At 39.9% G+C, this 121,263-nt stretch overlaps 2 protein-coding genes across 3 annotated transcripts; both read right to left on the reverse strand.

Annotated features, from left to right (window-relative positions):
* Positions 1-16,371: 16,371 nt before the first annotated feature.
* Positions 16,372-59,517, reverse strand: LOC129692529 (cytochrome P450 2J4-like). Its single transcript, XM_055629000.1, has 9 exons — positions 59,302-59,517; positions 50,195-50,357; positions 47,193-47,342; positions 46,571-46,731; positions 40,705-40,881; positions 37,124-37,265; positions 31,554-31,741; positions 28,208-28,346; positions 16,372-16,550 (listed from the first exon to the last, which is right to left on the reverse strand). Exons 1-9 carry the CDS (start codon positions 59,515-59,517, stop codon positions 16,372-16,374), a joined length of 1,515 nt encoding a protein of 504 aa, XP_055484975.1.
* Positions 59,518-81,602: 22,085 nt separating this feature from the next.
* LOC129692548 (cytochrome P450 2J6) lies at positions 81,603-113,561 on the reverse strand. 2 transcript variants are annotated; one of them, XM_055629028.1, is made up of 9 exons: positions 113,170-113,561; positions 105,126-105,288; positions 103,903-104,052; positions 103,387-103,547; positions 99,287-99,463; positions 97,054-97,192; positions 90,131-90,318; positions 87,987-88,125; positions 81,603-82,101 (listed from the first exon to the last, which is right to left on the reverse strand). In XM_055629028.1, exons 1-9 carry the CDS (start codon positions 113,377-113,379, stop codon positions 81,923-81,925), a joined length of 1,506 nt encoding a protein of 501 aa, XP_055485003.1. In that variant the 5' UTR covers positions 113,380-113,561; the 3' UTR covers positions 81,603-81,922. The 2 variants fall into 2 exon arrangements, with proteins under 2 accessions (XP_055485003.1, XP_055485004.1); XM_055629029.1 differs by lacking the exon at positions 81,603-82,101 and having other exon boundaries at positions 88,095-88,170.
* Positions 113,562-121,263: the final 7,702 nt, after the last annotated feature.

Raw genomic sequence — 121,263 nt, forward strand, 5'->3', positions numbered from 1 at the left:
GTTTCTGGGAGAATGATAAAAAAAGGTGTAATGAAAGAGTGAAGATGAGTAAAAAAAGGTAACTTCTCAGTTCTCAAGAAATAGACTAAGAAGTGTTGATGAAAGGGTAACGAAAGAGAAGCACAACAATAAAGTAATAAAATTAAAAAGTAAAAATCCACATAGAACAATAAATATATACAAGTATACATATACAAAACATATACAAATATACATATACAAAATGGTATACTCTACCCAGCTAATGGTAAAAGATAGAAACAATAAACAATAGACCAACAATTACAAAAGATAATTAAAAAGTGTGGCTCAAGTATATTCTTCTAGGCAAAGGGCACAAGAAATTAGTACACATAGGAAGGGACATTATGAAGACAAATGGTCATTGTGTGTACCAAATTACCCTCTGCTCATCTTCAATGTGTACACCCCCAACATACACACCATAACAAAAATGAACAAACAAAAACACATATAGGTAGACTGGAGGTAGATCAAAGACAAACAGGCAAATTCCCATATGAGCTGGAGACTTCATTGCACCTTTTTCTGTAGTTGATAAAGTCAGTAAGCACCCAGTCTGCATGGATGTAGAAACACTAAAGACAAACCCTGATCAGGAGAAGAGGGTTTTTTTTTTGTTGTTGTTGTTGTTCTATTTTTTCAGCTTGAGTGTTTAGCATACTAAATTAAGGGGGAATTACCTACACATTTCTTAAAGAAGCAGCTAATTTATCAAGATGAACTATTATGTCATCGATCCACCTTGACATACTTAACATAATAGAAATCATACATAGTGTGTTGTCAGACCATAATGGAATAACAGTGGAAATCACTCCTACAAGGACATTAAAATCAACTTTTGGCATCAAAACATTGTGTCTCTTGAATGAGAGCACAGATTAGAAACTAGTTCTACTGGCTGGATTAGCAGGCAGACAACATTGGAGTATAGCCAAATCCTCCAGGTCCCAGTGTGAGCATCCCTGTTTCTACACTTCAGGATTGGGCCATGACACAGCCAGAAATCCTTTCCATTTCTCATCAGCTGGTTGTCCAAATGCAGATGTGACAACTCTATCTATCTATCTATCTATCTATCTATCTATCTATCTATCTATCTATCTATCATCTATCTATCTATTCATCTATCTATCTATCTATTCATCTATCTATCTATCTATCTATCTATCTATCTATCTATCTACCTATTACCTACCTACCTATCACCTATCTACTTGTTTGATTATTTATTTGTGAGACAGTGTCTCACTAAGTAGTGCTGGTTAGCCTGGATCTATGTAGACTAGGCTGGCCTCAAATTCAGAGAGACCCACCTGCCTCTGCCTCTCCAGTTCTGGGATTTAAGGTGTGCATCACACACCAGGCTTTTTTTCTCACCTTCTTAATGGAGCTGCGTCTCAGAGGAGAGAGATTATTTGTGTGTGGGAAATGAGGGGTGTGCAGATTTGTGAGTCTGTAGCACATATCACTTGACAGAGAGAAAGCACCACTTGGAAAGTTATGAGTTTTCTCCCAATAAAGTTTGCTGTGCAGTCATAAAGGTGAAAAGCATTTAGATATATACATGTTTTAAAAATCTTTTCTTTATCCATTCTCAAGTAGAGAACACTAATGCTAATGTATTTGAGTCTTCAGAGTACTCTTTCCCTAAATACATCATGACCAGACCATGTACTATGAAATGGGAAATCCCTACAACTTTTCATGTGCATCACTGATATCTGATTTATAACATATTGTTGATAAATGATACTGAAAATTTAATATATTATCAAGAAACCTTGTTTCAAAGTCCAGTTTTATCCACTTTTACCAATTAGAGAAACTGATTCCTGTCATTTGGCTTCCCCATTTAGAGAGATATCATGAGAATATGTGGGTATTAGGAAAGTGACACGGTTTTGCCAAATAAGAGGCCACCAGCTCCTGCCCAGAAAACAGGAAAAGATTTTTAACAAGTCCAGTTATGATAGAGGCCTAATATCCAAAATATATAGATAACTCAATAATTTGATGTCTGAAATATAAATAACCCAATTAAAATTGGGTACAGATCTAAACAGTGAGGTCAAATAGAGAAAACAGAAATTTCTGAGAAACATGTAATGCTCAGAAAGGAAATGCAAATAAAAACTGCTTTGAGATCCCATCTTAAACTATAAGATTGGCTAAGATCAGTAATACCAAAGATAGCTTATGCAGGTGAGGATGTAGAAGAAGGAAAACATTTTTCCATTGCTGATGGGAGTGTGAACTTGTACAGCCTGTGTGGGCTTTAGTATGGAAGTTCCTGAGAATGAAGAGAATCAATCTGCCTTAAACCCAGCTGTATCACTCTTGTTCATATTCCCAACTACAAGTTCACTTGCTCAACCATGTTCATTGCTGCTCTTTTCAAAATAACCAAAAATTAGAAACAGCCTAGATATTTCTCAATTGAATAATGGATTAATAAAATGTGGTATTTTTACACAATGAAGTATTAATCTGCTCTTAAAAACAGCATCATGATAATTGCAGGCAAATGGATGACGCTAGTCACATTATCTTGAGTGAGGTAATCCAGACTGAGAAAAAATAAATATGGTATATATTTGCTTATATCTAGATATTAGCTATTGAATAAATGATAACTAAATTACAGTCCATAGACCCAGAGAGATTAGGTATAAATGAATAGAATTGGGGTAGAAGGCAAATATGAATCTCCCTGAACAGGAGAAATAGAACAGATTTTTTTTGGGTAGATTGTAATGTAGGGATGTGCAGGAACAAGGAAAGAAGGACCAGAAGTAGAAGAGATAGGATTGAAGGAGGGAATGAGGGAGAGACTAGAATGAGCTAGATTGAAGGGCATTTACTAGGTAGTAACTATGCAGTTACTATGCAGTAATGTAGTGCAGTTTAAGCTTTCTATAATATTCGAATATGAACCTAGTAAAGTCTCCAAATAATGAGGGAGACAAAACTGAAACTGTCCATTTCTTAACACCAAATGATGCTCCCAGTGTCAGAGCTGTGTTTCATCCAACTGAGTATTTAGCTGAAGGGGTCCAGTGGAAGTCCTCCAAAGCTCTCTCTGTTGCCAAGAGACTAGATTGCTCTCCACAAACTGACAGAAGAACCATTCTACTGAGGTCAACACCCACACAACTCATTGAACATGTAGGGTTGGAGTTGATGCCTTCATAGAACCTTCACCTATGCCCCAGGGTCACTGACTCAGAAAGATACTGTGCAGGCTATGAAAGTAGAAGATAAACACCAACCCAATCACAAAACCTTTGACCTACTTTTGTTCTGCCTTCAAACTATGCTAGGGCAAATGTTGTCACAAACCTAGTCTGATTTCACTTAAGGCTGACTCCCTGAGATTAAATCTATACCTCACAATGCCTGGGTAGCCAAGGACCAGAGTCTAAAGCTTCCAGAGTCACAGAGTAAAATCAAGCAATAATCCTGGTATAAAAAAAAAGTAAGAATAAAATGATACTAATATTATTCTATTATACTCATAGGTTAGGGCTCTATTCTGCCATCTTCAAAGATACTTTCATTTATTTTAGGTAAAAGATTATATTTATTCCAACATGATTTTGTAAAATCTGTGGATTTTACATAGTGATGTTACTACTATTTGTGAAAGCTTGATCAAGGTAAGGTATTTATGGCTGCAGGCCATATAATGGAGTAATTTCCTCTGGGCTTATAATGTCATCCTTTTGTTATTTTAATTTTTTTATATTAATTACAGTTTATTCACTTTGAATCCTAGCTGTTGCCTCCTCTCTAATTCCCTCCCAATCCTACTCTCCCTCCCTCATCTCCTCCCTTGTCCTTCTCCAAGTCCACTGATAGGGGAGGTGCTCCTCCCCTTTCATCTGACCTAAGGTATCAAGTCTCATCAAGACTGGCTGCATTGTCCTCCTCTGTGGCCTGGCAAGGTTGTTCACCTCAGGGGGAGTTGATCAAAGAGCCAGCCACTGAGTTCATGTCAGAGAGAGTCCCTGTTCCTCTTACTAGAAAACCCACTTGGATACTGAGCTGCCATGGGCTACATCTGACCCGGGGTTCTAGGTTTTATCCATATTCATGAAAGGTCCTTGGTTGGAATATCAGTCTCAGAAAACACCCCTGGGCACAGATTTTTTTGGTTCTGTTGCTCTCCTTTTGGAGCTCATGTCCCCTCCAGGTCTTACTATCTCCTTCTTTCATAAGATTTCCTGTACTCTACCCAAAGTTTGGTTATGAGTCTCAGCATCTGCTTTGGTATACTGCTAGGTGGAGCCTTCCAGAGGCCCTCTGTGGTAGTCTCCTGTCCGGTTTCCTGTTTTCTAATCCATTCAATGTCTGTTCTGTTTGCCTTTCTGAGTGAAGACTGATAATCTTATCCAGGGTCTTCCTTCTTACTTAGCTTCTTTAGGTGTACAGATTTTAATATGTTCATCCTATATTATATGTCTGTTATCCACTTATAAGTGAGTATATATCATGTGTGTCTTTCCGCTTTTGGGATACCTCATTCAGAATGATCTTTTCTAGATGCCACCATTTGCCTGCAAATTTCATGATTTCCATGTTTTTAATAGCTGAATAGTGTTCCATTGTTTAAATTTACCACAATTCCTATATCCATTCTTCCTTTGAGGGACATCTGGGTTATTCCCAGGTTCTGGCTATTACAAATAAAGCTGCTAAGAACATGGTTGAGCAAATGTCATTGTTATGTACTTTAGCATCTTTTGGATGTACTTTAGCATATTTTGCCTAGGAGTGTTATAGATGGATCTTGAGGAAGCGCTATTCCCAATTGTCTGAGAAAGTAGCAGATTGATTTCCAAAGTGGTTTTACAAGTAGAGGAATCCTCCTCCACTTCCTCTCCAGCATGTATTGTCACTTGTGATTTTATCTTACCCATTCTGATGGTTCTAAGTTGAAATCTCAGGGTTATTTTGATTTGCATTTCCCTGATGTTGAGCATTTCTTTTTTATTTTAATTTTTATTAATTACAGTTTATTCACTTTGTATCCCCCCTGTAGCTCCTCCCTCCTCCATTTCCAATCCCACCATCCCTTCCCCTTCTCCACACATGACCCTTCCCAAGTCCACTGATAGGGGAGGTCTTCTTCTCCTTCCTTCTGATTCTAGTCTATCAGTTCTCATCAGGAGTGACTATATTGTCTTCCTCTGTGGCCTGATAATTCTGCTCCTCCCCCCCCAGGAGAAGGTGATAAAAGAGCAGGCCAATCAGTTCATGTCAGAGACAGTTGCTGTTCCCATTACTATGGAATTCACTTGGACACTGAGCTGCCATGGGCTACATCTGAGAAGGGGTTCTAGGTTATCTCCATGCATGGTCCTTGGTTGAAGTATCAGTCTCAGAAAAGACCCCTGTGCCCAGAGTTTTTGGTTCTCTTGCTCTCCTTGTGGAGCTCCTGCCCTCTCCAAGTTTTACTATTTCATACTTCTTTCATAACATTCCCAGCACTCTGCCCAAAAGTTTCAGTATCTGCTTTGATACCCTGCAGAGTAGAGCCTTTCAGAGGCCCTCTGTGGCAGGCTCCTGTCCTGATCCCTGTTTTCTTCTTCTTCTAATGTCTATTCTTTTTGCCTTCTGGACAGAGATTGAACATTTTAGCCAGAGTCCTCCTTCTTGATTAGATTCTTTAGATGTGCATATTTAATAGGTTTATCCTATATTATATGTCTAATCTACTTATGAGTGAGTATATACCTTGTGTGCCTTTCTCCTTCTGGGATACCTCACTCAGGAAGAGTGTTTCTCTGCCATTCTATATTTCTCTACAGAGAATTCTCTGTTTAGCTCTGTACCCAATTTTTATTTGGATTACTTGGTTTGCTGCTTTCTAACTTTTTGAGTTCTTTATATATTCTGGATATTAGCCCCAAAGAGGCTTTCATTTGCAGCAGATGGGAACAAATACAGAACCCACAGAATGACATTGCTTACAGAGAAATACATTGGGAAATACAGCTCTATTTATTTTAAGTATTTCCATTAATTTATTTATATCCTGATTACAGCTTATCTTCCTCACATTACCTATGCCCATTCCCACTTTCTTTCTGCTCAGTTATTAGGAGGGATGCTATGGCTATAAGCCTACCTTGACATATCAAGTTGCAGTAGGACTAGACAAATCTTCTCGTATTGAAGCTAGACAAGATATCCAGTTAGGGGAATGGGCTCTAAAGGCATACAGCATAATCAGAGAGAGCCCCTCCTCCAGTTGTTGGAAAACCCACAGGAAGATCAAGTTGTAAGGGGCTTAGGTCCATCAGTGGTTGCTCATTGGTTGGTGGTTGAGTATCTGGGAGCACATGTGAGCCCAGGATAGTTGATTTTTTTGTTTTTCTTGTGGTATCCTTGACCTCTCTGGTTCCTTCAATCCTTTCTCCCCCTCTTCCACATGATTTTGCAAGGTCTATCTAATGCTTGCCTTTGGGTCTCTGCCTCTGTTTCCATTAGTTGCTGGGTGAAGCCTTTCAGAGGAGAGTTCTGCTATGCTCCTGTCTGCAGGTACAGCATATATCATTACTAGTGTTAGGGGTTGTCTCTCTCTCAAAAGGCAGGGCAAAACTTTCTGGCTATTACAAATAAATTTGCTATGAACATAGTTGAGCAAGTGTCCTCATGGTATGGTGGAGCATCTTTTTCGTAGATGACCAGGAGTGGTATAGCTGGGTCTTGAGGTAGAAGTAATACAATTTTCTAAGAAGCAGCCAAATTGATTTCTGCTGTGGTTGTACAAGTTTGCACTCCCACCAGCAATGGAGGAGGGTTCCCCTTGCTTGAGATTCTTACCAGCATGTGCTGTCACTTGAGTTTTTGATCTTAGTCATCCTGACAAGGTGTAAGGTGAAATCTCTGAGTTGTTTTCATTTGCATTTCCGTGATAACTAAGGACTTTTAACATTTCTTTTTTTTAATTTTTATTAATTACACTTTATTCATTTTGTATCCCCCCATAAGCCCCTCCCTCCTCCCCTCCCGATCCCACCCTCCCTCCCCTTTCTGCATGCATGCCACTCCCCAAGTCCACTGATAGGGGAGGTTCTCCTCTTCTTTCTGATCTTAGTCTATCAGTTCTCATCAAAAGTGGCTGCATTGTCCTCTACTGTGGCCTGATAAGGCTGCTCCCCCCTCAGGGGGAAGTGATCAATGAGCAGGCCAATCAGATTATGTCAGAGGCAGTCCCTCTTCCCATTACTATGTAACCCACTTGGACGCTGAACTGCCATGGGCTACACCTGTGCAGGGGTTCCAGGTCATCTCCACGAATAGTCCTTGGTTGGAGTATGAGTCTCTGGGAAGTTCCCTGTGTTCAAATTATCTTGTTCTGTTGCTCTCCTTGTGGAGTTCCCATCCCCTCCAGCTCTTACTATTTCCAACTTCTTACATAAAATTCCATTCACTCTGCCCATCAGTTGGCCATCAGGCTCAGCATCTGCTTTGATAGTCTGCACGGCAGAGGCTTTCAGAGGCCCTCTGTGGCAGGTTTCAAGGTTGTTTCCTGTTTTCTTCTGGCTTTCAGAGGCCCTCTGTAGCAGGTTCCAAGGTTGTTTCCTATTTTCTTTTTCTTCTGATGTCCATCCTCTTTGCCTTTCAGGATGGGGATTGAACATTTTAGTTAGGGTCCTCTCTTTTGCTTAGTTTGTGTAGATGTACAGATTTTAGTGGGTTAATTTATATTGTATGTTTATATGAGTGAGTATATACCATGCGTGTCTTTTTGCTTCTGGGACAACTCACTCAGGATGATCCTTTCCAGGTCCCACCATTTACCTGCAAATTTCATGATTTCCTTATTTTTCATTGCTGAGTAATACTCCATTGTATAGATGTACCACAGTTTCTGCATCCATTCTTCAGTTGAGGGGCATCTGGGTTGTTTCCAGCTTCTGGCTATTACAAATAAAGCTGCTACAAACATGGTTGAGCAAATGTCCTTTTTGTGTACTTGCGCCTCTTTTGGGTATATGCCTAGGAGTGGTATGGCTGGATCTTGAGGAAGCGCTATTCCTAGTTGTCTGAGAAAGCGCCAGATTGATTTCCAGAGTGGTTGTACCAGTTTACATTCCCACCAGCAGTGGAGAAGGGTTCCTCTTTCTCCACAACCTCTCCAGCATGTGTTGTCCCTTGAGTTTTTCATCTTGGCCATTCTGATGGGTGTAAGGTGAAATCTCAGGGTTGTTTTGATTTGCATTTCCCTAATGGCTAATGAGGTTGAGCATTTCTTTAAGTGCTTCTCTGCCATTCGATATTCCTCTGCAGAGAATTCTCTCTTTAGCTCTGTTCCCCATTTTTTAAGTGGATTACTTGGTTTGTTGCTTTTCAGCTTGTTTAGTTCTTTATATATATTGGATATGAGTCCTCTGTCAGATAAAGGGTTGGTGATGATTCTTTCCCAATCTGTAGGCAGTCACTTTGTTTTGATGATGGTGTCCTTTGCTTTAAAGAAGCTTTTCAATTTCATGAGGTCCCATTTATTGATTGTTGCTCTTAGAGCCTGTGCTGTTGGTGTTCTGTTCAGGAAGTTTTCTCCTGTACCAATGAGTTCTAGGGTATTCCCCACTTTTTTTTCTAGCCGATTTAATGTGTCTGGTTTTATGTTGAGGTCTTTGATCCACTTGGACTTCAGTTTTGTGCAGGGTGGAAAGATCTCCCATGCTCATGGCTTGGTAGGATTAACATAGTAAAAATGGCCATCTTACCAAAAGCAATCTACAGATTTAATGCAATTCCCATCAAATTGCCAACACAATTCTTTACAGACCTGGAAAGAAAAATTCTCAACTTCGTATGGAATAACAAGAAACCGAGAATTGCTAAAAGAATCCTCTACAATAAAAGATCTTCTGGAGGAATCTCCATCCCTGATCTCAAGCTGTACTACAGAGCAACAGTTATAAAAACTGCATGGTACTGGCATAGAAACAGAATGGTGGATCAATGGAATCGAACAGAAGTCCCAGAAATAAACCCACACACTTACGGACACCTGATTTTTTACAAAGATGCCAAAACCATACAATGGAAAAAAGATAGCATCTTCAACAAATGGTGCTGGTCCAACTGGATGTCTACATGTAGAAAAATGAAAATAGATCCATACTTATCACCTTTTAACATTTCTCTAAGTGCTTCTTGGTCATTCTAGATTCCTCTGTTGAGAATGCTCTATTTAGCTCTATACCCCATTTTTATTTGGGTTATTTGTTTTTTTATATCGAATTATTTGAGTTCGTTATATATTTTGTATATTAGCCCTCTGTTGGATGTAGGGTTGGGAAAAATCATTTCCTATTCTTTAGGCTACTGTTTTGTCCTATTGAAAGCATCCTTTGACTTACAAATGATTTTCAGTCTTATGTTGTCCCATTAATTAATTGTTGATTTTAGTGCCTGAGTTGTTGGTGTTTTGTTCAGGAAGTTGTCTCCTGTTCCAATGTGCTTAACGTTTTTTTCTTCTATTAGATTAATGTACCTGGTTTTATGTTGAGGTCTTTGATTCACTTGGACTTGGACTTGAGTTTTGTGCAGGATGATTAAAAAAAACTTTTTTCATTCTTCTACATGCAGACATCCTCTTATAACAACATCATTTATTGAAGATTCTATCCTTCTTTTTCACTGTATGGTTTCATTGTCAAAAATCAAATGTTCATAGGTTTCTTTTCCATTGATCAACTTATCTGCTTTTATGCCAATACCATATATTTTTTTTATTACTATTGATTGGTAGTATAGCTTGAAATCAGGGATGGTGATACCACCAGAAGTTCTTTTATTGTACAAGATTTTTAAGCTATATTGAGTTTTGTTTGTTTGTTGTTTTGTTTTTCCAAATAAAGTTGAGTATTGTTCTTTCAAGGTCTGTAAACAATTCTGTTGGAATTTTGATGGGAATTGCATTGAATCTGTAGATTGCTTTTGGTAAGATGCTAATTTTTACTATGTTAATCTTACCTATCTATAAGGATGGGAAACCTTTCAGTCTTCTGCTGTTGTCTTCATTTTCTATCTCCAGAGACTTGAAGTTCTTGTCATACATGAGCTTTACTTGCTGGGTTAGAGTTATACCTAAACAGTTTATATGATTTGTGGTCATTGTAAAGGGCTGTGTTTCCATAATTTCTTTCTAATCCTGCTTAACCAAGCGCTAATGATTGTTTGAGTTAATTTTGTATCTAGGCTCTTTGCTGAAGGTGTTTAGACCTAGCCCCTCTCCTGGTGCAGAACTTGGTAGAACATGCACTGTACCTTCCCTGGACAGGCCAGTTGGAGGTGGCCCTGATGGCATGGGTGTGAATGAGCCAGCCCTGAGTGCATGAGAGAACCAGCTCCGGCCCTTGCTTGTTGTGGCACTGTATGGGTCAGCTTGCATAGGGCAGGGCATTTTTGACCCAGTGTTGTTGATGCAGGAGAGCTGGCAGGCTGACCAGCTCAAATATCTGTTAGTTCCAGATCCAGGGCTTTGGACTGTCTGATCTCAACAACTATCCCATCAGTGAACTGCTGGACTGCTTAAATGAGGCGGGTCCTACACACTCAAAACAACACTATCTCCATGGCACAGGTCAACAACTGGATATCCAAGAAGAGTCCCAGTAAGGTTCTAGTTATGAGAGTGTAGCAGAAGCTGGCGACCTTGTACCAAGCCAATGATTGCTTGCTATGAACATTTGCAAGCAAAGAAGCGTGGACAAAAGATATGCTGTTGGAAACACTGTGACACAGTACAGCTTCTACAGTAGATTTTTTTTCTCTCTTTTGAGTGGAAATTAACAAGCATGGAAGGCAGGTATAAGGGAAGAAGAAGATGAGTGGGAAGGGAGTGCATGATGTGAAATTAACAAAGAACCAATAAAGTTTTTAAAAAGAGAGAAAACTGATTTTATACCACTTGTGTTTCCTGCCTGTGAGTAGGAGAACATCACTGCTCTGCTGGTTTCCAGGACTACCTTGTTGTAGTTGGTTATTAATATTTACTAGTGGATTATCTTCTGGTAATTCTGCTGTTAATCCTCAGCAGCTGTATAACCAAATCACCACACAGAGATTGGGTTTTTAGTTAACCTAGAACACAATGATGGGCAATATTTACTCCCTCCTAAACCTCCAAAGCCCTCAGTTTCCTAACATTTAGATTTCCCATATTATACTTGCTTTTTGTGAAATCTTAGGTCTGGTTCATGCTCCAAGTCCTCCAAGCTCTCTCCTCCCACCCTTTCCTGTTCTCTAGCTGCTCCCCTCTTTCCTGTCCTCTGGCTCCTCCCATTGCACAACATTGTATCTAGTTGCTTTATTTGTTTCTTGTTTACACAAGAGTTGAGACAGGATGCTTATAGTGAGTATCACAATGTAATATCCAGATTGAAAACAGGGAGTTGGGGGTGGGGAAATCAGCATTTGAATTAACAAGGGTAAGGCATATACATTTTAAAAGAATATTATACTGACATTTCCCCTTTTAAGTCTAATAAAAGGCTCATTTTCTTTCAATACAATAATAATTATGAAATTATGAAAACTGTTAGGTAAGATCTACATGTGCAATGTCTAGTCCATGTGTATATAGCACATGGAGAGTGTATCTTAGGAGAAAGTGTCTGATTATCATATCTGTCTTGATAAGTTTAAAGTTTTAAACCTAAATTAACTTTTATCCTTATTGGTATTACCTATATGAAATGATTTCTTAACTTCTAAACAACTTAATCTTAAATGTGGTACTGTAACTATTTGGTCTTCAACGCCATCAGAGGCTTGAGAAGGAATAAAATTAGTTATGAGAGTAAATAGGAAATGCATGTTAGCAGCTTTCAAAAAATAAAAAATTGACAGAGTTTGCTGCTGAACAGTTAGTCACCCATAACTCTCTATAACGTTGGAGCATCATCTTCAGCCTTCTGGCTCAGAATATTCTGACAGACATATACGTGAAGCAGGAACTATTTAGGACTTGCTTACCCTGTCTTGGCAGAGTTCGGCAGTCGACTTGTCCTGCATTTAAGCTTGCTCATTTTAGGCAGAATTTGTCTGTTGTGAAGTGAAGGTATTTTCTTTACCCGAGTGGCTTGTTTGCCACATTTGAAGCCATCTCCATATGGAGGTTCTTCGACGCTCATTATCTTCTTTCAGGTAGGCGGGGTGCTGCCAGGAAATGACTTGTCTCATTGTCAAAGAATCTTTAAAATAATAAGAACATTTTAAATGCCATATTCTGTAGGTCTCTGAAGTTTTTGAAAACTACCTATCTTTATGTAATCGCTTTGTATACAAAATCATATCTATCTGTTAAACCTATGATGTATACTCCTATGATAAATTAGACTAGTGATTGACATGACTATGAGTTGAATAACTAACAATTAACTTGTATACCTAATATCCTAACCACCTTTTAATAGTAGTTTAAAAGTATTGGAAGTAACCTTGACTTTCTATCAATATAGTAAAGCTTATACCAATGTATTAAAAAATACTTATTTTTGCATCAATATGCAAAATCCTATACCAGAGTTAAAATTAACCTTGTTTGGGAATAACAAATAAAACCTTAAGTTGAGTAGATTTAATAACCTACCCTTTTTCTATTTCTATAAAATATCCCTGTATATTTCTTGTTTTACTTTGAATAAGACTGTTAATAATAAACATCTCCCAATGACAATAAAATTTCGTAGCCATAGCAAACAACCAAAAACATACCCAACCCCATTTAAAGGAAAATTGGACGCTGTTCTCATAGATTTCTTCTAGCTGACATTTTGGACATGTAGAAATCCTGTAGGGGGCCCAAATAAAAATGGTTAATTAAGCAAGCAATAACATTTGTGGTCCATTAACATTTGAATATTGAGAAATTTCAGGCTTAATAAAAGTCCTTTTTGGAACAGTCAAAAATGCTGGACCAGCTAAAATTAGTAGCTTTCTTCAAAGTTCTTTTGGGAGCAGGATTTGATGAGAAACAGCAGTTGAAGAAGTTGAGGCAGGTATAAGCAGAATGCTGGAACATGCAAGATGCTGGAACAGATGTGTCAATGTCTCAGCATGCTGAAGAATGATTCTGTTAGGTTTGATCCAGCATCTCTGGTGTCCAGTTCTTTTGTTCTGCAAACATATAATTTCTCACAAGCATTATAGATTTCTAAAATTATAAATGTATGAGATGTGCAGGATGAAACTAAACTGTAAGCCAATTTTATCTATGCAAATTAAAAGGTTAGCATAATACATTTTGAGCATATTCTAGCCATGGATTTATTGGCCAAGTATTGTTGAAGTTTTGGCTGAAGACACATTTTTATGTCTCAGTCAGTTTTAGAGTTGTTCCCATGTTAAGGGATTAGCAATATAAGTTACCATTATTATTGAACATACAATCATTATCATGTTGAAATCAAAACAAGTTTGAATAGATTAAAATATCTTTTCGGGCCCTTGCGTGCCTGTTGTATTAGGCCAAGTTGCTACCTATTTCCCTAGAGAAGCCTCCCATTAGAGACAAGCTGGTTGCCTTGAGCAATAGAAAATATGTTTTAAGTAAACTTTATATAAACTCCTTTTTAATTTAGAATATACACATACCGTAGGTATCTTGTACCTGTTTTGAGGTTTAACCCTAGATTTTTATGTATGTTGTAGCTATTTGTCCTATCTCCATTTATATATAGAATGGGTAGTTATGCCTTTATAGCCAAACTTTATTTAAACTCCCTCTTACCTTTAGCATTTAAGCATACCCTAGGCATCTTGTACCTGGGCTTTACAGTGATAAGCATACCCTAGGCATCTTGTACCTGGGTTTTACATTGATTGTGGCTATTTTTTGGCTTGTCTCTTATTTATACAGGATGGGCAGTTATGCCTTTATAGCCAAACTTTTTATTTAAACTCCCTCTTACCTCTAGCATTTAAGCATACCCTAGGCATCTTGTACCTGGGCTTTTAATTGATAGTGGCTATTCTTTGGCTTGCCCTTTTAATATGAGATGGACAGTTTTGTTTTTTAAACATATGAATATAATTTTTGAGTTTTTAGGACTAAACTAGGTTGGCATGTACTTTGCCATCTTTAAGCCTCTTGTGTCTTTTTTACATTAAGCATAACCAACATTTTTCCCCCGTAAAAATGTTTCACGTTTAAAAGGATAAGTTAGTTTCCAGAGCAGTGTGACATTATCTCTCTTTATATAAACCTAAAATTTATGTGAATCCAACCTTTAGACCAGTAAGGACATAGCATCTATTATTAAGAAAAAAAGAATTTACATGGTAACCTTAAGGAAAATTTTGTCATTTTGAATCTTAGACTATCTTCATAAGTGGCTAAACAGCAGGAGTTGTCATCCTGGCTTTATTATGTAAATAAACTTGATCCAGAACTCAGAGATCTGCCTGTTTCTTTTTACTTTGTGTTGGGAAGAAAGGCATGTGCCTTCACCAACTTGTTCATATATATATAGTTTCAAATCAGTATATTTGTAACTCAAAGCCTTTAAATGAAAATCCAGCAAAGAGAAAAGAAAAATTTAAGTTTGGGGTCAGTTGTGCCAATTTACGCTGTAACAAACAAAGCCCAGCTGGTTATTTTTTTGTTGTTTCAATAAATTGGCGGACCCTTACCGGAAAGAGCTGACAAATACCTTGCAGCCAGAGAACTTTGAATTTTAGCCGTTATTAACCTAATTATTTGGATGAGTACTATTCTCTGTAACATAGTACCCCAATCCTTGGCTTTTTCCCCATTTTCTCCTTCAGTTTTCTTGGAGAAGGTATGGAGAAGAACTAACACCGTTTAACATATTGCAACCAGATCCACTAATATGACAGCCAAAATGAAGCCAAAAGATATTAAAACACCCTCTGACATGGCAATTTTTTATTTTACATGCAGTTTAGGCCAAACTCTGTCTAGAGGTTTGTCTGCCTCCAGTTCCTTTCTTTCCTGCCATGGCTGTGGAGCTGAGCCAGTTGAGCCAGCCACAGTATAAAAGAGCCATGCTTGCTTACAGTATAAAAGAGCTGAAGTCTCAGGTCTGCCCACAGGAGGCAGTGTTTTGCTCCTGGGCTGGTTTAAGACTCTCTCTTAAAGAAACAGTTTTTTAAGACCTGGGAATTTTTTTGGTTTTAAGTTTGGGTTTTATCACTGGGAGCTTATTCCCCCTTTCAAAATATCATAAAATGTGATTTAAAGGGTGTGGATTCTTAGATTAGTTGGGCGCCATTTGTTGTAGTTGGTTATTAATATTTACTAGTGGATTATCTTCTGGTAATTCTGCTGTTAATCCTCAGCAGCTGTATAGCCAAATCACCACACAGAGACTGGGTTTTTAGTTAACTTAGAACACAATGCTGGGAAATATTTACTCCCTCCTAAACCTCCAAGCCCTCAGTTTCCTAACATTTAGATTTCCCACATTATACTTGCTTTTTGTGAAATCTTAGGTCTGGTTCATGCTCCAAGTCCTCCAAGCTCTCTGGCTCTATCTCCTCATGCTCTGCTCTCCTAGTGCTCCTCCTCCTTCTCTTCCCACCCTTTCCTGTTCTCTAGCTCCTCCCTCTTTCCTGTCCTCTGGCTTCTCCCATTGTACAACATTGTATCTAGTTGCTTTATTTGTGTCCTGTTTACACAAGAGTTGAGACAGGATGCTTATAGTGAGTATCACAATGCAATATCCAGATTGAAACCAGAGGGTTGGGCATGAGGAAATCAGCATTTGAATTAACAAGGGTAAGGCATATACATTTTAAAAGAACATTATACCAACACTACCTGGAGGCAAAACTGCATAAGTTAGAGGCAGATCTGTCATATAGGAAAGTCCTCACAGCCTGCTTTTGTGGATGCAATCAGAAACTGGTTTCTGATGCTTATTGTCTCTTTGTCCCACTTCAGGCAAAGATTTCAATGTGCAGAAACAGATAGACATGTATGAAAGGAGGGAGGAAGCAAACTGACAGCACACTCATTGAGATACGACTCAGGATGCACTTTGCATGTTTAATCATATTTAATTTTTTATTATTAATTTTATTTCAATTTAATGCATTTTCTTTATAGACAGACACACCTTCCTGTTTTAAAGTTTTATATGAATTGCTATGCCATTGGACTCATAAATGATTTCTCCAACACCAAACTAAAGGACAAGCATTCCAAAAATTTAATTCAATTCTCATAGCCCAATTTCTTCAGTATGTCTTGAATCACCTTCATTTATAACATCTTTCTTCACTTGTATGAGGAAGGCCCAGAAGCTTCAGGGCATGCACCACATATTCCAGTTTTCTTTTCTTCTTCATTCTCCAGCATCACTGTCTAGGGACAGCACAGATGCGGTGACTGACTGGGGAAAGGGTGAGGAAATTTCTGAACTTCAGGCTCAGCTTCTCATTGATTGGGGGCTTGAAAGTAAATTTTTGCATAAGAGCAGTGAAGAAAATGAACAGTTCAGACCTGGCCAGTTGTTCTCCCAGGCAAGCTCTCTTTCCTGAGGGACAAAAACAGATGAGTCACTTTCTCAGCTGACTTTGCTACTTCTTCAGGCTGGAGTCCCCAACTTATCACTGCAACTTCTGAGCTGACACTGGGCTTTGTGTCCAGCTCATTATGTCTAACATCTTCCTCATTTAGTCAAATGGGCCTGATTTAAAGTGATATTTTCTGACCTTTGGCATAACAATTTGTCTCAGACTTCTGTTTCACTTTGCTAGCACAAAAAAAATTACAATTTTTCCCAAGTATCATGGTTCCTTCCATTGATATTTTTAAATAATGCCTGGGCAGGGGGCATTCTTACAACTCTGTGAGCAATTGCTCTAGGGCACCTCACACCATACATACATGAACACTGCATATCCATCAAATGTTTGTATAAACACATGTATTTTTTGGCTGTATCAATTGTGTCCATTTTCTTGTCAGTCTCTTTATTAAATACCTGGGTTTACATGGGAGATCTCTGATGATCTAGGAAAATCCCAGCACTACCCCATTCTATTCTTCTGTGAAAATTCTCATCAAGTATCCCAACAACAATGCAGTGCTCCATCTGGTCTCTAACTCATCTTTAAGCCCCTGTTTGTGTGGATGTGTTTGTGCATATGTGTTCTCATTTTGTATTCATGAGTGCATGGATGCCAGAGGACAGACAAGGGTGTTGAGCATCAAATGCCAACCCCACCCACGTTTTTAGATAAGGTCCTAACTCTTCAAAACTTGCCTAGTAGGCCAAGCCACTGAGCCCCAAGAAACCTTCCTTTCAAGCACTAGGATTATAATAAGCATAGACCCCTCTGCTCCAAGTTATCCTTGTGAGTTCTGGAGACCAAATTATTCTATGCTTCCAAGGCAAGCACTTTACCAAGTGAGATGTCTACTCTGCCATCAAGTGCTTTCTTTCTTTCAAAATAATATATTTTTCACTAAAAATGGATATAATTTAGGAAAAGAAATGTATTAGCTATAGAAAATTTGCTTAGACCAGCAGTAAGACAAAGCTATTCTTAATATTTGAGCGTCTTTTCCTCTATCTTTATGGGGTTTCCAAGAAGACATGATAGCAGGAATGATAGTATGCATCATTCCAATAATTTATTGTATACAAAGCTGCATTGGTTTTCAATGACATTAAACATTCTAGAATTTCCTGATGCATACATGTTTCCACTTTGTTATTGGCCTAATACATATTGTTGAAGAAATAAAATGAAAGCAGACCTGAAGAGGTACATAGTAAATGAATATGTGTTACATGATGCCAGCATCTTACGTTATATGATTTTTTTTGTAACTAATCTGTTTTATTCATCTCTGTTTTTTTTCCAAGAATTTTGTGTCACTTGTCTTGAATAATATGGCTATCAACTTATTAAATTCCCAAGTTAAGAATCCACATACTGTGATATACAAAGTTAGAAGGCTGGGTTAGTAACATGACCTGTCTACAACTTCCTCTGTGACTGTGACAATACACTCTTTATCATGAATCTAAGATTTCCAAGTGGGCAAATATGTGAAATGCTCTCTTTCTTTCTGAGTGTGACAGTGTAAGTGGGAACTTGTTGTTCAGCAGGAAACGTGATTAAAAGCTTGGCCTGTGTGATGGGTAATATTGTTTCCCATGGTGGTTTAGGTTAGAGTAGTTCCCATAGGCTCATACAAGTAAATACTTAGTCAGCAGGGAACGAAACTGTTTTGTGAATTAGGAGTCATGACCTTGTTGGAAGAGGTGTGTCACTGGAAATGGGCTTGAAGTTTCAAAAGACACACTAGGTCCAATTTCCAACCTTCTTCCCTTTGTCCTCCATTTCTTGTAGAGAAATTTTAATCCAGCAACATGGCTGCTCTGATCAGAGCCAAAGTCCTTCTAGGTCTGTATGATCCAGCTCAAATACAGATAAGCCCTTACTACACACCTTCAATCCCCCAAAAATGATGATAGTTTGTAGAAGGAAGCACCCATGTTTGAAAGTGTTGTCTAATTGAGAGGCAGACAAAATGACAAATAAGAGAATAAGAGAAGTATTTGACAGAATACAATATGCCCATCTCTCACAAGAACAGAGAGGAATGAAAGGCAACTTAAGAGAGAGGAGAGAAAGGATGGCAGTTCATTGAGTGCATTTCATTTGAGTTCAGGCAATGCGGTTGAGTTCAGTTCAGTGCAGATTGGTACAGTTCAGTTGAATTCAGGGAGTTCCATTCAGTTTTGTTCAGTTGATATGGAGACGAGGTAGTTTTACTGGAAGAGTTTTTCAGAGACAGGTTGAAGACAGAACAAGCTAGACACAGGTAAAGACAGAATGAACCAGAGAATGAGAAGGAGCCAGGAGATTACAATAGATTGCTAGAGTTAATTTGAGGCCAAGTAGAACAATTCAGTCAAAATTTAGAAAAAGCAGTTTGAATCAGTCAGCTTGGAGAGAAGTTTGAAACACAACAGCTGAGTGAATTAGCCAGCCTAAGTTGAAAAAGAGCTAAAAAGTTGAGTTTATTCAGCATTCTAGGAAGCTGAAAACATTTTAGGCCTAGATAAGATTGTGTGGAGGCCAGAAGCTACTGGAGAGTAGGTTAGCAGACAGAGGCAGTAATCCTCCAATGTGACAAAAAGACAGGCAAATAAAATTTACTTTTAAACAGTCACGCGTGCGCGCGCGCACACACACACACACACACACACACACACCCTCTACTTCTCTCTGTTTGTGGATCAGGATATAAAGCTCTCACTTACTGCTCCAGTGCCATGCCTGTCTGCTTTTTGTCATAATGATTATGAGCTAATTCTCTGAATTTGGAAGCAAACCCCCCAATTAAGTGCTTTCTTTAATAAGATTTGCTTTGGTCATGGCATCTGCTCACAGCAACAGAATAGTAAACAAGTTACCATCTTGACTGAGAGATATCTAGAAAACTGGGTTCTATTTCTGAAGTAATTTCAGAGATGACTAAATGTAGGTCATTGAATACAGGCATATAGGTCACTGAATTGAGAAGAAACCTGTCCTGAGCATGGATGGCAGCATATGGTTTGGCAGCACTTGTCACTTGTCAAGGCTCCCTCTTCCTGAGCCCCCATGACTGAGTTGCTGTGTCTGCTCATGACCATCACACTCCACCTTCTTCAGCCTGTGAACCTGGACTCTCTCCTAGTCTACAGGAGACTTTTAGGGTTTCAACTACGGGCTGCATCACAGGTCTTTCTTATCTCAAATATTTCAGGTTTTTTGGACTAGGCAGCACTGGTTGCCACTTCTCCAACTTTCCAACTTGCTGAAGGCTATTTTATCATAATGTACTCGTGAGTGTGTAAATAAAAATAGTAACAGTAACATATTGTTTACAGCGTTTGTCCCTAGATCATCCTGACCAATGTTGATGTCAGAGCTCATGCTTAAAAGGAATTTCTTTCTGCTTTTTTTTTCTAAATTCCCTCTTTTCTTATTTCTCTCTACTCAGATCCCAGATCATTGCGGAAAGCAAATGGTCCTGGGCATTAATAGAAAGCAGGCAGATTAAGCCACCGGTAACAAGCCACTAAGCTTAGTGCTTCCATAGCCTGTGCCTTAGTTTCTGTTTCCAGGTTCCTGTCTTGAATTTCTAACTTGGTTTCCTTCAGTGATGGACTGTGATCATGAATTATGAGTTAAATAAACTCTCTCCTTTTCAAGTTAAATTTTGGTCATGGTTTTTTATCACAACAATAGAAAGCAAATGGGATTTTAATGACTAAGGAGGATTGGAATTCTGGAATAATTGGTAATAATAATAAAAAAAAACCTTACACTTTAGCAGTTCCCACCCCCACACCAGGGAGAGCACTAGCTGTAGCCTTCACTACTGAGTCTCTCATAGTATCAGTGAATGCTATAGCTCTTCAAGGATGCATTTTCCCTACTCATATATAGTCTTTCTCTTGAGAATGTGCTCAATCAACTGGGAATCTTGAACGATACCACATTGTTCACTCAGGCTATATAAATTGAACATGTGTAGTTTAGTTTTTATTCATGTCAGCAAGGAAGTCCATCTACAAGCTTGTTTGCCCAACATGGCAGTACTGGGAAGTGGTATGTCTATACATAATTAAGTGTGTTTGAGTCATGTCCACAATCTGGTAGCACCTTTTCCTTGCTTTCTGACATTCAAGAGGTGGCCATGTTTTTAATCAATAACTTCTTAATAAATGCTTGATGTCACTGCAGGCATGGGTCTCATGGCCAGCTGACCACAGACTGAGACTACTAGAACCTTGAGTCAAATCAAACTTCCTCCTAAAAAGTTGTTCATCTCAGATATTGTTTCAAGGAGGGAAGTTCAACAAACATAGTCTTGGCTAAAGGCTATTTGGACACTTTTCCTTTCATTAAAACCCAGAAAAGCACTACTGAGGTTCTGGGTTGCTGTTTTTACTTTACAGATGGTGTGGATAATACAACTAAAGGGACAATGCATGAATCCCTTATGGAGAAAAGACTTTGCAATATGAAGAAAATGCATGGATTCAGGCTTTATTTGGCCTAGAGGATCATTTCCCTATGAAAAGCATGAGGATACAGTAATATTTCTTTCAGTGGAGGCCTGGGAAACAACACAGAAAGCACTTATGTGGGATGTAAGAAGAAACAAATTTCTACACTTTCAAGATCTGATTTGAGAAATTAAAATAATTATAATAAATGAAATATGTAACTGATATTTTGAGCTATAATTGAATTTTTTTAGTTTTCTTTGAACAAGAAGACTGGACAGATTTCTTGTACTCTGTAGGATTTCCTACTAAAGTGAGTTGTGAAATGTCAATGGGATGCACATGGAGAGACCAAAAGAACAGAAACAGTTCCAGCCAGACACTACCAGGGCATCCCAGAATTCTACAGTGTGTTCTCTGCTTAGTGTTTAGTCACCTTCTGGTATGATAGTGTTAGGAAAGCACAAGCTTCAGTGTGAAAAAAAAATCTGGTGAACATTGAGCTCTAGCTATAGAACATTGGGTTAGGTCTGTGTTCACATCTCTGCAGTGCTCACTAATTCCAACTTGAAAGGCTGCAAAGGGACACATGCTCTAAGGAGCTGCTCTGCCTCTTCTTTGTCATTCTACTTTCATGCTCTTCTGTGTATGTTTAACATGTAATATATCGCAGTATATATTCATGGAACTAAGGACCTACATAATTACTTGTAATTATATGTGCAATGCATAAAAGCCAAGAACTGTAATACAGCAAGACAGTTTGTTACTAGTTTAAGAATAGCAAGACTACAAGTATTTGTTCATTATTGGCTGTAGAGAAAACATAAGAGAGTGGATCATCACTAAATCCACTTAAATGACTATCAAGTTTCAGAACACAGGTTATCTAACTAGATTTTTAAAAGCATGCTTAAAGCCATAAAAGAAAATTACTTACTTCCAATAGAAGAAGTATTGTTATAGGTCATAACCCACAACAGTTATGCAAAGAACAGTTATAATTATCATTTGATATACCCATTGCAACAAGTAGGTAGCCAGTCTTCCATGCCGCCTACCCACCTCATTACAAATTTGAGATATTTACCTTTGAGTGCTCATTGCTTAACAATATTTTATATTTAAAGATTTGAAAAGATGACATGTATCTGAATACTTTCTTATGATGAGGAGGAAGAGAGATTGGTTTCTAATGTTGTGGGAAACAAAACAATGGAAGCCAAAATTGCCATCAGAGGCCAAGGAAGAGCTTGAGAGATAGTAGTGATGACAAGCAGTGCTAGTTGCAGAGAACATTGGGATGCAAACAACATGTTGGAGCTGCACTGGCTGGAGCTATATGGCGATGTTCAGATTACAGAGGAGATTTGTGGGCTTAAGAGACGGGATCCAAGATGGCGGCGCCAGGAGAACACCGCATCTGAGGAGCAGGACAGCAATGGGGTATCGTGAAAAAGAGACTGAACTCTGGGTCTTAAAACAACAGTGATAGTGTTTTCCAGGTGAGTGGACACTCCATAGTGCAGGAATCCGTTGGGTCAACTCTCAGGTCACCCAGCCAGAGCCTGGAGGAGATCCCGGTTCTCTCAGACACTCGATCGCCAGACCAGAACCACATGCCTGTGTGTCCTGATCACCTTCCCAGACTGAATGGTAGGCACAAAAACACCAGAGACTGGGAGTCCCAGTCACGAGAAAAACCCACAGGGAAGGAAGGAAATGCGACTGACTTCAGGTCACCCAGTCTTTTCCTAGAAAAGGTCCCGCAGACCAGCAGGCACACACTGCCAGCCCTGAGCAGGGCTCCAGCAAGGAGCACAGAGACCTGCTGCTCACTGGACTCTCCATCACAGACAGAACTGTGTGCTCCAGGGCATTAGAGACTGGGAGTCTCTGTTGGGAGAAAACCCCAAAGGGAGGGAAACAGCTTAGAGCACTCAGATGACCCTTTCCCGCACCCCCCCCCCCCACCAGCACACACGGGAAAGTTCACAGGAAAAGGTCTCAGGTTCCTGTCACCACCTTGGAGCCACACCTGCCAGCACCTGTGCACTCTACGCGCCAACCCAAACAGCACAGACTGGGCCTTCCTGTTGGGAAAAACCCCACAGTGGGGGAACAACTGGCCATACCTCAAGATAACTAGCTGAGGAAAAGTTTCTGGCTATCCAAAGTCTCTTGACTCTAGCCTTCAGCTGCACACATGAGAGCAGAGCTCACCTGCCACTGACTCCCACTTGGGTACTGGGGCACAGAGCCCCAGCCTCAGGCCTACAGAAGCCTGGGATTCCAAGATTAACCCCCAGATACTGCTCCAAGAGGAAGCCAGTTATCCCTAATTAAACTGACCAAACCACAGGGCACTGAGGTTACAGCAGCAGCTCAGTAAATTTACAGCAAGAAACATAGAAGCAGGACAGCTGTCTCCAGGACTTCTCCGGATGAGAGGAGAGCCCCTTTGACTAACAAAGGCCACAATTATCACTCAGGTCTGTACACCTGAGGTGAGCTGTGGCAATCCCTGAAAAACACCGGCCATCCAGTGACCATACCCAAAATGCTGAGGAGACTTCCTTCAGGAAAAACCATCTTCCTGCCAAGTGGATTCTCTCCACCACAGGATTCCAGGAAGTACCAGAAACTAACACCGAACACCCAAGATAGCCCAATGGGTAGAGGCCAGCATAAAAGATCAACCAACAAAAGACAGAGCAATATGGCATCTCCAGAAAACAGTTATCCAGGGGCAAGCAGCCATGGACACCCCAGCATAATTGAAATTCAAGAAAATGACCTAATATCTAAGCTTATGAAGGGGATAATAGAGAAAACAAATAAAATATGTAAAGAAATAGAGGAAGAAAAGACAAACAGATTATAGTCATCCATAAAGATATACAGGAAGTTGCAGCCAAACAGTTTGTGGCATTTAAAGAGGAAATACTTAAATCACTGAAAGAAATAAAAGAAACAGAGGATTGTTCAAACAAACAGGTGAATGAATTGAAGGAACAACAAGAAAAATACAGTCAGACAGGTGAAGGAAATAAAAAAACCGGCTCAATATCTGAAGATAGAATTGGAAAAATTAAAGAAAACACAAATGGAAGAAATGGAGAGAAAGAAGTTAGGGAAGATAACAGGAACTACAGAGTTAAGCATAACCAATAGAGTACAAGAGATGGAAGAAAGAATCTCAGTGTGGAAGATACAGTGAAAGAAGTCAATGTATCTGTCAAAGAAAATGTTAAATCTAAAAAATTTCTGACACAGATTATCCAAGAAATCCAAGACAACAAACATGAAAAGACAAAACTAAGAATAATAAGAATAAAGGAAAAAGAAGATTCCCGCCTCCCAGGCCCAGAAAATATTTTCAAAAAATCATTGAAGAAAATTTCCCCAACTTAAAGGAGAGGCCTATAAGAATACAAGAGGCCTACAGAACACCCAATAAATTAGACCAGAAAAGAAAATCCTCCCATCACATAATAATCAAAACAGTAAGTATACAGAACAAAGAAAATTACCAAAAGCTACAACAGAAAAATGCCAAGAAACACATAATGGCAAACCCATTAGAATCACACCTGACTTCTCAACAGAGACTGTGAAAGCCAGAAGGGCCTGGACAGATATCATGCAGACCCTAAGAGAACACAGATGTCAGCCCAGGCTACTATACCCTGCAAAACTCTCAGTCCTCATAGACAGAGAAAACAAGATATTCAATGACAAAAACAAGTTTCAACTATGCCTACACACAAATCCAGCATTACAGAAGATACTGGAAGGGAAAATACAACCCAGGAAAACTAACTACCTTCAGAAAAACATAGGAAATAGTTAACCTCACTACAGTAAAGTGAAAAGCAACCAAGCACACAACCTTATGACCACAGCCAACATCGAAATTAAAGGATCTAACATCCACTGGTCATTAATCTCTCTCAACATCAATGAACTCAACTCTCCAGTAAAAAGACACAGACTAACAGAATGGATGCATGAACAAGACCTAGCAGTCTGTTGCATACAAAAAACCAAAAACAAAAAAACACCTTAGTCACAAAGATAGAGATTACCTGAGGGTAAAAGCTTGGAAGACGACTTTCCAAGAAAATGGACCCAAAAAGCAAGTAGGAGTAGCCATTCTAATATCTGATAAAATAGGCTTTCAACCAAAATTAATCAAAAGAGATGGGGAAAGAAACTTCATGCTTGTCAAGTGAAAATTCCACGAGGAAGACATCACAATCCTGAAAATCTATGCCTCAAATACAAGGGCACCCACATATGTAATGAAACATTGATAAAACTTAAACCACACATAGATCTCCACGCATTAATAGTTGGAGACTTCAACACCCTACTCTCAACAAAGGATAGGTAAACAAAACAGAAATTAAACAAAACAAAACAAAAAAAAAACAATGTCTCTAACAGAGGTCATGAATCAAATGGATCTAACATACATCTACAGAACCTTACACCCAAACAGAAAAAGAATTTACCTTCTTCTCAGCACCTCATGGAATCTTCTCCAAAATAGACTGTATGGTTGGTCACAAAGGGAGCTTCAACAGATACAAGAAGATTGAAATAATCCCTTGTATCCTATCTGATCAACAACAATTAAAGCTGGACCTCAACAACAACAGAAATAGCAAAAAGCCTACACACACATGGAACTGAACAACTTGCTACTCAATGACAGCTGTGTCTGGGAAGAAATAAAGAAAGATATTGACATCTTCCTAGAACTCAATGAAGATGAAGGCACAATTTACACAAACGAATGGGACACAATGAAAGGAATGCTAAGGAAAGTTCATAGCACTAAGTACCTTCAAGAAGAAATTTGAGACATCTCATTCAAGCAACTTAATGGCTCACCTAAAAGCCCTATGGGGAAAAAAAGAAGCAGACACACCAAAAAGGAGTAGAGAGCTGGAAATAATCAAACTCAGGGCTGAAATCAATCAGTTAGAAACAAATAAAATAATTCAAGGAATCAATGAAACCAAGAGCTGGTTCTTTGAGAAAATCCACAAGATAGACAAACCCTTAGCCAAACTAACAAAGGTAGAGAGACATTATCCAAATTAACAAAATCAGAAATGAGACGGCAGACATAACAACAGAAACTGAGGAAATTCAAACAATCATTAGGACTTACTTCAAAAGTCTATATGCAATAAAATTTGAAAATCTAAATGAAATGAACAATTTTTTTGATCTATTCCACTTACCAAAGATGAATCAAGACCAAGTAAATCAATTAAATATTCCTATATCTCCTAAGGAATTAGAAACAGTCATCAAAAATCTTCCATTCAAAAAAGTCCAGGACCAGATGATTTCAGCACAGAATTCTACCAGACCTTCAAAGAAGAACTAACTCCAATTCTTTTCAAACTATTCCACAAAATAGAAACAGAAGGAACATTACCAAACTCATTCTATGAAGCCACAGTCACCTTGGTACCTAAACTTCACAAAGACCCAACTAAGAAAGAGAATTTCAGGCCAATCTCCCTTATGAACATTGATGCAAAAATACTCAACAAAATACTTGCAAACCTGCTCTTTGATCACCTCCCCCTGAGGGGGGAGCAGCCTTACCAGGCCACAGAAGAAAACAATGCAGCCATTCCTGATGTGATCTGATAGACTAAGATCAGAAGGAAGGAGAGGAGAACCTCCCCTATCAGTGGACTTGGGGAGGGGCATGCATGCAGAAAGGGGAGGAAGGGTGTGATCGGGAGGGGAGGAGGGAAAGGCTTATGGGGAGATACAAAATGAATAAAGTGTAATTAATAATAAAAAAACTTACATACACAAAAAAAAAACCTTGCAAACCGAATACAAGAACACATCAAAGATATCATCCACTATGACCAAGTAGGCTTCATCCCAGGTATGCAAGGGTGGTTCAATATACAGAAATCCACCATTGTTAACATATTGACATGTTATCATATTAAGAAGCTGAAAGAAAAAAACCACATGATAATCTTTTTAGATGCTGAAAAAGCATTTGACAAAATCCAACATCCATTCACATTTAAAGAATTAGAGAGATCAGGGATAAAAGGCACATACTAAACATAGTAAAGGTGATATACAGCAAGCCTATAGCCAACATAAAACTAAAGGGAGAGAAACTTAAGCAATCCCACTGAAATCAGGGAAAAGGCAAGGCTGCCCACTCTCTCCATATCTCTTCAACATAGTGCTGGAACTCCTTGCTAGAAAAATAAGACCATTGAAGGAAATCAAGGGGATACAAATTGGAAAGTAAGAAGTCAAAGTATCACTATTTTCATATGACATGATAATATACCTGAGTGACCCCATAAATTCCACCAGGGAATTCCTACATCTCATAAACCCCTTGGCCGGATACAATATTAACTCAAAAAAATCAGAAGCCCTCCTGTATATAAAAGAGAAAAGGGCTAAGAAAGAAATTAGGAAAACAACACCCTTCACAATAGCCACAAATGACATAAAGTTCCTTGGTGTGACCCTAACCAAGCAAGTCAAAGACTTACATGAAAAAAATTTCCAGTCTCTGAAGAAGGAATTAGAATAAGATATCAGAAGATGGAAAGATCTCCGTGCTCATGGCTTGGCAGGATTAACATAGTAAAAATGGCCATCTTACCAAAAGCAATCTACAGATTCCCATCAAATTACCAACACAATTCTTTACAGACCTGGAAAGAAAAATTCTCACCTTCACATGGAAAAACAAGAACCCTAGAATTGCTGAAATAATCTTCTACAAAAAAAGATCTTCTGGATGTATCTCCATCCCTGATCTCAAGCTGTACTATAGAGCAACAGTAATAAAAACTGCCTCTGACATGAAATGATTGGCCTGCTCTTTGATCACCTCACCCTGAAGGTGGAGCAGCCTTACCAGGCCACAGAGGAAGACAATGCAGCCACTCCTGGTGAGACTTGATAAACTAGGATCAGAAGGAAGGAAAAGTAGACTTTGGGAAGGGCATGTGTGGAGAAGGAAGAGGAAGGGAGGGGTTAGGAGGGGAAGAGGGAGGGTGCTACAGGAGGGATACAAGGTGAGTTAATTGTAATTTATTAAAAAAAGAGAAGGCAAGGGGTGAAGTTGGATTCTGACCTGTTTCCTTCTCATTACCACTCACCCACTGAGAACGGTAGAAAAGAGTCTCTCTTCTTAAACTGTCCATTCTTCAAAAAATGCTCTGGATTGAAGGTATCTGGAGTGGCCCACTCATTGGGGTCCCTGTGCAGAGCATTCAAATTGGTCAGGACCATGGTGCCCTATAAAGGACAACAAAGATTCAAGGTTTGATGTGTGGAACGGGCCCAGACAAAGGGTGGGGGTTCCCAACATTCTTTTTGTGTTCACCCCTCAGCTCCCCACAAAATCCCATCCTTAGTTCAGATCAATTATGGACTGTGTGTCCTTTCATATTCCAGAGCCATTAGACTTCTCTTTTTTACAAACTGCTGGTTTGTGGGAAGAAGTCAGCATGTGATATGGAGAAGACATTTGATCATCCATGAGAAGTTAATTGGGTAATGGATGAATAACTATGAACCAAGCTACTTCTTACCATGGAAATGTGGACAATCAGCAAAATAAAATGTTGTCTTCCATCCCTCTTTTTCTCTTCTTAGTACTCTGTACTGAGCTTCTGGTCCCAGTCCTTTGCAGGGCATGAGACACATTAAGCATGCAGTGTAAGCAAGTCCAGTCCATCATGCTCCAGGTATGTTGCCTGGACTCCTCAGAGTGTGCCTTTACTCACAATGACTCATCTGCCCCATTCTATCACCTGAACCATTTGCTGAATGTCTCAGTCTCTGATTTTTGTCATGTCAGTTACCTTTTCACCCAGCCGCCTTACTACAGACTGCTCAGTTGCTCTGTCAGTCCCACATCTGATCCACAGATAACAAGGAGGCATGCCATAAATACAACATTACCACACCACAATGCCATTTCCCAGCACTTTCATTATCTCCTCTGTAAAATAATTCCATAAGTTTTAGTGTGAAGAGGAATTATTTGATTCTTCAGGATCAGTTTCCTCCACCATCTTGGCTGCCATAATTTGTTTTGTTTCCTTAATAGGACAGTTTCCCAATCATTCCAATCCCCCTTTAAACATTGTTTCTTTTGTCATGAATACTATTCTTCCCATATGATGTCTGACTAAAGTCTAATGCTTTTTTTTTTCTTCTCAGCACTACAATCTTTTTCTTTAGAACCTCTCTTTTTCTTTTCCAGGCTTTGCCTTTCACTCCAGCCTTTCTATGTCTAGTTATGAGCAGAGTTCTTTATTTGGGGCATTCTCATGACTTATATTCACTAATATGCTTATTTTGCTGAGGGTGTTATACAGACAGAAAATCTTCAGGTGTGCAAGCAATAAAAATCATATCTGTTGTACAGAGTGTGAAGATCTGCATGCATGATCCCTCTTTCTGTGAGTACTGCACATTATTCTCTATCATGGTTTCCACTGAAGTGTAGAGATGTAGGATCCATTGCCATGACAGTCGCACAGTGGGCAGATACACAGCCTCTTCTAGACCTAGGTCCATGTAAGGTCAAAGCCTTCAATTTTTGCTACATTTGCATGTTATCTGGTTGGATTGTCAGTGCCTAGAACCTCTCTTGGACTTGCCATTGAAGGTCCATGTCAGAAGACATATGATGAAGTGGTCTGCTCTCTGGGGTTAAATGCATGGTTATAAGTGTGACTCCAGGGTAGGCTTTCCTGATCCTAACTCTGAAGGTTTTCCTGAGAACAACGTATTCTGAGCATCTAAGACAAAGAACTACAAATCCACAGAGGCTACCTATGCTAGTTAATCTTGATTATGGTCTCTCTTGTAATTAATAATTGTCTAGGAGATTACAACGGAACCCCACTGATAGTAGCCCACGAGGACATTTCCAGAGAATATTTTCTGGTGACAGTACACTTTCCCTGACTTTGTGACACCATGCCCCTCACTTAGGAACTTGGTGGGCAGATAGTCTGTTTCAAGCTCTCCTTCTGCTCCTTGACCACTATCATATAGACTTCCCTGCTCTGCCTTCCCCATTCGGTCATGCTGAATTGAAACCTTGGGTCTTTATTTTGTCACTGCCAAGAAATGTCTGATTTTGTTCAATATATACTATACAGAAAGGAAGGAAAAGATGATTAACTAGCCTTGTGTAGAAAAAGTGTGATGGGATCAGAAGAGCTCTCTGCAGAAACCCTGATTAGATCCCAAACTACGGTCTACATTTGGCCTGCAAACAGAGGGAATGTAAGTAGGATTCATGGAGAAAAGAATGGTTGTTATCTCCCAGCGTAGTAGTAAGTCCTGTGCAGTAGAAACAATCAGAACAGGTTTAGTTCCAGATTCCAAATCTTTTGTCATTTTATATTGTCGTAGAGAAGCCTTGTGTAAACTTATTTCACTGAGTCTCAGCTTTCTAATGTATAGAGTGGGGATCATTGCTTATGAAAAGAAGATTAGACATTTTGAAATAAATAAGCATCATCAGCACATGTTTGCTTTGGAATTATCTACTTTTTTTCTCAATTTCTTATATTTAATATTTTTCTTTGGACTGGTTTCCTTTGTGAGACAGAAAGTTCACAACTATGGGAGAGTAAGCCAAATCTGAAAAAAGCACATGTTAGCACGCATAGGGAAAAGAAATTCTTACTCTTGTGAGGTCACATTAGCATAGGAAAATATGAGGATGTCCATTAGAAAATAAAGCTAACTTTGACTAAGAAAATCCAACTAAAGTATCTTAATTTTTTTCTATTCTCATGGTGCCGACATGAAATGAATGCTACATTTTGTTGTAAATATTATGGCCAAACTTTGAGGAGATTGCAGATAATCTTATGAAAAAGTGGAAGTTAGTAAGAGCCGGAGGGGACAGGTGCTCCACAAGGAGAGCAACAGATCCAAAAAACTCTGGGCACGTGGGTCTTCCCTCAGACTGATAGTCCAACCAAGTAGCATGCATCAAGTTAACCCAGAAGCCCTGCACAGATGTAGCCCATGACAGTTCAGTCTCCTAGTGTGTTTCATAGTAATGGGAACAGGGACTGCTTCTGACATGAACTGATTGGCCTGCTCTTTGATCACCTCTCCCTGAGCGGGGTAGCAGCCTTACCAGGCCACAGAGGAAGACAATGCAGCCAATCCTGATGAGACCTAACAGACTAGGATCAGAAGGAAGGAAAAGGAGAACTCCCCTACCAGTGGACTTGGAGAGGGGCATTCATGGAGTAGGAGGAGGAAGGGAGGGGTTGGGAGGGGAGGAGGGAAGGAACTACAGGGGGATACAAAGTAAATAAAATGAAATTAATAAAAAATGCAAAAAATAATATCGCTCCTCTAATTTAAATGACTTCTTGGGACAGACATATGTGTTATTTTATGTTTGGGTTCTTCAGATAATGCCAAAGACTAACTGGAGGTCAGAAGCTGAGAGTGAAAAATTACCTTTGGTAGGTGGTACCCAGCCAATGTGATATCAGCAGTTACTTCCCTGGGAACATTCAAGGGGTTGACATTGCCCATCCTCTGCACCTCATGGATGACAGCATTAGTGTAGGGCATGGACTCTTGGTCGTCTGTGCTTGGCTGCCTGTCATGGCCAATCACTCTATCAATCTCAGCCTGTACTTTCTCTGCAAGAAAACAGGAGGCTCTGTTAGCTTCAGTGTTTAGGGCTTTCTTCTGAAGACAGAGAAGCTGTCTCCAAGACTTTACCTTTGTACATTTCCCCCAGTGTTTTGTTTATAAAGAAACATCATGTTCCTCATCTCCTCAAAGAACTGCTGTGAAAAGCTGTCAATTCTGTAATTACTACATACTCAAAGCACTCCATGTATCCTGAACTGAATAGCTGTGATCAGCATGGCTAAGCTCATAGCAGTCCCATTTAGGTTTCTGCAAATAAGATCCCCTAACCTAATGGTTTGGAGAAAGCAGAAGCTTAATATTCTGAGTGTGAGTGTCCGAAATATCTACAATCAAGGCATCAGGACATTTCTTATCTGTTAAGGATTAATATTCTGTCTCTACATGACAAAGCTTTGCTGTGTCCTAGTGTCCTAAGGAAAAGGGAATTTCTCTGATTCCTGGTTTTTAAAAAGAAACGTTGAAGAGAATTTCTATTTTTCCATTTGTGTGCATATGCACATATTCCAAAATGAAGGGGTGAAGTGCATAGGACAACTTGTAGGAGTCAGTTCTCTTGTGTCATCTGGGTTCCAGATATTGAAAGCAGGAAATCAGGCTTGTAGCCTTCCCAGCTGAACCATTTCACTGGCCTATTTAAAGGCACTAATACAGTTCACAAGTCTAATCGTCTTCAAACACATCTCCACTGGTAAATGAATTTCATGAAATATATTCATAGGAGGATGCAAACTTTCATCCTCCTGAATATTTATAGACTGTGATTTCCCAAGGAGCTGTATCAGAGTAGAACATACATTGCAAACTGTGAGAGAATGTATTTGCTGCTAAAGCTACTTACATTCTTAAATGCATCATTTCCTAATCTGACAAATAATAATAAGTAGATCTTATTGTATGCATATTTTGATAATTACATAGACTTATATAAGCCAAACAAAGAGTTGAAACTGCTAGGTGTCCTTCATATAGTTTCTTCACTTTTCATCATAATAGAGGTTCTACTGTTTTCTAACTAAAAGCTTGATTTTCTAGATTCTTTCTGGAGTAAATGTGAATATATGACTATGTTCTGCCCAGTAAAATGCAAATAGACCTGATGTTTTACCCTGTGACAACATCTGAAAAGATGACTCCCTGCTTCCTTCCCATGTTCTTTTGCTGAGGTTAAAAAGCAGTCCTAAGATTCCCTGCACTCTGCAAAAAGTTTGGCTATGAATCTCAGCATGTATTTTGATACCCTGCTGTGTAGAGTCTTTCAGAAGCCCTTTGTGGTAGGCTCCTGTCCTGTTCCCAGTTTTCTCCGTCTTCTGATGTCCATCTCGTTTGCCTTTCTGAATGAAGATTGGGCTTCTTACCAGGGTCCTCCTTGGTTAGCTTCCTTAGGTGTACAGGTTTTAGTATGATTTTCCTACATTATATGTCTAATATCTACCCATAAGTGAGCATATGCCATGTGTTTCTTTCTGCTTCTGGGATACCTCACTCAGGACAATCATTTCTAGATCACACCTTTTGCCTGCAAATTTCATGATTTCTTTGTTTTTAATTGATGAGTAGTATTCCATTGTGTAAATGTACCACAATTTCTGTATCCATTCCTCCCCCGAGGGACATCTGGGTTGTTTCAGCTTCTGGCAATTACAAATAAAGCTGCTATGAACATGATTGGATAGAAAGGGGAAACAGGAGCTCCACAAGGAGAGCAACAGAACCAAAAATTTTCTGAGACTGATACTACAAATGAGGACCATGCATGGAGATAACTTTAAACCCCTGCACAGAAGTAGCCCATGGCAGCTCAGTGTCCAAAAGGATTCCCCAATAACAGGAACAGGGACTATCTCTGACGTGAACTCATGGGCTGGCTCTTTGATCACCTCCACCTGAGGGGAGATCAGCCCTACCACTCCAAAAAGGAAGAGAAAGAAGCCAGTCTTGATGCGAACTGATAGACTAGGGTCAGATGGAAAGGAAGGAGGACCTATCCTATCCTTGGACTGGGGAAGAAGCATAGGATAAGAAGAGGGAAGGACAGTTGGATTGAGAAGGGATGGGGGTGGGTACCACAGCTAAGATACAAAGTGAATAAACTGTAATTAATAAAAAGAAAAAGAAAAAAAAGGCAGTCCTAATCGAAGCCACCTCAGAGAGGGTAGAGATAAGCCTCACTCCCTAACAATTTAAAAGAATTTGGAGTAATTTGCCTGTTACACTTTCTAATTTAGACTTTACTTTTATGAGAGAAATAAATGTCTATCAGTGAACAATAGTCTATTAAATACCTAAGTTGACATTTGAATATAACAAACAGGATCACCATAACCACAATTTGTTTTTAAAGTAGGGTCTTCCTTTGTATACAATAACCTCAGATTTCTACTAATCTTGCCTTAGAATCTCAAGAATTATGGTTAATTGTGTGTGTTCACGAACTATGGATAAACAGTATGTTTAAGTGTACAAATCAAAGACAAATTATATCAGGGCATAGGGGTACTCAATGAGACTTTCTCCAACCAAGGACCATGTATGTATATAACCTAGAACCTCTGCTTGGAGGTAGCTCAGTAACCAAGTGGCTTTTTCCCTAGTAAGGGGAACAGGAACTATTTCTGACATGAACTGAAAGACTGACTGGCTCTTTTACCTCTCCCCTCCTCCCTGAGGGAGGAACAGTCTTGCTAGGTCACAGAGGAGGACATGGCAGCCAGTCCTGAAGATACCTGATAAGCTAGGGTCAGATGGAAGAGGAAGAGGACCTCCCCTAGCAGTGGGCTTGGAAAGGGGCAGGGAGGAGATGAGGGAGGGAGGATGGGATTGGGAGGGAATGACGGAGGGGGCTAGAGCTGGGATACAAAGTAAATAACCTGCGATCAATATTTAAAAATAAAAATTAATAAAAAGTTTGCAAATCAGTAATCATGAAGCATATTCATATTATTGTGGTGTAATTATCAAGAGATTTTAGTTGAAACTGAAACTTAATATCTATTAAATACACTTAAGTTTCCATCTTCATTCAACTTTTTACATATAGAGGATTTACCATTCTAGATAACTCATTTGAGTGGGACAGGACAGTTTGTGAAATTTTGCAAACGGTTGCTTAATTCATCACTATGTCCTGAAAGCTCATCAATGCTAGTGCAGTTACCAAAACTTCACTTCCTTGTGACTGGATTGCCTCTTTAGCTCATGTATGTCAATGCCTCATCTATTCACAGTCCATCGATACTCTGGCTGGTCGTCTGTCTTAACTGCTGTGTATATTGCAAAATTAACATGGGTACAGTAAGTGTTACTTAAATCTACTGACATTCTAGAGCCTCTGCTACAGAAAACACATATGCATCTCAGCAGCTTTTAACTTTTTTAAAATGCACATATTCAAAGAGGCATGAATTTTAAATTGTTTTAACCCAAGATGCATATTGTAGAAGTTTGAATAAAAATGATTCCCATAAGCTCAGGTACTGGGGTCAGCTTTGAATATTAATAATCTTGCACAGTTTCCAGTTTGCTCTCTGTGCACTGTTTGTACTTGAGATATAAATTTTTAGGTTCAAGATCTCAAGATCTGGCTATCTTCTCACCGCCCCCTCCACTCTCATAGAGTTTTTTTGTTTGTTTGTTTTTGTTGTTGTTTTTTTAGCCATAAATTAAGTCTTCAGCTTCTGGAAATCAAAACCTTCTGCCAATATGATCCAATGGCCCAAGGGGCGAAGACAACATGGAAGTTAAACTTATTAGTGTCATCCTCATATTTGGGAGATGCAAGATGGTTGATGATTCTTCCTTTGGAGTTTATGAGAGCTAACGAGGCAATATGGCATATAACAGGAAAAGCCCCATGAGAGGTCTATGAAACACATTGTATTGAAAGTGAAGCCTGGATACCAGTAGAACTCCAAAGATGCTGCAGAAGCCCTACCCAAGAGACACCTCCAAAAAAGTCTGCAAGGGATAGTAAATAGACTTATGTTGAAGGGTGAAATTGAAACTATGTTTCCAGACATCATCCATGGAGTTTCAGGCTTTGGTATTTGAACAATTGGGTTTCATTCTTGCTTTGTTTTAGTGTTTCCTCACCATTCTTCCATGCTTCTCTTTTACACTGGAAATGTATACTCTATGCCAGTGTATGCTGGAAGTATATAAATCTCCATTTTGGTTTTACAGTGAGTCACAGTTAAGATATTGCCTTGAGTCTCAAAAGTCTGGACTTTTGAACAGAATTTAGACTGTAAAGGACTATGGAGAGTATTAAAGTTAGACTAAATCGCATTTTGGATTATAACATACCATGAACACACAGGGGCCAAGAGCTCAAATGTAGAGGATATAATGAGAAGTGTAAAGAATAGCATATAGTTTTAAACACTTAGTCCTAGGAGGTGTTGTATTTTGGGAATCCGTGAGACCTTTAGAGAAGGGAAGGGTTGCAGTATTTTCAGGATAAAAGAAATTAAAGTCTTCCTAGAATTCAATGGAAATGAAGACAGAACATACCCAAACTTATGGGACACAATGAAAGCAGTGCTAAGAGGAAAGTTCGTAGCACTAAATGCCTTCAAAAAGAAATTCGAAACATCTCATGCAAGCAACTTAATGGCTCACTTAAAAGCCCTAGAAAAAAAAGAAGCAGACACACCAAAGAGGAGTACACAGCTGGAAATAATCAAACTCAGGGCTAAAATCAATAAATTAGAAACAAATAAAACAATTCAAAGCATATTCTTATATCCCACCTGATAAACTCTTCTATGTAACCTTGAGAAAAATGTTATGGGATGGTCCACTACTTTTGAAGGCCTGGAAGTCCATGGAACAAAAACAAGGCCACACATTGTTGCATCTCTTGATGCAGAGAATGTCAACAACTTTCCAGGCAGTAAATTCTTCGCAGAATTTATAATATCGTAGGGTTAGTATCTGAGAAGATTCTCCTGAAAACTCAAGAAATTGAAATGGTACATTTGTGGTAGACAAAAGGCCCAAAGCATATATAGAGTTAAGAGTAAGGACAATACAAATGGAGAAAATGTAATGCAGGGAGGCATCATGTGTGTGATTGAGTCTGGACAGGGGTAAGAGCAATAGGATGCCAAGTATCAGACTGATACTTCTTCTTGGTGATATCCAAGGCAAAAGACGATGGCAGTGCTGAAAAGGAAGAAGGGTCTGCGTTGATTTCCATAGGACAGTGTCACTTTTTACTGCTGAAGGCCATGTCTTTTACCCAAAATACCTCATCTCACAGCTGTTCCATGTCTTCCGCTCCACTATCCTAGCTTCTGGCTCAATCTAAGCAACAATTTTCAGAAGCATCATTTTGCCTTGTCCAGGTGCATTCACCACATGCTCACCTTGGACTTCTGGGTAGAGGACCATGAAGAGCAGAGCCCAGCGCAGTGTGTCGGTTGTTGTTTCTGTTCCAGCAAAGAAGAGGTCCAGAGTGCTGCAAATGAGGTTTTCTTCATTGAAACTTGTAGCAGTCTTGTCTGGGTTCTAGAGAAAACATTGTTTTTCTTTTTTAAGGTCTACTCTTTGTTTATCTATCTATTTATTTATTCTCCTATAAGTTACATCTTCACTACAGTTTTCCATCTCTACAATCCTTCCAGACTTCTGCCTCATCTCTGCTATTCCCCAGATCCATTTCTCCTCAGTTTCCCTTCAAAGAAGAGCAGACTCCCGGGGCTATCAACCAAACACAGCATAAGAAATTACAATTAGATTAAGTATAAGCCCTCAGATCAGTGCTGGATTAAGGCTACCCAGTAGGAGAAAAACTTCCCAAGAATAAGCAAAAGGGTCAGAGACGCCCCCCACCCAAATCCTAATATTATGAGTTTCACATAAATACTGAGCTACATAACCATAAAATGTAGAGTTAGAGGACTATATCTGGAATTAACTAAAATCCAAGTTGCTAGTTACATGTGTGTAGAATTTTTCGTTATTAAATCATTAAAAGTGGGAAGATCCTCCTTTAACTAGATCTTCAATGGTGCAAAAGTGTATTTTAAATCTGGGCCACATCTTCTGGTAGCAGCCTACATGGAATAAGAGGTTTTTACTCTTCGCCTGCTTGCTTCTCCTCTCATTGGCAAGACAATTTCTTCACTGTTCTTAGAGCATATTTCTTTGGGATTCTGGCATATACTTAAGATCAGCTGAGACATCCAGTTGATGGACTGAACAAATACTTGATTCTTAGACTTTTTATTGTTAGTCATTGTTGGACTAGCTGGATCACAGACTCCAAAAGACCCTAATTCTCAAGAACCACCAAATATATATATATATATAGGGTTTACTAGAATGACTTACAGTTCTGTTCTTCTAGATTTCTCTGAATAATACAAAACACATCTGAATCATGATGTTATGTGAATTAAGTGAAAATATAGCAAATACTCAACAAATGTTTTTGCTCACTACAGAAATTAAGTAAAAACTCTATGTTCACTGTCCTAATTAAAACTCTCATTAATTGTTCATTATTGAAATCTCTTGGAAACTATTTTAAGTGTTTCAATCTAAAGGGAAAAGTATCCTGGCTTTTGGAATCCAAGGAATACCATAAAGTCATATTGGACAACAAACCTCCTACAAGAGATTTATTGTGAGGAAAAAATCCAGTAGAGTTTCTGCCTTTGCTCAGATGAGGAACAGCAGAGAACTGAGCAGACACCGACTATATAGTTTCTTGGATGATAGGGAGTTTCTAGGGTAGAGATTTAAAGGGTGAAGTTTAGTGGGATTTCAATTCCTGACCTTGGAGGAGCTCAGGATTGGTCGGTTTTCCTGTTCAGGGACGGGTGGAATTATTTTTCTTTTAGGGTGGTCTAGGCTACTATCCTGACTCAGGGCTGTGAATGACCATGATAGCACCTAAGGGCCTTTAGGTGAGTCTGTGGAGTCGGGATTGACTAAGAAAGTTCATCATATTGGGGCTTGTCCACTTTCCTGCCTTGAGGGTTTACAAAGTTTAGAAAGTATACAAAGTTTAGGAATAGAGTTCACAGCAGGGAAGACTTTCCCTGCCACTTTTATTAGAGTGAACAGCCAACACATATCAGTAGTTCTAAAGAATGTAATACTGTCTTTACAACTTTCTCTGGAAGAATCAATTTGGTTTTTTTGTTGTTTCGTTTTGTTTTGATTATTTATTACAATTTGGTCACTTTGCATCCCAGCTGTAGCGCCCTCCCTGATAGCCTCCTAGTTCCACCTTCCCTCTTATTCCCCTCCCCTAGTCCATTGATAGCAGAAGTCCTCCTCCCCTTCTATCTGGCCATAGCCTATCAGGTCTCACTAGAACTGACTGCATCTTCTTTCTCTGTGGCCTGGCAAGGCTGCCCTCCAGGGGGAAGTGATCAAGGAGCCAGCAACTAAGTCCATGTGAGAGACAGCCCCTGTTCCCCTTACTAGGGAAACCCACTTAGAGACTGAGCTGCCATAGGCTACATCTGAGCCTGGGGTCTAGGTCCTCCCCAAGCATTGTTCTTGGTGACTGCATCGTGTTCCTGTTAATGTTGATGGTCTCACACCTGAACTCTATATGGTAAATAATCTGCCTCCACCTCTAAGGGTAAAATGATGCTTCTATTGAACTGTGGCAGGCATATGAAATAAAAGAGAGGGTGGACAGACATTACCCACTGTTCACTTGCTCAGAGGAGGAACCTGGAATCCAGTGAGTCAAAAAGTCTGTGACACATGTAGTAATGTGGATAAGCCACATTACTGAGATTGTAGCAGGAAAATTAGCATTATGATCCGAATCTAAAACAACTACAGGTTCATGTTTGGAACACTTGTTTCCTAGTTGGTAGAACTTATTTTTTTGTGTTCTGGAGAATTAGGGTCCATTGTAGTTTCTACCACCAGGGGAGGTACTCAAAGTTATTATAAGGTCCTGGACTTGTTTCTGTCTGATTTCTGGTACACAATGATGTGCAGGCTACACCATACTTTTGCCACCATGAATTTAGCTAGTCTGCCATTCCCTCTCTGTAACAATGGGTCAAACCCATGAAATTGTGAATGAAAATAAATCTTCAGTTTCACAAGTTGGTTTTGTTGAGTCTTGTCAAAAAGATGCATAGGCAACACATACAGTCAACTGGCTACTTTCTGGCCTTTGTGTCATTGGAGAGTCTTAATATGGGGTCAGAGGAAGGCAATGTCCAATTCATATTTTGGAGTTAAACTCCTCTATTCTGTTAAACTCAGCTTGAACTAAGATGGTATGGGTGACTGGCCTTCGACCAAATCATCAATAACTAGAGCTCCAAAGTTTAATTGCTATTTTTTCTCTTTGAGCATCGATTCTTCACCTAAGAGCAAAGTCTAAAGAGTGACACATAGCTACGTCATCTTCCATCAAGAGAAACTCAAAGAGTGAACCCTTTCCTTCTAATGATGTATTTGGCACACCACTTCATGCACTTCTGAAGTACTATTCCTAATTTATATTTCCACAATGTGTAATTGCTGATCTGCAAAGATGCACAGATCTTCATTTTATAAGCTGTGCATTTTACTGATAAGCAAAAATTGACATTGCTGTTGTGATTAATTTCAAGAAGGAGTATTAGCATTAATTATTCTTATTAGAGGGGGCCTTGATCAGAGAAAGGAGATGTAAAGACGGAAGCAGATGATGAGATGAGAAAGATGCTACAAGCGTGGCACTGAAAATGAAGGAAGGAGCCATAGCAAGGGATATCAGTGCCCTCTGAGAGCTTGGAACATCATGGTGATGGAGTCCCATAATCCTTAGAGCCTACCTGGCCAAAAGACATAGGGATTCGCCTAGTAATACACTCAGTACAGTGATATACCCTTAAATATCTGGCAGCATGATGCAAGATCAACTGAAAACCTCCAAATCACCATATGATTTTTCCTAAAAAGACCCAGACATCACCTTCCTCACCTTTGTCATTTCTGTAAGGAAAGCATCAATGAAGTCTCTTGGCTCAGCAGGATTCCAATCTTTCCTGTGACTGTCCATCATACGGGAAACAAACAATTTCAGTTTTTCCCAGTTTCTGAAAAGTGTTTGATGTGGTCCAGGAAGATATTTAATTATGGATGGAAAGACATTGTAGAGCTTATGAAGAAAAATAAGAAAATATTGGAAAAAACATGGAATAACTTTTTCACATTTCTAAATAATCTTGTCCTTCCCATTGTTTCATCTATTGGAACTTTGGGGTCATCTTGGTTTCTGGATTGCCTCTCACCACTGCTTAAACAGGTGCCATAAAAAACATATGCTACAACAGGCCACTTTAATGATTTTGACTCCTTCCTCCATGTTCTATACCATCATCTCTCCCATCTGAATGCTGCATACTATTTATTCATTTATTATTCCACCTTCACTGCCTACTCAGATCATTTGAAAACGTTTCCATAGAGAACATTTGCCAGTATGGTCTCATGGTTTCACTTATTGACTTATCCTTATAAGCCATCACTATACTCAAAGCCAAAAACATAGTGCTTTGTAACTGTAAGCCCTACAGAGATGGAGTCTTCCAAATATTCACCATTTTTCACATTTCTTTGAATAGTACAAATACATTGGCCACTGTGATCACACGAAGGGCATTTCTATTTCAGGTCTATGCATTTATATTTATTGGGAATAGAGAATATCTCTAAAACTGGCATGGTCCCTGTTCTTCAGTTCATAAAAGTAATGGTGAAATGTCCTAGCCTGGAAGTTCTGCTACTTGATTAGAGTCAAAAAGATAGTCATCTTTTCACCTTCTTTCTAACTTTTTAACAGGGTGTATTTCTCTCAGGAAAATTACTACTAGTACGTATTGAGTAGGTATCTGTGTATGCTGGTATCCCCAACATGATTTAGTTACTATATATGGTAAGATGGCAACATTTATTTAAGTAAAGAGGATCATAAAGTTTCAGTGATATGTAGTAAATAGAAGAGCAGAATGCTATAAGATCAACAGTATCTAAAATGAGTCAGATGTATGTTTTTCTTTCATTTACTAACTTCACATTAGATAACATATTAATATTTTAATATTACTAATAAAATTTTTCAATAATAATAATAATTATTATTAATAGCATCAAAATGTGCTGACATTTGATATTATTAATTACATTAAAATATGTCAATATTTAATATCATTAATAATATTAAGTAGTGTTAATATTAGATCCTTTACTACTGAAGTCTCACTCTGCCCACTGAATGGTATTCTACAGAGGTCTTATGGACTCTTGTCTATATTGCTTGCATAATTTGGTACCAGGTTTCAGACATCATGTTGCATCTTTTTATGTGTATAGTATAATTGAAAAAATTAAGGACATTTATTTACAGGGTCTATCAAAGTGCCTAATGTAATTGGTCATGCCAAGAATGTTTATTATCACTTTTTGCCACCTCTTTGCTCCCTTCTGACTATTTCCCCCTTCATACATACACTCAGAAGTTGTCTGGGCACTCACTGAACTCCACTGACTTCCTAGGCTCTGCTTACTAGGAGGAAAGCAATGGAGCTGCTGGACTTGCAACTACCACAAGTAAGAGTTAAAACAAGTACACAAAATAGTGTAGACAATGGGTGCAACTGAACTCATTCATTATGCTCCTTTTTATTCCTGTAATTAATCCTAACCAATTCCATAGTTTTTAGTGATATAGCATCACTGAACTTTAGGAGAAAGTGCTTGTAGGGAGAGGACAAAAGAAAACAAATCCTCTTTTGGGTGCGTTATAGAGAAGTTGATGCACAGAAACAGAAAGTATTAAGGAGAAAAGATGAACTTTTGAAGGACCAGTGACAGCTTCAGATTCATTCTCTCTGGAACCATTGCATACCCAGTCTATGGTAAGCTAAAACGTCTGCAATTGTTACTTGCACATAGATGGTGCTGGTCTATTTGGATGTCTACACGCAGAAAAATGAAAATAGATCCACATTTATCATCCTGCACAAAACTAAAGTCTAAGTGGATCAAAGACCTCAACATAAAACCAGATACGCTTAATCGGTTAGAAGAAAAAGTGGGGAACAGCCTAGAACTCATTGGCACAGGAGACAACTTCCTGAACAGAACTCCACCAGCACAGGCTTTAAGAGCAACAATCAATAAATGGGACCTCATGAAACTGAAAAGCTTCTGTAAAGCAAAGGATACCGCCATCAAAACAAAACGACTGCCTACAGATTGGGAAAGAATCTTCACCAACCCTTTATCTGACAGAGGGCTAATATCCAGTATAAAGAACTAAAGAAGCTGAAAAGCAACAAACCAAGTAATCCAATTAAAAAATGGGGAACAGAGCTAAACAGAGAATTCTCTGTAGAGGAATATAGAATGGCAGAGAAACACTTAAAGAAATGTTCAACCTCATTAGCCATTAGGGAAATGCAAATCAAAATGACCCTGAGATTTCACCTTACACCCATCAGAATGGCCAAGATGAAAAACTCAAGTGACAACACATGCTGGAGAGGTTGTGGGAAAAGGGGAACCCTCCTCCATTGCTGGTGGGAATGTAAACTGGTACAACCACTTTGGAAGTCAATCTGGTGCTTTCTAAAACAATTAGGAATAGTGCTTCTTCAAGACCCAGCTATACCACTGCTAGGCACATATCCAAAATTTGCTCAAGTACACAATAAGGACATTTGCTCAACCATGTTTGTAGCAGCTTTATTTGTAATAGCCAGAACCTGGAAACAACCCAGATGTCCATCAACGGAGGAATGGATACAGAAATTGTGGCATTTTTACACAATGGAATACTACTCAGCAATCAAAAAAGAAGAAATCATGAAATTTGCAGGCAAATGGTGGGATCTAGAAAAGATCATCCTGAGTGAAGTATCCCAGAAGGAGAAAGACAAACATGGAATATACTCGCTTATATAGACCTAAAAGATATGATAAACATAATGAAATCTATACACCTAAAGAAGATATTCAAGAAAGCGGACACGGGGTATGATGATCAATCCTCATTTAGAAAGACAAATGAGATATGCATTGAATGTATGACAAGAGTCTACCTCAGAAAGCATCTGAAAGACTCTACCTAGCAGTGTTCCAAAGTAGATACTAAGACTCATAACCAAACCTTCGGCAGAGTGCAGAGAATCATATGAAAGAAGGGGAGTTTGATGTGGAAAAGATAGGAGCTCCACAAGGACCAAACATATCTGGGCACAGGGTCTTTTCTAAGATGGACACTCAACCAAAGACCATGAGAGGATAAAACCTAGAACCTCTGCTCGGATGTGACCCGTGATAGCTCAGTAATCAATTGGTTTCCCATAGTAAGGGGAACAAGGACTATTTCTAACAGGAACTCAATGACTGGCTCTTTGACCTCCCCACCTCCCAAGGGAGGAGCAGTCCTATTAGGCCACAGAGGAGGACTTTGCAGCTAGTCCTGAAAATACCTGACAAAATGGAGTCATATGAAAGGGGAGGAGTTCTCCCCTATCAGTGGACTTGGAAAGGGGCAGGGAGGAGATGAGGAAGGGAGGGTGGGGTTGGGGAGGGAATGAGGGAAACAGCTGGGATACAGAATTAACAAAATGTAACTAATGAGAAAAATAAAATAAAAAATAAAAAATAAATAAAAAATTCACCTTAAACACAAAAAAAACCAAAACAAAATGAATAAAGCATAATTAATAAAAAATAAAATAACACATCGTAAACCACCAACTAGGTTTTATCAGATACATAAGAATCAAAGTTATCTGTGAGTTAAATAAAAGCAACAGTAATAAACATGGCTAAGAGACATCAACCCTATCCAAAGCACTACAGGGAAAAGCTCATCATTATCATCCTTATCCAACACCAAAAGGTCTTTCTTGAAAACACACATAAAAGTAACATAATATAGACTAAGCAAGCTGTGTAATGTATTTAGAAATGTTTCTACATATATAAGAAACAATAATTAATAAAATTTTGAGGCTATGGATTTGACAGGGAGCAAGGAGAGCTACTTGGAAGTATATGAAAGAAGAAAATTAAAGCAGAAATTATATAATTATATTAAAATCTTAAAAATATTATAAGACCTGGAGGGAACAGGAACTCCACAAAGAGACCAACAGAGCCAAAATTACTGCACCCTTGGGGGCCTGTATAGACTGATGCTCCAACCAAGGACTATTCATGGAAGGACCTAGACCCACTGCTCAGATGTAGCCCATGGGCAGCCCAGTCTTCGTTATATATTTTTGTATGTTTATGTGTTTATTATTACAATTTATTCATATTGTAACCAGATGTAGCCCATATAGTCTCCATGTTGGTGCCCTAGTAATGGGAACAGGGGCTGTCCCTGACATGAAATCAGTGGCTGGCTCTTTGATCATCCCCTCCTGAAGGGGAGCAGCTATGCCAGGCCACAGAGGAAGAGAATGCAGCCAGTCCTGGTAAGACCTGATAAGCTAGGGTCAGATAGTAGGGGAGGAGGATGGCCCATATCAGTGGACTAGGGGAAGGGCACAGGGAGAGAAGGAGGATGGGATGGGAGGAGATGAAGGAAGGGGCTACAGCTGGGTACAAAGTAAATAAAGTGCAATAAATAAATAAATAATAGATAGGAGATAACTTTTTAAAAGGAGACAATCCCAGTCAATTTCAACATTGTTTTTTATACCTTTTATTGATTCTTTACTGAATTTCACAGCAAGTACCACAATCCAACTCATTTCCTTATCCCCGTGAATCTACCATCTGACCTTGCAACCTCTCCCTGACAAAACTAAAACAAAACTAGATGGACTTAAAATAAACAAGTCATAGAAACTGCAGTGTATCACAGTGTGTCAGTGTGTTCCATTGTATATGCATCTTTACTTGAAATGTTCATTGCAGCGCATCATTGGTCTGGTTCGAGGCTTCTGGCTTCTGCTACACTACCTATATTAGAACCTCTATGATATCCTGTTGTTGCCCTGTGTCATGGAGATTCTGCAGTCTTGAATCTGCAGGACTTGTCCTTTCACATGTTCATAAATGGAATAGATGTTGGGGTGGGCCAACTCAAAACCCTGGATCTGGGCCTGGAGGTAGCTCATTTGGTTTGCCTGCCAGCTTTCCTGCTCCTGCACCACCAGGACAAGCTCTCCATCACTGCTCAGGCTAGCTTACCCAATACAGCAACATGCAAAGGGGCAGGATCATCTCTCCTACACTCATGTCCTTGGGCAAGGCCACCTGTTCCTACTTCATTAAGGCCAGCTCTACTCTGCTCTCTAGGTGAGGTGCTGGGCCCACTCTCCCATGTGCTGCAGCCAGTGAGGGGCAGGGCCAGCTCTCTCCTTCTCATGACCTTGGGGCCAGCTCACCTGCCTGCTGCAGTTGGCAAGGGGTGAGGGAGCAGAGCATCTCTCCCTTGTTCCCACTACACCATAGCAGATGAGGGATGAGGCCAGCTTTCCTGAGCTCACAGCCCTGGCTTACCCACCTTCCCACAGCCAGGGTCAGTTGTACTGTGCTGTCCAGGTAAGGGACAGGGCTCACTAACCTGTTTGTGGTTATTTGTTTTCATAAAGGGAAATTTCCACATACATCTATATTTACAAATGTAAATATAAAAATAGTACAGATATACTCAAAGTTCATATATACTGAATGGGTTTGTATCAGAATTAACATTTAAAACATTGTATGTTAACTTCAAAGAGTCCCCCAAACAAAACAACAAAACAAAACAAAACCTTGGTTTTGCCCCATTTCCAATCCAGTATTTCTTTTTTCAAAATGTGCAAAGGCAGGGAGTTTACCATTAACATCATTGATGCCTCCAAACATACTGTCTCATCTGCTAACTTCAGCAGCTCCTGAAACTGACCATCCTCATACTCAAAGCGCTCTCCAAAGGTGATGGAGCAAATGATGTTGGAAACTGCATTTTTCACCTTCAAGTGAGCGTCAAAAGGATGTCCTGGAGGTGGAGATGGGGAGGGAAGAGTCTTTCAAAGATATTGGGTTTTTTTTTCTCTCTTTCTTTTCTTTTCTTTTTTTCTCTATTTTCCTCTCTTTATCTTTATTAATTTTTTCTATTAAATATTTCAACTCTGTGTGATATAAAATATGCATAATAAAGTATAATAAAGTGTAATATGAAAAGCTGGGGCCACAGCTTCCTACATGGTACTTGGCATGATTCAAGGACTTGGTCAATATTTGTTCCATAGATAACCAGGCTTTTTGTTCAGCAACCTGTTAAATGACCCATTTTTGTATTTAGCTGTAGAACTCCTGCGCCAGGTACATTGCTAGATATTTACTCTTCAATCCTCAGTGCCCAGCACACTGAGGTACAAGGACAAACTTGAGACAATAAGAATCTGTTCAATGAATAAAATGGCCAGAGCACCCTGCACCACCCTGTGAAATGCCCACCTTCCTCCTCTCCTATGGCCTCCACAAGGTAGAGGGCCTCCTCCTGTATGCGCTGCTCTAAGCTCTTCTTCCCTAGCCCAAAGTTCTTGAGCATCATCAGTGCAAACCGTCTTTGCTCCTTCCATGTCTGTCCACTGGAGAAGACAATTCCTGGAAAGAAAAAAAATCTTTAATGTTATGATATTGCGATTCTGGCTATAAAATACCTGGAAACTGTATTAGACCCACATGCAGATGAAATGAAGGGCAGATATGGAAATTCACAGCTTCTAAAGATGATCCAAAGCAAGTGGCTAATATGTTCTGTTGATTTGCAACAGCACATAATTTAATAAGTACTTCCTATTTATTATATAATTTTGTTCTGACAGGAACTCCATTTATTTACTACCAACTAAGAAAGTGTCCATTTCAGTTGCTAAAACACTAAGGCATGATAACAAATTGAAAAATAAGATTAGAAAGACAACATGTTGTTCTACTCTAGGTGTTCAAATTCAAGTGTTTCAAAGCAAACAAATCAAAGCATCCCCTTTGATTAGTAAATGTATAAGCCAATTTATCTCAATGACTACCCGGAATGTACTTATGGATAGTCAAGGCATACTTCTATATAGAATGTAAATACACAGTAGAAGAGAGGTTCATAAAACACGGACATTAAAAGATGACAAAATGTTTTAAGAAGTTAGGAAGGATTAATATTCTTTTCTCTGTTTCTGTCTTTGTTTCTCTCATTCATACACACATACATACAAACATGAACAAAAAATAGGCAGACACACACACAGGCAGTCACACACACACACACACACAGGAGGGACATGGGGAGCAAAGAGGAGAAACATGCTGCTCTGCTCAGCATCATGTCTCAGGGCACATACAATGCCACCCATGGCCCTGACCATGTCTTACCTTTCAGAAGAATATTCAACTCCATCAGCGCAGGACCTGGCCTCCGTCTTATGTGTTCTTTCATCAACTCAATCATGTATTTCTTGAAACTCTCCTTTCAACTCTTGGTCCTTCAGCTATCGACTTTCTTCCTACTTCTTTGCCAGGCATTTCTTATAAATTTTGTTATTTTATTTTTTCTATTAAATCCTGAAACATTGGTGTTCTTAAAGACTATGTCTAAAACTCCCCCTTTATACCAGATCTTCCTTTTTAAATTTTTTATTAATTACAGTTTATTCACTTTGTATTCCAGCTATAGCCCCTCTCTCCTTGCCTTCCAATTCCACCATACCTCCCTCATCTCCTCCCAAGCCCCTCTCCAAGTCCACTGATAGGAGCGGCATATTTTCTCTTTCAAAAAAATCTAATGAACTCCAATAATTTTAAATAATTTCTTCTGATAGTAACTGTAGTTTTACCCAGAAGGTAATCACTTCTGAGTCACACAGATGAGTGCAAACTTTGCCAGTTACAGGAATTTAGACTCATCTCATGTATGACATAAGTCACTCTGTGTTTCTGAAAGTACTGTTTCTCCCAAATAGAAGTCACCACCACCAATCATGTTGTCTCCTGTCATTGCTCCTTTTTTCATCACCCAGCCCTGTGATAGTTCCCCAGTAACCCCATTTTGCAGGTATCTGAGTCATAGGCCATGATGGCTTCTCTTTAAAACAAAAAAACAAAAAAACAAAAAAAAAGTATTTATTTGTTTATTGACTTTATATTCTGATCCTAGCACCCCCCTTCTTCCTTCCAGTTTCTCCCTCCTTCCCTCTTTTCTCTTTCCTCTGTCCCCTAATCTTCAGGAAACAGAAAACCCCCAACAACCCACCACAGCACATCAAGTCACATCAGGACTGAACTTATTCTCTTCTCTTGCAGTATGGCTAGGCATCCCTGTCAGGGAAAGGGGGTGTGTGAAAGGAAATCAAGCACAGAGCCTAAGTCCTACACAGCTCTCCAATCCCTTGTTAGGGAACCCACATGAATCTCAAGCTATCCCTCACCTAGCATAGCTGTCTTCAGAGAGACTCCAACCAGCAGCAGATTGATACAGATGCTGAGACACACAGCAAAACATTGGGCGAAGTATAGGGAGTCTTGTGGAAAAGTGTATGTGGAGATGTAGGATAGAAGGACCTGGAGGGGACAGGAACACCACAAGAAGACTAAGAGAGCCAACTAACCAGACTCCAGAGGGGCTTGTGGAAACTGAAGGACCAACTAAGGACTATTCTTGGACTGGACCTAAGTCACCTACACAGGTGATTTCTCTCTTAAATGACTTCAGTCCATGGGGCTTTAATGTCACCACCCCAGTCTAGCCTACTGTCATTTTTGTCACCTTGAGTGTTCACACTCCTTTTATAACTTAAAATGATGTCTTTGTTTTCATTCCTCTGTTCTCTACCTGTCATCCTAAATCACCTTTTTTTTTAATCAGACACTTAATATTATCTGTAAACTTTATTTACATGAACATTTTTTAATTTTTAATTTTTTATTAATTACATTTTATTTACTTTGTATCCCCCTGTAGTCCCTTCCTCCTCCCCTCCCAATCCTTCCCTTCCTCCTACTTCTCCACTCATGCCCCTCCCCAAGTCTCCTGGTGGGGGAGGTCTTCTTTTTCTTTTTTCTGACCCCAGTCTGTTAGGTCTCATCAGGAATGGCGGCACTGTCTTCTTCTGTGGCCTGGTAAGTCTGCTGCACCCCCCTCAGGGGGAAGTGATCAAAGAGCAGGCCAATCAGTTCATGTCAGAGACACGAACTGTTCCCATTACTATGGAACCCACTAGGAGACTGAACTGTCATGGGCTACATCTGTGCAGGGGTTTTGGGTTATCTCCATACATGTTATCAGTCTCAGGGAAGACCCATGTGAAAAATTTCACCGATGTTGTAATTTTGGCCATATCCTTTTTCCATTCCTTCCTCCAGGTCTCCCTGGAACCTTTCCAAACATATGTTCTATTTTCCATACAAATTTATATCTTGTTTTAAACACACAGAATTCAGTAGTAAAGGCCAAATAAACTTACCATTATTTTTAAAGATACGTTCTCTGCTGGGAAAAACCGGGCGTTTCCAAAAGTTTTGTTCCATGTGAGTGAGAGCTTCTTTGATTAAGGGCAGTCCAGTTATGACCACTGAGGAGATGTTACCAAAATCCAGACTAATTATGTTTCCATACTTCTTCACAAACTGAAAGACATTTCAATAGTCACAGTTGAGTGTGCCTGTGTCAGTGTGTCAATGGATGGCCAACTTGTGTTCAACGGACTTGTGTTGTAATATCTGTATAACAATGTGAATGGAGGGACGCACCTTGATCTCTGGAAGTATTTCTGAAAAAATTTTCTCCTCCTCTGAATTAAATTCAAATTCAATTAAACATGTATGTACTCTATAAGAAGGTGAATATGATACAGGTGAGTATGAATTGAGTACAAGGAACAATCAGGAGTATGATGGGGTATTTGTAAGAGAATGAGGGTCTTCAAGAAATGCACAATGTACAAAACATGGTTGGTTTGAATGACAGTGTGTGAGCAATATTGAAGACTCTAGTACCTGTGTGCTCAAGAGTCAGAACTATGTGGACCCCACCTCTGCCTTTTGTATACCTGCCACAGTGGTATCTTGTCCAACTGTAACAGTGGTATCAAACACAGGAGTTCAATTACTTCAGGTAACTTTGGTCCTTTATATCATCCCCATCTTCCTGCACTGTCACCCTACTGCTTTGAGATCTAAAACTATGGGAACAGTGTCAAAACAGATATAATGAGGGGGTCTCATCTGAGAATCTTGCACCCACATTAAAGTCAGAGCCTAGAATCAGTCTTCCTGTTTTTCTGTGTTCATAGTCCTTAAAAACATCATTTAACTTCAGCAAGTCAGCCCTGTCTTGGTCATATGGCCAGCGCCAATGAATGCATGTCTTTTATCATAAGAGATATCACTAATGGAGTCATTAAAATCAAGTTCATTTCTAATTTTGTGTGTTAATGCTCTCACATGACTGCTCACACTGTTTCTAACTCCCATTCCAGGGTACCCAACATCTTCTGGCCTCTGTGGGCACCTGACATACATGTAAACCACATGTAGGTGGACTAGGGGAGAGGAGAAGAGGGAGAACAGGAAAGGTGGATGGGACTGGGAGGAGGTGAGGGAGGAGGCTACAGCAGGGATACAAAGTGAACAAATTGTAATAAATTCAAATCAATAAAAAATGCAACTTGAAAAAATATTTCACAATATCAATGTTCTTAAATTTAATAAGCAAGGAAAAAAGGTCATCTAGAAGGAAAAGAAAAAAATGCACAATTACCTCTCCTATAAGAGGTAGCTACTTTGCTGAAGGTACTTATCAGCTATAGAAGCTTCCTGGTAGAATTTTTGTGGTCACTCATGAATATTATCATATCATCTGCAAACAGTGATACTTTGACTTCTTCCTTTTCAATTTGAATCCCTTTACTCCTTTAATTGTCTTATTGCTCTAACAAGGATTTCAAGAACTACATAGAAAAGATATGGAGAGAGTGGACAGCCTTGCTTATCCCTGATTTCAATGGGATTGATTTTTAGTTTCTCTCTGATAAGTTTGATGTTGGCTATAGGCTTGCTGTATGCTACCTTTACTACATTTAGGGAAGTGCCCTGTATCCCTGATATCTCCAGGAATTTAAACATGAACAAGTGTTGGATTTTATCAAATGCTTTCCCAACATCTAAGGAAATGATCATGTGTTTTTTTTCTTTTAGTTTGTTTAAATGGTAGATTACATTGATGGATTTCCATATATTGGACTACCCCTGTACATCTAGGATCAAGCCTAATTGGTCATAGTGGATGATATCTTTCATGTGTTCTAAGATTTGCAAACTTGTATAACCACTTTGTAAATCAATCTGGCACTTTCTCAGAATAGCACTACCTCATGATCCAACTATACCACCCCTGGGAGTATACCGAATGTACCCCACCATTTAATAAGAACTTTTTTTCAACTATGTTCATAGCAGCTTTATTTGTAATAGCCAGAAGCTGGAAACAACCTAGATGTCCCTCAACAGAAGAATCAATACAGAAATTGTGGTACATCAACACACTGGAATACTACTCAGCTATTAAAAACAAAGAAATCATGAAATTTGCAGGTAAATGGGTGGAACTAAAAAAGGTCATCCTGAGTGAGGTACCCCAGAAGGAGAAAGACACACGTGGTATATACTCACTTATAAGTGGATAGTAGACATGTAATACGAGACAAACAGACTAAAATCTATAGTGCTAAAGAAGTTAAACAGCAAGGAGGGCCCTAGGGAATATATTTAATTATCATTCAGAAGGGAAAACAGGATAGATACCAGAAGCAGTGGAAGAGGGGAAACAGGCTGGGAGCCTACCTCAGAGGGTCCACTGAAAGGATTCACCCAACAGGGGATCTGAGTAGATGCTAAGACTCAGGGAAAAAATTTGGGCAGAGCCCAGAGTCTTATGGAGGAAGAGAAGGGTGGGAGTAGAGGGACAAGGAGGGGACAGGAGCCCTACAAAGAGACCAACAAAACTAAAAGTTCTAAGCTCATGGGGTTCTGCAAAGACTGATGCACCAAAAAGAGAACCATGAAAGGAGAGGACCTAGACCCCCTGCTCCAGATGTGGTCTATTGGCAGCTCAGTCTCCATGTGGATTTCTGAGTGAGGGAAGCATGGAATGCCTCTGTCATAAACAAAGTTGACTGCTTTCTGATCACTCGCCCCTGATGATGCAGCCTTGCCACGCCACAGAAGAAGGGGATCCAGGCAGTCCTGATGAGAATTAGCAAGCTATAGGAAGATGACAATAGTGGGGAAATACCCCTTTCAGTGGACTAGGGGAAGAAGATGAGGGGAAGAGTGAGGGAGAGTGGGAATGGGTGAGTTGAGGGAGGGGGCTTCAATCAGGATATATAATGAATAAATAGTGAAGAAAAAAAATAAAGAAGTACCTAAGAAAGGCAGTGAGGTGTGTGTGTGTGTGTGTGTGTGTGTGTGTGTGTGTGCATGTTTGTGTGTTCACAAAAGAACCTCAGTCTCTGTGGCCTTAGAATTAAATGTTTTAATCTTTGTGTATCATTATTTGTGTATATATTTATATGTATGAGTAAAGGCCAGAGTTCATCACCAGGCATCTTTGTGAGAAGTCATACATCTTGCTTTATTTGAGTTAAGTTCTCTCACTGGCCTGGGAAAGCTATGCTGGCTAGTTAGTAAGCCTTGGAGATTAAAGTGTCTGCTCCTCACTAGCCCAGAAATTACAATTGTAGGTTGTTACACTGAGATTTTCAAATGTAGGTTCTGGAAACTGAATTCAGATTCCCAGCTTTGTGGTAAGCATCACCCAGCCAAAGATCAGTGCCAAGTGCTAAAAAGTTTGGTGATTTTAGCTTCAAGAAATTCACAATCCAATGCAGATAAAAATGCAGGTCTTATTATCACACTGTTTATGAATTATTTAAGGAGAGGAAGTCAGGAATCACATGAGAGAACCAGTAGCAGGTCAGGCTCCTGGAAGAAATGGCTGCTCATGAAAAGTGAGGTGAGAAGCAAGACTGCTGAGCACCCTTTGCTGAGGAATCTCGCTGGAGCTGCAGTAGTCAACTTGTCGAGTCTGAGCCAGAAACCAAAGGCCTCTGGGTATGAAGGTTTGCCCAGTAAGTATATACTAATTTGGATGTAGAGACTGCTAGCCAGCTTGTATACAGATTATGCTTTTATTATGTGCTTACTTTGGGGAAAAGTTAGTGAGGCTTTATGTGTCTTGATTTTCAAATATATGAAGTATAGGACTTATTACTTATCATTAATAACTTGGTTCTCACAAAAATTAGGACAAATAAATGAAGTAAAATTATCCTAGTTATTTACATAATAAGGAATGTATTTCGTATTAATAAGAATGACAATGGATATAGTGGTAGAGCTCAGAGAACAGGCAGATGGGCTTATCTAGCAAGAAGGTCACAAATATAATCCTGGTATGCAAAACAAATAAATAAATGAATAAAAATAAAATTTGAAAAACTAATCGATAGGGCTGGAGAGGTATTTAGCGGTTAGGTGTTCTGAGTGCTTTGCTCTTCTAGAGGTTCTGATTTCAAGGCCTAGCAAACACATGCTAGCTTATAGATAACTCTAATGGAATAATCACTTTTCTTGTTGTAAGCATACATGTAAAAAAAATACTCAAACATAGAATGCTAATAACTCGTTTAAATATATAACTTACACACCACTTCAACTCATTAGATTTTGTTCTTATTTACAGCAAGTTCCAGGGCTGAAGAAATGGCACATCAGTGAAGAGAGATCACTGGACTTGCAGAGGACCATGGTTTGATTCCTAGCACCCATGTTGGTTGGCTTACAACGGCTTGTAACTCCATTTCCAGGAATCCAGCAATACTTATTTCTGAAGCTACAGGTACAAGCTCATACATACTTACATATATATATATATATATATAATATTTAAGAATTTTTTCTTAAAATAATCAGTAAGCTGCACTAGAGAAACTTTGGAATTTGTGTGGTGGGTAGGAAACACAGTTTCCACATGCTCAACAAGAAGGACAGCTTCTTCTTTGCACTGTGTCTTAACTCATGCCAGCCTCACCATTTAGAATGACTTATAGTTCTACTCCACTGGGTACTTGTTAACATTCCTTTTAAGGGCAGCCCAACTTAGGCCATCCTTCTACCAAAGGCTCTTCATAGAAGTTCCCACCCATAGAAGTGATCTGATCTAATGCCACAATTGGTGACCAGATTTTACACTTGATCATCTTGCATCATGTCTGTGATGGTAAGTATTAATAAGTGTTTATTTACTAAACAAGACCAGGAATAAATTATGTCATGAAGAGGGATGCAGGAAGGGCAGAAAATAAGTGTTAAGTAAAATCATGCTGAGATGAAGTTCTTGTTTGCCATTATGCTGGTCAACATCATGGGAAAGCTAGATTCCTGTTTTCCTCAGTCAGTGGAAAGCAGAAAATGCTAGTAGATGCCAGCTCACAGGTGTGCCTGTCTTGGAACCTGAATGAAGAGGAGCATTAGAACCATAGGTAAGGCCACCAGATTGTGAGGATTGTTTAATAATGTCAAGAATCCAAACAGTATTAGTAAAATGTACCAGTTTATTCCACTTCTTTATATCCAGAAATCTTTTTTTAATTTTATTTTTTCACAATTTATTCAGCAATATCCTGATTGAAGACCCTTCCCTCAAGTTCTTCCAGTCTTACCTTTCATTTCTCTTCCCCACCATCCTCTTACCCTAGTCCACTGAAAAGGGGAGTTCTGCTTCTTTGCCATCTGCCCATAGTTTATCAAGCCTTATCAGGACTTCCTGGATCCTCTTCCTCTGTGGCCTGGCAAGATCACATGGCCAAGGTCAAGTGATCAAGGAGCAGGCAATCAAGTTCATGAGAGAAGCAGACCCTGCTTTCCTTACTCTGGGACCAACATGGAGACTGAGCAGCCAATCGGCTATATCTGAGCAGGGTGTCTAGGTCCTCTCCATGCATGGCCTTTGGTTTCTATGTCAGTCATTGCTGGGCTCCCTGGGCTCAGAAGTTTTAGCTTTGTTGATTTCCTTGTGGGGCTCCTGTGCCTTCCATGTCCTTCTATACACCCTCTCAATCATAGAACTCCCCGTGCTCTGCCCAAAGTTTAGCTGTGAGTCCTGGCATCTCCTTGATCACCTGTTGGGTGGAACTGTTCAGAGGACCCTCTATAGTAGACTCACATCCTGTTTCCTCTTTTCCTCTGCTTCTGGTGTCCATCTGTTTGCCATTCTAAATGAGATTTAGGCATTCTCTCTAGGGTCCTCCTTAGTGTTAGCTTCTTTAGGCCTGTATATTTCAGTATGGCTATTCTATATTATATGGCTAATATCCACTTATAAGTGAGTGTATACCATGCCTACTTTTCTGTATAACACCTTCTCAAAAAATTGGGAGTGGCAGTACCTCAGGATACAGTTATGCCATTCCTGGGTATATGCCCTAAAGATACCCCACAATTCAACAAGCACATTTGCACAACTATGTTCATAGCAGCTTATTTGTAATAGCAAGAATCTGGAAACAACCTAGATATCCCTCAGTGGATGTAGAAATTGTGGCACATTTACACAATGGAATAGTACTCAGCAATTAAAAACAAGGAAATCATGAAATTTGTAGGCAGATGGATGGAGTTAGAATAGAACAGCCCAGAAATCTTAAAATGTAAACTCATAAAAAGTACAAAATAAAGGAATGAAAATTCACTCTACTGGGAAGAAGAGCCCAGCCTCAGTTTTATCTTGTACTATTGTGACATTAGGCCTTTCACCTAAGCCGTGAAGACACATCCAATGTATTTGCAAAAGAAAGATAAAGATCAATATTTTTAAGTAACTCTAATGTCATGTAAAACAATTTCTTAATCATGATAATTACAACAGCACTGAAACTGGATAAACTCCAAACAGACCTTGCAGGCTTTAGCCAAAAGTCATGAAAAGTGCAGACCAACACGACAAGATGTCTGCCTTCCTGCCTATATGTCTTTGAGTTGGCTACCATAAACAATATGGACTTCTCCAAACCTTCAATGGAGTGCAATAGTTGGGTTCATAAGTGGAGCTCTATCACTCACTCTGCCTTGGCATCACACCTGGGTTGAGTCCATGAACAGAAAAATTAGTTTCACAGTTGCTCTGTGACAGACGGTCTGAAAAGGACAGATTGGGACTCTGATCTTCTACTTTCTCTTATGGTAACAAAGGTGTCTCTTCCTCATAGAACGGAGGAAGGAAGATATCACTGACTCTGCTGGCCCAATATTCTGATGGACTTTTATGGTGTGTAAATGTCCTCATTCTCAGAAGACTGTGCTGATGACATTATCAGGTGAATTTGTGTGGGAGTGGGGATCACATTTGATAAGGTCACCAAGATTCACACTATCGACTTTCTATAACCTAACTTTTGAATCCCTACTCAGAAAAAATGAGTATTCATATTCCCGAGAGTCTACCTGTGCAAGTGTAATTGCCTCAAAACAAGAATGTCTCAAGCCTATTCAGATGATAAACTTTGGAGTTATGCATGATGAAAGCTTATTAAGCAACCATAATTTATTTTTAAATGTTCAGTAGTCTCAGCAAAAAATAAAAGTTGGGGAGGGCCAGCAAAGGGAAATTGGAGGACAGAAAGGTGCAATGACCTAAGTGGAGATTTTTACAGAAAAGCTCAGCAGAGAATGACCATGAGCTGTACAGAGGAGAGAAGAAGCTCCACTCTGCACAACACAAAGCAGATCTCAACTGGCAAGAACCAGAACCAGAGATGCCACGACTCTGCCTCAGCATCCAGCCATTTACAAACACAAGAAGTAGAAAATGTAGGTTGGAAAATAATTAAAGAATGATAGCACCATTTTAGTCTGGCAAAATACAAACCTGCCATAAAGAACTCAAGAGCAGGAAGCCACAAACTTTACTAAGTAAAATCACCACCATCAATATGGAAACTAAAACCAGAAAATCTCTTGAAAGCAGAGAGAAGGTAATTTACCACTTATGTGGAAACCAGCATGGATAGAACTAAGTGGGATAATATCTACAAACATTAAGGACAAGAGATTATCAACCTAGTGTCTTACAATTGGGAAAAAACATGTTGAAATGGAGGAGAAGGCATTCTGAGGTGGGGCAAAGATAAGAAGTTTCCTTGTGCTGCAGCCTTCTCTGAAAGAATGGAGAAAGAATGTGCTTGAGTTCAGAAAGGAAACTGTGGCTCTGAAGGGTTAGAAGAAAGACAGAGCTAAGAGGAGATAAGTAAGGAGCAAAGGCCTCAGACTCTTCTGCCTTTAAGTTACAGCTGCACAAGACACAGAAGAGCAGGTTATTGTCTGATGTGGTTCTCAGTGTGAATGGGGACAATGCCTAAGATGGCTGTGTCATAGAAGAGAGACAGGAGTCTTCCATGTTTGTAGTTGCTTTGTTTCACTTGGAAAACGGTGTTAACAAAGTCTCATAAGTTGTATGTGTGTATATCATAACAGAGCAGCATCTGGGAGGATGATAAAAATTTTAATGAAAGAGTGAAGGTGAATAAAAAGTTACTCAGAAGGGTCTAACAAATACACAGGGAAACAAGAATGGAAGGGTAAAGAAAGACACATATAGTGATAAAGTAATAAAATTAAGGAGTAAAAAATTTCATGTATAAGTATACAAAATTGCATACTCTACCCTTCTAATGGTAAAAGATAAGAATAATAAACAATGGACCAACAAGTAGAAATGATAATTAAAAACATGGCCCAGCTAGTTTTTTTTTTCTAGGTACAGGGCTCAGAAAATTACTACAGATAATGAGTGACATTAGGAAGGACGATGGTTATTGTACTAAAACATCTGCTGATTTTAAATGAGTACATACCAAAGACACACACACACACACACACACACACACACACACGCACGCACACACACACTATAACAAAACCAACCAAATATAAACACAGGTAGGTTGACCAGAGGTAGACTTATGAGGAGAAGTAGACAACTCCAAGTGGAGCTGGTAACTTCATGCACCTTTTTCTATAGTTGATAAAGTCAGTAAGCAAGCAGTCAGCAAGGATGTAGAAACACTAAACAGGCACGTTTAGGAGAGAACTGATACTATAGAAATTTCTGATCAAGAGAATAGTTTCATTTTGCTGTTCCTGCATGAGTGTTTAACACATAAAACTTGCGTGCACATTTCTGGAAGCAACAAGGCTTCTTTGTCAAGATGGACTATTAATTAATGCATCAACCTTGACATGCTTAAAGCAATTGAAATCATACACAGTGTGTTGTAAGACCATAATAAACTAACAATGGAAACAGTTCATACAAGGATAATAAAATGAACTTTTTGGCATCAAAAATTCTGTCTCTTAAATGAGGGCACAAATTAGACACTAGCTTTTCTGGCTGGGTTATCAGGCAGCCAGCATTAGTCTACAACCAGATTCTGTAGATCGCAGTACAAGAATCCCCGTTTCTACAGCTCGGGATTGGATCATGGCACAGCCAGACACCGTCTCCATTTCTTACCGGCTGGATGTCCAAATGCAGATGTGACAACTCTAAACTGAACTGGAACAAGTTGCCCACGAAGGGCAGGCGCCAGGGCCCTGGAGGGTAGTTCTTGGGACGCCTGTGTTTGAGGTAGTCAGCCAGGAGCAGGAAGGTGAGAGCAGCCAGCAGCAGAGTCCAGAGATGGATCCTTGCCCAGATATCAGTGATCAGGGAACCGTCTGCATTAGTCATGGTAAGGGTCTGAGCTAGGCCAGTCTGCTGACAGTACTCACAGTGCTTTGCTATGTTCTACCCTCTTCCTTGACCAAGCCTCCCTCTGTGTTTCCAGTGCCCTTCTCTTCTGCTTGTTCACTCTTTCCTATTGGCCTAGCCCCATCTCTCTGCCCTGCCCCTTCCTCATCACTGGATAATACAGTAGGCAACCAAAGAGCCCTCTGCTCCTCTTCACTTTTACCTAATCCACTCCACACCCCTCTCTCTCTAGTCTCCTCCTGGTGTGCTCTGCTCGGCTCCTTCTGCCAAGTCATGTTCACTTGCAGGTACTGAGTCCATCATCCCCAGGGGGCAAACACTGTATTCCCAGAAACTCACACCCAACGTGGTTTAAAATGACTGGTTAAATGTTTGAAACTGTGGTCCTGCTGCAGCTGGAGGCCATGTTGATGTCTGTGGGTCATGCTGTTGCCAATGGGCATGTTGAGGTCTGTGATCCTGCTACAGCCTGGGGCCCTATTGCTGTCCGTGCCCCCTGTTACCACTGAAAACCATGTGAATGACCCTGGTCTATGCTTCCTCTTGATGCCATATTGATGTCCATAGACCGAGCTGCCATCAGGGACCGCATTGCTGTCCATGATCCCTGTTGCTCCAGAGGACATGGTGTAGTCTACCATCTGTGCTGCTACCAAGTTTTATCACAGTGCCCATGGCCAATGCTGTCTCAGAAAGTCTTGTTGATGTCCGTAGTCTGTACTGCCACCAGAGAACATGCTTAGGTCCCTGGCAAAGGCTGACCCGAGAGGTCATGAGGATAACTGTGGTCCATTCTCTAACAAGAAACCATATGGAAGCCTATGAGTCATGATCCTGCTGACTGTAAAGGGCACAGAAGCACCTTTTGCACGGGAATTGATGACAGCAGGTTCATGGTTAAAAAAGAGAGACATAGAATACTCTGACAACCCCTCCCCTCAACTCCTCAGAAAAGATGTAACAGCTTAGACATGAAGCTTTAAAGAGAACCCTATAAAATTTTTTATAAAGAGGCTGAAGTGTAGCTCTCCACAATTGACAGATTCTTGTAGGGGTGGGGAAGGGCACCCTTTTCTTTAAGAGGCTGGACCATGCAATTATACCTTACTTCACTGCATATATGCACAAGACAAATATAGATAATTCAATAATCTGATATCAAAAGCCAAATAGCCCATTTCCAAATGGGGTACAGATCTAAACATAAAAGTCAGACAGAGGAAACAAAAATGGCTGAGAAACACCTAAAGAAATGTCCAACATCATTAGACATCAAGGAAATGTGAATCAAAACTACTTTGAGATTCCATCTTATACCTGTATGAATGGATGAGATCAATAATACCAATGATAGCTCATGCTGCTGAGGATGTGGAGCAAGATGAACACTTCTCCATTGCTGACGGGAGAGTGGACTTGTACAGCCTCTACAGACATTAGTATGGATGTTCCAGAGAATGATGAGAATCAACCTGCCTTAAACCAAGCTGTATCACTCTTGTCACATCCCCAACTACAGGTTCACTTGCTCAACCATGTTCATTGCTGCTCTGTTCGTAATACACAGAAATTAGAAATGATCTAATATTTCTCAATTGAGTAATACAAGAATAAAATGTCATACTTTTACACAATGGAGTACTACTCAGCTCTTTTTAAAAATAACATCATGGAATTTACAGGCAAATGAATGAAGCTACAAAAATTATCTTGAGTGAGGCAATCCAAACCTAGAAATATTAATATGGTATCTACTAGCTTCTAGCTTCTAAATATCTACTAGATATTTGAATACATTAGAGCCAAGTGACAGTCCATAAACCCAGAGAGATTAGGTATAAAATAAGAGAATGGGGGTGAGGGTGACATATGAATCTCCCTAAAAGGAACTAATAGAATAGATTGTAAAAGAGGGATGTGGAGGGAACAGAACAAAAGAATCAGGTGAAAAGTAGAATGGGAGATGGGATTAAAGGAGGGACTGAGGGGAGAGACAGCTGGAACTGAAGGGCATTTGAGTGGACATATAGAAACCTAGTGCAGTTTAAACTTCCTGTAATACATGAAGACGAACTCAGTAAAGTCTCCAAATGATGGAGGAGACAGAACTGCAACTGGCCATTTCTTATCACCAAATGAAGCCTCCAGTGCCAATTTCATCCAATTGAGTAGTTGGCTTAAAGGCTCCAATGGAAGTCTCCAAACAACTCCCTGTGTGTTCAAAATACTACGTTACTCTCCACAAACTGCCAGCAAGGTCATATTATGAAGACAACACCCACACAACTCACTGACCTTGTAGAGGTGGAAGTTGGTGCTTACCTAGAACCTTCACCCTATGTCCTAGGATCAATGACTGAAAAAGGCGCTATGCAGGCTAGTAAAATATAAAAGTAAACACCAACCCAACCACAAAACCTTTCATCTACAATCTGTTCTACTTTCAAAATATACTAGGGCGATTGTGGCATGAACTTTGTAAATGAATGTCTGAATTGACTTAAGGCCATACTGCACCCTGCCTTGGTAACAAAGAACCAGAGTCATAGGGTAAAAATAGGTAATTCTGGTCTAAACAACAAAAACAATAGAAACCTTAATAATAAAAAGACTACTAATGATACTATATTATACTCATTGATGGCGCCTTATTCTGCCACCATCAGAGCCTATCTTCTGCAGCAGATGACAACAAACAGACCCACAGAGAGAAACACCAGAAAACACAGCTCTATTTATTTTTATTATTTATTTATTCATGTATTTATTATTCTGATTTGTTTATTATTATCAATTTATTATTTTCCATTAATTAATTTATTTACATTACATCCTGATATCAGCTTCCCATTTCCCCTCTACGACCAGTCTCTCCCTCTTTTTTTTTTTTTTTTTTACTTTAATTAGACTCAGAAATGAGTGAGACATTAGCCTTTATTTCAGACACTTCTTACATTTCAGGGTAATTTTATATCAAAACAAACCCTAATAAACATGTTTTACCCAATCTCCCCCTGCCTCTCTTTCTCGGTCTTTCTGTCTCCCTGTCTCACACATACAATTTGTTAGAATATATTTTATGAAGGACAGGAAAAAATAAATGAAATTCTAGTGTTTCTATTATTTCGATTTCTGATTTGCCTTCCAATATAATTTACAGTCTCTCCCTCTTACCTCACCTTTCCCCAACTCCTCCTTTCTTTCTGTTTAGTAAGGGGATGCCTGCCATGGATGTCAACCTGCCTTGTCATATCAAATTGCTGAAGGACTAGGCACATCTTCTCCTATTGAGGCTAAGACAAGACAGCTCAGTTAAGGGAATGGGCTCCAAAGGCATGCAACAGACTCACAAAGAGCCCTTGCTCCAGTTGTTAAGGGAACTGCATGAAGACCAAGTTACACATCAGTTACATATGTGTAGAGGGTTGCAACCTCCTAAAGTTGCACTTTGGTTGGTGTTTCAGCCTGTGAGCACCTTATGGCCCAGGTTAGTTGATTCTATATGTTTTATTGAGATATCCAAGACCTCTCTGTCTCCTTCAATCCTCCCCTTGTGCAGGATTCCCCGAGCTCTGCTTACTATTTGGCCATGGGTATCTGCATCTGTTTCCATCAGCTGCTGGGTGAAGCCTTTCAGAGAACACTTATGCTATGCTCCTGTCTACAAGTATAGCAAAATATCAGTATGTCAGGGGTTTGCTCTCTCTCAAGGAATGAATCTCAAGTTGGGTCATTCATTGGTTGGCCTTTCCCTCAATTTCTGCTCCATCTACATTCCTGCATATTTTGTAGGCAGGAAAAAAATTGGGGTTGAAGGTTTTGCTAGTGAAATGGTGATCACAGCCATCCATGGAGAATTTTGCCTGGTGGCCAAAAGAGGTGGCCATTACAGGTTCTAAATCTCTTCTGCTAAGAGTTTTAGCTAGGGTCAGCCTCCTAGGTTCCTCGGAGTTCCCCTTGTCCAAGATTTCTGGCTCTTCCCATGGATGCCCTACACCTGATTTCAGTTCTCTCTTTCAATTCTCTCCCTAGATTTTCCCCACTCTTGATCTCTCCTGTTCTACTCCCTACCCCTCTCCCATACAAGTTTCTCCCTCTCTTTACCTCCTAGGTCTATTTTATTTTTTTATTCTGAGTGAGAGCCAAACACCCTCTTTTGGGACCTTCTTGTTATTTAGGTTCTTTGGGTCTGTGGATTGGAGCATGGTTATCCTACTTTATGGATACTATTCACTTATAAATGAGTATATACCATATGTGTGTTTCTGGATCTAGGTTACTTTGCTCAAGATAATATTTTCTGGTTTCATCCATTTGTCTGCACACTTCATGATGTACTCCTTTTTAATATCTGAGTAGTATTTCTTTGTGTAAATGTACCACATTTTCTTTACCCATTCATTAGTTGAGGGACATTCAGGCTGTTCCTAGTTTCTAACTATTATGAATAAAGCTGCTATAAACACAGTTGAGCAAGTGTCTTTGTGATATCTTTTTGATATATGACTAGGAGTGGTTTATCTGGGTCTTGAGTAGAACAATTTTCTGAGAGATAGCCAATTTGATTTCTAAAGTGATTGTACAAATTTACCCTTCTGCCAGCAGTGGTGAAACATTCCCCTTGGTCCACATCCTCACCAGCATGTGCTGTCACTTGAGTTTTTTATCTTAGCTATCATTACAGGTATAAGATGAAATTTTTGAGTTGTTTTGATTTGCATTTCCCTGGTGACTAAGGATGTTGAACATTTCATTAAGTGCTTATGGGCTATTAGAAATTCCTTGTTGAGAAATCTCTGTCTAGCTCTATATGTCATTTCCTTCAGGGTAAGATGATCAACCCTCACTTAGAAAGATAAATGGGATTGACATTGGAAGTAGGAGAAAATAAGAAACAGGGCAGAAACCTATCATAGTGGACCTCTGAGAGATTCTACCTAGCAGTGTATCAAAGCAGATGCTGAGACTCATAACCAAACTTTGGGAAGAGTACAGGGAATCATATGACTTAGTAAGACCTGGAGAGGACAGGAGCACCACGAGGAACAAATATATCTGGGCACATGGGTCTTTTCTGAGACTGATTCTCCAACAGGAACCATGCATGGATATAACCTAGAACCCCTACTGAGACATAGCCCATGGCAGCTTAACATGCAAGTGGGTTTTCCCTAGTAAGGGACAGGTACTGTCTCTGACATGAACTCAATGGCTGACTCTTTGACCTCCTCACCTCTCCCCTCACTGAGGGAGGAGCAGTCTTGCTAGGCCACAGAGGAAGACATGGCAGCCAGTCCTGATGAGACCTGATAAACTAGGGTCAGATGGAAGGAGATGAGGACCTCCCCTATCAGTGGATTTAGAGAGGGGCAAGGAGGAGATGAGGGAAGGAGGGTGGAATTGGGAAAGAATGAGGTAGGAGGCTGCAGCTGGGATACAAAGTAGATAAACTATAATTAATATAAAAAACTTGGGGAGGGCATGCATGCAGAGGGTGTAGGAAGGGGGGATTGGAACGAGAGGAGGGAGGGAACCACGGGGGGGGGATACAAAGTGAGTAAAGTGTAATTAATAAAGAAAAAAAATTCAAAATATTTATTTATTTGTTTGTTTATTTATTTAGTATACAATGTTCTGCCTACATGTACACCTGCAGCCAGAAGGGGGCACCAGATCTCATTATAGGTGGTAGTGAGCCACCATGTGGTTGTTGGAAATTGAACTCAGCACCTCTGGAAGAGGAGCCAGTGCTCTTAACCTCTGAGCCCTCCCTCCAGCACGTATAACTAATTTCTTGATTGCATTATCTGGTTGGTTTATGTATAATTTTTTGAGTTCTTTATATATTTTGGATATTATCCCTCTGTTGGATGTAGGGCTGGTAGAAATCCTTTCCCATTCTCTAGGCTGCTATTTTGTCCTATTGATGGTATCCTTTGCCTTACAGAAGCTTTTCAGTTTCTTGGAGGTCTCATTTATTGATTGTAGAACTTAATGTCTGAGCTGTTGGTGTTCTGTTCAGGAAGTTGTCTTCTGTGCCAATGTGTTCAAGGCTATTTCTCACTTTCTTTTCTATTAGATTTAGTGTTTCTGATTTTTATCGAGATATGAGATATTTGATCCGCTTGAACTTGTGTTTTGTTCAGGGTGATAACTATGGATCTATATGCATTTATTGAATGCAGACATCCAGTTAGACCAGCACCATTTGTTGAAGATGCTATCTTTTTTCCATTGTATGGTTTTGGCATCTTTGTCAAAGATCAGGTGTCCATAAGTGTGGGGTTTATTTCTGGGTCTTCTGTTCAGTTCCATTGATCCACCATTCTGTTTCTATGCCAGTACCATGCAGTTTTTATTACTGTTGCTCTATAGTACAACTTAAGATCAATGATGGAGATACCTCCAGATCTATTATTGTAGAGGATTGTTTTAGCAATTCTGAGTTTCTTCTTATTTCATATGAAGTTGAGAATTTTTCTTTCCAGGTCTGTAAAGAATTGTGTTGGTAATTTGATGGGAATTGCATTGAATCTGTAGATTGCTTTTAGTAAGATGGCCATTTTTACTATGTTAATCCTACCAAGCTATGAGCATGGGAGATCTATCCATCTTCTAATATCTTATTCTAATTCTTTCTTCAGAGACTTGAAATTTTTTTCATACAAGTCTTTGACTTGCTTGGTTACAGTTACACCAAGGTACTTTATGTCATTTGTGGCTATTGTGAAGGGTGTTGTTTCCCTAATTTCTTTCTCAGCCCTTTAGTCTTTTGTATACAGGAAGGCTTCTGATTTTTTTAAGTTAATTTTGTATCCAGCCACATTGCTGAAGGGATTTATCACCTATAGGATTTCCCTGGTGAAATCACATAGGTCACTCACATATATTATCATATCATCTGCAAATAGTGATACTTTGATTTCTTCCTTGCCAATTTGTATCCCCTTGATCTCCTTCAACTGTCTTATTGCTCTAGCAAGGACTTCCAGAACTATGTTGAAGAGATTTGGAGAAAGTGGGCAGCCTTGCCTTGTGCCTGATTTCAGTGGGATTGTTTTAAGTTTCTCTTCATTCAGTTTGATGTTGGCTATACTTTTGTTGTATATCGCCTTTACTATGTTTAGATATGTGCCTTGTATCCCTGATCTCTCTAATACTTTAAACATGAATGGATGTTGGATTTTGTCAAATGCTTTTTCAGCATCTAGAGAGATTATCATGTGTAATTTTTTTCTATCAATTTGTTAATATGGTGGATCACATTGTTGGATTTCCATATATTGAACCAGCCCTGCATACCTGGAATGAAGCCTACTTGGTCATAGAGGATAATATCTTTGATGTGTTCTTGTATTCGGTTTGCGAGTATTTTGTTGAGTACTTTTGCATCAATGTTCATAAGGGAGATTGGCCTGAAATTCTCTTTCTTTGTTGGGTTTTTGTGAGGTTTAGATACCAAGGTGACTGTGGCTTCATAGAATGGGTTTGGTAATGTTCCTTCTGTTTGTATTTTGTGGAATAGTTTGAAGAGAACTGGAGTTAGCTCTTCTTTGAAGGTCTGGTAGAATTATGCCCTGAAACCATCTGGGGTCTGGTAGAATTCTGCGCTGAAACCACCTTGTCCTGGGCTTTTTTAGATGGGAGATTTTCAATGACTGCCTCTATTTTCTTTGGGGATATAAGACTATTTAATTGATTTACCTTGTCCTGATTCAGCTTTGGTAAGTCAAATCAATAAAGAAAATTGTTCATTTCATTTAGATTTTCAAATTTTGTGGCATATAGACTTTTGAAGTAAGTCCTAATGATTGTTTGGATTTCCTCAGTGTCTGTAATTATATCCCCTTTTTAATTTTTGAATTTGTTGATTTGGATGGTATCTCTCTGCCTTTTAGTTAGCTTGGCTAAGGGTTTGTCTATCTTGTTGATTTTTTCAAAGAACCAGCTCTTGGTTTCATTGATTCTTTGAATTGTTTTATTTGTTTCCAATTTATTGATTTCAGCCCTGAGTTTGATTATTTCCAGCTGTCTACTCCTTTTTGGTGTGTCTGCTTCTTCTTTTTCTAGGGTTTTTTTCTTTTCTTTTTTAATTTTATTTTTCTCATTAGTTACATTTTGTTAATTCTGTATCCCAGCTGTATCGCTCATTCCCTCCTCAGTCCCACCCTCCCTCGCTCATCTCCTCCCTGCCCCTTTCCAAGTCCACTGATAGGGGAGGACCTCCTCCCCTTACATATGACTCCATTTTGTCAGGTATTTTCAGGACTGGCTGCAAAGTCCTCCTCTGTGGCCTAACAGTACTGCTCCTCCCTTGGGAGGTGGGGAGGTCAAAGAGCCAGTCATTGAGTTCCTGTTAGAAATAGTCCTTGTTCCCCTTACTATGGGAAACCAATTGATTACTGAGCTATCACGGGTCACATCCGAGCAGAAGTTCTAGGTTTTATCCTCTCATGGTTTTTGGTTGAGTGTCCATCTTAGAAAAGACCCTCTGTCCAGATATGTTTGGTCCTTGTGGAGCTCCTATCCTTTCCACATCAAACTCCCCTTCTTTCATATGATTCCCTGCACTCTGCCGAGGGTTTGGTTATGAGTCTTAGTATCTACTTTGATACGCTGCTAGGTAGAGTCTTTCAGATGCCTTCTGCTGTAGACTCCTGTCATATGTTCAATGCATATCCCATTTGTCTTTCTAAATGAGGATTGATCATCATACCCTGTGTCCGCTTTCTTGAATATCTTCTTTAGGTGTATAGATTTCATTATGTTTACCCAGATGTCCATCAATGGAGGAATGGATACAGATATTGTCGTATTTTTACACAATGGAATACTACTCAGCAATCAAAAAAGAGGAAATCATGAAATTTTCAGGCAAATGGTGGGATCTAGAAAAGATCATTCTGAGTGAAGTATCCCAGAAGGAGAAAGACAAACATGGAATATACTCGCTTTCTAGGGTTTTTAAGTGAGCCATTAAGTTGCTTGAATGCGCTGTCTCAAATTTCTTCTTGAAGGCACTTAGTGCTATGAACTTTCCTTTTAAAACTGCTTCATTGTGTCCCACAAGTTTGGGTATGTTGTGCCTTCATTTTCATTGAGTCCTAGGAAGACTTTAATTTCTTTCATTTTTTCTTCCCTGACTCATCTCTCATTTAGTCACAAGTTGTTCAGTTTCCATGTGTGTGTAGGATTTATGCTATCTCTGTTGTTGTTGAGGTCCAGCTTCATTCCATGGTGATCAGACAGGATACAAGGGATTATTTCAATCTTCTTGTATCTGTTGAGGCTTGCTTTGTGACGAACTATATGGTCTATTTTGGAGAAGGTTCCATGAGGTGCTGAGAAGAAGGTAAATTCTTTTGTGTTTGGGTGTAAGGTTCTGTAAATGTCTGTCAGGTCCATTTGATTCATGACCTCTGTTAGAGACATTGTTTCTTTGTTTAATTTCTGTTTTGTTGACTGGTTTTTTGTTGAGAGTGGGGTGTTGAAGTCTCCCACTCTTAATGTGTGGATTTCTATGTGTGGTTTAAGTTTTACCAATGTTTCTTTTACAAATGTGGGTGCCCTTGTATTTGGGGCATAGATGTTCAGGATTGTGATGTCTTCCTGCTGGAATTTTCCCTTTATGAGTGAGTATGAAGTGTCCTTCCCCATCTCTTTTGATTAATTTTGGTCGAAAGACTATTTTATCAGATATTAGAATGGCTACTGCTGCTTGCTTCTTGTGTCTATTTGTTTGGAAAGCAGTCTTCCAACCCTTTACCCTCAGGTAATGTCTATTCTTGTGACCTAGGTGTGTTTCTTGTATGCAACAGATTGCTGGGTTTTGTTTACGCATCCATTCTGTTAGTCTGTGTCTTTTTATTGGAGAATTGAGTCCATTGGTGTTGAGAGAGATTAATGACTAATTAACAGCCTTCTGGGCTGTTAGATTTTTTGATTTTGGTGTTGGCTCTGGTCATAAGGTTGTGTGCTTGGTTGCTTTTTGTTTTACTGTAGTGAGGTTAATTATTTCCAGTGTTTTCTTAAAAGTAGCTAGTTTTCTTGGATTGTATATTTCCTTCTAGTGTCTTCTATAATGCTGAATTTGTGTGTAGGTATTGTTGAAATTTGTTTTTGTCATTGCATATCTTGTTTTCTCCATCTATGAGGACTGAGAGTTTGCTGGGTATAGTAGCTTGGGCTGACATCTGTGTTCTCTTAGGGTCTGCATGATATCTGTCCAGGTCCTCTGGCTTTCATAGTCTCTGTTGAAAATTCAGGTGTGATTCCGATGGGTTTGCCATTATGCGTTACTTGGCCTTTTTCTGTTCCAGCTTTTAGCGTTTTTTTCTTTGTTGTGTATACGCACTGTTTTGATTATTATGTGGTGGGAGGATTTTTTTTTCTGGTCTAATTTATTGGGTGTTCTGTAGGCCTCTTGTATTCTTATTGGCCTCTCCTTTAAGTTGGGGAAATTTTCTTCAATGATATTGTTGAAAATATTTTCTGGGCCTTGGAGCAGGGAATTTTCTTTTTCCTCTATTCCTATTATTCTTAGGTTTTGTCTTTTTATGTTGTCTTGAACTTCTTGGACGGTCTGTGTCAGGAATTTTTTAGATTTAACATTTTCTTTGAAAGATATATCTATTTCTTTCATTGTATCTTCCACACCTGTGATTCTTTCTTCCATCTCTTGTAGTCTAATGGTTATGCTAACCTGTGTAGTTCCTGTTTTCTTCCCTAAGTTCTTTCTCTCCACAATTTCCTCCATTTGTGTTTTCTTTAATTTTTCCAATTCTATCTTCAGATCTTGAGCCGTTTTGTTGATTTCCTTCACCTGTCTGACTGTATTTTTCTGTTTTTCCTTCAATTCCTTCAGCTGTTTGTTTGAACAATCCTGTTTCTTTTATTTCTTTCAGTGATTTAATTATTTCCACTATAAAGTCCACAAATTGTTAGGCTGCAACTTCCTGTATTTTTTTACAGATGGCCATAGTCTGTTTGAGTTTATCTTCCTCTAGGTCTTTATGCATTTTATTTGTTTCCTCTGTTATCTTCTTCGTGATCATAGATGCTAGGTCCTCTTCTTGAATTTCAGTTATGCTGGGGTGTCCAGGGCTACTTGCCCCTGGATAACTGGGATCTGTAGATGCCATATTGCTCTGTCTTTTGTTGGTTGAGCTTTTACGCTGGCCTCTATCCATTGGGCTATCTTAGGTGTTTGGAGTTAGTTTCTGGTTGTTCCCGGAATCCTGTGGTGGAGAGAATCCCCTTTGGCAGGAAGATAGTTTTTCCTGAAAAAAGCCTTCTCATCTTCTTGGGTATAGTCACTGGATGGCCGGTGTTTTTCAGGAGTTGCCGCTCCTCACCTCAGGGATAAAGATTTGAGTGGTAACTGTGGTCCTTGTTAGTTGAGAGGGTTCTCCTCTCACCCGGGGAAGTCCTGAAGACAGCTGCCCTGTTTCTGGGTATCTTACTATAGATTTAGTGATCTGCTGCTGTAACCTGTGTGTCTTGTCGTTTGTTCAGTTTTGTTAGGGATAACTGGTTGTCCCTTGGAGCAGTATCTGGGGGTTGATCTCGGGGATTCTGGGCTTCTGTAGGTCTGAGGTTGGGCCTCTGTGTTCCAGTACCCAAGCAGTAATCTGTGGTGGGTGGATACAGCTCTACTGGTAACAGGAGGCTATCTGGCACACAGCAGGTCCCTGGGTTGGGCAGATCTACAGGCCCTTTTCCAGGGATATATTGGGTGCCCTAAGTTCATCCCCTTTGCTTTGTTCCCTGTGAGGATTTCTCCTGACAGTGACTCACAGTCTCTGCTGCCCTGGGACACACAGCTCTGTCTGGGTTGGAGAGCTGGGCAAGCAGCAACTGTCTGTGCCTGCGGCTGGAGCTCAGTTCAGTGTTGGCGGCTTGTACGTGCAGGTCTGTGAGACTTTTTCCAGGGAAAGACTGGGTGACCCAAGTCAGTACCGTTTTCTTCCTTCCCTGTGGAGTTCTCTCGCGACTGGGACTCCCGGTCTGTGGTGTTTTTTTTGTGCCCACCGATAAGCCCGGGAAGGTGATCAGGACACACAGGCATGTGGCTCTGGTCTGGCGACCTAGTGCCTGCGAGACCCGGGATCTCTTCCGTGTTCTGGCTGGGTGGCCTAAGCATGGACGGGACTGAGTCCCACGCCGTGGGTGTTTCCTCTCACCTGGGAAACAGGATCACTGTTGTTTTAGAGCCCAGAGTTCAGTCTCTTGGTCGCTTTATGGAAAATGTTGTCCTGCTCCTCAGATGTAGTGTTCTCCTGGTGCTGCCATCTTGTCCCCCCTGTTCCCCATTTTTTAATTGGATTACTTGATTTGTTGCTTTTTAAGTTCTTCAGTTCTTTATGTTTTCTGGATAGTAGCCCTCTGTCAGATATAGGGTTGGTGCAGATCCTTTCCCAGTTTGTAGGCTGTTGTTTTGTTCTGACGACAGTGTCCTTTGCTTTACAGAAGATTTCAGTTTCATGAGGCCCCATTTATTGAATGTTGATCCCAAAGTCTATGCTGTTGGTGTTCTGTTCAGGAAGTTGTCTCCTGTGTTAATGAGTTCAAGGCTCTTCCCCACCTTTTCTTTTAACAGGTTTAGTGTGTCTGTTTTTACATTGAGGTCTTTGATGTACTTGGATTTTAGTTTTATTCAAGGCGATAAGTATGGATCTATTTGCGTTTTTCTACCTGTAGACCTCTAGTTAGGCCAGCACCATTTGTTGAAGATGCTGTCTTTTTTCCATTGTATGATTTTGGCTTCTTTTTCAAAAATCAAGTATCCATCCGCATGTGGGTTTGTTTCTGAGTCTTCTATCTGATTCCATTAATCCACTATTCTGTTTCTATGCCAGTACCATGCAGTTTTTATTACTATTACTCTGTAGTACAGCTTGAGATCAGAAATGGAGATACCTCCAGATCACCTATTGTTGTACAGGATCATTTTGACAATTCTGGGTTTTTGTTTTTCCATATGAAGTTGGGAATTTTTCCTGCAAGGTCTGTAAAGAATTGTGTTGGTATTTTGATGGGAATTGCATTGAATCTGTAGATTGCTTTTGGCAGGATGTCCATTTTCACTATGTTAATCCTACCAATCCATGAGCATGGGATATTTTTCCATCTTCTGATATTTTCTTCAAGTTCTTTCTTCAGAAGCTTGAAGTGGTTTTTTTTTTTTCCCCCAAACAGGTCTTTCACTTGCTTGGTTAGAGTCACACCAAGGTAATTATTGTCTATTTTGAAAGGTGTTGTTTAGTGGGTGTCTGATTATTGTACCTTTTCTTGGGTTTATTTTCCTTCTGTTGGTTTGCTTTGCCCAGGCTCGATGCTAAGGTTTTACTTATCTTATTATATTTTATTTTTTATGTTGATTGTTATCCCTTAGAAGCCTGTTCTTTTCTTTCTTATTTATTTATTTATTTAATATAATTTTTATTTTTTATATTAATTACAGTATTCCTTTTTGTATTCTAGTTGTAGCCCCCTCCTTCATTCCCTCTCAATCTTACCCTCACCCCCTCATCTCCTCCCATGCCCCTCTCCAAGTCCACTGATAGTGGAGGTCTTCCTCCCCTTCTATCTGACCCTAGCTTATCAGGTCTCATCAGGACTGGCTGAATTGTCTTCTTCTATGGCATGGTAAGTCTCCCGCAGCCCCTCATGGGGAGTTGGTCAAAGAGCCAACCACTGAGTTTATGTAAGAGACAGCCTCTATTCCCCTTACTAGGGAACCCACTTAGAGACTGAGTTTCCATGGGCTACATCTGTGCAGGGATTCTAGGTTATCTCCATGCATGATCCTTGGTTGGAATATGAGTCTCAGAAAGACCCCTGGGCCCAGATTTTTTGGTTCTGTTGTTCTCCTTGTTGAGCTCCTGTTGCCTTCAAGTCTTTCTAATGAGATACAGAAATGGAAAAAATGTCTATAGAGGAGAGAAGGCAAAGGAAACTGGGAGGAGAAGTGGTGGGTGGAAACCATAATAAGAATATGTTGTATGAGAAAAAAAATCTATTTTTAATTATAAAAGGACAAGGGGTGAAGAAAATGCCAGCTGAATGCTATATTGTAGAATACTGCCACAAATGTAAACTTAACTGAATGAAAGAGAGGAACATCTTTTACTTGTATATGGAGACTTACTGAGATCAAAAGATCCTCTTTGATACGAGATCTCATTCCTCAACCCTACATTTTTTATCTGATCACCTTGCTTTCAATACACTCCTATCAAGGTGATTTAGTCAGTGTTAGTGTTTTCTTTTGACAATTTCTTGCCCAGTGACCCCTTTACCAAATGACTGCTACAACCTCTTTGAATGTTAGTACAGGATGCAGTCAGAATTGATCTCAGTTCATTATGAAGATGTCTTTTCTAATTGTTCCTGAATAAGAGCAAATTATCACATTTTTTTTTAACTGTAGAAACATTCTCACCTCCCAATTATTGCTTGCATGTATGTCTATGCACCACAAGTGTGCCTGGTGCCCTCAGATGTCAGAAGCAGGTAATGACTTCTCTGGAACTATGAGCAGTTGTGAACTGCCATGTGGGTGCTAGGATTGAATCCTGGTTTTCACCAAGAATAAATGCCCTTCCTTACTGAACCATCTTTCTTGGTGGAGCCATCTCTCTATATTCTCCTCCAATCGCTTTGAATAACAGGGACATAGATCTCCTTCATCAGATGAGATGATCCCTTGTACTGTTTAGGCTCTTCAGAATGCTAAGCTTCATTGGAAACAGTTTTAAAATAGTAAGTGTGTTAATGGTGGTTGAGGAGCCTCTGACCAGGCTGTACTGCCTTCCATTCTTTAAAAAGCATGTGGGCTCAGAATAAAACAAGACCATCTCAACATCCAGACTTTTTAATGCCTGAAGGATTAATATACCTGGAAGAGATGCCTTGCAGTAGGATGAGGACTGGTAAAAAAAAAATGCTGAATGGATCAAGAGCAATTCTGATGAGCCAGCAGATGGGGAAGGCTCCAATGGACAGATATCATGAAGGAAAGAGTGTGTGAGTAGGAATATAAGCTTGCAGAAGCAATGCCTATCCCACCAATTTGACAACTGGTCTGAGCAGACTTACTTTACAGAGTCATAATATTGTATACCTATTAAACTACAAGGTACCATGATTAATTGAGTTCTAAGGAGGAATGACAAGAACACTTGTGTTAAATGGTTATAAACTTTATTGTATTGTTGTATTAAAACGATGGTAAATCTGGTGAACTTTCCCTAGAATTACCAAAAAAAAAAAAAAAAAAAAAAAAAAAAAGGTGACACCAGGTGTTTGGAGTCAGGTAGTGATTATGTATATAATTTCTCTCTAGGACCATTGCAGTGACAAAATAGAACAGCTGTGATTGCTACCTTTGATGCATGGAACCTATTGACATTGCCTCATGGAGAGACAGGAAGGGTTCATGAGGTTGGTAAGGCCCCCCCCTGAGGATACATAACTGGAAAACTATTGATTGGTTGTGGGATGGGGAGAAGACAGTTCAATTGTTCAGCTGCCTGAGAAGCAAGCAGGAAACTTCTTGATGAAAAGTTGTCCTTGAATCATATATTCACTTGTGAGTGACTCCAAGAAATCTATTGGTTCATCAAGCTGGGTACATTTTCTGTGGCCTACTGCTACTATCTCAATCTAAAGTGAAAAGACATAGATGTTTCTTATGGCTCTCTATAAACTTCATGAGATAGGCAGAGTGGGAATGAATTAACTTTTTTTTTTTTCTTTACCAGGTCCTGTTCATCAAATGCTTTGTGGGAGCAACATTTCACATTTCTTAATCTGAATTGTTCCATTATATAGTAAGATTTCTGCTCTCACAGACTATGTCAATAAGGGTAAAATAAGCTTACAGATTTAACTGTGATCATGAAAACACATGTCCTATGGGGATGCCAATGGGTGCTTCAATTTGACATCCCTCACCTTTCCCCTTTGGATCTCAGTATAAAATTTGGATCATCAGGCTTAAGGGAGCTCAAGAGGAAGGCTGGACTCCAGGGATAGACTTTCTGTTGTTACTGAGCTTCCTCTGATCTCTTTGATACTTAGTTAAAAGGCTAGAGCACACCTCAAGTCTGTCATATCCTGGACTTCCTCATGGTGTGCGTAGTCCAGTTATCTACCCAGACACACACTTGGTTGGTTTTGTTTGTTTGTTTTTTAAGACTGAGACATTTCATGTTCCTTTATCTCTGTTCTAGGTCCACAAAGGTCCTTACTTAATTTTAATTTAAACTGTAGCATGCCTGTTTCCATGTTTCTTTGGAGGAGAAAGACTGAAGATTCATATCTTGAGATTACCTGTGTTGTCATATGCCTTGTAGAACAGGTACCAGGAAAAATGGACTGAAAGGAAAGCTGCAAATTAAATGAGAAATGGTCATTATATATGGCATTAACAAAACTGTGGTGTAATTATTGAAGGAATGGATCCTTCTTTTTTTATATAGCATTTCCAGCAAACTTTAAGAAAAAAAGGGGCGGGGGCTGTGTTTTGGTGTAGAAATTTCTGTTTGGAATTTTCCCAAAGTCCTTCTGCTTTCAGGACTTAGAATGAGGTACTGAGAGAACAAAGAATTAAAAACGGAGATTTTGGGTTATTGAATTAAAGTTTAAAGCACAAGCCTGAACAAAGCCAGGCACTGGAGACCTGTCAAGCCAGTTGTGGGGAAAAATCAGGCTTGCTGCATTCCTTTCCACCCACTAGAAATACTGTTGCCAGGAAAACAGCCCAGACAGCCACTCTTATGTTGGTATAATGTTCTTGAAGAATGTATACAATTTACCCTTGTTCACTGAAATGCTGATTTATCTACTCCACTATCTAGTTTCAATCAGGACATTGCATTGTGAAGGTCTCAAGTTTGTGTAAATATGCCACCATTTGTTCTCTGTATTGTCAATAAAACAACCAGTCACAATGTTGAGCAATGGAGAGAATAGGGTGGGACATCCTGGTCCAGAGGGGAGGAAAAGAAAGCAAGTGGGAGGGTGGGAGAGCAGGAATAAGCAGGAGAGGTCTTGGAACCATGAGGAGAGATGAATCTGACCTAAGATATGACTAAGGGCAACTTTAATGTTGAAAATTCTGAATGGGAGGAAGCTATGCGGTTTGGAGGTTTAGGATGGAGTAATCATTGTCCAGCATTGTCCAATCATTGTCCAGGTTAATTAAGTAAATCCTAGTCTCTATGTAGTGATTTGGGTATACAGGTGGTTAGGAATAACTGCTGTTTAACTCCAGATAAATCAATAATAAATGTTAATAATCCACAACAAATGGCATACTGACGTGTGGCAGAATTTACAGTAATCTAGCAAGAACTTACATAGAAAGTAAAACTATAGAGCAGTTTTTTTTTTTTTTTTTTTTTTTTTTTAGTTCTGTTTCTTAAAAACAAAGCAAAGGGAGTTATTAAACTAGGAGCTCACAGATTCCTGATTAGACAGACCCGGGCAGAGCAGCAAGCCCCCCCCCCCCTCAGGCTGCAGAAAAACGAAAATTGATACATATAAACCCCAGAGAGGCAGTTTTTTTTTAGGTAGAGAAAAAAGTGGCTTTTTAACAAGGAAGCTTCCCAAACTTGCTCATCAGAGGAGCAAACATTTTGGACCCAATAACTTCCCAGAGTAAGGAAGAGGTCAGGCTCCAGTGAGGGAAGCAAAAAAAAAAAAAAAAAAAAAAAAAAACAACAAAACAAAACAAACAAACAAAAAAAAACCTCTCCCTGGAAGCAGGAGCCAGAGACAGACTGAGAAGCCTTAAACATCTGAACTGGTAATGTCTAAAAGGGAAGCTGGGTCTAAGAAAGTAAAGTCCTTAGGGAAAGGTTTTGAGATTTAAAAATATTTTTTTCTTTGTTGAAAATGGAGGAAGACACAATGACACAGTGCTTCTGGATACAATTTGAGTTTGTTTCCCTTTTTATACAAATAATTTTTCACTGATGATTTCAGTTTTGTATATCCTCTTTAGGAACGATCAGAATAAGACAGAGTTGGAGAAAGAAGAGGCTTGAGAAAAGATGCTAAATTAAAGGCCATAGAACAGAGGTTGGGAAAATCTTTGAATCTGAATAGAGAGTATTCACAGCAATCCAATCCAGTACTTGCACTAACACCAAAAGAGGTGGTTCCAGATGAGAAAGTCCACAGAGGCTTGAAGATATTACACAATGGCAGCCCATTGAGATACTGGAGAGAAAGTCTTCAGCTATAGGCCAACTTGGTCAGACTGGATATTGGTGTGTGTATTTTAAAAGTTCAATTACTGGATAAAGGTTTACATGCTAAAGTAGAAATGGAGATCCTACTTAGTGTTGTCTTAGAACAAGGTCATACAGTGGCTGGTGTGCTTTATTTTACAGAGTTTGGAGAACTGAAATATATACACCTTGCCATAGATTCATATTCAGAATTCCAGTGGGCTTTTGCCTTAAATTTTGGAAAGCATGATCCTAAGGTTACACATTTGTTAGAAATGGTGAATGTTTTGGAGATGCCCTTGCAAATTGCGATTGATGGTGCTTCAGCATGTATGTCCATTGGAATTCAACAATGTTTTCGACATGACATGAAACCTGTAGAAAGGAATGCTGAATTAGAGCAGCACATAAGGGTCCTAATCCCAAAATGGAGAGCAGGGAACAAATCATGTAAAACAGTACAGTGAAAGAATCAGACTAACTTTGTAACCTATGTTTCTTTTAATTGCCTTATAACTTATATTTGCAAGTTTTAGGCCCATGTTAATTAAAACCTCTTAGTGCTTCTCCAGAAAACCGAGGAATGTAAAAGTTCCTGACATTAGCCATCTGTGAGGGCAGAGATAAGGAAGAGAACAAGCAGAAATCTCTACTAAATGGAGAAAAAAATCACTGGCTGGCTCCGGTGAGATGGGCTTTGTTTGGAAACTGGGCCAAATGGCCCCAATCCTTCTCCTGACCTTTGATCTAAAGCCTGTAACCCCCACTCCTCAGAACAGACATGGGATGAGTTAATCACCCTCCCACATTTAACTGTGGATGGCAGGAAATTCCAAACTGACTTGACGATCAGATATTTCTGACAGGGCTGACTGGACCTAAGGGTGACCAGAACTGACCAATTATTTTAAAAGTTAAACACTTCATCCAATCCTAAATCACCAAGAAGTCAACCCCAGGAGATTCCCGCCTTGTGTCTTTTAAACACCTAAGGTCTTTGTCTCCCGGTGCCACTCCTAGCTGACCAGCAGGGGTGACCCCATTGTGCAATGGTCAAGAAGAGTCTCTTGTGTTTTTGCATCGATGTATGATTAGTTTCCTGAGTTCTCTTCATACCTTCTTATATTTAGACTCTTGCTGGGCCTAACAACAGAATGCACTTTGCCATGAGAGACTCCATTTTACCAACCAATTTTGACTACAGATTTAAGATGATTGTGTACCTGAGTGGACACCAAATGATACCATTCATCCACAAAGAAAGCACAGACAAAACAATAACATCACTAATTATAGAAAAAGTGCCAGAAAATACATTTATGAGAGTAATTTGGGATTATAGGTACATATGGAACTATTAAAACCTTATCAAGATGACCAGGTCCCCAAATTTATTAGACACACCAGGCCAATAAATTGATGTAACTCCTCAGGTGGACACTATAAATAGGTGGACACCAGTGCTGTGTGTATGACAGCTCCCTAGTATGTGGTGGTACTAGTTGGAGAGGGCTCTAGAAAACTGAGAGAAGGCAGAAGGATCTGGCAACTGGGTTGTTCAATGTTCAGTCCAGACATAAGTGCAAGCTGACATGTACTGTCATTCATGAAAACTGTCCATGTCTTCCCCATAGTGCTCTTTCTTCTTCCTCATCTATCATTGTTGATGCCAGCATCCAGTAGCTGCAAACAACCAATTACACTATATATAGCAATATACAAGCCGAAAAACCAAAACTATATAAAACACTCAATCTTGTGATATTTGGGATTCATTGTTGATGAGTACATAAATGTCCTCTGGGCACTGTTGTATGCATAAAATAAAAATGCTTCTTGATACACAGCTTGGGTGTCTCCTATGAGGGTTTCTACATCACTGTCATTTGACCTCCTGGGTTATGTGTCACAGACCAACATAACTCCCAACTCCCATAAGTCCCAGCGGCATTGCTCAGGTACTTGAACACGGAAAACATTGCTGAAAGGACTTTGAAGTCATCAGAATACCACAAGACCAAGTTCTCAGCAAAAAGGACATTTATATGACCCTGGGGGACAAAGAGCAGAAAGAGACAAAGACAGTCAATAGAGTAGCTGAGGAGGGGGAAGGGGGAGGGGACAAAGGAGAAAAGAAGAGATATATACCCCTGAGGGTCAAAGGACCATCCGTGGAGACAGGAGACAGATGTAGCCCATAGGCTAATGACAGTTTATAAAAGGAAAGGGAGAAACCCTGTGTTCGGATGAGTTGGTTTGTAGTGATTGGCCTGTTAATTAGAATAGTCAAAAGGGGGCTTTTGATTACTGGACTTCAATTCTTTGAGAGTTAGACCTTGCTGGTCAGCCTCAGAGTGGCCAAATAAGGGAGTAGACCTTAGTGGCTAGCTTTAGGAATGTATTTTAAAAATTTAGCAAGACTGAGGGAATGGGGAAAGGGCAAGGCTTGTCAGAGACATGTTTGCCATGCTCAAGCCTTAGAGGGCCCTTCAATTACCATTTGCCTTCCAAAACTGCTTCCATGTTTTGCTTACCTGTGACCACGTGAGACCTAGCCCTAGGTTCAAGGTCAAGGTCAAACTACTACATGTGAAAGAAAACTGATTTTGCCATCTAAGACAGGCAGGAAAGTTAGCCTTGGGTTCATGACAGGTGTCCCTGCCCCTCACCTGCTTTAACATTTAGGCTTTGCACAATATCACAAAAGAGTTGGCCCTGGATATGGGGGTTGGCAGTAAGTTATGGGAGAGCTGGCCCTGCCACTTTTCTGGTGTTTGATGGAGAGGACAATGGAAAGATGTCCTCCTCTCCTCCCTGTCCCTCCACACCTATGGCAGGGGGAGAACTGGTCCTGGGGGTCATGAGAATGAGGGAAATGGTCCTGACCCTCACCTGCTGCAATACTCAGAAGAGCAGGCCCTGCTCAGCACAGTAGATTTGGCCATGAAGGCATGGGCATGGATAAGCCAGCCCTAAGGGCATGAGAGCAGAAGAGCTGGTTCTGCCCCTTGCTGCTTGCGAAATTGGATGGGCCAGCCAGGGTAGGTCAGCAGATCTCTTCCCAGTGGTATTGGGCAAGAGAGCTGGCAGACTGAACAGTTGAGATATCTGTCAGTCCCAGAGCTTTGAATTGGCCCACCCCAACATCTACCCTATCAATGAACTGCTGGAGTATATGAGGTCAGGGGGCTACAGATTCAAAAATAACATTATCTCCATGACACAGGGCAACAACCGGATATCCAAGAGAAATAACAATGAAGGTCTAGTATCGCCAGTGTAGCAGAAGCCAAAGATCTTGAACCAAGCCATCTTGACTGATTGCTATGAACATTTGCAAATGAAGACCTGTGGACAAAGGGTACACTGTGGGATACACTGTGACACACTACATTTTCCACAAGAAAAAAAAAATCTCTCTTGAAGGGGAGAGTCTGTATGCAGTAAAGGGATGACCAAGAGGGCCTGGGGTGCATGATGTGAAATTCACAAAGAACCAATAAAAAGTTTTCAAAAAGAGAGAAAACTGATTTTATCCCACTTGCTTTGCCTGCCTTTGAGCAGGGAAATATCACTGCTCTGCTGGTTTCCAGGACTACCTGGAGATAGAACTACATAAGTTAGGAACAGATCTGCCATCTGGGACAGTATTCATGGCCTGTTTCTATGGATGCAATCAGAAACTAACTTCTGATTCTTTTTCTCCCCTTGTTCTACCTCAGGTCAATATTATAATGGTCCAGAAACAGATACACTTGTATGAAAGGGGGAAGAAAGTAAACTGACAGCACACACCTTGAGTACACACATCTGACTGATGATGCATTTTGCATGTTTAATCATGATTAATTTTTATTATTAATGTTAATTTAGTTTAATGCATTTTCTTTATAGGAGGAACCACCATTCTCCTTAAAACTTTTAGATTAAAAGATAAGCCGTTGCACTCATAAATGATTTCCCCAACACCAAACTAAGGGGCAAGCATTCCAGAAATTTAATTAAATACTCTTAGTCCAATTTCTTCAGTATGTCTTGAATCATCTTCATTTATCACATCTTTCTTCTCTCGTGTGAGCAAGGCTCAGAAGTTTCAGGGCATATACCCTGTCTTGTAGTCTTCCTTTCTCTATACTTCTCCAGCATCATTGTCTAGGGACAGCACAGATTCGGTAATTGGCTGGGGAAAGGCTAAGGCCACTTCTGAACTTCAGGCTCAGCTTCTCATTGACTGGGGGTTTGAAGGTGAATTTTTGCATAAGAGTGGTGAAGAAAATGAACAGCTCAGACCTGGCCAGTTGTTCTCCCAGGCAGGCTCTCTTTCCTGCGGGACAAAAACAGAAGAGTCACTTCCTCAGCTGACTTTAGTGCATCATGGGACTAATGTCCCCATGTTCCTACTACATCTCCTGAGCTGACTGTAGGCTTTTGTATCCAGCTGATTATGTCTAACAACTTCCTGATTTGTTCACCAGAGCCTGCCTGCTTCTAACTGTGGTTTCCTGACTTTAGCATAGCAATATATCACAACCTTATGTTTTCACTTTGTCAGCCCAGACAACTCTCATTTTCCCAGGAATCCTAGTTTCTTGCATTGGATAATAGTATGTGGAAGGCAAGATTTGTGTAATAGTCATTCTTACAGTTATGGGTGCCATTGATCTAGGTCACCTCACACCATCTGACATCTTTACACACAAGCATAGAGTATACTGACTTAAGTGTGTGTACACACTCAAGCATTGGTGTCTATCTCCATTTCCATCCCTCTCTACTTGCCAGTTTCCCTACTGAATATCTGGGTTTAGATGGGTGATCTCTGATGATCAAGGACAACCCCAGCCTTCCACTGTATTCTTCCTCAATGGACATGCTCACCATGAATCCCAAAGCACTGGCACAATCCTCACATATCTGACCCATCTTTAAGCCCCAGTTTGTGGAGATTTTTTTTCACGTGTTCTCATTTTGTATACACATTTGTGTACATGTGTATAAAGATGTCAGAGGCCGGTTATGGGTGTTAATCCCCAAGTGACATCCACTTTATTTATTCATGCATGCATTTATGTTTGAGAAAGGTTCTGTGCAAATCAGGCTAAGGTGGTTGGCCATTAAGCCCAAGTGTCCTCCTGTTTCTGACTATCTAACAAGAGGAGTACAAGCATATGAGCTCATTTCTTAGTTGTGATTCTAGCAATCAAATCAGTACATTATTCTCACAAGATGAACAATTTATCAGTTGAGCTGCCATGTCAGGTACCTTAAGCTATTTGTTATTAGCTACCTTTCTTCCTAAAGAATACATTTTGAATGGAAAAGAAAAGTAATATTATAAAATCCAAAGCAAAGCCTAAGGTTTCATAGTGGCTGTTCTAACTAAGTACAAGTTTACTGACATGTATAGACCAGTTCCAAGGAAGTACCAATGAGTGACCAATGATTTTCAGGGTTTTTTTTTTTTTTATCCACTCTCTAATTTGTCCAAAGGTCATTTTGGCAATATGTGTGACTGTCTAAATCACACTAATAATAGTAACACATACAGTGTACCAAGTCTATCCCTTGACAATACCAACAAATGTGGATGCTGGTGTCAAAATTTCTTTTCCTCTGTTTCCTCTATTTCCTCTTTCCCATTCCTTGTCTATCAGTTTTTCTTTCCTTGCCTCCCAATCCTCACATGCTCATTCTCTCTCTCTTTTCCTAGTAAATGCTGAATCTAGGATCTTTCCTATTCTAGAAAGTATACTTTCACTGAGCTACCCCTATCTCTCTTTTAACCGTTACACTTGAGACAGTATCTCTCTAATTTTTCCGAGGACACATTTAATAATTATAATTTGCAGAGTTAATAAAGATGAAGGACATATAACATGTGTATTAGAGGTTGTCGACTTTGAGTGAGCTAGAGAGGCCTAACATTTCTTTATTTACTGCAGATGGAGGGTTTCAAAGACTGAAGAAGTTTGGAAAAGTGGAGTGATTGACAAGGCAAAACCTACTCTATTATTATGGGGGAGAGGACAAGATGTATCTTTTACTAATTCATTTTCCATAGGATCAGTAAAGGCTACGTTTCTTCAAGGATGCACTATTAGTGCTGTGAGTGTGTGTGTGTGTGTGTGTGTGTGTGTGTGTGTGTGTGTGTCACCCTGGCAACTACAGTGACTCAAATTGGAAACTCGAATGATACCACAGTGTTCACCTAGGCTATTTAACATTCAAGTTTGTAGTTTAGTTTTTGTTTGTTCATTTATCAGCAGGTGCTCTTAGCTACAACCTTGGTTGTCAATTAATGCGCTACTAAGAAATGGCAGACAGTATGCCTAAGGTAGGTCATTTGAGCCAACGCCCTGATGGGACTTTTGAAGTTTGGTTGCTTCCTCTCCTTGCTTCCCCGCCACTGTGTGTTCCTCACCCATCCACTTCTAGCAGATGCTCTGTCTCATGTCAGGCACAGCTCACATGGCCACAGACAGAGATAACTGAAACTATGAACTAAACAAAACTTCTTCCTAAGAAGCTAGTCATCTCAGATATTGTTTAAGTGAGATGAAGTTGACAAAGACAGCCTTGGCTAAAGGCTATTTGAACCCTTTCCTTTTCACAAACCACACCAATCCAGAAAAAATATCTGTTGAGTGAAATAAGAAGGTTGACCTTCACAAAATCTGCTCTTATGTTCTATGGCCCCATTTGTAAATAGAGAACCTGACAAGCTTACCTATTATGAAACTGTTAAATTTATTCACTCTCACAGAGGAAGGAGAAAATGATAGACACTTTCATGTAAATCTAGTTTTTTGATCTTCAGTGATGAGGCACAGAAAATCATTTTGCTTCTAGCAATCTTTCTTTCTTAAAAAAACAAACAAACAATTTCCCTTTGAAACTTCTAGAAATGGAAAGAAAAGACACTAGAATGGTAAAAAAAAATCAAAGTGTGATTTAAAATATTCACTTTGCTTTGCTAACAAGAGGGTTAACAAAGGTTTGTCCATCACTCTCAGTTTAACTGGTTTTTATTGGGCATCCCTAGGCAAATGCCCTTTATTTTACCCCATCATCAACTGAGATGATGGCAATAAACAGAGGCAATCTTTATCTTTGAATCCACATTATGTGCCCTGTGACTTCTATGCTAGCCAGAGAAAGACTGGAGTAATTCTCCTCCCCTTGAATTATGCTTTGTGACTTGTCACCAGAATGGAGAAGAAGTTTTAAAACTGGGCCTCACCAGGCCTGTGGACTTCTGTCTTCCCTCTAGCAATAGGACTATGTGAATGGCCAGCTGGTTTACTAGAAGGTGAGAGATGATGTGAGAACTGCCATCTCACTGAGGTCATCACATACCAACGGTCACCTAGAAGGATAGCCAAGAAAAGCCAACCCACTGAACTATCTGGAAACCTATGAGCAACTACTGGTTCTTAATAAATTATATAGTTGGGGATGCCTGCTAGCTGACACATAAGATATGAACTCCGTGAATCCTAAACTAGAACAGCCCATAACTAGTTCATGGAGGTCAGTTACAGCCTGCTTGTAAGTCAGAGAGAACACACCTGAAGTAGAAACCAGAGGCCCTGTTCTTCCACTTCTGTGGGTGTGTGCTCTAAAATAAAAACCCTTTTCTAATTTGCGGTTTACATATTAGATGAAAACATTCAATTCCTTTCCTACATAATTGCTAATAATTACATTGCTGTGGTGATTATCTGAGATAAGCTGCCTGCTAATGAAGTCTGTAATTAAGAAATATAATTCTCAGTGAGTCTTTCTGTGTTGCTGCCTTTATTTTACAGCTAATACATATGAAAGAACAGTTTAAACTGAGTGGAACATGAAGTTACTATGGGAAGATTTTTCACTGTGAAGAAAAGGCATGTACTTGCGCAGCAATAGGCCTAGAGAAACATCTACCTACAGAAGCCACAGCTGTTGATTTACTCACAATCTTCTCACCAGTCTCAGGAAACATCACACAAAGCATTAATTTGGAATGTAAAAGTGGCCATACTTCTAGAATTTTTACATTTCATGGATCTGATTCATAAACTAAAAGAGACAGGGTAGAACCAAATGGGACTGGCAAAAAAAAAAAAAAAATCAATGAAATGATCTCTAATGATAGTCTGCTGTACTCATAGATCAGTGCCTTGTCCAGTTGTCATCAGAGAGGCTTCCTTTGGTGGCATATGGCAGTGGGTACAGAGACCCATAACCAGAAATTATGCATATAGAGAAAGTCTAAATTGGAGGTCTCTGTTGGGTGTCTCCCCTCAGAGATATTGGCAGCCTGTGGAAGAGGAGGAGGAAAGAGTATAGGAGTCAGAAGAGATGGCAGACACCAAGAAAGCACATCCTACTGTATCAGCTAAGAAGGACTCACAGAGCTCACAGAGACCTCACAGAGACTGAAGTGGAGAATACAGAGCCTGCATGGGACTGCACCCGGTCCTCTGCATATATGTTATGGCTATTAGCTTGGTGGTTTTGTGAGACACCTAATAGTGAGAATGGGTGTTTCCCTGATTCTTTTGTCTGCTCCTAGCACTCTTTTTCTTATTGGGTTGCCTTGTCCAGCCTCAACATGAGAGCTCTTGCCTTGTTGTATTATATCTTGCTTTGTCTTTGTATTATATCTCTTTGTCTTTTTTTGGAGGCCTGCTCTTTCCTGAGGAGGAAAGGGATTGCGGAGTGTGTGGGGGTGGGAGGAGAGCTGGAGAACAGCTGGGAGGAGTAAGGGGAGGGGAAACTGTGGTTAGGATGTAAAAATATAAGAGAAGAATCTACTTTCATTAAAAATAAAATAAAATTAAATTAAATTAAATAAAAATAAAATAATAAAAGCCTAGTTCGAATAAGTGAAATATATAACTGAAATTTTGTACTATAATTCACAACTTTTCAATTTTTTTAGGAAGACTGGTCAGAGTCCCTGCATCCTATCAGTTTTCCTATTAAATTGAGTTATAAACAGTGAACAAAGGCATAGACAAGCCCAGGCCTCAAGACAAAGAGGTCAGAACCAGTCTTTGCCAAACACACCCAGGGCAGTCCAGCACTGAGAAACACTGACACTGGATCCATGGCAAGAGAGCAAACTCTGGCTTCTCCCATCCCGAGCCTCAGTGCCATGAGAGGTGACACTGCCTCAGGTAATCAAGCAAATATGATGACCTTGTCAAGCATTCCAGTGTGGCTTCTGTGTAGCATTTAGCCACCTTCTGGAGGCAGTGTTAGGAAACACCAGCTTTAGCGTGAGACAATCAGGTAGACGTTGAGTTCTCGCTGCAGCACATTTGGCTGGGTGTCTGTCTTTATCCCTGTGTTGCTGACTGAGTCCAGCTGAAAAGGCTGCAGTGGGACACATGCTCCAAGGGGCTGCTCTGACTCATCTATCAGACTACTTTCAAGCTCTCATGTGCGTGTTTGACACGTAATATGTGCTCAGTGCATATTTATGGAATTAAAGAATGGAAAAATATTTGAAAATATATGTGCAAAAGATAGAAGCCAATAAGTGTAACGCACTAGAGCGTTTTGTTACCGGTTCAACAACTGTAAGAGTAAACGTATTTGCTCATGCCTGGCTGGATAGAAAACATAAGAGAGAGGGTCATCACTACATCCCCTTCCCTGGCTATCAAATTTCCCAGCACAAAGCTATCTAAGTAGAATTTTAAAAGCATGTTTAAAAATCATAAAAGACAAATGACTTACAAGGTCAAAGAATTCTTGGATAGGACTGATCCCAGTCGAGTCATGAAAATGACAGTTACAATTAGTGTTTCATGTTTCCATTATGGTCAGTAGGCAACCAGTCTCCCGCTTCTACTAATTATCTCATTACAATCAATTCCATTGCAGCGAGAAGGTGCATCCCTTAAAAATAACTTGTGACACTGAAAAATCTTATGAAGGTGTCACCTATCTACCTTAGTGAAGAAGAAGGAGAGGACAGGTCTCTATTCTTAGTGGTTTGGAAAACAGAATGTGGCCGAAATCTTCAGCAGAGGCAAGGGAGGGTAAAGATTTAGGGCGGGCCTGATGCAGTGCTAAGTCCAAGGAATGCTGGATTGCAACCAAAATAAAAATGAAGCCACACTGGGCCATCTGAAGATGCGTTCATTAAAGCAGAGGAAGGGAGAAAGGAAGGGCTGGGGCAGAGCCCCGAACGCTCTCCTGCTCTTCATAACTCACCCATTGAGAAGGGCAGAAAGGCGTCTCTCTTCTTAAACTGTCCATTCTCCAAAAAGTGTTCTGGATTGAAGGTGTCTGGGGTGGCCCACTCTTTGGGGTCCCTGTGCAGTGCAGTTAGGTTGGTGAGGACCATGGTGCCCTAGCAATGACAGCAAAGATTCAAGGCTTGATATATGGAATAGACCTGTAAGAAGGTAGGCAGTTTTCAATTTCTCATGAATGGCCCGCTCAACGTTTGAATCCTTCCAGCCCTCTCAGTTCCCACACCTTTATCTAGATAACTTTACAATGAGCCCATTAGGTTGTTCTTTAATGCTGAACACAAGTCTATAGGAAGAAATCTATATGGGCCTAGGGAAAGCCATGTTAGCATCCGAAGGAGAATAATGTGGCAGGCAAGAATAAAAACCCACCCAGCTACTTCCTGCAGTGAGGAACGTGGCAGGACTATAAAAGGAAGTGGCATGTCTTTCACCTCTGCTTCTCCATTCTTAACCCTCAACTTGGAAGCTTCTGAACCCAGTTTCGCAGCATGTTTGGGAACACATCTGCATATCCGGCTAAGAAAGGCCAATCCAGCAGGCTTTCTGGCATTGTGCTTGGACACCCTAAAGTACGCCTTTCCCTCGCACTAACCCATGCACCCCATCAGTGACTTCACCAAGTCTTTCAACTTCTTTTGATTTTGTTATATTAATTACTGTTTCCCATTGTCACGTTAGTGCAGGCTGCCCCTTTGCTCTCTTAGGCCCACATCTCCTGCTGCACAGCTAACAGTGAAGTGTGCGGTGAATTAGCCATACCAGCTTTTCCACTTCCCATCATTTTCTTGACACACTCCGTAGTACGTTTCCATCATCTTATGCTAATATCTCTGAAGACATTTCCAGAAGCAATCAACTAATGGTAGCAGACCTTCCCTGATTGTGTAGAGCCACCATCCACAGGCTGAAGGCACGAATTAAATGAAAAAGGGTAGAAGTGATGACACACAGAGACTTTCTATGTTTCCTGACTATCATTATGTGATCTGATAGGCTTTTCTACCACCTCCTTGCCACACTGAACTGAAACCTTGGGTATTTTGTAATAGCCAAGACAATTTTGATTTCTGATCATCCATAGTGAAAAGAAAAGCAGAATGGATGATAACTGTTCAGGCTCACAGAAGGTGTAAGTTTCAGGAAACCCTGCGCTGGGAGTTCTGGGAAATGTGAAGGGAATTTAGTCTGTAAAGATAGGGAATTTAACAGGGACACATGGAGAAACATCAAAGGAGATGCTTCTAATGTCAAAGTAATGCAAGTCCTGTGGAGGAAGAATGGGATGATAGAACAGGATTGGTTCTGGATTCCCACTCTCATTATTTTATTATCTTATAGTACAGAGGTTTTATGCAAATCTAATTTCCTTAAACCTCAACTTTCCAATCTCAAATATGAAATGGATAGTTAATTTTAAAAGTTGATAAGACATTTTGAAGGGTAAAAGTCAACAGCCCACAGGTGTTGCTAAGTAAATATTGACCCTCTTTCCTGTTCTAATACTTTGTTTTGGAATGGCGTCCCCTGTGAGATCTCTTGTATGTAAGTTAACAATGGAAATAAGACTGTGGGTCACTGTGTTAGAAACACCAGTCTCGCCATGATGGTAGTGCAGCTGTCTCAAATTTCAATCACATTTCAAATTGTGTATTTCAAGGCTAGTCTAGAAGCATTTTCTAACCTAAGCCTGGTAGTTCTTTAGTCTTGAGAGCTGCTCGCTGAGGTAACACTGGGTAACGGAGAACTGCTGCTGGGAGCCCACATTAGCACAGAAAGATGCCATGATGCCTTTAGCAAATAAAGCCAGGCTTTCTGTAAGCATGTTAGATCAAGGAGTCTTCTTTCCCCAATATATATGTAAACATCTCTTTAGATGCATGAAGGAAATCTATTATTTTTAGATTTAAGTGATCTAATGGCAGGAATTACATCACCTTTAGTTTAGGTTCCTATGATGATGTAAAAAAAAAATGGATAGAGGCATCTCTTCCCATTCACGTGGTCTAATGGCAGGAATATATATCACCTTTAATTTAGGTTCCTATGATGATGTAAAAAAATAATGGACGAAGGCATCCGAGGCTGGGAGCGCATAGTTACCTTTGGCAGGTGGAATCCATCCAAACTGGTATCCACTGTCACTTCCCTGGGAACATTCAAGGGGATGATGTTGCCCATCCTTAGCACCTCATGGATGACTGCATTGGTGTAGGGCATGGACTCTCGGTCATCCAGGCTCACTGGCCTCTTCTGGCCAATCACTCTGTCAATCTCAGCCTGTACTTTTTCTGAAAGAAAACAGGAGGGTCTAATAATTTTCAAATTTAACGATTTCTTCTAATGATACAGAAGCTGCTCTTATTTCATTTTATTGCTCTGGTTATATGGAAATAAGTTTCTTTAGGTCTTCACAGGATTGATTAGAAGAAAACACTAACTTTGTAACTTTCTTTGAGCCTACAACATGATCATAACTTTCCATACATCCTGAACTGAATATATGTGAACAGCATGGATAGTCTCAAAGCAGTACCTAGTTTGGTACAAATAAGATTTTTACACTAAGTGGATTAAAAGGAACTCACTTTCATGTTTCATAGTCTGGGGATTCTAAGAGCAGGGCACAAAGAAATTTCTCATCTGGTAGGAACAATTTTCTGAATCATAGATGGAAAAGCTTTGCTGTGTCCTTGTGTAATGGGGAAAAAGAAGTATCTCTTGTACTTCTTTTGTTTTCTCCATTTATTTATTTAGTCACTTTACATCCCGAACCCAGGCCCCTCCCTCCTCTACTCCCAGCCCCACCCCCACCCTCACCTCCTTGCATTCCCCCCTCTCCTTCCTCTCAGAGAAGGAGAAACCCCCAATTGGTACTAGTCTACCCTGGTATCTCGAGTCATGGTAAGACGAAGCACATGATAAGACAAAGTGGCCCAGCTAGGGGAAAGTGACACAGAGGCAGGTAACAGATCCAGAGACAGCCCCTGCTCCTCTTGTTAGGGGACCTGCATGATGACCAAGTTGCACATTTGCTACATATGCATAGGTGGTCTAGGTTCTGTCCATGTAAACTCTTTGGTTGGTAGTTCAGTCTCCAAGAACCCCTGTGGGCTCAGGTTAGACTGCTCTGTAGGTCTTCTTGTTGTGTCCTTGACCCCTCTATCTTTCCACCCACTCTTCCATAGCAGTCCCTGAGCTCAGTCCATTGCTTGGCCCTGGGTCTCTGCATCTGTCTACATCAGCTGCCAGATGATGCCTCTCAGAAGACAGTTATGCTAGACTCCTGTCAGCAAGCAGAGCAGAGTATCATTAATAGTGACAGTGGTCAGTCCTCTCCTGAGTGGTGGGTCTCAAGCTGGGCCAGTCACGGGTTTGTCATTCCCTCAATCTCTGATCCATCTTTGTCCCGACACTTCTTGTAGACAAGACACATTTTGGATCTAAGGTTTCATGTGTGGGTAGGTGTCCCTCTCCCTCCACCTTGAGCCTCACCTGGCTACAGGAGGTGCTGACTTTATGCTCCTTAACACCTGTTGCTTGGAGTCTCAGCTAGGATCACCGCCATAGACTCCTGGAAGCTTGCCCTGCCTCAGAGATGGAACCCTCCCACCGATTTCTATTCTCTTTCCCAGTTCTTCTCCTCACCCACTTCCTTTTCTCTTTGCTCACCATATCCCCTTTCCCCTTTATCCTCCCCACTCTATCTCACACCTAGTTTCCTCCTTCCATTAATTTCATACGCCTATTGTTTGTCCTGTTCTGAGTGACATTCAAGCATCTTCCCTTGGGCTTTTTTGTGGCTCCTTTGGGTCTGTGATTGTACTGTGGTTATCCTGTACTATATGGCTAATATCCATTTATAAGTAAGTACATACCAAGTTTGTCTTTCTGGGTCTGGGTTATCTTACTGAGGATGATCTTTTACAATTCCATCCATTTGCTTGCCAATTTCATGATTTCCTTGTTTTTAACAGCTGAGTAGTTTTCCAACTTATAAATGTACCACAGTTACTTTGTGAATTCTTCGGTTGAGGGGCATCTAGTTTGTTTCCAGTTTCTGGCTATTATAAATAATGCTGCAGTTAACATAGCTGAATAAGTGTCCCTGTGGTAAGGTATAGAATCTTTGGGGTATATACCCAGGAGTGGTATAGCTGGGTATTGAGATATATCTATTTCCAATTTTCTGAGAAATCTCCAGATTGATTTTCAAAGTGATTGTGCAAGTGTAAACTCCCATCAGTAATGGAGGAGTGCTCCCCTTGCTCCACATCCTTTCCAGCATGCTCTGTCACTTAAGTTTTTGATCTTAGCCATTCTGATGGGTGTAAAATGGAATCTCAGAGTCATTTTGATTTGTAATTCTCTGATAACTGATGACCTTGAGTATTTCTTTAAGTGCTTCTCAACCATTTGAGATTTCTCTGTTGAGAATTCTGTTTATCTCTGTACCCCATTTTAAATTGTGTTATTTGGTTTGTTCGTGTTTAATTTCTTGAGTTCTTTATATATTTTGGATATTAGCCCTCTGTCTGATATGGGGTTGGAGAATATATTTTCTTAGTCTGTTCTATTGTCAGTGTTCTTTTTTTCTTACAGAGATTTTAAATTTCAAGAGGTCCCATTTATTAATTGTTGATCATAGTACCTGAGCTGTTGGTGTTCTGTTCAGCATGTTGTATCCTGTACCAATGAGTTCAAGGCCCTTCCCTACTTTTTATTTTGATAAATTTAGTGTGTCTGGCTTTATGTTGAGTTCTTTGATCCATTTGGACTTGAGTTTTGAGCAGGATGATAGAATAATTTACATTTATTTACATATAGACATCCATTTAAACCAGCACCATTTGTTGAAAATGCTGTCTTCCCCCAGTGTATTGTTTTAGCTTCTTTGTAAAAAAAAAAAAAAAAAAAAAAAAAAAAAAAAAAAAAAAAAAAAAATCAAGTGTTCATAGGAATGTGAATTTCTTTCTGGGTCTTTGGCTTGATTCTATTGATCAACCAGTTCGTTTTTATGCCAATATGTAATTTTTAGTGCTGTCGCTCTGTAGTACAGCTTGAAATCAGGCATGAAGTTGTCTCCAGATTTTTTTTATTGTATGTTTATTGTATTCATTCTGAGTTTTTGTTTCTCTATATGAAGTTAAAATTGCTCTTATGAGGTTTGTAAAGAACTGTGTAGGTATTTTGATGGGGATTGCATTGAATCTGTACATAGTTTTTGGTAAGATGGCCATTTTTACTATATGAATCCTACTGATCCATGAGCATGAGAGATCTTTCAATCTTCTGATATATTCTTCAGTTTCTTTCTTCAGAGACTTGAAGTTCTTGTCATAATACATGTCTTTCACTTGCTTGGTGAGGGTTACACCGAGATACATTATATCGTTCATGGCTATTGTAAAGGGTGTTGTTTCCCTAATTTCTTTCTCAGTCTATTTATTGTTTGTATAAAGGAGGGCTACTTATTATTTTGAGTTACTTTTGTAACCAGCCACTTTTCTGAAGGTGTTTATCTGTTGTAGGAGTTCTTGGGTAGAATTTTTGTGGTCACTTATGTATACTAATTATCATATCATCTGTAAATGGTAATAGTTTTACTTCTTCATTTCCAATTTGTATCCCCTGATCTCCTTTAGTTGTCTTATTGCTCTAGCTAGAATGCAAAAACAGCTAATAAAATATTCGCAAACCGAATCCAAGAACACTTCAAAGATATTATCCACCATGATCAAGTAGACTTCATCCCAGGGATGCAGGGGTGGTTCAGTATATGAAAACCCATCAATGTAATCCACAATATAAACATATTGAAAGAAAAAAAATCCACATGATCATCTCACTAGATGCTGAAAAAGCCTTCGAAAAAATCCAACACCACTTCATGTTAAAATTCTTGGAGAGATCAGGGAAACAAGAAGCAAACCTAATCACAATAAAAGCAATATTCAGCAAGCCAAAAGCCAACATCAAATTAAATAGAGAGAAACTTAAAGCAAGCCCACTAAAATCAGGGACAAGACAAAGCTGCCTCCATATCTTTCCATATATATTCAACATAGCTGAAGTTCTTTTGTACTTCTTTAAAACATAGTGATTGTCATGGAAGAGTGTCTCATAGCATGATAGTGGAGGTCAGAGGACTGCTCATAGTAGTTGTTTTTGGGAAGCGCACTCATGACAAATGCCTAGGTGGTAAGATTTTTAATCTTATGAACTGCCTCCCTGGCTCCTCTGGTACCCCTTTTAAAGGCATTAATTCTACTCATAGGACTACTCACCTTCTAACATCATACCATTGGTAATTAAGCTGCAACAAGTGAATTGATGAAGCATACATAAATATTCAGACCACAGCACATCCATAGACTTCAATTTCTCAAAGAGATGTATTAGCGTGGATAGCAAGATGTTGCTGGACAACACTGCTAATAAAATCCTAAAAATTCAGTTACCACATGTGATTGAGGAGAATAACTGTGCCTTATCTTTATGACAGTTTGAGATTTATATGAACAAATAGAATCATAATACAAATGGTTGGTCATTACCTGGCTTCCAATATGATAATAGAGATTCAACCACTATCCAGCTTAAACCTCTATATCCTGGATTTCTTTGTCAGTAAATGACCATGTGACTAAGTTCTGACAAGCAAAACACAAATAGACAACTGGTCCTGGTCATGGTAGTGCACATCTTTAATCCTAGTACTAGAGAGGCAGGCAAATCTCTGAGTTCAAGACAGCCTGGTTCCATCAGGGTATCAAATCAGATTCTGAGACTCATAGACAAACTTTGGGCAGAGTGCAGGGAACCTTGTGGAAGAAGGGGAAGATAGAAAGACTTGGAGGGGACAGGAGCTCTACAAGGAAACCCAAAAACAAAATAATCTGAATTCAGGGGGACCTTCAGAGACTGATGCATCAACCAAGGACCATGCATGGAGAGGACGTAGACCCCCTGCTCAGATGTAGCCCATGTGCAGCTTAGTCTCCATGTGGGTACCCTAGTAAGGGAAGGAGAGGCTGTGTCTGGCATGGACCCAGTGGCCTGCTCTTTGATCATTCCACCTGGTGAAGTGGTCTAACTAGTCCACAGAGAAAGAGAATTCAGGCAGTCCTGATGAGACCTGATAGGCTAGGGGCAAGTAGGGAGGGCTTCCCCTATCAGTGGACTAGGGGATGGACATAGGGGCGTTAAGAGGGAGGGAGGGTGGTACGGAAAGAGATGAGGGAGGGAGCTACAGCTGGAATACAAAGTGAATAAATTGCAAATAATAATAATTGTAGAGTGACCCAGACTTAGAAAATCAAGCTTCATGTTTTTTCTCAAACTGTAAGTAGTGGTAAGTAGTGTTTATATTCTAATTGCCAGAACTGGAATCACCTAGAAAGCAAGCTTCTAGTCACTGTTGTGGAAAATAGTCTTGATCAGTCTTCTCCTATTCCTGTGAGGAATTACTTTGCCTAGGTTAACTCATTTGAGAAATTCGAAGCTAAAATCGAAAAAAACAGTCCTCTCAGGTTGGATCCTGGACTGCATGAAAGAAAAAAGCCAGCTAAGCAGCAGGATTCATCATTTCTCTGATTCCTGAATACAAACTGCAATGTGACCGACCAGCTGCCTGAAGCTCCCACCACCAGGTTCCTCACCGTGGCAGACTGTATCTGGAACTATGAGCCAACCTCTAAGTCATTACCTTTAAAACCGAAAAAGATTATTCCTCAGAATATGCATTTTAATTGAAACTCTAGACACGTGCGCGCATACACACACACACACACACACACACACACACACACACATTTGGGCCTTTTTACATTAATAAAGCAAACTGTTGTTTGGGCCTGAAAGATAGCTCCACTAAAGTGACTGCCATGCAAGCATGAGGACCTGAGTCTGAGTCTTTTAATTCATGTAAAAAAATCTGGGTATGGTGGCATGCACTTTTAATTCCAAGGCTCTAGGAAGGTGGCAACAGACAGATCCTGTGCCTTATTGGCCAGAGAGTGTAGTTTCCTGGACAAGTTCCAGATGAATGAGAGACTGTGTCTCAAAAAGTGGACGGTTCCTGAGAAATGATACTTGCAGATATTTTATGGCTTCCACATGTCTACACACACACACACACACACACACACAGGTGGTAGTTCTATAAACAAACATGGGGAACACTATGATTTTTTTCTATTTAATATTCATCCTAAGGCAAAAATAGTTGGCTGAATCTGCTATATCAATTTTATACCTCATGAATAAAATGTTACCACAATTCAACCCCTGCCTCCAAAAACAAGAACAAAAAACATGCTCAATAACAGGAAAAAGTGTTCCAATCCTCAAATGGTTAAAATTTTCTAGAATAAGAAGGTATAGAAATGATAGGATGGACCTCTCTCCCTGATGTATGTCAGTGGAGATAGAAACAGTGTGTTAAGCAGAGTCATGGAGGAGTATTTGGTCACCTGGAGGAGGAGAAGGACAGTAATTCCCAAGTCATCAAATTCATGGAGGACTTTGAAATGACCTAGGGAGGTATTAGCTGAGAAGATTCTTCTGGATGGAGGAAAAATTGTAACAGAACACTTAACAAAGTTAAATTGAGAGCCAATATCATGGCTTAGAGGCAAGAATAAAGATAGGGCCAGAAGAAGACATAGGATGTAGGAAGGGCACCATACAGGGTGGGTAGATTTGAGGTTGAAAAGCAGAAAGGAAATATTACAGTGTATTGAATACCAGAATAATGAGTCTGAACAGAATGCAGGGCAAAATAGGAAGAGCCTACTAAAAAGGGAAGAGGAACATGAGAGGATGGGCTCTGCACACGTCCCCACCCTGGGACCCACCTTAGTCCTGACAGAAACATGGAAGCCCTGCCTATATTCCCCAGTGCACATTTCCTCACAGCTATTCCACTTCCTCCCACTCCACCATGCTATCTTCCAGCCCTGTCTAAGCCATCGCTTCCAGAAGCAGAATTCTGCCTTGTCCAGGTGCTTTCACCACAGGCTCACCTTGCACTTCTGGGTAGAGGGCCATATAGAGCAGAGCCCAGCGCAGTGTCGTGGATGTTGTCTCTGTCCCCGCAAAGAAGAGGTCCAGAGTGCTCCAGATGAGGTTTGCTTCAGTGAAACTTGTGGTCTTGTCTGGGTACTAGAAAAGACAGTGCTCAGTCAAAACTCTGTGATTATCTCAATACACAGGTTCTGATGTTGAGTAACAAGTTTAAATGCAGTCATTTAAAGTGATTATTGTGCCCCAAGCACAATGAGATTGACACAAAAGGCCTTCTTCACCCTGAGGAATGAACTAAGGAGGACTCATTTGAAATGATGTTACTTTGATCTCCATATGAAGCACTTTCCTGCTCCTTGCGCTGGAGGCTGAACAAAAGCTTCTGGAACTTGAGTGGATGAACATCAAGACGACTATTTTCTTGTGACTCTATTTTTTTTGGAAAAGCTAACGGAACAGAATAAACAGGAAAAACCACACACACATTTGGCTTCCAGCATTAGCTGCATCACTAAGTCACTATATGATCTAAGATACTCATTTCCTGTTTATCTGTTTCAGCCTATGAAACAAGAATAACATATACATCTTAACTTGCCAGATCAGCTGTATGAGATGCAACAGACACATGTCAAGCACTATACAAGTGTTTTTGTTGATTCTACAAAAAAATCAGGTGACTTCTCTGTGTTTATTGATTCTTTGCCTTCCCCATTAATCTTTCATCGCTAATACCTTGCTGATTCCATCAATTTTTCTTTGAGATACAACTTAGTAACTTCCTCTAGAAGAATCAATGTTTACATTGCTGGTGATGTTGATGGTCTCACACCTGTACCCCTTAAAGCAAATGATTTGATTTCTCTTCTGGGGATAACACATTGTTTCTATTAATACTGTGCAAGGAAGACGAACAATGACAGAACAAGGAAAGAAATTCACTATTGTGCCCTGGGAAGAAAAGGAATCTATAGTCTAATGAGTCAAAGATAATAGGAAGGATTCAGTGATGTATATTTGCTAAAGGCATATTGAGATTAGAGCATTAAAAATAGTGTTATAGTTTTTCATTACATATATAATCTATTAATGTAAATAATCTATTAATGTATATAATCTATTAAAATAGTGTTACAGTTTAAATTTAAAATGATCCCTACAGGCTCAAGTTTTGAGTTCTTGTTTCCTAGTTGCTGGTGGTATTTTAGGATATTTTGGAACACTGGCAGGGGGCATTGAGCTGAAGGAAGTCAGTCACCAGAAGTGAGATTCCTGTGGCTGTGGCAAAGGCTTAGCTTCTACTTTTGATCTACCATGACATAAACAGATTCCAACACATATTTTTTTTCCATTTTCTTTACTTCATGATAGACCAATACCCCTTGAAAACATGACGCAAACATAAACCTTCACCCTCTTAAAATGTTTCTACCAGTTATCGTCACAAGATGCAAAAGTATCAAATGCACTCAGTCAACTGCTTTCTGTTTGCTTCTGTATGATCAGATGATGTTTACAAGAGACCACATGAAAGAGGACACCCCACCCAGGGAGTAAAGTCAGACTCCAGCATTCCATTGAATTTCGCCTGCATCCTGCAGTAGGGCTGAAGGGGTGAGTAACTGGCTTTAGATCAGTGCATCAAAAACAGAGCTCTGAAGTTTAATTGCTACTTTCACTTTGTATATAATTCTTTCATTTGTGGGTAAAAGGCAAGGAGAGCCATGACAGGAAAGTATCTGCCATTTCCAGGCAGGGACCCTTGTATGCCTAATGACACCCCTGAGTTAACATTACTACTAATTTTCACTTACATTGATCTACAAAGATTTCTATATCTTCGTTTTTGGAACCTTCACATGCTACTTGATGAGTCAAAATATGCTTTGTAGATTTGATTAATTGGAGAAGGGACTTGTGACCTTAGGATCAAAACCAAATAGATCAAATAAAAAGATATGCTATAGTTTGGGGATTGAAGATAGAGGGCAGGACCACAGCAAAACGTATCTTTGTCCTCCAGGAGCATGGAGAGGCAGGGTTAGAGAGTTTCCATTGCCTTTTACAGAACCTAGTATGGCCAACAGGAATAAAAGATTAGGAAAAACCGTAAGAGAATAAAGCTGGGCCATTTTAAAGCCCTCAGAGTGGGGTAGCCTGCTGCAGGATTGGGTGAAACTATTAAACCACTACATTGTCTCTCAGAAGACGACACAGGAACATCTTCCTCACCTTTGTCATTTCCTTGAGGAAAGCATCAATGAAGTCTCTCGGCTCATCAGGGTTCCAGTCTCTTCGGTGATTGTCGATCATACAAGAAACAAACAATTTCAGTTTTTCCCAGTTTCTGAAAAGTGTTTGATGTGGTCCAGGAAGATAATTCATTATCCATGGAAAAATATTATAGAGCTGATCGGGGATAAAAATAAGACAATCATAGAGACAATATGGTGCCACTTTAAAATGTTTCGGTATATGGTCTTTTCTTTTCCTTTGCTTCTTACTGTGAAATTGTGGGGCCAGCTTCTGTTTCCCCTTTCACTTACCTCAAAAACATTTTGACTCTGCCATGCAAAATATATTGGGCTTCAGACCACTTCTTACTAGCAACTTCCTGGTACCTGCTACACGGCAGCACCTCTCTATCTGGACATTGGGACAGCATTCATCACTTTTATCAATTATACTAAAAATGCCATTGTAACTTATTTTGCATATAGTGTACAGATAAAATATTTCTCAGTAACTACATGTTGATTCTCTGACTTTCAGTATTCAAGTTCTGTCCCTATCCTGTGATAGTGCTTTGTACCTCTAAGTCCTACAGAGATGGGACCCCCAAATTCTTTATCATTGCCTCTGTTTCTCTAGTCATTTCAACCCCAGCAGCCTCGTCATCACACTGAGGGCACGTCTCTGATGGGCCTTGGCAGGTTCAATTCACTGTGCCCCAAAAGTGCCCCTGACATTGTTATAACACTGACCTTCACTTCATGAATGTACTGCTCAAGACTCCTTGGAGGTATTTTGCCTGATTATCCTTAAAGTAACAGGCATCTTCTTCCACCTCTAGTTCTCCATGATTTCTTTCCCCGCAGGAAAATTACCAATAACGTGTTGTGCAGGTAACTGTACATTCTGGTGTCCTCACCATTGATTTAATCCCCATATACACAATCTTTACTGGAGCAAAGTGTATGGTGAATGAAGTTTCAATAAAATTTATAGTAAACAAATAGCATAATACAATATAAATCACCAAGATTTAAAATGAGATAGGCATGGGTGTGCTTTCTTCCTCTGTTCCCTTCTAGTAAAAATAAGTTGTAACAGATAAAATAAGTTGACATTAATATTATTAAAAAGTAGTATTGATAATATACAATGTGGTAATGAAGTCTCCCTGTATCCAAACACTGAATGGCATGAGACACACAAAGCATTCTACAGAGGTCTGGTGGAGTGCTATCTATATTTGCTTGCCCGACTCTGTGCCAGCTTGTAGACACTATCTTGTCTCATTTTATATGTAAATGTCAATGTGAAAATTAATGAACTTTTGCAGCCGTCTATCAAAGTGCCTAATGTAACTGATCTTTCCAAGAATGTTTGTTATCACTCTCTGCAACCTCTTTGTTCCCTTCTAACAATGTCCCCTCTGATACACACACCTAGAAGTTATCTGGGCACTCACTGAACTCCTCTGACTTCCTAGACTCTGCTTACTAGGAAGAAAGCAATGGAGCTGCTGGACTTAGAAGTACCATGAGTAAGAGTTAAAACAAGTACACGAAATAGTGTAGACAATGGGTGCAACTGCACTCGTTCTTTATGCTTTTTATAACTATAAGTCATCCTAACCAATGCCATAGTTTTTAGTGATAGCATCATTGAAGTTGAGGAGACAACCCTTGTGGGGGAAAGGATAAGTGAGAATAAATAAACATTTGGGTGCATCATAGGGAAGTCAATACATCAAAACTGAAGGTTTTAAAGAGAAAATGAACTTTTAAAGAGAAAACGAACCAGTCAGTGTCCTTCAGATTCATTCTCTCTGGAACAATTGTGTACCCATAGGGTGGTAAAGCTGAAACATCTCCAACGAAAGAGATGTCCAAGAGAGCATAAAATGTAATACAGAAATATAGGAAATATGAAAATACAAGCCAGGAGAATACCAGTGAAAGATCCTAAACTAATGAACTCAAAGATACTGAAACAAGTAAATGCTACTTAAAAGTTGCAAATGTTTTTCTAATAAAAATAAGGGACTTGGAGGAGATAAGCAAGCAGATGAATTCAATAAGGATCCAGAGCAGAAAGTCAGCAGTAGAAAGGCAAAAGTAGGCAAATGAATGAGAAAATGAGCAATGTGGTTGAAAAGATAAGCAACATGGAAGACACATGAATCAAGGGAATGGAGGCTTTGATAAAATAAAATGGAAATGTTGAAAAATAATAACTCAATGAAAAAAATAACATAGTAGAAAACATTGCTGAAAGACTGGACTATGCAGAAAAATAATCAGGAATGGAGCACAATGTTGATAACACACTCCATTTAAATATCCATTAGGGAAAATAATGAGCATGACCACAATGTCTAAGAGACACTAAATTCAAAACCTACATCAAACTTTGTGTTGTCTCTCAGAAGTACATCTTATATGCAAAAATACCTACAGATTAAGATTAAAAAAAAGGAAACCAATCTATAAAGCAAACAGAAATGGAACAAGCTGACATAGCTATTGTGATACCTGATGAAAAGATTTCAAATACAAACTAGTCAAAAGAGATAAATGATAACATTACATAAAGGAAATAATTAATAAGATAACAATTGTAAATCAAATTCTCTCTCTTTCTCTCTCATCTCTGTCTCTTTCTCTCTCATGATCTCTCTATGTCAAACACACACACACCCAAATACACACACACTTTTTCATTCTTCATACAAACATTCTGGAAGGAGAGAACCTACTTCTGAAAGTTGTTCTCTCACTTGTGTGTGCCCACACACATAGCAAATGTATATATGTGCATGCACACACACTAAATAAAAGATCATGAAAATATTTTTAAAACATACAAACATATACATCCTCAAATGTGTACATACCAAGATAGTTAGTGGGCTAGCAGAAAGAAAACCAGGCTGATAAAAGCAAGCACTTGTGGTTAATTTCACCTACAACTGTCTTCCGTATTCATGGGTGTGGCTGACAGACCAGCAAACTATGGAGATTACTTGAGAAGCTATAAGGATTACAGATAGAAAATGGGACATAGTGAAGGTAACATTTGAATCCCAAAGATTTGTATTTTCTAGTATTATAAGACTGATAGCATCAAATGCCAATGGGTATGGGAACTTTTCATCCTTCTGAATCTTAGTTATCTTGTATGTCCAGATGCAAATATACGACAAATGAGTATGTCACATGGACACTGACATTGAACTGTTATTCATAATAGCATAAACCTAGGAACAACATAATTATCTAACTGCAGACAAAACAACAACATATTCAGACTGTACTGGTAGTCTGCCGATAACAAAGATCAGTGCACAAAGACACATCTCAAAGAAAGGTAATGCACTAGAAAGTACATTCAGATAATGTCTATGAGGCAGGAAGAGAGGCATGGAAAGAGAGTTCAAATCAACATTACCATTCTCTAAAAGAGAGCTACATTTGCATATGTATTAATATAGACCAATATATGTGGGGAGCCACTGGTCTGCCAGGCTGCTCTGTTATTTTGATCTCAGCAGCAGAAAGACATGCTTTCACCCTGACCTTCACTGGAGTCAAGGATAAACTGCCCAGTCTATCTCCTTTTGTTTGATACAGCAGGTGGGATGTCTTGTCAAGTTCACACCTTTTGTTTGTGTGAGGATCAGACACACAGGTAGGTGAGATAAAGAAGTTTTGACTTCCCTGCGAATTCTTTCATTGTACTCAGGTGCTTTTGCTCTGACTTAAAAAGCAGTTACTGGAATAAAGCAAGGCATGACTAGTTTTTCTACTAGAGCCCTCTCGGAAAGATCCCATGTGTTGCGTGTTGGTTTATTAATTTTTCTTTCAATCCTCACTCCCGACTCAAAAACTGTTTGACTCTGCCGGTGGGCTCTGGAAAATATGAGTATTAAAAGAGTTCAAGCAAATGTTGGAAATGTTTTGCATATATTGCTCACTATATTAACAAAAACATCAAAGTCGAGAATTGGATTTGAAATATATTTCGATCAAACTCAATATTTAAAACATTATATATTAACTTTAAAAAGCCCTATCTTTCAAAGATATGCAAAGGAAAGTGTTTACCTGGCATATCAGTGTTGTCTCCAAACACATGGCCTCATCCAGTAGCCTCAGCATCTCCTGAAACCTACTGTCATGGTACTCAAAGCGGTCCCCAAAAGTGATAGAGCAAATGATATTGGAAACTGCATTGTTGATATTGAAGTGAGGGTCAAAAGGCTGTCCTGGAGGTGGGAAGAGGGAGAGATGAGTCCTTCAGTTATTAATTTGTTTCTACTTCCTATAACAAATTGACCTTGCATGACAGAAAAACACATTGCAGAGCTCTGGGAAGAACATACTACATGGGTCTCTCATGCATCAGGGACTCTGCTAGTGCTTGGGAAGTCAGACTGACAACCAGGCTTCAGGTTCAGCACTGTGTTTAGTGACCCATTTGTGTGCTTAGCTGCAGAACTCCTGGGCCAGAGTCATGGCTAGATGGTCCCTGTTCAATCCTCAGTGTCCAGCACAGTACAGGGCCCAGGACATTCATTAAGAATCTGTTCAGTGAATGCACCTGCCCTGTGAAATGCTTACCTTCCTCTTCTCCTATGGTTTCCGCTAGGTGGCAGGCCTCTTCCTGCATGCGCTGCTCTAAGCTTTTCTTTCCCAAGCCAAAATTCCTCAGTGTCATCAGGGCAAACCTTCTTTGCTCCTTCCATATCTGGCCACTGGAGAAGACCAATCCTGGGAGGAAGAGGTACAGCATTATGGCATTATAATTCTGGTCTAAAACCACCTCAGGAACTGTATTAGACACATGTGCAACGGACAGGGGAGGGGCCCATAAGGGGCTTGATGGCTTTCTAGAGAGATTATTCCAAAGCAGGAATCATGACAGCTCACATGTTCTGGTGACCTGCAACATCACACAATGATATTGCTTATGTGTCATTGAATCCTTTTCTCTTAGGAACTCTGCATGTTCATTGCCAACTAGCAATGAGTCCATTCCAATTGCTACAAAAGAAAATGAGGAATACATTTAAATTAAACTTTTCAAGAGAATTCAATTGTTTGCCAACTGCGTCTTCAAATTCACATCTCCCTGGTTCCGATGCAGACATGAAAGTCTATCAAGTTCTCTTAAGTTGAATAATAGGAATGAACTAAAGGATAAGACAAGATACATAAATTAAAGGGAAAGGAAGGCATTATAAGAGTTCTTAGGCAATAAATCTTTAACAGATGAAAAATGGGGGCTGGAGAGATGGCTCAGTGGTTAACCTCTTCCAGAGGTCCTGAGTTCAATTCTTAGCAATGACATGGTGGCTCACAACCACCTATACCCTCTTTGAGCACTAATATGCAAAAAATAAATAAAATCTTAAAAAAAAAAACAGATGAAAAATGACTCACTTAGATAGAAGCATATGTATCCTAACAGGAAAAAATTCTGGTGTGTTCAGCATCTAACATCTATTTTATGGAACATACAATACCACGCTCAAGCCTATTTTCTAACTTTTGGAGAAATCTTCAACTTTTTCAAAAGGAAACCTTGGTCTCACTGATTCCCACACATCGTTGGGGGATCCTTTCAGCATGCAGAACTGTTCCTTCAGCAACTCAGATACTTCCTTTCCTATGGGTGCTTTCATTCAGAAACTGTGGCCTCCCGCTTCCTTTAATGACGGCAATTCATGATGGGTTTTGGTTGGTTTATGGGAATGTTGGAAAGTTAGAGACAGGCACCTTTAATACATCATAAACATGACAATAGACGTGCCATATTGCTAAACAAACTTATATAAACTTACCATTGTTACTAGAGATCCGTTCTCGTACAAGAGTGATTGGCCGGTTCATAATGTTTTGTTCCACATGAGTAAAGACTTCTTTGATTAAAGGCAGTCCAGTTATGACCACAAAAGTTAAGTCACCAAGATTCAGGCTAAAAATGTCCCCATATTTCTTCACAAACTGAAAAATATATCAATACTTAGAGTTAAGTATGTCTGTGTTTATGTATCCAGGGATGGCAGGCATGTGTGTAGTTAATGGGATTCGTGTTGAGAGATTCCCATGAGTGGAATATAGGCTGTATGTGGTGCACCTTGGTCTATGGAAACACTTTCAAGATGTTTCCCTCTCCATTGCCCTAAACTCAAACTGCAGAGAAGGAATAAAATTGACTCCATATATATTCATTAATATATATGATTTATGAATTAATATGAATTTATGAATTAATATCATATATTAATATTAATATATATAATATATGAATTAATATGATTGCCTGGGCACCTACTATGCATCCCTAGAAGAAAGCATGAGGACATAAGTTTCAACAAAGAAGCAAAATCTCTGTTCTGAAGCATCCTGAAGTCTAATGAAAGGAGACCATGTGACACATTTGACCTGACAAAGGCCAAGGAAGGTCTCTACAGGGTTCATGTTGGTGCAGATTGGATGGACTTCCTAGTAGACCAAACTGTCTGTTTAATCAGAAGACAATGCCTCCTACTCATCAATATGTACTACACATGGTATGTACATGTATGACTAAGAGGACTAACACTAAGGGAAATCTGTGTATTTGTGTATGGAAGAGGTACCTTGGTTCAAGGTCTCCAGTGGGCCCAGGTATGACAAATATTACAAACAGGTTTTGTCCTTGGACCCAATTTCCTCCCCTTGCTAAAAGCGTTTGTAAAGCTAGCCCCCCAAGATCTACTCTTTGCTTGGCCACTGACACATTTTTGAGACAAAACACCAATGTCCAGCAATCAAAATTCATTATTTGGATAACATGTCCAATCAGGATATGACAATTCACTCTAGCTTAGACACCCCCTTTTCCCCTTAAAAATCCACTCCTGTAGAAACACCTGTTCTTTCTTACTGCTTGCCTGATTGCTGCTGCTGCTCCTGCTGCCTTTGTGACACACCCCTCCTCCCTGCCACACTTACCCCTCTAGGGTAATAAATCTCCTTTGTGCTGAGCATTTGGTGTCTGGGCATGTTGTGTACCAAATCCGAGAGTAGTGTCCTCTTGTACACTGGTATGATGAAAATGTTTTCGTAATTTTTTTTCCATCTCCACCAAACATAACTTGAGGATTAGAAATTTCCTTATAAATATTTTGTTCATATGGGTAGCCATCATGAACCAAATGAGCATCAATGTGTCCGTAGACTAACACGTGGGTTTATAAGTGTAAGACATCAAGTGCTCTAACCTGAAATATCCTGTCATCCAGGGAGGCAGAGAATAAAGGAAATCCTTCCAGAGAAACATTGAGGTATATGAATACAAGTGTTCTAGAGCAACTATGGATTCCTTATCCATTATCCAGTATTGGTTTAGGTAGATGTGCTATCTCCAAACCTTGCTGGATATTAACAGTACAATATAGGACAGAAGCTGGAAGAAGAGATATCTCTGAAGCTCTAGAGTGAGATAAGCACGTAGGCTCTGTGGTTCTCTAACTGGACTCTTGGGGTATATTCTCTATTCCAAGTCTCAGACTCCCATTATGGAAGAGTGAAAAGTCATTCCCTCCCTCAAAGCCTTCTGGGGGAAGAAGGAGAGCGACACTGTGAGAAGCAGTGTTTAGTTACAGGAACCCAACCACCCACTGCATCTCTGAGAAATGAATGAGCTCTGTGTCCAGAAGCTTGGGGACACAAATGCAAGGTGAGAGCCAGGACAAGAACCTGCTAGTCCCAGACAGCCATACTCACTGAGTGGACGCTCAATATGCTTTGTGTTTTATTTCCTCTTTTATAGCTGTTCTATCATAGCTAGCATTTTCTTCATCTTTCTAAAAAGAAATATTAGCTGCAAGTAAGTAATGCAGCCAAGAAAAAGGCTCTTGCCTGGTAGAGGAACTCTGCCAAGTGTTACATAACATGTGTGAGAAAATTAAAAAAATTACCTTAGGTGTTTAGTGGCAGTTAGAGAGTGGAGCGCAGGCATGAGGGTGTGGGTTAGTGAGTTTGAGGAAAGGAGCAGAGGGTGCTGGAGAGACTGAAAGCATCCACAAAGGTGCAGAACACACAACTTTGTACAAAGGTGGATGAGAGTGTACAATTATTTTTAAAGATTCTTCCACCTGTGTATTTACAAATCAGACTTGTATCAACCCACTTTTGCTTTTTTGTCATCCTGGGTGTTGTCAACAGTACCAAAGAGAAGTCAGTTCTTCCAGGTATCTGTGCTCCTCTGCCCTACTCTTATCTTCATTTGCTTACACCTTATCACATCAATCACAGAGACTTCGAATTTTGTAAACCCTGTCAGAGAAAACATAACGATTTGGTCTTGCTCCGGGACCTTACACCATATTATAGATAGAGTCTTAGACTCAGAACTTCCCTTGTTCTTTATCCAGAGTCCTCGCTAATTTCATTAAGTTATAGCACAATCTGTCTTGTCTTGTTCCTAAGGCAGAGACAAGTGTGTGTCTTTCCTTTTAAAAGATCAGACATAGGTGTGTTCAAACAAGAAAATAAATTAACTTTGTCAGGATCAGTGTGTAGATGAGTGTAATTCTTATACAGATATGCTGTATAAGAATTTATTGAGTAACTTTCAATATTAACAAAGAAATTACCTGGCTTAGTGCCTCCTAACCAGCAATGTGCACCACACAGATTCTGTATGTGTGCCAGTGGAATCCATCACCTGAGACTAGACACTGAGTTGAATGCCTCCTTTCCATTTTTATCAGCTCTCTGTCCATGTATGTGTCTAGTGCAACAGAAGTGGATCAGTAAGTTATATCTTAGACTAAACTAAATGGAGATGGACAAGCCCTGACCCTTATGATTCTCAAATGGCCATCTCTGTCTGCCAGTTGCTTGATGTGTATTCAATGACCCAGTGGACATTTGGGTGTATGTCCTAAGGCAGGCAGAACACAGGTTCACTGCATGCTTAGTAAGTCATTTGAAAAATTAAAGCAAAGCTGTTCTTTTTTAAGTGGCTCAGAAGGGCAAAACAGAGTTAAAATTGAAAATAACAATAGGAAAACAAACAGCACTGAATTGAAATAAGAGATGTAAAATTTAAGAAAAGAAATGAGACAGCAAATTTAATAATAGAAGCAAATCTACAAGTGGATTATTGAGGAACAAAGTGAGGCAGAATGCATTGTCTCAAATAAAGAGAAAGTAGAAGCTAAGGATTACTGAGACAAATGAGCCATGAAGACAAATGAGGCAGCTCTATTGAAGTCATTAAGAAGGAATAGCAAAGGGATAGCTGGGGGGAGGGAAACAGTCTCAGTTCCCACTCCTATTAGCAGTAAATGAAAAGGTCTGTTAGTCTGAATCCTTACAGCTCTGCATAGTAAGCTGTGTGTGTGTGTGTATGTGTGTGTGTGTGTCAGGGGTCAAGCTCAGGTTTCATTTTCAGGAGCTGCTGGCCTTGTTATTTTGAGTCAGTGTATTTCATGAGCACTGAGCAGGCTTGTGGTGGTTAGCTGGTGAACTTCAGGGGTTTGGCTGTCTTCTCCTTCCTATCACTGAGTTTATAAAAACAGGCTACCATACCACATGCTGTAGATTCTAGGGACTGAACTCATATTCCCAGTGCTGCATGGTGAGCACTTTGCCAACTGAACTCCTGCCCTTTCTTCTGATCTTTGTGGTTATTGCATTTTTAAAAGTCACTTGTTTGAACCTTTTAAACATTTTTGTATGTGATATTAATTTTTTTCCTTTGAAACATGGAATATCTCTACTAATACAAAGAACTTAAATAAACTATAGCTTTATTTTATTACGATCAAATCTGAAACCACAGATGAACAAGTTATATGAAATTATTTCTGAGTGGATAACTGAAAGTAGTTGATGGTGCGTAAGTATGGGTGCTGGTGGCCTGGTGTGCAAATATATATATTTCTTTTGCTTTAAATATTTCCAGTTGGAGGAAAATACTGGAAAATCTTAATAGGTAGTTGAAAGATACAGAGAGGAATCTTCCAAGTCAGAAGTCATCAAAGCTACTTGTTGAATACTTCCTCTTCTCCTCTCCCATATGCCAGAAATATATAAATGGTGTCAGTAGAGAGAGACGAGCAACAACACAGAAGGAGTTGGATACTTTGAACCAGCTTGTATCACAAAGCAGTCTCCACAACTCTGACCTCCGGCCTAAAAATCTTAATCCCACTATAAGAGGAAAACTATTCTATCTTATTTACACCATTCTGGGTGCCTTATTATAATCAACATGTAGTGCGTGCTTGTATCTAAATCATGTACTACACTTCCACTTTAGTCTGATAAGACTTTTATTTAAAGAATGTTCCTAATGATTCATTGAGACATAGGAGAGAGAACAGATGGTAAGAAGGATGTACCCTTCCCACATGCAGAATCAGGAGGCCAGCGTTCTCTTCTTTCTCATCCTGTTAAAACTCATGCTATCTTCCTCCATTTAAAATGTCTTATCCTGCTTACTCTACTAGACACTTGTTAAAATTCTCTTTAAGTACAGCCTAATTTATCTACCAAAGGTCATCCCTGGAGATACCTATGTGACTTCACTTGATATCACATTGGGTTACATCAGCTGAACCAATATGATCATGGACTGTACTGTAATGTGTCTGTTGTAATAAGCACTCAATAAGAACATAAATATGCTCTTATATGTCACAAAATATCAACTCTCTTCTACTTACATATGAAGAGCAAAGCAGCAAATAAGGAGAATAAAGGTTTGGTTAAATCATGTTGGGTTCATACACTTATTTGTAGTTATTCATTGGTTATTTGTCCTAGCCAGTTTGCTCAATGAAAAATGATGTTCATAACTGATGGCTAACCTGTGTACTTATCATAGGACCCAAATGAAGAAGAATATACAAACCCAGAAGAAAGACCCACCAGATTGTGGGGATTATTTCCCAATGGCAAGAATCAAAACTTTATTGTAATTGAATTATACCACTTAACCTCATTTGTTTGTGGCCAGAAATATAAAAGCACATACCAATATAACATATAAAACCAATGGATGAAAAGTGACTGGACCGGGAAGACTTTCTCAAACTTATTTCATCACAAGTCACTGTTGTGATCAGACATATCATCTCAGTTCTGTAGTAACATTTCATGCTGTAGCAAACCAAACATTTAAACAGGCAAGACAAAATAAAAGCATGCTATTTGTACTCTTGCAAATCATGACAGTATCTGACAGAGATGGAACTCCAATCAATGTTTCTTTCACCAAAAGTCAAAAAAAGCACAGCCCCATAAGACATGTATATACGCCTGCAACACTGGAGCATCTATATATTAGTATATATATAGATGCTCAAGTTACCCCCAGTGTTGCAGACAGTCTCTCACTGCTGACTGTGGATCAAGATATAGAACTCTTGGCTCCTCCAGCACCATGTCTGCCTGTACACTGCCATGCTTCCCACCATGATGACAATGCATTAAACCTCTGAAACTGTATGTCAGTGCCAAATTAAACAACATTTTTCTTTATAAGAAATGTCATGGTCATGTTGTCTCTTCACAGTAATGAAACCCTAAGACAGACTATCATACAAATAGTCCAAATAGTGGGAAATCTTAACAAAGAAATGAAAGATATAGGGAGGAATCAACCAAGGAAGGCGCATATTAACTCACAGATACTGAAGCAGCAAGCACGGGGCCTATATGGGTCTGCATCAGGTCCTCTGCACATATATTATCCCTTTTAGGTTAGCATTTTTAGGGGACTCCTGAGTGTGAGAACAAGTGGGCCTGACTCTTGTGCCTGTTCTTGGGAATCTTTTCCTCCTGTTAGTTTGCCAAATCCAACTTTAATATGATAGATTTTTAAATTTATCTTACTATTTGTTTTTTTGTAATTTTGGATTGTTATCTCTGAGAAGCATGCTTTTTTTTTTCTAATGAGGGATAGAAAAAGAGTGGATCTGGAGGGGAAGGGAAGCGAAGATGCTGGAAAATAGTGGAAGGAAGGAAAACTATGATCAGGATATATGGTATGAGAAAAGAAGGCATTGTCAGTAAAATAATAAAAAAAAAAAAAAACAACTTTTTTTTCCCAAAGATACAGAGAGGAAGCAAAGGGAAAAGCGAGGGCAGAAAGCTGCAGTGGTGTGGGGGCAAGTCTGCACAGAAGAGCTCGGCAGAGAAGTGATGTGAGAACACCCACAGGCTCTGCAGGGCTGAGAAGCAGCCACCCTGCACAGTGCAGCGAAAGCAGATGGTGAAGAGCAAGGCCCAGAACCAGAGATGCACAGCTCTGCCTCAGTGTCCACCAAACACAGGAAAGGGAAAGTGTCTGTGAGAAAATTCTTGATGAGTGGTGGAAACTTCCTAGTCTGGCAAAATACAGACTTACCACGAAGTAGCCAACAGCATGAAGCCACAAGTGAAGGAAACCACCAATATCAGCATGAAAACTAGAAACCCAGATAAACGCTTGAAAGCAGAAAATAGTTTAGAAATTATGGTGAAACGACAAGCACCAGAATGAAGCGGGGGAGGGGGGAAATCTAAAAACTTTAAGTATAGCAGATTGTCAACCTTGTGTCCTAAAATCAAGGGAATGGAGGGGACAGGCAGTTTGAAGTGGGGCAAAGCTAAGAAGTTTCCTTCTGCTGAATCGTCTTCAGAAGGAATGGGGAAAGAATGTACTTGAGGTACAAGAGGAAACTGTGAACTTGAAGAGTCAGAAGAAAGAGAGCTATGGGAGGAGGAGTAAGGAGCAAAGGCCTCAGACTCTTCTTCCTTTGAGTTCCAGCTGGACAGAAGAGCAGGTTAGTTGTGGTTCTCAGTGTGAGTGAGGACAACACCCGAGACAGCTGTGTCATAGAAAGGAGACAGGGCTCCTCCGTGTTTGTAGTTGCTTTGCTTCACTTGGAAAATGGTGTTAGCAAAGTCTCACAAGCTGCACCTGCTTATTGAGTAACACAGAACAGCGGCAGGGAGGATGATAAAAATAGATGTAACAAAGAAATAAAGATGAATGAAAAGGCAATTGCTTGGGAGTGTCCAAGAAATGTGAAGGGGAAAATGGAAGAAAAAATAGGTGGGAAAAAAGAAGCAAACAGCATGAGCTTATACCCTTAAATAGTAGTAAATAATCAGAGTCAGTCTTCACACGTAATGGGAAGTGGTAGCGCTTATCAAACGTGTCTGGAATATTCACTATTTCAGCAGTGAAAATTAGTTGATAAAGAGGATCATTACCTGGAAGATAGTCATTCACCAAAACGACCTGCCAGTCTTACATGTGTGCTAAATATACAGAAAAGTCATTCCAAAACAAGGCGGAGAGCTTCTAGAACTAAGTGGTAAAACAGACTCTTGGCGCATCTTTCTCTGACACTGATAAAGTGAGTAGGTGAGCAGGCAGCAAGGGTGTAAAAGGACCAAACAAAAAAACGTAAGACACAAGTAATATTTGTAGAAAACTACAATCAAAGGAGGTTTTCTCCCCTCCTCCCTTCGCTTCAACCAACTAAGTTGAGGTACCACCTTCCACCGATTTCTGAAATTTGCAGAGCTTATTTATCTAGCTAGATTATCATGCCTTTAATAGACTTTGACTTAAAGAATTAAAATTACATGCAATGTATTCTCTGACCATGAGAGAATTACAATGAAAGCCCTTCATTCAAGCGTAAGAAAAATCTCCAACTATCTGAAAATCATACAAGGTATTTCTTAAAGGAGGACACAGGTTTTGGGTTCGGGATAGCAGGTGGCCATGACCAGGCTTTGAACCTTGCTTTCAGTCCTGTTCCTGGGAAGTCCCCTGTTCCCGTAGCTCAGGATTACGGAAGGACACAGCCAGACACCCCTGTTCCTTCCTACCGGCTGAATTGAGAGGTGGGGCTGCCGGAAGTCCAACTGGAATATGTTGCCGACGAAGGGCAGACTCCATGGCCCGGGAGGGAAGTTCCTGGGGCGCCGATTTTTAAAGAAGTCAGCCAGGAGCAGGAAGGTGACCGCAGCCAGCAGAAGAGCCCTGGGATGGAGTGCCGTCCAGACTGTGGCCACCAGGGAGCCCGCGGCAGCGAGCATGGCCAGTAGTGGCGCTGGCTCTACCGAGGACCGAGAGTCGGAGCTGGGCAAAGTTTCTGGTGCTAACAAGGGCTTCCTTCATAACCGGTCCCTTAGTTAGTCCCTTAGTCCCTCCCTATTCCTTCCTGGTTCACTCCCCTGTGCTCCTCCCATCCCCTCCCAGCAGTTGGACTCTCCCAGGGTTTTCGTTGCTATCCCAACGCTTCTATCCACTAGAACCAACCAGCAGGAGCCCCTCTGATCCAACTCGCAGGGAGAGCTCTTCGCTCCGCCCCTCAGAGCTTTCACTCATTCCTTCCCTCCTGGGTCCTGCCTGCCTCGCTGTGCTCTGCCCAGCAGGTGCCCCTGGAATGCTTTCTGTAGTGGCTGTGCTGTACCCAGCTGGCTCCCAGGCACTGTGTTCCCAGGAGAATATACAGGAAGCCTGGTTTTAAAAGGCAATAGTAGATCTGCTAACGTGGAACTAGGAAATCTGAAGGGGCCTCACCCTTAGAAAAATAATTACAGGCAACTAAGGGCTTTTGAGAAAGACCTAGTCTTCTCCAGAGAGACGCGCTCTAACTGGTTTTCAATACTAAGTGGCCAGCCTTGAAATCACGTACATACAAGCAACAAAACGGACTCAGCAGGTTGTATTTATATATCTATGTGTTTAATATATATATATATATATATATTTAGATATATAGAACTATAATAATTTAAAAGAGGCCATCAGTTTGGGAGGGGTTAAGTGGGGAGACATGAGCAGAACTGGAGGGAGGAAAAGGAAGGGTGAGTAATTGAAGTAATTATATTTTAGTTAAAAATTTAAAAGGTAACTAGGCAGGAGCAGTGGTGCACACCTTTTAGTCTCGGCACTTAGGAGGCAGAGGCAGGCAGATCTTTGTTTGTTCGGGGGAAGGCTGGTCTACATAATGAGTTCCAGGGAAGCCAGAACTACAGAGTGAGACCCTGACTCGATCATCATCATCATCATCATCATCATCATCATCATCATCATCATCATCAGTCTAAGATAGATTTTCATTTGGAAAGTCTTTTCCTCTAGAGACACAATTGTGGCTTTAGGGTTTGTGATTTGTGTGAACTCCAGAGAGCATCAAGGGCATCTGAGAGCCTGTTCTGTAGGCAAACTTTCCTACAGTGACCATACCCTTCCTGGGAAACATAACTAATCACAAAGGCACCTAACACATTCTTTGAGGGCACTGCATGTCGGAATAATGAGGGAGAGAAGCTGACAAACTCAATCTCAACAGGCTGAGAGTGCTTTGTTGGAATAGCAAGGGGTCCCAACCTTTCTGTGTTGGGTGTGTGTGTGTGTGTGTGTGTGTGTGTGTGTGTGACAGAGAGAGAGAGAGAGAGAGAGAGAGAGACAGAGACAGAGACAGAGACAGAGAGTGAGCTGCCACTAGGAAACCCACTTGATTTTCTAAAGACATGCTTTGTTGTACCAAGGTCAGGTCTTTCTTGCTCTGATTGGTCAGTTTGCTGTGTTGTACCTGTTGGCTGTTGTGTTGGTGGCTGTAGCAGGGTGATACCCATTACAGAGGCTTACATGGAGCTTTTGTTTGGATATTGTTTGAAGTTCAGATGGTAAAAGACAAGGTAAAAGGTATGTTGATAAGGAGGGAAGGAGCGATCAAGAACATGAGGGAGAACATGAAGAGTCAGAACATGAGGGAACTAAATGTCCATCGATTCAGAAAGATGTAGAGCTGAATTTTTGTCCGGTTTCTATGTCTTTGGGCACCATCTCAAGCCAGTTATGATTTGTTGGTGTGGAAGCAGCATTGTTCTAGGAGGAGAGCACAATCCCCATCCCTGGCAGTAGGAAGATCTAGTTGTAGAGTACTTAGTCAGCTGGAAGAATCGAGCTGGTCCTGAAAGATGTTAAACTGACATGAAATTTCTCTAAACTTTTTTTGAAAGCTGGTAAGATAGAAAGGTTAATTGATGTTGAAAAGGCTTCAGTCCAGTTGTTTTACTTCCGAGTCCTGAAAATAATGTCCATAGTGACAAAAAGAAACAGATAGGCTAGAGCTGGATCCCTTTTCAGAGGTCACACAAACTGTTTTTAGGTGTTCAGGGTGCAGAATTTTCTTGCAGCTGGAAAGAGAGAATGTAGAAAAGGCAGCAGTTAGAGTGGCTCAGAGGAGAGGTCCCTCCAAGGAGACAATAAAACTGAAAGAGGCTAAACATCTGGAACAACAGCCAGGAGGTAGTAACTGTACAACCTTGTCAGAAACATTAAGAGAAATTGTTTACATAAGGTTTGTGTAGTAAGGTTAAATACAGTTGTACAACTGGCTTGACCGTGTACCAGAGTTTTGAGGAAGGATTACAGTAGCTGCAATTAGCAGTTTGTTGCATCATACACCAGCATAAGGAACAAGTGCCTGGAAACTTTGTAAAAGAAGTCAGCAAAAAGAAGTCAACATCTAGCTGGCAATTTAAAAGAGAAATATAATCTTATTGAGTCATTTATATAGAATTATTTAGCAAACTTTTAAAAGAAACCATATGAGCAATCTGAATAAATATGCAAAACTATGAATTTGGTGACACAGTGTCTGGAAATAATCCTTTAATTATGGAACATGGGTGGTTAGGGTATGGGCCATGGAATTAACTTTTGTTAAGAGGATGAACTGAAGCCACAGTAAAGACTATGGCCAAACGAAGTAAACTTGAGTCCCATATTGGTTAGGTGGTAGGCTTAGGTACAAGTAATCCCCCATCCCCCATTCACATTATCCTCATTTTGTCTGAGGGCAGAGTGATTACTATTTGCCTCTCTGTTGTTTGAGACACTTAGGATGTGGATGTAGACACTAAGGTAAGGAAAAGAGAATCCATGCTCTAACCACGTGAGACACAAGGAGTAATTCATCTTTACTATAAATACAGAGAAGGGTTCCCCCCACCCCTCTGTTTGTCCTATACAGCCAGAGTTGAGCAAACCTATATGGCCAGAGATAGGAGCAGCAGACTTCAGGGTATGTGGGTGGGGTCTAATTCCCCCCAAGTATCCTTGTTGGGTAAGGAAGCTAGCATCCAACTTACTCTGGCAGGATTGGGGAGTGGGGAGGGGAGTCTTGCCATGCAAGTGTATTGTAAATTTAGCCCATTTTACTCATTTAATATTTTATAGCCAGTTCTTTTGCAATTGTTGATTTTGAATATTATTTTCTATTAAACAAACCTTAAGTTTACTTTAAATTTATTTTGAGTTACTTGCTTCAGGCTTAACTTTAACATCATATAAAGAAGACACTATATAATGGGAGATATAAATTAGCCTCTCTCTCTGAGCTTGTCCCTTTGTACAAATAATTACCTTTGTACTTAGCATGACTAAAAACACAATTCTGAGCACACTAAAAACTCTGATCATAGACAATGTGACTGACCATTAATTTGCATGTCTTGATTATCATTAACAGTTCACAATAAGTAACTTTTATAACATTAGGGTTTTGTAATTTTATCTCTGTAATATTGACTCTTAAAATTTCAGGTTTTTAATTGAAGGGTTTTTTTTGTTTTGTTGTTTTGTTTTGTTTTAGCATCAAAATAAACTTTAAGAATAGATATAGTCCATGGAGAGATTAGGAATCTCAGTTCAAAATTATTTTATAATATGATTTTACAAACTACCACAGTTTTGTTATATGACTCACTTTCTCCAAATAGTTAAATCTTAACAAAGTTAACAAAGACATATGTGATAAGACATGCATCTTTAAGTCAGATTTTGTCAGCATGAATAAATGATTATAACCTTAGGAATTTATACATGGCACTCTGCAGCAAATTAAGATTACCTGTATACAGATGTTTTTTTTTTAAACAATTGCTATTTTTTGTTGTGGTATTAAGTTACTAGGAACCAAGAAGATAACAAAAGTTTTCAGAGAGCTAGACACCCATAATTACATTTAAGGGTCATTTAAACTCTTATACACACATTTCTCTTTATTAAAAAAAAAATACCATGAAGTATAAGAGAAACAAATAAACCCATTTGTTGTAAGAAAGTTTTCTAAAGGGGGTGTTACACAATATTTAGGGCCTCTACTCAGTATTTATAGCAATTATCTTTATTGCTGCATAGGGGAACCATCTCCCCATTTTCAGATTTTAGCCCATACAACCAGAAAGCCTTGAGGTCTCATATAACTGAGACCTCACCACAACCAGCTGGGAGGAGAGAAGGGGTGCTCTAGTGCAGGTGCAATGATGACCTTGTCTATTTCCTCCTTATTTGAACTTATTTAACTTATTGAACTTATTTAACACTGAACAAGTGTTAGCTATATTTATTTTAAGCAGACAAAGTGGGAGTTCTGAAGATGGCCATAGTTCAACTTAAAAAAAAAATATCATGCAATATCATTCTAATAAGTGGAGGTTGGCTCCAAATGACTAGGGTAACAGGTGAGCTAAGTGCAGTTCCAGTCTCCCTTGGCTCCCCCAAATCCAGTCTAATCCTCAGCTGTGGCCACCTTTCCCCTGCACTCACCTCCATCAGCTCACACAGATCCTCCACCCCTCCCCCACTTTCCTCCCATTACTCATTGCTTTATCCCAGAATCTCTCCAAGGCCAGCAGGCATTCCAGGAGAAGCCACAGGCCACTCCAGCCAGGGAAGCAAAACACTTGCAAGTCTTCATGTATCCCACTGCTCCTTCAAATCCAATCTCATCTCCAGGTCCTCAGCAGACCTTCTGCTCTGGCTTCTCTTCTTTCTCTGCCCCCTGTTCCCTGGAGACTAAGCAGAACATGGTAGAGCACCCCTCTTTCTTCCCTTAGGTGGATCTTCCCAGCCCTTCCCCAGCCCCTCCCCATTCCTTAGAGTCAGTTCCCAGTACCCAAAACCAAATTTTACCTGGAACTCCCCAAAAGGCATATGCAGTGTCATTGTTTACTACTTAACCTAACCGTGGCTGGTAAGGGAATGGATGTTAGAAGAAAACTTACTGTTCCATCTTTCCTAAACCAATAATATATTTTCAAACTACACTGTAAAAATTTTCTTTCTTTTTGTAATGTGTTCATTTCATATCCCTATTGTAGCCCTTCCATCATCTACTCCTATTACCCCTCCTCCTATCACCCCTCTCCTACTCCTCAGAACCCACCACCAACAACAACAACCCATCCTGGCACATCAAGCCACATCAGGACTGAACATATCCTCTTCTCCAGGGGCCTGGGAAGGTAACCCCGCCAGTAGGAAGTGATCAAAAAGCAGACAACAGAGTCCATGTTGTCTGAGACACCCCTGTTCACCTTACTAGGGTGCTCACATGAGGACTAAGCAGCCCATTGGGTAGATCTGTTTAGAGGACCAAGTTCCAGTGAATGCATGGTCCTTGGTTGGGACTCCAGTGTCCACAAGCTTCTCTGGGCCCTGGTTAGTTGGCTCTGTTGGTCTTCTTGTAGAGCTCTTGTCCCATCCAAGTTCTTCTGTCCTTCCCACCCCCCGTGCCCACTTTTCCACAAGACTCTCTATGCTTCGCCCAGTGTTTAGCTGTGGCTCTCAGAATGTTTCCATCCCCTGCTGGTTGGAGACTTTCAGAGAACAGCTATGCTAGGCTCTCATCTGAGTACATTGTAAATATTTATCCTTAGGCCCACAGATAAGTGAAGCTCCCACCCCTCATCAAATAAACTTCTTTCAGCAGCACGCAGAGATCATTACAAAAACTTACAGCTAGTCAGAATGCAGAAAACTGACTGTATGTGCTCATGCTCAGAAAGTACATGTATAACACAACCCTTCAACTAGGTGCCCTCATTTCTTCTCACATGGCTTGTATACTAGTGTCAGGCAGAAATGAAGATGGGAGTGTATGCAGCTTCCAAAACGAAAGAGGAATAGTTATTGAGGATTTCATTCGTCATTTATTTCATATAATTCTTGGATGGGAAGAAGACTCATACTTTACATGATTTTCAGTGAAGTGAGAACAAAAAAAGAGAGAAGGTTCATAGGTGGAAATTTCCACTAAGAGTCACGGTGAATTATTTTCCAAATCTTCTGCTTCCCTGTAGTTACATGATACTTGTTACTGGAACCCACTTCATCCATGGGGATAGGCTGAGGCTCGAGTGTTTTTGCCTTTATTATATTTATTGTGTCAAGATCAGGCTGTAAATGTAAATCTATAAATCTGGCCATTGCTGTAAATTACATAGTAGTAAAACCACTATGTAAACAGTTGTTTACCATGCTGTGCCTTGCTTTGAGACATGCTGGGGACCTGCTCCAGCAGAGGTCAGAGCTTGAGAAGGACTTAGCAGGCAATGTAAGGAAGTTGCATCTGGCAGCAGCTTGAATCTTTTTCCGAGCATCTAGGAAGGTGTCATCTGTTGCTGCACTCAGGAGGTAGTTTACAGGAGAGACTTATTTCTAAGGGCCACAGAGTTTATTTTTATTTCTCACAGCAATGATTACATCAATCTATATTTGCATTTTAGAGATATCTAATACATGGCTATTTGCCCAACATTGAAAAATCATAATCATAAAATTTAATGATCGGAAATGCTGGAGCAAGTAGACAAAACTAAGTAGGGGAGGGGGCTTTTGATTTTTCCTTGTTTGCCATTGTCAATCAATTCAAAATCTAAAAAGACTACTTCTTAACTTATAATAAGCAAAGCTAAAATTCTTAACAAATTATACTGTAATTTATTTTAATTCTTTATACATATCCCTAAATATAAATTCTGCAATATTCCTATCTTATTATTTTTTATATTCTTATAACATAAAATTATATTCTTCTTCTTGATTCTTAATTGTCAAATTGTATTTTGTATCTATAAAAGTATCGATATCTTTACTACAAAGTAAGCAGAAAATGTTTTTAGACTCCTTTGCAGGGTTTTTTTGTTTTGTTTTGTTTTGTTTTTGTACTTTCACAGTCTTGGCCTTCATCCCAATCGTCTGGAACTAAGTTAGAACACCCTGTTTAGCCATTTCATCATTAATATTTTTTTAACTTTCAAATGTGTACGTTTCAAATGTGGAGGTTCTATATTACTTTTTTTTTTTCATCTCATTTTCTCTTCCTGACCATCTCAGACCATCAGTGTTTTGAGGGCAAAAGGATGTAACTCAGTGACTCCAAAAACCACTCAAGCTTATGATTTTACTTTCCAACTACGAACATGAAAAGAGGAACTGGGGCTGTATCCACTCAGGCAGAAACGGAACTTTATCAGGAAGTTAATATATGGCTTATGCTATGAGCTTCAAGTGATTGAGGGGTTATGTGTAAGAGTGTAGAGTTACTATTTAAGCTGCCTTGGTTCCTAGGCAATCAGTGGCTGTATTTGCTTTTCCTGCCTGGTGAGGTAACCTGAAAAGCCTGTGTGCTCTAACAGTCACAACAGCGGGTCCCTGAGCTCTTTTGCTAATACAGAAAGACCCTGTTTACAGGGAGCATTCTTTCCAGGCATTAGCACCTGGCCCTGTGCAGGAAACATTCTTAAATGCCCATGAGCTAACAGGTCAAAGACACCAAAGCAAGGAAAGGGTATAACAACTCCCTTGCCTGGGCCTCAAGAAGAGGTGCAGACCTAGTCATCTGACAACATACATGTATGTCAAGGGCCACCAGCCAGAGTATCCCTGACTGTCCTGTGGTTTTTAGCAAGGCTTAGTCTCCTGGCCTACTTGAATTGCTGTCAGTCCATCTGCTTGTTTGCTTGTCTGGATCTGCTATCCATCTATCTAGTCCAACTCACTGTTTTATCTAGTTGTGGTCGTACCCTCTCTTCTCTGCAGCTGGACTCCACGCTAAGGCTTCTCTCACAGGCCTTGTTTCATAGTGTTCCTACTCTCAGCCCCTGTTGCTTCTCCAGCTC

This window comes from Psammomys obesus, unplaced genomic scaffold, assembly GCF_907164565.1.
Source record: "Psammomys obesus unplaced genomic scaffold, mPsaObe1.curated_primary_1811, whole genome shotgun sequence".
Lineage (NCBI taxonomy): Eukaryota > Metazoa > Chordata > Mammalia > Rodentia > Muridae > Psammomys > Psammomys obesus.

Bases quoted from the DNA above. Each gene is read 5' to 3' on its own strand.
- LOC129692548 (XM_055629028.1), bottom strand. From the start codon at position 113,379: ATGCTCGCTGCCGCGGGCTCCCTGGTGGCCACAGTCTGGACGGCACTC. The intron at 104,053-105,125 runs GTAAGTTTATAT...TCTTCCTCCCAG, and splicing joins ACGGATCTCTAGTAACAATG to GATTGGTCTTCTCCAGTGGC. The intron at 99,464-103,386 runs GTAAACACTTTC...ATCCCCGATCAG, and splicing joins AGACAACACTGATATGCCAG to CTCTATAATATTTTTCCATG.
- LOC129692529 (XM_055629000.1), bottom strand. From the start codon at position 59,517: ATGACTAATGCAGACGGTTCCCTGATCACTGATATCTGGGCAAGGATC. The intron at 50,358-59,301 runs GTAAGAAATGGA...AATGTCTTTCAG, and splicing joins TGCATTTGGACATCCAGCCG to TTTGTGAAGAAGTATGGAAA. The intron at 46,732-47,192 runs GTGGGCATTTCA...CTCCACCTCCAG, and splicing joins GGCCATAGGAGAGGAGGAAG to GACATCCTTTTGACGCTCAC.